This window comes from Camelus ferus, chromosome 11 (genome assembly GCF_009834535.1).
Source record: "Camelus ferus isolate YT-003-E chromosome 11, BCGSAC_Cfer_1.0, whole genome shotgun sequence".
NCBI classification, from domain to species: domain Eukaryota; kingdom Metazoa; phylum Chordata; class Mammalia; order Artiodactyla; family Camelidae; genus Camelus; species Camelus ferus.
The window spans coordinates 15,235,786-15,375,964 of record NC_045706.1 but is presented as its reverse complement, the minus strand read 5'-3'; the positions used below and the strand labels follow the sequence as shown (position 1 = coordinate 15,375,964).

Here is a 140,179-nt window from a genome sequence, read left to right as displayed (position 1 = left end):
GCTCAGAATAATAGGTGCACGTTGAATTAAAGTGAAATGTGAAGTTACCATCTCACAATGCGGGGCCTTCCCCAACATGCGGCTACAATGCCCACAGTGCACCACGTCTGCACTGGTTTTGGCTCTGAAGATGAGTCCTTAGGGTTGGATAGTTCGGAGGTGCTAAGGATGACGGGGTTCTAACAATTGTCACCAGCAAAAAATCGTCCACTTTTCTCTTGTGTCAGTAAACTCATGTTTATTCAGTGCTGCTTAATACAGGCTTGGAGCTTAGAAGTTGTATAAGATACCACTTTACTCTTTAGGATGTAGAAAGGAATGGAAAGGAGTCTGTTTTGAGCGTCTATTCAACAATGCTAGGGCATATATACAGAAGGAACCCTGCTTCAAAAAGACACCTGCACCCCAATGTTCATAGCAGCACTATTTACAATAGCCAAGACATGGAAACAACCTAAATACCCATCAACAGATGACTGGATGAAGAAGCTGTGGTGTATCTATACAATGGAATACTGTTCAGCCATAAAAACCGACAACATAATGCCATTTGCAGTAACATGGGTGTTCCTGGAGAATGTCGTTCTAAGTGAAGTAAGCCAGAAAGAGAAAGAAAAATACCATATGAGATGACTCATATGTGGAATCTAAAAAAAACAAAACAAAACAAAAGAACATAAATACAAAACAGAAACAGACTCATAGACATAGAATACAAACTTGTGGTTGCCAAGAGGGGGTGGGGTGGGAAGGGACAGACTAGGAGTTCAAAATTTGTAGATACTGACAGGCATATGCAGACTAGATAAACAAGATTATACTGTATAGCACAGGGAAATATATACATGATTTGGGGTAGCTCACAGCGAAAAAAAATGTGACAATGAATATTTGTATGTTCATGTATAACTGAAAAATTGTGCTCTACACTGGAATTTGACACAACATTGTAAAATGACTATAACTCAATAAAAAATGTTAAAAAAAAAAAAAAACAATGCTAGGCACTACTTTCTGTACATCATTCCACTTAATCTTCTTAACAACTCTTAAAGTTAAGTATGTCAACCTCATTTTGCAGATGAGAAAAATGAGGCTCAGAGAGGTTAAGTCATTGTCTCATCATCATAGATTCAAACCCAGCTGGCCTGGCTCCAAAACCCATGTACTACTGTATGAGGCACTGTCTTTGGAGTCCCACTGATCTGCCACCTAGTTGCTGTTTGACCTTGGGCTTGGAGCATTCACTTCACCTCCTGGGCCTCAACTGCTACATCTGTAAAATGGGAATGGTACTACCTTTGGGGACAAATGATAGTCCAATATTTCAAGAAACCCTTGTAACCCTCAGGCCTATCATTCTAAATCCACTCAGGGAGATATGGCTATCGTGAAACAAGTATTGTGTAACATAATAAAGGATGTATTCAAGTGCTAAAAATGTACCATATAAACAAGACGTGATGCAGGAATTCAAAGGAAGATCACATGCATACAAGAAAATGTTCTCTGTCCCTTGGAACAGAAGAGGGATAAATTGGGACTAAAAGGATGAACGGCATTTGGAAAGAGAAGGGAGAAAGCACACTGAACAAAGGAAGAAAAATGAGTTTGAAATGAGCGTGGTAGTGAAAAGACCACTGCACATAATGATAATATAGCTACCATGTATTGTGTGTGTACTACAGAGCAGGAAGTGTGCCGAGCACTTTGTAAACATTATTTCATTTAATCTCCCCACCAGTCTTATGAAGTTAGCTGTTTGATTATCCTCATCTGACTGATGGGAAAACTAAGGATCAGAGAGGTGAAGTGATTGCCAAGGGTCACACAGCTATTAAGTGGTAGAACCAGGGCTCTGATTCTTGACTAACCAGAAAAGATGACACATGTTAGAGATATTATGAAGAGGAATATGGAAAGGCAGATGGAATCTATAGCCACTGAGATATCAGTCTATGTGAATTAATTTTCCCCACAAAATATTAAGAAAAGCAGTGCCTTAAAGCTATCTCCCCCAAATTCCTATAACTTGTTCCACCCCTTGATGGAACAACAAGTCCAACCTATTTGATTTGATCTTTTCTGGGTATTCACCACAACCTTGTATTTTTGCCAGAGTCAATAGATTCCATTGCTGTTTGCTTTATCCTGATGTCATCGTAAAATCAGGTGGTTTCTGGTATCAATCTTTCTTCCTTTTTGAAAAGTACCCTTTCTCCACCTTTTCAAAGTTAATATCTAATAACTTTTTTACTTAATAATTTTTCTGGTATTCTCTGTTGAAAGAACAACAACATGGAGAAGTCAGCAATGGATAAGCTGATTTATTTCCTTAAGTCCACCTGTAGACGGCAGCAGCATGAAGCCCTTGGCAGAGACACATTGCCCAAGGATTCTTTAGAGGAAGACAGTTGTTTGAGAGCTTTGTTTTGTGGTTTCAATTTATTTTACTTTCATTTAACAAAGAGTCCCGAGTCTTATTGTTATAATTTCTAGATTCATTTCTCATGTGCTCACTGGTGTTTGGTTCCTTCTGTCTCTTTCTCCCAGGCTTTTAACCCTTAGTTCTCTTTGAGCGCATTAGCTAAAACAGCTCTTTCCATGTGTTATTATACCAGAAGATTTCTAGGCTAGAGGCTTTTGTTCTATCATGTATTTAGTCCTTGTGCTCCAAGCAGTTCAAGAATTTAAAGCTAGACTTCCAATACAGAAATAACATGATATAAGAAATGACTTTCCCCCTGCACTGCAAAAAAATGGAACCATTGAATGCTGTGACCATGTGGCATCAGGGATCAAGAGGTGATCTGGCTTCGAGTCAAGTCACTTTTGACCACCAGCCCTTTGGGGTTCAGAGAGAATTACTCTTTAGATGACCACCACACTTAGAAGTAGCCACACCTGCTTTCATTCATCTGCAACAGCAAAGACTCAGTCAACCTATCACCCAACTTCAGGGCATAAATGTTGTGCCTTCAAGGTTGGGGCCCCCAACCCTTGGTGGGAGTTGGTGCTCAGAGTGTGTGAATCTTCCAATCAATGGAAGATTCAGCGACCATCAGGTGAAGTCATCAGGTGTCACACGCTGTATTGACTTTCTCAGGATGCTAATTATTAAAAACCACTATGAATACTTAGCAAAGTATAAGTCTTTCCAGATGGGAAAATTCTGGATCCCATGGCTCTAGATGTGAAGATTACCATTTGGGAAGGAAGGAAGTCGTGTTGAAAGTTAGCATTTAATAATAATCGCTGTGCTCACTCTGAGGAACACAGATGGACAGAGGAAGGTGTGGGGAGGAGATGGGGAAGGACATTTGCTGTACCCTCTCCTTGAGTGCCCACCTCCCCTTGGTGTCCTCACTTGAAAATTCAACCCAGCTGTCCCCTTTACTGTGAGTCCTGATTAGAGAGGGGGCAGCCTGGAGCAAGCTTAGCCATTTCCTGTCAACCTACCTGGCCCCTGAGGGGGCCTCATACCTAAATAAGTAACCGAAGTAACTTTATACAACACAAAGCCATTGGAAAACTACGTGGAAAATTATGCAGGAAGCACCTTCTTTAAAAATGACTGGCAGGTGGAGAGAAATTGTGCACCGTTTTCCCATATGTTAACAGCTTTTCATTTCAGGTTGGAAATAGAACCAAACCCAATCATTGCAGCAGGACTGAATAAAAGTATGCCTATGTGTTCAGCCCTTATGTTGATTCTTTCCCAGATTAACATTTGCCAAGAAAAACAGAAAACTACACTTAAAACTCAAGTTGCACAGTTCAGAGCAACTCTGTAGGTGTGTGTGGAGTACCTACTATGTGCAAGATGTCCTGAGGAAATAGAAGTGGGTGAAATGTAATCTTTCTTTCTCTTGCCACCTCAGGCATTGCAGGTTGTCAAGGTAAACACGTGGCTGCAAACACATAAACTGAAGATCTGAGAAACACAAATCAACGTCAAAGCTGATATCCCTTCCTTATTTCCAAACCGATGACCAACCTCAACCTGAAAGTCGGAATGAGACCCCTGTAGTAAATGACCTTTGGTCTTGGTAAATCCTCCAGATTTTCATCTTTTTGGCCAATTTGTATCTGTTTAAGAAAACCCATCGGTTCAACAAATATTTCCAGCACCTATTACATTTCAGGTAACTTTCAAGGCACCAGAGCCATAGCATTCAATAAAAGAAGCAAAATTTGCTGCTTTCACAGAGCTTACATTTTGGTAAAATCATCACATCCAGCATAGAAATTATAACGACAGATGTGTTTTCCATACAAAGCTAACGGTGAGTATGTACTTTCTGCCAATATTTTTTTAGGAAGAATTTTTATAGACTAACATCTGAATTGAAAATAAACTCTTCTGAACTTCCCTCAGTGTGTCCCATGGATACCTGAAGTACACAAGTTAATAAGCTTCTGCTTGCTTGTTTTTCTCTTGTTAAAAAAATAAACTCTACTAAATAATGTTGTCGATGAACGATCAGTCGATCTAAGAAAGAAGTGGAAGTTATTTCTGAGCCAAATTTGAGGATTATAACCTAGGAAGAGCATCTCAGAAAGCTCCAGGAACTGTTCCACCCGTTAGAAGTCAAAGCAGCACAGTTATATGTTTTTTGAGACAGAGGGGCTGCCCATTAAATGATGTATTATTGCCAGTTTACACAATCCAGATCTAAGCATCATCATTGTGGCCCTTCACAAGATCAAGAAGGAATGTTATCTTTTAAGGAGTTGTGTTATTGGTGCTAGGAGACTGCTGCTTTTTATGGTTGAGCAGGTATTTCTGCCGATGGGGAGGTTTGCAGATCCACAGTGCATGGTAGCAGGGAGAGAGGAGGTCAAAGGACAGAGAAAATTTTTCATGTTTAAATTCTTTTTTGTCTTGCCATAAAATATCACTTTTATTTCACAATATGCATATGGTTACTATTTCATTATACTTAAATTAATTTTTCTAAATTGAAGTATAGTCAGTTTACAATGTATCAATTTCCGGTATACAGTATAATGTTTTAGTCATACATACACTCCTTTTCATATTCTTTTCCATTATAGGTTACAACAAGATATTGAATATAATTCCCTATGCTATACAGTAGAAACTTGTTTTGTATCTATTTTATATGCAGTAGTTAGTATCTGCAAATCTTGAACTCCCAATTTATCCCTTCCCATTCTGGATCTTTATTTTAAAAATAATGTACTTACTCTAAAATTAAGTATAGCTATGCTATTTGATTACATACTTTTATTTTTAATTAATCATTAAAAAATTTAAATACACTTAATATGCTGATGGTATCAAAACACTTTCATGAATTTGCTGTTATTTCTAAGATCTTGGGTCTTGCTGGATTGTGGTTTTTGCCGCCACATACTCTTGGCTTTCCCCTCCCAACAAAGTAATCTTTTGAATAATTTGTTTTTGTCCTGAGAAGTAGCCATCCCACATGTGTACCCTTATAAAGGCCTCAAATATTTCTCACTTCACAATTTTGCTGCATGTGCAAGGTAGTTGGAATGGATCCGATATTTCCTAGCAACATCTTCGGGATATAAAAAGTCTGGAATTTAACATTCAAATGATAAATTGCGCCGTTGGGAAACTGACTAAAAACTCGCAGTGGTTTGTATTTATGAAAAGAACTAAAAAGAGAGTAATGTCGCCAGTGAATTCGACAGTGGGGTTCCCAAGGCGGCGGGATGTTGGTGACCGGCGTAACATCTGGATTCAGTCTGCCCTTCACCACTGACCGTGCAACCTTAGGTAAGTGACCAGTTCTCTGGATCCCTCTCCACTTGAAACCCACATCTGGCCTCCAAATAAAGAGCCTTCCTTCCCAAACAATTTGATGAAGTTGACTGGCTCTCTGTGAGTAATCCCATTTAGTTTTAAATAGAACCAGGTGGAACAATTCATCTTAGTGATCGCATTTTGATTGATGTTGACACTAATCTCAGGAATTTAGAACTGCCTGTCTCCTTTTCAGTACGCAAGGGCACTGAAATGATTTCCTCCCACGTACAAAATGATTTTAACAGACACTTAAAAATCACGTTACCTCTCCTAGATCTATTCTGAGTGATCAGAATTGGAATCTTGGCTAAATCCAGAATGACAATGCTGGGAAATTCACAGGACGAATCCTCTAGATAAAAGGAGAGTGAGAGCCTGGGCTGGTGGGTTGTTTTCAAATTATTTCAAGATCCCCTCTCCCTAGTTTTGTAACTCATTTCTTCAGTCATGAGAATAAATAGTTGCACAATATTTTCAGAACTTAAATCAGGCTGAAATCAGGCAATAAGATTAAAAACAAATGAATTTACTCTGCTTCTCATTTTTCCTAAGGCTTTATTTATTGGAAATCTTTTAAGTTCAGTGAAATGTTCAGATTCATCTTGTTAAGTAATGGCTTTTGTTCCATTATATAATTTTTTTTCTTCCATAAAATTGCCCTTGAGGCTCACAGTGACAATTCTCTCCCAACAGACTGGGAAAACACGCCTTAACAAGATTATGGACTTTTTGTGTGTTTTTAAATTTTTTTAAGCTAAGAAAAGGCCTAAAGGCAGAAAGATACCAGGTGAGGGTTTTTTGTTGTTGTTGTTGTTGGTTGGTTTGGTTTGGGGTTTTGATTTTTTCCAGAAAGCTCATACAGTTAAAGAGAAAACGCCACAGCAATTGTTTCCCAAATGCCAAGAAGTCCAGCAGATCAAAGCATCAGGACCTCATGGGCACAGGTGATGACAGAAGATTCTGACATTCTACCCTGACAAGACATAAAGCCACCAAACAATAATGAGGCGCTATAGAATAAACACGCTACATTTTCCTCTGGGCTGTTTGAGGTTGGGATTGGCTAGGGTGTGGAATCACTTCCTGACCTGCAGGCCTGTGGAATACCTCCTGGGAACACAGCATAAACATTTATTTATTCCAATAGATGTTCTGCAGATCATCTGCTAAATTCACTTCCAAGAAAATCAAACCCTTTCCCCCATTTATTTGTAACTTGTGAAAAAACATAATATTTGCACATGATATATGGGGGGGGGGTGTAACATTTATTCTATTTTCTCCTTCTGAAATTTTCAGTTTTCCTCATGACTGGAGAGAAATTCAACTCAAAATAAATTGCCTTTTCAATCTGCCTGCTTATAATAGTAAGAAAGCCTCTGATTTCTTTTCAGTCTAACATGGACTCATGTGGTAAAGGAATGCTAAGCTTACTAAACATTAATATGAAATGCAAGCCATCTCTTTCTGAGTTATACATTTTTCATAACTCATTTTATTTTTAGTATTCATTTATATCATAGCCTATAATGTGAAATGTGGTTAAATAATACGCTGACTTATTTTAGGCTGGATTCCTGTTTAGTCATGAGGAAAATCCTGAAAGTTTGCAGAGAAAATAATTGATTTCAAATTTTCTTAATCCATAAAAATCACATAGAGTTGAAATGAGTTGTACCAACAGTATGAAATAAATTGGAGCACCGGTCCCGATATGACAAAATTGAATGCATATGTTTCACAGTTACATTAACCATTCTATTATCTGTCCTAGTGAGATTTGATTGATTTAGGTCAGTGTTTCTCAATCCTGGCTACAATTCAGAATTCTCTAGTGAGTTTTCAAAACAAACCAACGCATGGGCCCCTCCCCAGATCAAACTGAATCAGAATCTTTAGGGGTGAGACTTGAGCATCGATACTCTTGAAAACATCCCATATATTCTCATATGCAGCCAACGTTGCTAATCACTTGTTTACAGAGAGTCTGACCCTGGAACGGTGACTGATCACGTGGTCTGTGGTCTGGAAGATGCCACTGCAGGTCTACTACCAGCAGGTAGCAGTAGAGGGAAATAAAAAACCAGGCCAGCCGCCAGACCTGGTTAAGAAGCCCGACCAATGTACATTGGGCACCAAAAGGAATCTTTAGTGACTGAAGGACTTCTTAAAGATTATTCTCAATGTTGTATTTTTTGGCTTTTTCTGAAACTTATATTTGGGTCTGATATTTGGAAAGCTCAACACACTTAACCAAGGCAAGATATATATGAAAGCCTGGAGAACGAAAGAGGGAATGGGGAGGAAAAAAGGAATCACAGAATAAAAGATGTTTCTTTCTCAAGGACTTCTTTGCCTCCAAAAAATGCAAAGTTATTGAGAGGAAAATCTGCATCTATATTTATGTCTGTATTTATCTATGTCCTAAACCTTCAGGACTTTGGAAAGAATCATGGAATTTAAAATGAAAGATGGAGGAATCTTGATGCCATGGCAAATGTGACCTTGAACAAGTTCATCTCTATGACCCTCAGTTTCCTCACTTGAAAAAGATGGTTTAGGTGGGGAAATAATTGAAATACAAACCACTTATAAAACTTTCAAGTGTGCAAGTGCTAATTATTTTCTTTAAAATTGGCTTTCAGGCATATTGGAGTTTCAAGGTCAATCTCTCTACAGTCATTTTTTGAGGGTCTCCCATGTACGGAGCCCTATACTAGGGGCTTTGATCTAATGAAGACTTATTACCATATGGTTAAGAACACTCATCACGAAAGTAATCATTGTTCTAAATATCTGTACGTGCCCTGACTCTTTCTTGGTGTCTCAAGAATTAGCTAATAAGGAGTTAATAGTTCAATTAAAGTTAGTTAAATGTGACTAAAATAGGACATTCTCTTGTCAGCAACTGGAAAGAGTTCTTCTGGCTTCTGGAGAGGAGCCGAGTTTTAAAATGTTTATATCCCCATGTCCTCCTGCCCCAAAAGGCTTAATAAAGTTTCTGGTTGGAATTAAATTTACAATATGGTGACTGGATGTTTCATTTTTTACTGAGATACAGTCTAATCCCCTTAGAGTATTACATTTCATCTATGTAAATATCTACAATTTGCAGATGCCTGTTCCTTCTCCAACAATTGCAAAAGACTTGATGATATTTGGCCGCCCAAGAGCTCACAGATTTGTTTACAAACTATATTCAGCATTATTTTCAAGCATTGCAATCAGAATCGTGAGCCTCAGCAGTCTGTTTGGGCATTTCATAACACATAGCCTTGGGCTGATAAACTTGACTCTTGTTTGTATGCCTGAACTCCCCAGCTGCACTCTGGTTCTTGAAGGGCAAGCACCACGACTTCTGTTTCGTGTCCATCCTTACGGTCTCCTGTATGTTGCATTCACAGCAGACACTCAAAGATTCTTCATAAGACAGAAAGTGCTGGGATTGGATGGATTTGGGGAGGCCATTTGATCTAACATTCTCCTCTACAGAGTAATGTTGAAAGACCCCAGAAAGTCAAAGGACACACCCATAGTAATTCAGCAGCAAAATGAGAACTTGAACCTAGAATTCCTAACCCTTAGATATGTTGGATGAATCAGTAAGAAGCATTAAACAGCTCACAGGAGATCATGATGCTTTGAAAAGCTGCCAGGAGTGAAAAAGGACTAAAAAGTATGGAGTGGTCCTACTCCCCCCAGCTACCGACCGGTCCCCTACGATGGAATGACACTAGGTTCCAAGTCTGAGCAGAACACATGGAAGCAGAAGTAGTGGCGTTTGGAGGGATATAAGGATATGGGGGGAAAGTAGGAGGGTTCTTTACTCCAATCGACCTCCAGGAGCTTTCCCAGCTTGTCCAGACCTGGTTCTTGAAAGAAAACATACTGATTACCAAAGCTCTAAGTAAGGGCTTTCAGGACATCTGCACATGTTGATCTGGACTTGGGTAAGACAAATGTGACAGGCATTTGTAAATAATTAAGCACAAGAGAAGCAAAAGGGAGATTCTTGTCCATCATTATTTTAATCCAAGAAAGACATGGCTTTCATCTGTATGGTCAGAATTTGGAGTCAGAACAAAACAATATCAAGAATGGTACAAAATTCAATCTAAGCTTTTAAAATGCAGAATGACCACATTTGTTCCCTTCAGTACTAGGAAAGCCCCAACTTGCCGCAAGTGACATTCTCTCTCTATTTTCTCATTCTGAGGTACAGAGGGAGCACATAGCTTTTATTGGATTCAAATCCACACTTGGTAAATATTTCAAAGACTGATGAAACACAATAAAAAAGGACAGCTGTGTGAGTAATCCTCGGGTAATGTAATGACTTCAGGCCTTCCAGCACTTGAAGTTTACAAAGTTAATTGTCAATTTCAGCTATGTTATTTGATTCATGATGAGACATCAATGAGAGATGGTTACAGCTCAGCCAATGAGAAGCCACTAAGAACTCCCAGTTTCTTCCAATGGCCAGTTTTGTTTATAACAGCCCCAACTTCCCCTTTTCCTCTATAAAATTTCTCTCTGTTTTACTAGACTTGCTTGGTTGATCATAATTGCACATCTAAACTGCAATTCTTTGCTGCTCCTGAATAAGCCCATTTTGCTGGTAAAATAACTAGCTATTTTATTGTTTTAGGTTAACAAATGTCAATAGGTAAGCAGTATTTGTCAAAACCTCCTAGGACTGCATAAAAATGGAAAACTCCCTAAGTTATCAACATAAATGTTTATAAATAAAAAACAGAGAATTGTTTTCTATCCAATTCATCGTTCCACCAAATGTTCACTTAATCCACTCAGAGTGGATTACTGACCACCAAAAAACTTTGATTCCAGGTACCAAGGATAAACAATTATTGACTGTTTTCTTCTTGGAATGTTCAGTTCTTCAACCCCACTGTTTATTTAAAACAATCCTATTTTTGACAGAGTTAATCTGGCTTAAGTTTAAATACATATAAGGATTTTTTCTTCTACTCCTACTCATGAAAAAAAAAAATTAAGAGGTGGGTCATCACAGACTACGAAATGGAAAGCATGGGGGCTTTTTCGATCATTGTTTGTTTGTGTCCTGGGTTATCCTCAGATACCAGGTTTTCAGGGGTACCCGATGTTTTATCTAACACCATTAGCTGCGTTGTCCTCTCCCCAGGATCCAGTCATCCCTCCCCTCAGTGGGTCATTTATGATCATCTTCTGGAAGCCTCCTGCACACTGAGTCCACAGCAGAGAAAATCCAGAAACACGGGCTTGCATTTCGGGGATAAGCCAGCCACCTGGCTAGGCACTAGATCCTAATGTTTTCCCCCCTTAGATTATAGTGCTATTCAAAGGCAGCTGCATTTCCTGACCCCACAACATGCAAGCTGGGGGTAATGAGTCGTGGTGCCCATCACGAGGTGGGGCAGAGTGCTTCCAGTGCAGAGAGAAGGCAGCTTGTGCTAGAAATTCAGTGCCATACAGTCTGCTAAGGGATCCCTAATGAAGCCACTTCCTCGTTGAAACTTTGCTCTCAGGTGTGTCACTTTTTTCCTTACACATAGTACTTATATTCTTAAGCTACAGCAGATGAATGTTCTAGTTTGTTTTCTCGTTGTGACCTATTATGCTGGTATCTTCTGTGATACCTGCCCACGTGTCACAGCATTGCAGCAAGTGTTTTCTCTTTCAGTATTTGTACATACATATTTCCTTCATGTTTCAGGATGCTTAGAGCGAAGCAACACCCACATTTCTTGGCTGATGATGCCAGTGCTAAAAAACTGTTAAATTTTATCTTTTACAGGGAGAAAAAACAGAGCTCTGAGTCCTTTGGATTAAAGCAGTGATTTGCAAATTTTTTGGTGGCATGAAGAATCTTCTGAGTCCTTCCTTCTTAAATACAAAAGCAAAAAAAAAAAAAAAAAAAAAAAAAAACCCGCAGATTGTGTAATTCCCAGACCCTACCCCCTTGGAGACTGTTGATTTAGGTCCATAAGTTCTTCTCCTCTCTCTCTCTTTTTCTAAAAACACAAAAAAACAAAACCTAGGGCCCTCGGTGATTCTGAGAAACGCCCACAGATGATGTTCTGAGAAACCTTGGGATGAGGAAGAGTTGTCTGAGCTGGTCTCACCCACTGCTGGTCTCACCCACTGCTAAGCTGTCATCTGGAGTGATCTCTGTCTAAGCTCAGAAAGGAACCCACTGAGGAATTAAAAAGCCCTTCTGTGAGTGCAACTGAACATTCCGCAGTGGGGAGTTTCTGGGTGCCGCAGAAGAGGTAAAGGCAAATGCTCTGTTTCAAAAAACAGTCTCATTTCATCACCGGGTTGCCTCCTTCTCTCCTCCTTCCTGCTCTCCCCTCCCCACTCGCTCATCCTGCTCTTCCTCCTCCCCTCCTGCTCTTCCTCTTCCTTGCCCTCCTCCCTTTCCTCCTCCTCCTTCTCTTCTTCCTTCTTTTTCAGTTCATTTAGGCACTATATTCTTTTCTCCTTTTACCATCCAACATCCTTTTCCACAAGCTGTTGCAAAGTCTGTCAGGAGACTATTTTTAAGAAGATGGAGTAGGTAAGTCTCAACTTCTAGCAGAACTCAGACGTGAGACTCAGAACTTCTGCAGAGCTGAGAGGCCACTCTCTCCAGAGTCTTGGCAGGGGTGGGAGCATTCCTTTCTCATTTTTAGGATGAGTATGAGAGGTGTGTGGAAAGTGGTGGAGAAATTCAGGAGCACATCATAGCTCAGATCCTCACAAGGGAGCATTCCTCCCCGTCTCACTCCACACAAACACCCCTGCTACCAGGAACAGGCAAACAAACAACTCAGAGTCACCATGTCCCACCAAATTCAAAGCCGTCACACACAGGCGCTAAGGCTGCGCCACAGTGAGAACCTCCAGGAACTGATTATCAAGATTAGTCACCAGGGTAACTAAGAATGAGAAGCGCTTTTGAAGTAGCTGTTGGGGAATGTAAGGGCTGCAAGACTAATTTAAGAGGTTGCTAACGCAGACAAAGCTATTTACAAGCAAGGTCTTTCATTCTTTTATTGGTGAAGCAAACCAGCTGCCCTGTTAGTCTTGACACTGTAATCTGACCAGTAAAATGGCAGTTGGTTAACCAACATCCTCTCTCACCACGCCAGGAAATGGTGAAAAATTGTCTCCATGGGATAAACAGAAGAAAATGCTTGTTATCTTTTCAACTGTTGAGAGGATAGGAGTTTCCAAAATAGGTGAACAATTACCAGTGGGCTTTGAATCGTGGTGCTTGTATCCATCTTACTTGAGGCTAAAAAGCTGTCTCCAGAGACTAACAGAGAGAGAGAGAGAGAGAGAGAAGAGAGAGAGAGAGAGAGAGAGGGAAATGGAACTTTAAAAAGCCACTCTTTTCCAAAAGCAAACTAGCTCTGTCCTCTTGTGCTCCCACTAGGGAGGGGCCAGACCTCTGTCTTGCATTGCCTTATAGGAAATGAAGCCATTTTTCATCTGGGAACCTGGCTGTTAAGCCTATAGAGGGAATCCTGAGTATTTGGAGGGCAATGGGAAGCAAAGGTTCTCTCCTATGAGTAGAGAATTAACGAGCAGTTCTTACTCAGGGTCACTCAACTTCTGTTCTCCCCAAAGCCACTTCCAACCTTCAACTATATCCTTCTTGTCAATGCTTCTTGGATCATCAATGTAGGGAATTCCAAGTGTAGGGGAGGAACAGATATTGTAGGGTATTATTAACCAACAGAATCACCAAAGAGGTTCCAGAGATCTGCAGGAGCCTATTAATGTTCGACGTCACTAGGCTGAAACTGGAGACTGCAGTTCTAAACTGTAAGTCCTTATTTGGCAACCTAGGTAATGTACACGTCTTAGCAGTTGCTTGCATGGACACCTTGTGTATCAGAATGAACAATGTGCGTGTGTGGATTTGTTCTGCTCCTGTGTGCTCACCATCCCCTGAGAATGCTGCAGAATGCATGTGCTTACGCTTACTCCCTCCTTCATTCACTTACTGATGGGCTGGTCTGTTGCTATCGGACATTTTAGTTAACACGAGTTTTAGAGTTAATTTTAGAGTTAATACGAGCATTTTAGTTAACACCACTGTAAGGGACCAGTTCTTCCATTGCTTTACCTCCAAGGCCCCAAATCTAAGTTGGAAGAAGTTCTGCTGTTTATATATGTGTATATATAAAGCCAATTTTCTCATCTGATGTATTTTAATGTTATAGAACATATATATTGTTATAAATAGCTTGACCAACACCATCATGTCCAAGTACTGGAAAAGCATGAAACGCTGAAAAAATATAGCAACTGAGCTAACAGACTCCGAGAATTATAAAGGCATGACCTGGAGATCCATCAACTCTCTCATTCTAGTGGAGGAAACAGACCCCATTTCAGTAATTCAGGGAAGCGAATTCATTTGCCCAAGGTCACAAAGTTAGTGGCAGAACCAGGCTTAAATTATAGTCCCTGGAAACTAAGCCAAAAGTTTCCATTACTACACCTGCTACGTCAGTAATATCTCTTTTCAAAGAGTCCTTAAATTAATTACAGGTTGTATGTTGATGATACTTATGACCTTTTTGCAGAGCTAATCCTTGACCCTCTGATCATCATGTTATGATGTCAGTATTCTCAGCTCACTTGGCTAATTTCACCATGTTTAGTTGGAGCTGGAAAAATTTCCCTCTTCCTTTGGTTGGTGGACATTCTAACCAAAAGGTTTTCGTCATCAAAGAGCCATGCTGAGGAGCTGGGGTGCTTTACTCTCTCACGTTCATCTCTAAAAGGGACTCAAGACCTGCTATCCATCACTGTATTTGCTCCTGTCCGGGCTGCTCTGGTAGGGACCACCATGCTGTCCTGGCTTTATCTCCAGAGTTTTCCAAGTGGGAAATCTAATCACGCTTCATACTCTCCCTGCAAAACTCGCATCTGTATCAGTGGCTGCCTGATGTTTCTCATTCATTCACAGCCTTACTGAATAGCCGCTAAGACTTGTATTTAGCATTGAAATTTATACCATATATGTGTGCCCGCCACCGAGAAGATGCTCAGCAGTGTTTGAGTAAATGTTTTGATGATGAAACAGGTGGCATACAGTTAGAAATATTTTGTTTGAACACCATACAACACAAAACAGTCATGCCCTCAATATTCCTATGGATTTTGCCAAATCGCCTCATGCTTCCAAGAGTTATTAGAAAGAGAAAATCATGAAATACAAAATGGGAAAGAGAGATTTCATGTGGTTGAAATAGAAGAAGAAACATGGCTGGTTAATAACAAAGGAAAATAATAATATTATGGAGCTGTGCTAAAAGAGGTGTAACAACTTGAGGGAGGAAAAAAGAGCATAAAAAAACACCATCGTCAGAAAATGTCCATGAGCTGAGAATATCCTTAGTCAAGAAAATTAAGAAAATTTGGGGAAAAAAACACAATCCAAACATCAATCAATAATCAAGAAGATGACAGCAGCATAATTTTTAAAGTTACAGAATCTATTATCTTTTTCTCGATCTTGAAAGTGTGTGCCTGTGTGTGTGCGTGTGTGTGAATGCACTGTTATTTTAGGAAAGGTGAAACGGACACACAGGAGCTGTGGATGTAATCGTAAAGCAAGAAAAGCCAAGTGTTTGGAGGACTGCTTTTGTGGGGCCACATTCTGAACCAGCACAAACAAGGTCCTGTCAGCTCACTGATAGTGCCCTGATTGCAAATGTGACCAAGTGGAAAAAACTTCCTGCTGCCAAATTCGTCACTGGAACTTTGATAAGAAGGTGACAATTTAGCAGTGGGTCCAAGTTCGGAGAAACATTCAAATTAAAAGGGGAAAAAACCTAAAAAGGAGGAAAAGGTAGGAGATCATTCTGTCGGTCTCCTTAACACAATAAAATGATTTCCAGTGTCTGTTTCCTCACATGTTCTGAAACTCCCCACGCGATCACCACTCACAGCCTCTTTGTTCTGAATACAACGGGTATTTTTCAGAGCTGATCTTCAGCGTCCTCTTGGCAGCATTCCTCACTGCTCATCACTCCTTCTTTCGTGACACTAGAGTTTCCTCCTGCCTCTGTGGTGGCTCTTTTTCCTTCTCCTCCGTGGCCCCTGCCCTTTAGTTGGGGAGTTGCTTGGAGGGTCTGTCCTGTCTTCTTCTCTTACCCTATGTATATATGCTAATGAAATGTATTATTCCCTCTCTGACTCAAGGTACCATCTTTTTGCTGGTGACTCTCAAATCTATTTCTAGCCAAGACCTTCCAGCCCTGGAGATCCAAAGTTTCCCTGACTGCCTTTGCATCAATGAGCACCAGGAATCTAGAACCCAGCAAGTCCCAGTTACTCACTGATCCCCCTCTGTCCACGCTGCCCCTCAAGTTACTGCTGAGTAAACAGCCCATCATTCAACCAGGTGACCTAGACAGACTCCTGAGCCTTGCCCTTGATTCTTTCCTCTTCTTTAGGTCACAGATAATTACTGAATGTCAAAATGTTCCAGAAACTGTGCTCAGTAAGCCCCAGGATGGGGAGTGAAAACAATCCTTGACCTCATGGACCTCATGTCATGGACACTCTTCATTCTCATCGGTCTGTTATTCCTGAGACCTTCTCTCTAGCCCAGTTGCTGCTTTCCCACTTTAGAGATCCATCATTTCTTGCCTTGATTGCTTCAGTTGCTTCCTGAGTCCTTTTTATGGTTCTAGACTTGCCCTTCTAAAACAATTCTACAATACAGGGGGAGAAACTTGCCTAAACCAGTCTTATCATACCATCTCTGCTTAACACACTTCAGTGGCTCCTCACTGCTTAGATCTAAGTGCAAAACTCCTCAAGAAATGGCTCATTAAGTGGCCCGTAGGAGCCCCTAGGAGGGAAGACACCACGGTGTCCCTTCAAACCTAAAGTCTATAAATATTCACTCAACATTGTTCATCAGGAAAAAAGCACATTCTATTAATAAAACTTGAATATCCATTTATATCTAAAGTTAGGAGTTTGCCATATGCATTGACTATGACAGAGCATCTTTTTTATGCATATGTGCTTCATATATATACAAAAATGGATCCTGCTCCACATATCGACCTGTTATATAACCTACTTTTTTTATTTTCCTATTTCGGATGTCTTTCCATGTCATTAAAGTCTCTGACCACATCATTTTGACGACTGCCCAGTGTTTTATTGACTTATTTTTAAATTTGATCTTTTCCAAAGTGATATGTGCACAAGTTTAAAAAACTCAAATAGGATTAAAGGGTTTATAATAGAATCTAACAACGGCACCTTGCGTCAACGGTCCCCCCTCCAGCCCTGGTCCCTAGGAGCAGCCACTTAAGAATATATTAGCTGTCGTTTCTCCTAACTGATCTCTAGATTTCCCAGATAATATGGGTATGCTGCTTTTTATTGATCTATTGATGTGCAGTGTGATATAGTCAATCATTCAACAAATACATATGATTCACTACTACATGCCAGACGCTGTTCCAGGCAATGAGCAAAACAGACAAGATCACTGCATTCATGAAACTTCCTTCTAGGAGAAAGGCAATTAAAAATCAATAACGCAATAAAACAACTTAATAGGCTGCTACATGCTGTGAAGAAAATAAGACAGGGGAAGGCGGACTTCAGGTAGAGTGGTCAAGAAACCCTTCCCTGAGATGACACCTGAGCTCCAAGTCTGCATTGGGAAGATCTAGGGCAAGAACTGCATGAATTAGGGTGTGGGTTGGGGGAATGCAACAAACCCCATAACAGAGAATTAAAACGAGTGATGTTTGGGTTTTGCCTTATATCATAGCCCAAGGGTCGGCCATCCAGGGGTCCAGGCTATTTTCTTGCTCCTCATTTGTGAGGTCTAAGATGTCTCTACCACATCTATGTTCCAAATAGCAAGACGGAAGAAAGAGACGGGCACATCCCTTCACTCTAAGGGCATAACTCAGCAATTTCCCACCTCTTCTCCTCACATACTTTTGGCCAGAACTTAGTCACATAGACACGGTTAGCTGCAAGAGAAACTCAAGATGTGGTTTCTATTCTGGGCAGCCATGCGCTGAGCTAAAATTCTATCACTGTGGAAGAAGAGGAGAGTGGGTATCAGGGACCAGCTTATTCTCTGCCAAAAGAACATTTTACACATAGGAAAGATCAAACACAAAAGCTCTGAGGAGGGAAAGACCTTGACTTGTTTAAAGAAGAGAAAGATGGCCAGTGTCCATGAACAGTGGTTCAAGAGGAGAAGAGCAGGGGGAGATGGGTTTAGGGAGGCAGCGAGGGACCAGGCAATGTGGAGACTTTAAACAGTGAAACTCCTTACCATGGTTTATTAGTTGCAATTGGAACCCATGCGAGAGTTTTCAGTGGGGAACTGATTTAACCATTGCCTCTCACATCTCACCCTTTTCCATTCCTTGCTAGCACTGTATCACTGATTTTGATATCGTTAATCACTATTTACATCACCACGAGTATATAAACATCGCTGTTTACAGAACCAAGTAGTGTAACTGAGGCTACTTTTCCTGTCTTATATAGCTTTTGGTTTGCCTCATGTTAATAATATGATTTGTTTTTCACTTTTATACACATATGCACACAAATACACAGCTTCGATTCATTCCGGATTCTCTATCATACCATCTATTATTTCTTGTTGAAATCGCTCACCCACCAATGGGATTGTTCTCATGACTCTATTCCTCATTAATACCTTCACTACTATGTTAATGAATTTGGGGAATGAGAGGAGAAAAATAAGCATGATCTATCCACCAATTTGCCATTAACATCTTAGCTTAAGAACTCTCTCCTTTTACAATAACTTTTAACTTGGTAATACACTGAAAATAAGACTCCCCCTTTGTTGCTTTTGTGAGACTGCAGAAAGGATTCAAAGGCTTCTAATACGTCTTTGTCAAGTTGTCCCTTTGAATGTTCCTGGATGCCTGGAGGGGACAATGAGCTAGCTTGGCTTTAATATGGCTATGTTCCTCATTTTTCAACTCCCAGCTTAGACACTGCCTCTACCCACTCCGTCCTATTCCTCTATAAGCATTACGATTTCTCATTGACTTTGTATATAGTCCATGAGCCCTGTCGAGGCAGGACCTCTGTCTTTTTTGTTGTTTTTCAACTGCTGAGCGTATTACCTGAATTCTTTTCGTGGACACTTAAATGTTTCTTGGGTGTATGGATGCTGTCCACCTCCTCCTTGAGTGGAAATTTTACTCATAACCACCTTTGATTTGCCACTCTGAGCTTTTATCTTCCTTGTCAGTATCCCAATTGTACTTATGTTTAAAATTCGCTTTAAATGCTGCCTGGCCCCTGAAGACTTCCCTAAGGAATCCAAGCCCCTTCCTCTGCCCAGCACAGTATCTTACACACAATTTACATCCAGTAAATGTTTCCTGAATAAATAAACCAAGTCATCCAATGAGGATTCAAATGAACTTTTTTCATGTTATGTTTTTAAAAAGTTTCAAGCTTCTACCATTAAATATTGAGGAGCTGAAAGGCTAGCATCATTAACTTCAACCACAATTCCTACCCTAGACACAGACATGGAGCAAGAGGATATTTAACATTTTTCTCAGTTGTTTATTTGGCACAGCAAGGGTAATGTAACCAAACCCATCTGTTTCGTCTTGTCCAGGGACTTCAGATGGTGACAAAAAGAACTTCATGCTGAACTTCTCATGACTTCTGACTCATTTCACCTGTTCTTTGTCAGAAATTTGTTAAAAATTTTTAATACATATAAATAAATTACTAGGACATAACCTGGAATAAGTAAAGAGTTCTTACATAAAAGTCAACAGCTTTGAAACAAAAAGATAAATTTCTTGGCTGATTATCTATTCTCATGACATGCAAATAGCTGAGCTGTTTAAAACACTATGCTATTACTATGTACTTAAAAAAAAAACCTGGATGTTAACCAGGAATTATATAATCACAGGATTTAAGACTAGACAGGACCCAAACAAATTATTTATTTCATTATCTAGCTTTCACAAAAGATCTTAAATAGCATGCCGCAATTTTAAAATTTAAAAACTAGATGAAGATTCACGTTTCTATATTCACATCAACATTGTGGGCCATTTTTATAAATTGCATTGCTTATTCAAGGTTAGCTGGTGTTGCCATGATATTTAAAAACTTCCTATCTCAAGTCTTCCCTTCCAGCTTCTCTGAAGATCATTTTGCTTCCCTTCTGCAAGCTGAGGCTTATGCCTGTCTTACAGGCACTGCATAGTAAGTTCTTCATGATACCTGAGATGCTGTTATGCATTTTACATTTATCCTGCTATTAATTCAAATAATTCTCATTGGACCAAAACTGTGGGCCTGTCATTATGAAAATCACCATCTTCCAGTAAGTTAAAGCCAAAGCCCATGAAACTGATGAATCTGCTTAGGTTTAAATGCAACATTTTAGAACAACCATTTAATTGAGCTTTCTCTACAGCATACTCTCTCAAGACAGAGTTAGTGAAAAGATGAACAACAGCATTAGTCATAAGGGAAATGCAAATAAAAACCACAACCAGGTACTACTTCATACTCACCAGGATGGTTGCAATCAAAAAGACAGACAATGACAAACGTCGGTGACGATGTGGAGAGACTGGAATTCTCATACGTTGCTGGTGGAAATGTAAAATGGTGCAGCATTTTGGAAAACAATTTAGAGTTCCTCAAAGAGTTTGTTGACAGAGTTGCCACGTGACCTAGGAATTCCATTTCTAGGTACTTATCCAAGAGAAATGCGTCTATACATGTTCTCATATAAACTTGTACAAAATATTATTAGTAGGATTATTCATAAGAGCCCCAAAGTGGAAATAACCAACATCCACTAATAGATGAATAGATGAACAAAATGTGATATTTTCAAACAATGGAATACTACTTGGCCATAAAAAGGAATGGAATACTAATATATGCTACAACACGGATGAACCTTGAAAACTTTAAGTCAAAAAAGCCAGTAACAAAAGACCGTGTATTATATTCCATTTATAGAAAATGTCCAGAATAGGTAAATCTATGGAGACAGAAAGATCAGTTGTGGCCTAGGACAAGGGGGTGGGTGGGAGTCAGTTGGGTGGGGCTGGGGGAGGAGAGGACAATTGATTGGGCCAATGGTTGCACAATTCTGTAAACATACCAAAACCACTGAGTTGCTCACTTCGAATGAGTGAATTATATGGTATGTGAATTGTAACTCAATAAAGCTGTTGTAAAAAACAAAACCTAACAAAACAGAGTTTAGCACTCTTTCCATGGATAAAAGACACTAATAAAAAATAAACTGGCTGATTGAGCAAAACAAGAGTATTTGGCCTTTATTCCCCTTGCAGACACTGTTGCTTTCAGTTCATTTACAATTTTATCTGCTTATCCCATGTGATATGTAATCAGAGCTCAGAGCCTCAACAGGAAGTCCACACAGTTCTTTCAAACAAACTTAAAAAACAGTTTAATAACATTATCTAATAGTATATTAAAGCCCTGCTTTGATGCTGTTTCGTAATCTTAAGCTCCTTGCTTTCCATTTTGAAATAGCCGAAGGGCTTAAACAGATAATGTAATTTTTTACAAAACCTTTTTTTTTTAATTGAGAAAAAGTCGATCATACTTATGACAAAGCAATAGTGTTCTTAGGTGTTTTTAAATCCCTACGTAATCTACAATCGCTTTATAGGGATTTAAACCATAAAATGCCATCCCAAACATAAGAGCAACACTTATATAAACCACGTTTGATTTAAATTAAATGAGATTCTTAAAAACCAGTTCAACTGACCACTCGCGATTTACATATTTTGTTTCTAAATTAGTTTCACTAACTCATAGAACTGCAACCTACCCAAATCTCACCCTTTTCAAGATATGAAACCACACACATTTATCTCTTAAGTATTTTACATATATTAGCTTTTACCCAGCCCCCAAGGAAATGCTAAGCTCCTCAAAGGCAAGGACTTTGTCTTAATACACCTCACAGATATCCCATAATTATGTCTCTCAAGGTTCAAGGCTTAGCTTAGTTCTCCTGTCAAGTTGTATATATTGTTCATATATGTATGTGTGTATATCAGTATATGTTGAATGCCCCCAAATCTTCAAAAACTCTCAATTTTCTGCAGACTGACCTCCAAACGCCATAGTAGAGGTATCAGAGCTCTCTGCCATCGTTCCCCAGCCATCCCTCCTTGTCTGAGCTTCACATGCCTACACACCAGTTGCTCAAAGTTCCTCTTCCGCACCTAACACTGTCACACCTGCAAAACTCTGCTGTCTCTTAGACTGCTCTCCAGTCTATGGAGTCTGTTAATTTTTCAAGGCCCGTGTAAAAAGTCATCTTCTCTATGGACTCCCCATCAGAATTAATTTCTCCGATTGAAGTGTTCCCATTGCACATTGGTATTACACCACTGATCCTGGCTGGACTTACAGGGTGCCTAATAGGGACATGTCTTCCTCTCCTGGTACTAATTCTCTGATGTTTGAGTCTCTTATTTACGTGTGAATCACTGAACAAAGAATACATTTGTATCCCATCCACACTATACAGAATAACCACTTAATAAATCTATGTTAGACTGAATTATTCTTAATTTCCCCACAGCACCAAGAATAGTGTGGGGCACACAGCACTTAATCAACAAATAATGTTGATTGATTTAATCCTCACTCAAGAACTTACATTCTAATACTCAGTGTCTGACTTTAGTGACAAATAAACTAAAGTGATAGATCTTGACCAGAAAAAAAGGTTTATTCTCTAAATTGTTCCTACACTGAAGTAACAGACATTTTAATATATCAAAACAATCAACTGAGTAGTTTCAATATATTTCTATTTTTAGTGGTTCTTCAGGAATCAAACTATTTCCACCTGAAGGAAAATGTGTAAAAGTATTTTGGAAGTCAAAGTCTTAGAATTGCAGATGGCTTTTTCACTGTTTATTCAAGATTCATTCAATCATTTACCATCTATTAGAACTGCCTCTGGACCAGGCAAGACACTGAAAAAGTTACCAGGTCATAAAATGAGTAAGATGTGGGTGTTTACAATACCTGGGGGAAGGATCTCAAAGGAATCTGAGTTTTGGTGCTTAGAAAAACTAGTACTATTTGCTCTATATTGATGAATCTGGAAATTCTTGAAAAATGTATTCTCTTAAATTCAGGTTATAATATTTATGTTCCACTGTTTTTTAAAAATAAAGCTATAACAATATTTTATTTAGAAAAGCACTTTGCATTCAACAAAGCAGTAAAATAGCAATTAGATGCTGTGAATCAGGGCCTGGGACTAGGGTGAGGTATCACCCTAGAGAAGTTTCACAGCACAGAATTAAGGAGGTACTTTTTCTCAGAGTCATGCAAGTGCAGGATCAGCCTTAAAAAGGACTATTAAATTTGGCCTCTTTACATTCTGCACCCTAGGCATCTTTCCTGCCTCATCCTAATTCTGGTCCAGCTCTGAATGTTTAAGGAAATAATAGTTTTGTGTTATACTTAGTGTTGCATACTCAGTACACTCCCTAACAATGTTTTATAGATTATTTCTGGCTTACCAAAAATGGAACTGTGAAATCATGGGGGATTGAGTTCCTAAGCAAAGAGAGAGAGTAGGTCTACTTTCTGGAGAAGGGGTAGAAACCAAAGGAAAGATGAAACATAATTAGCACATTGACATGATTAGCAAGTTAAAAACTTCCCACTATTCAGATTAGAAGCAATTCTCATACCGAAACCATTCCATTATCTATAACTATTAACTTATGATTTTGCTGACTTCAAATAACTTCTTTGGAATTTTTCTAAGATCAGTACCACTGGATTTATCACTATGTGCCCCAAAACTTTTCCTCCCCTAAATGTGATCCCTATAACCTTTACCTCCGTAACAAAGGAAAATCCAAGCTTATGAAAATAAAGTTCATGGAGAATATGATCTGTCTGGTGACTGAAATTATAACTGAAAATAATTTTCCATTAAAAAATTAAGAAATCCCTCAATTAACTTCATTGCTAGAGGCAATGCAAGAATACACATATACAGATATGCACATATTCACTATGCTAGACATTTTCTTATTTCAACCGCATAGAATTTTAACACGCATTTTTCCAAATTTTCATTTTGGACCAGCTACTTGATCTCTGTTGGAGAGATCAAGATTCATAAATAAACCATACGACTTCACTTAAAAAAAACTGCAGTCTAAACCTTTAGTTATCTGACATCTTGAGTAAACAGTTTTAGATAAACATTATTCATCCAATTTTTTTATTGGGTGATTATCCAGGCTCTTTGAATCATCTTCAGAGTCAAATGTTGAATTATTTTCACTGAAATTTTATAAAATTGTATAAACATCACAGTTATAAATCCTAAAAATCAAGTAACACTATAGCAGATTTAAGATTAATTTTTTTATTTAAGTATGCATATCATATAAAAGTTTTATCTCATAAAAATATGCTCTATATTAAATAATTTTAAAGATACATAAGTACTTACATATAATACTTTCGATCTAGTTTATCCATTATCATGAATCCTTTGGTCCCCGAACCTGCCCATTTCCCCTCCTAAGGTTGGGTGCAGAATACAATGCCCCTACTGGGAGGGGCAAGAGCCAGGGGCGCTAGGCAGACCAGTCTCCGTTATCACTGATGATGCTGACGGGTGCCCTGCACCATGAACATGTTATTCAAGTGTAAACGAGAAAATAAGCTACATGAGCGACCTTCATAATGCATATTTCATAACACTAAAAAGATTTAACTACTAACAAGCTAGGCCTAAGTTACTTAACTACTTCTGAGTCCTCTAAGGTAACATCAATATCCAGCTTCCAATTTCCACTCTTTAAAATATTTCTCCATCGTGCTCCTAGATTTCGAAGTACCAACATTCACGGTAGGTATGATTTTCTGTGGCTTCAGCCACTGCACAAAACGTTTCATTTCTAGGTAGCTGCTGTGTTCACTATAAGGAATCCCTGTAACACAAAAGGTATTTATTGCCTACTAAAAATCAGATTTATAAAGAGAAATGAACAAACCCAAAATAAAATTAAAGAGAAGAAGAAAGCATTCCAGAGTATTTTTGTCAAAAACTCTTTGGTACTTTTTTTCCTGGTAAGAAAATTAGCTACTATCTTTTACAATTAATAACGATTAAAATATTAAAATGACATAAAATTTTTGAACACTAAAAAAATCTATCACTTTTCTATGTAGATACTTCATATGCATTTCTATAGGTTCTTAATTATAGTTAGACTTTTAAAATTTATAATTAGGCTTGTCATTTTAAATAATTATTCCCTTTAAGCATTTTGCTCAGCTGTTGATTTAAGGAAAATTCTGGAAGAAATATGAGTAAAATTTGAAGAGTAACAAGCAGGAATTCTTGATTTCCAAAGCAAGTAAGTAGATTTCAGTCCCTAAGCTCTGCACACATAAAAAGGAAAAAACATTAAATCCTAAAGATTCCTTTATCTTCTTTACTGAAAATCAAATATTACAGAGAAAGGGAGAAAGGGTCTTGTTTTGAGTAAACTAGGGTTCAAAAATGTTTCTATTAGCTATTATTCTAATAATCCAATTTCTGAGGACAATGGTAAATCTCCTCTGAGAGATGAAAAAATTAAAGTCAAGTCTGTAACTCCTGGTATCACCACATCCAATCCCCTGTCTTCCTGTTCTCACTGTTTCAGCATCACCTAAACTCCCAGGGCACAATGGCTCTAACCACCCCTCCCTTCAAGTAGCTCTACAATCTCCCCTCCATATCACTGGTCACACATATGAAATGATCTGTAGTAGTCAATGTCTATTTACTACAGGCATACTCCTTTATGAGTTTGCAAAGGACTAAAGATACAGGTTTAGAGTACATGGAGCGGTTTGAAATTGTTAAATTGCTAAAGATACTTTGGTGCCATTTTTCCTTGGATCTTAACTTTACAGCTTTTTTAAAAAAATATAAAGTAATTACAAACATTAAGAGTAAAAAAATTTAATAATTATACCATATATTGAAATGTTTCCTTTGGTCTGGGGAATAACATCTGCTACGCTAGTTAACTTATTAGAGTGCGTCCATCCTGTAGGTCGAAAAGCCAAAACTTGATTATATTTCCCACCACACGTCTTCAAATGATTCTGCAAACCCTGTAAAGTAAAAATAGGATATTTACTTAATGGTCAGTGAAGACAGGTGACTTGCAATAAAACAGAATGATTAAGATGTTACACTGGCACAGTCATGGGGAGTTCTCACTTGGTAAACATTAACTTGGAAAACCTAGTGCTGTGCTTCCAAAAAAATAAAATAAACTCACAGGAAAAAAATCTTTTCCCCTTTACTTAGCTAAGCAAGCTTAAGTACAGTCTGAAAAAAATAAGATGAAGCAACTTTAAAGATAAGTAATTATGTATTTTAAAATTACAATTCGGATAGCTGCCAAAAAAAGAAACAATACAAACACCTTTCCAAATCCTATTATTAGGATATTAGAGATACAAGTATCTATTAGTACCTTTATTAGAGATACTGTATTAACACTGGTACCATCAGTCCAAACATATGCCCATGCATCTATCACCAATAAAGGATTGACAGATGGATAGAAAGATGGAAATAATTATATAAGAATGGCATTATACTCAACACAGACAGACATTCTAAAATGCTCTGTAGCTCTCCTTCCAAGTGTTTACTCCTTTTCACCCTTTATACATGAACTGGAATAATTTCAAAACTTTTCATGTTGCTATGGAAGTAATATGTTAATAAATCTTGAATGGAATAAAACTTTCCAAACTAAGGTCATCAAAATGATGGCATTAAGTAAGATTCTTAGAAAATCAATGGTCAAAGTTCAGCCTTTAAAAGATAAGAGAAATCCAGATAAAGATAATAATGGCATGAGAGATACAAAAACAAAGTCTAATATTTTTGGTTTAAAGACTAAGCTTAGGGTGTCAAAGGCTTAGTGTAAATTTATTCTAAAATTTCTGCTTTTATTTAAAATAATAAAATTCCTAAACTGCTTAGGGCCACCTTAGATTTCCAAAAGCCCTCTTTTTCTTCTTTATCTATACATACTCTGAACTAATGAATTATTCTAAAAGATGCTGATATGAATTTCTGAAGGAATCACACAGACAAATTCACTCATCCACCCATTCATTCATTCATTCATTCAATAAATATCTGTTCCAGTATTAACGCTGAGTGTTGATGTTAGAGTGGTCAGTGAGACACAGCCTTTACCTTCTGGGAGCTTACAGTCTAAGAAGAAGACATCAGTATACACCACCTCTGGGTCTTCTTTTCTTTTTAAAATGGAAATCATCACCATCTGCCCTTTAACTTTTTAAAACTCTCATCATCTAGTCCATCAGTACCTAGGAACCTTATAGCTTGATCTTTTCACAAAGGACTTATTTTTAGTATAAATTCCTAGAAATGGAATTTTTAAGGATTTACCTGTAATTTCTATTACTATTCAAGTGGATGAAGAGTGCCAATTTCTCTGAATCTCAGCATAGGACTGTTACCTTTTTTTAAAAGTAGGCCTATTTGATAGAACACAATACATAACTGCTGTTTTAATTTTTCTTTTTGACTACCTTCAGAGGCTGAACATTTTAGTGTGTTTATCAGGCATTAATATTTCACTGGTGAATTAATGATAACCCTTGGATTTCCCTTTTGTATCAAATAATCATCTTTTATTAATTTGTATTCCTTCCATTAAACAGTCATATGTCTTATCAACTACTGCCCCTCTAAAAAAATTTAAGTTATACATATATAACTAAGTTTTCATTACCATATCACTGGCTCTGCAAATTTTCAGGTTTTTGGCTTGCTTAGTCTAATGTAATATTACTCGCTTAATTACTAATCTTCCTCCCCTGTCCTCACAAAGAAAAGGAAGTTAAGTTTAGAGCAATTACACATGTAATATTACAAACTGAGAGTCCAACTTTCAATACAGGTTATCAAACTCATCCATTCCTATTTGTCTCAGTAAAAACACTTGGAATAATCCAATGAGAAGTAATTCCTGTTTTTCACGAGACAAATTAGTTACCACAAAAGCATCATCAACCTGTGCCACAAACAAAACACAGGATATTATCAATTAATATATCATATCATATAAGCCAAACATACAGAAAAGACTGCCAACAACTACTAGCCATTCATTAACCACAATTGCAGAAATACTACCATGAGGAATTTCATTATGATTTAGTCAACATGAAGTCCCTGATCCATGACTTGTCTCTCTGTTTACTGGTTATCAGTTTGTGATAAAAATGCTTTCAGTATATGCCACTAAATTATTTTTTCAGTGTGCAGATAATTATCTACAACATCGTTCTAATGTTTTACCACATCCGTCAATCAGGTTTAAATCAGAGGTGGTAGTCAACTACGTATTTACACATGTGAACTTGGGATGTTGAACCAGGAAGCACGAATGGTATTCCTTACAGAGCTTCTAAGTCCTTCCTTAGAAACCCTGACAGTTGTATCAGGTTTACATTTTCACTAAAAGTCATTAGCTCTGATGCCATAAAACTATTTTTGGCTGGTAAAAAGTTGGTTTGGAATACTAACTAAACTATAGCCTCATGGGAACCATCTGCTTCTATTCCAATCTGTGTTTTGAAGATAAGAAATCGTCAAAAATGTCATCAATATCTGGTCACTTTTACAGAGGCAGGGGAAGGGCTACTGAACACTACAAACAACACTTGACAAATAATGGAAATAATAAAGACTTAATGATTTCAGATACTTTTTTTTTTTGTCTTTAAAGTAAGTAACAGCCAGTTTTTTTCAGAGTGTGCAGTTGAGTGGTTGTAGGCATGGTCACAAAGTTGTGTGGCCATCATTACTACCTAATTTTAGAACATTTTCATCAACCCCTCAACCAAAACCCCACCGTACCCATGAGCAGTCACTCCCCATTCCCTCTCCCCTGAGCCCTGGAAACCACCAAGCTCCTCACTCTCTCCACAGATTCACCTATTCTGGACATTTCATACAAGCAGCATCTCACAATAGGTAGCATTTTATGTTTGGCTTCTTTCACTTGGCGTGTTCTCCAGGCTCAGTCACAGAAGTAGCATGTAGTAGAAATTCAGTCCTTTTTACAGCTGAATAATATTTCTATTTTATGGATACATCACCTTTTGTTTTTCTATCCATCGTTTGACGGACATTTGAGTTGTTCCCAGTTTTTGTGCTACCATGAATAATGCTGCTATGAACATTTGTGTAGAAGGTTTTACGTGGACATGTTTTCAGTTCTCTTGGGCACATCCCTAGGACTGGAATCGCAGATCATATAGTCATTCCATGTTTACCTTTTAAAGAAATGATCAAACTACTTTCTAAAGCGGCTGCACCACTTAATACTCTCATTAGCAACGAACGGGGGTTCCAGGTTCTCCATATCCTCACCAACAGCTGGCACTGTCCGTCTCAGCCGGCCTAGCGAGTGTGAAGTGGCATCTCGCCGCGGCTGCGATTCACTCTTCCCTGACGGCTTCTCTTTTCATGTGCTTACTGGCCATTTGTACAGCTTCTCACTCATTTGCCTACTTGTATACCTTCTTGCTCATTCCTTCGCCCTCTGCTGCCTCCGGCTTCCTCCAACTTCACTTCACTGAATGGGTTCTTGTGCGGGCCACTGTTTCCTTGAATGCACTCTCTTGCAGCATACGACACTTCTAAACACTCTTTACGCCTGGAAAGGTCCAGTCCGTTCACTTCCACAATATTCTGACTCCCCACCCATACTGTCCCACTAAATGGATAATGTGTTCGAATCAAATTAAGTTAGTAGAAAAAAAGATTGTAAAATAAAAATAACAAAAATATGCTATACCCTCCTCAGGATATCATGTTCATTTGATGATCAGTCAACATTCTCATTAGCCTCCATGCAAACTGGAGCCTCTCAAATTTAAAATATGTTTGCGAAGCCAGCTTAAACACCAATGGACGGCACTATGATTTGATTAGTCTTGAAAATTTTATGAGTTATATATCCATGAAAATAGGCCATAAAAATTTTACCATAATCTCGTGAACAAAGGAGTAGTTATACCAGTTAGCATTTCCTTACTCAAGGGAGAGAACAAAAATACTCATTTTCTTTACGCAACATAAGTGTTACTATTTATAAGGCATACACAGTAATCAACACCCCTAAGCTATTTCAAAAAGCTCCACAAAAGTTATTTCATAAACATTATAACAGAAGTAAAAATACATTTTTTTTGGTGTACACTATGTTCTGAATTGTTTTAAATACAGTTTTGATGTATTCCATTGCTAAGTGTCAAAATGTTAGTAAATGGAAGGAATCTTAGTATCTGAATAAATCTGACAAACGAGCCCCCACAAATCACAGGAAGGTCACATCATATGTATCTTAATTTATGCCTCAGAACTAACACTAGAACTTCCTCTTAAGATGTATTTCCACTATGTCATTTAATCCTCCCAACAAGTATATTTCCAACATATATCAGCGTTATACTAATATTAATACAGAACAGACCTCAAGAAAAGACATGAAAAAAAGAAAGAACTCTGTAGCATTCTCCACTCATTTCCCAGGAAGAACTAGAAAACAATCTTAATAACAGAAGGTTTGAATGACCAGAGAGCTGCGTACTTTTCTGTTTTTGTTTCTTCCTTTATGACTGTTCTCTAGTTCCTAAACTCCTGGTGGGCATATGAATTACTCTACACAGCTGCACACATACAAAAACTTAAAACATTTAAAATTCCATTTAAAAGATTTCCTACGGCAAAGTTTACCATAGGTGACTCCACTGTAACTGAATTCCTTTAAGTTAAATGTTAAATGAAAGTAAAATGAAAGTAAACTGGCTTTTCTAGTTCAGCCTGAAAAAGACGTATCTTTTGAATGCTTACCTTGAAATTAATTTGCATCATTGGGAGAAGGTGAACCAGTGAATTGCACATGTCTGTAGTGATAAGGGAATTCATTTCCGGTATATTGAGGCACTGTAATGTTTTATATTTTTCTTTGGACATTCCCACTTTTGAACCTAAAACATCAGCAATGGCTACAGACAAAGGAAAAGTTTAAAAATAGTAAAATTACAGCTTAGGAAAAAAAATAAAATTGTAACAATCAACTTTAAAATAAAAATCTATCAAATAATAAGAAATTCAAAACATTCATACTTCTGCCATAATTTTTCAAAAAGGCAGAATAATTTTCTTTGTTAACTACATGAAATAGATTGTGAGAAAGCCAAGAATTTATTTTTAAAGACCTAGTATTTAAAAATTGCAAAAGATGTATGGAAAGGGGTAAAGGGAGGGGGAAAAAACAAATTTAGAGGAGCTAAAACCTTGGCTTTATCATTTTAAATCTTAATGTTTGACATTATGGGACCACAGTTAAGAAAAAGTGGAAAGTATTTTATATAATAGTATGACACTGTCTAGATAAACTACAGTTACATATCCAAAAATCATTTAGGAACAAAAATTAAAACTGTTCTTTAAAATAATTGATGGTTATCATCAAAGAATGCAGTGACACAACTATGTACTAGTCATCTTTTAAAGTTTACTAAAACCCTAATGTAGCATGGACTTTTGCTCTACAATCATCCTGTAGGTACAAAGGCTACCATAAACACATTTATCAAATGTTTCCATTAAGCTAAGCCTTTCAAAGTTTCAACAAGTCAAACTCTCAAATTTTTCTTCAACTTCAAAGGTAACATTGAACCATTTCAGGAAATAAATACCAAGTACAAGAACAGAGACTGAAAGGGCTTTATGCAAAAAGATTCTGATCTTTATAATATATTAATGTAAATTAGATACAGCTACCACCCACCTAGAAAGACTTTCTCTTTTCCAATAGAATACGTGCCACAGACAACAAGAGCACGTGGGTTTAGAGTTACAGTCTCAAAGGCAGTGTTGATGGCAAACTGGATAACCTCTTGCTGAGAAGGAAAGGTGTATTCTGGGCTGCAATACCTGTAAGAAATACGGTACTTACTAAAAGAACCACAAGAAAGCCATGGCACGAAGTTGGATGCTATTTTACAAAACAAGCTTTAGCAAAAGTACTTGCAACAGCCGTAAAGATACATGAACACACTACAGTTATCTCACCAGGGCCTGTGGTAAGACATCTGTCACCAGCTAGTGATTATTTATGATGGAATTACACATTTTCAATATACCTTCTTCACTGTATTTCTTTTATCTCCCTCCATGAAACTGCCTTTTTTTTTCCCCCCTCAGGAATACTTCCTGGCTAGCTGGCTGTTTTAGCTATGAATTACAAACTTTAAAATCTCTCTTTTTTTTTTTTTTAACTTTCAATCCCTATCAAAGAAAATATTATGGATGGGGTGAACTTTAGACTCAAGAATTCTTATTTAGTAAAATATATATGTATTTCAAAAGAATGAAACTGAACATTAATTTAGTGAAGTAGTTTTAAATCAGTTAATGTTCACATGTTTGGTATCTTCTCTTAGGAGATACAGAAATATATACAGTATTACAGGAATATAGAAGATTCAGGTAGGTCTACCTCAATACAGTAACACCCAATGAAAAATTAACCCTAAGACTACTGTCACATATATTTGAGATGAAAATTAAGCACTTTTTTACCAAAAAAGTCATAAAGTACAAACATCAAAAAAATACCAATTTTCCCCAATTTTCAAAAATTTTTTTCTGGTCATAGGAAGAGAGGAAAAACTTAGTCCTTTCTCCTATAAAAACTCACCAGGAAATTCAGAATTGCATTTAGAATAGAATTAAATAACAAAAAAAAATTTTTTTTAAGTATTGTTTTCATAATTCACCTGATATTTTAAGGTACATGTAAAAGAATGGAAAATTAGCTACAGTGTTAGAAAAATGGATGTGAAAAGACATCTTTTACTAAAATATGCCCTCCAAACTCACTTCTTCTTGAAACAGTTTGAAATAGTTAACATAATTTCTGACAAGTTGATGAGGTATTTTAATACATAATAAAAAGAAAATGGCTCATGTGTATAGCACTTGGGAATTTAAAGTTGTCACTTACAGATTATCTTGCGGAGAAAGGAACAAAATAATTGTGAATATTCAGATCAAACACAGAATCTCATTCTGTTTTTTTTTCTTCACAATTATACTGCATAGCTACACAGATACTTTAAACAGATAACTTTAATGAGTATTTTCCTAAAGTTTGCTCCCCAATTTTTCTTTCTTGTTTTAGTAACAAGATTCTCACATACACTATATTTTCAGAAGGATATTACAAAAACATTGAGCTGGAGTCAGTTAAGACATGTAATCTCAAATCTGTTCCTAAGCGAGTATACATTTTTTCATACAGCATTCCTCTGACAAATAAACTTAAATGATAATTGATTGATAAGCCATCATTTTGATTGGTGGAAAGTACAAAAGCTCAAATTATTCATACCATACAGGCAAATGCTGCCAGTGGAAAAAAGGAAGCACACAAACAAAGCTTCTCTTACGTTGTGTCTAAGTACAGCGTGTGGACTCTATGGTCTGCAAGAAGAGAACGTTCCATGGTGGGGTCTGCTCTGAAGTCTCCGGTGTGTAATATGACGTGACCATTAGGCAGACGAAAAAGGACCATGACGGCACCTGGACAGCTGAACACAAACATTTCAAAGGAATATTCTTAATACAGGCAAAGCATCTGAAGGGAGAACACTCACTGCAATATCAACCAATTAACACACGTTACTAGCTGACCACGACAACATTTATGTCACAGACACAGAAAAATGGTGTGCACAAAAGGATTAATCGGCAGGCCAGGGCTGCTCACACTCCACATGCCCCCAGGAAAGGCCTGTCTTTAGGACTCTTCCTTGGCTGGCCCTTGGGAGGTGAGTTCTGAGTCCTTGAAATATTCTGCCTGCTAGGAGTGTTTTGTATGCCCAATGCATTGGGCCACGTGTTACTATTTTGATCAGATAGGTGATGCTAACAGTGTGATCCATGGAGAGTATCTGTTTTTGCTCTAGGGGACTGGAGTCCAAGTAGCCAAGGTCAGTTACATGGGTGCTGCATGTGTACTTGGCTGACCCTCAGTAAAGCCCTGAACACCAAGGCTCAGCTAGTTGGCCACACATCGAATGTGTTGTTACACACTGCTGCTGGGAGAATTAAGCACACTGTGCCATTTCAGTAGAGGAGGACACCTGGAAACTGGTGTCTGGTTTCTCCTAGATTCACTCCCACTAGCCTTTTCCCTTTGCTGCTTTTAATCTCTGTCTGTTCACTCTGATAAAATAAAATCACAAATATTGCAATTTCTCTGTGTCCTGTGAGTCATTCTAGTGAGTCATTGAGCCTCAAGGTGGTACTGGGAATCCCTGACACAACGGGGTTTGAAAATTACTGTCAAAACACAGAGAACTTTCGTTTGGAATTCTAGGAAGACATAAGAAATAATTACAACTGTAATGAAAAAATTTCCCTTTACCCGCCTGTCCCCAAAGTTCAGACCCCAATGACTTCACTGGGGAATTCTATCAAACAGTTAGGGAAGAAATAATAACAATTACTGCATGACATCTTTCAGAAACTAGAGGAGGGGGTAATATTTGATGACATCATTGATATCAAAACCAGACAAAAGCATTATTTTAAAAAAAAACCCTATAGGTAAATATCCATTATGAAAAAGACACAAAATTCCTTAACCAAATATTAGCATATCAAATCCAGCTCGGGGTGGGGCGGAGGGTATAGCTCAGTGGTAGAGGGTCTTGGGTTCAATCCCCAGTACCTCTGGTAAATAAATAAATAAACCTAATTACCTCCCACCAAAAAAAAATTCCTGAAAAAAATCTTTTTTAATCCAGCTACATATTTTTAAAAAGGGTAATATATGAAGACTAAGTGGAATTGACCCTAGTAATGCAAAGCTGGTTTAATATTCAATTAAGTCCATCATTGTCATTTACCACATTAATATCACAGAGAAGAATTGTTTTTTCACCTCGGTAGATGACAAAAAAAAATCTGACAAAATTCAGCATCCATTCATGATTATAAACTCCAAGAAGACTAGGAATAGAGGGGACTTTCCTCAACCTGATAAAAGGCATCTATGAAAAACCCACTAGCATTGTGCTTAACGGAGAAAGACTGAAAGCTTTTCCCTTAAGATCAAGAAAACAGAAGGGCTGGACATAGCTCAGTGGTGAGTGCGTGCCCAGCATGCACAAGGTCCTGGGTTCAACCTCAGTATCTCCATTAAATAAATAAATAAACAAACATAATTACTCCCCCCAAAAAAACAAAACAAAGAAAATGGCAATATGTTTCCAACTCAATTCAATCCTATTCAACATTGTACTGAAGTTCTGACCCAGGACAACACAGAAGAGAAAAAAATAGCATTCTGAATGGAAAGTAGGAAATAAAATGAAATCGTCTTTATTTGTGGATGACATGATTGTAAACGTAGAAAATTTTCAAGAACCTACAAAGCCAACCTACTACAACTAATGAACAAGTTTAGCAAGGTCTCAGGATACAAAGTCAATAAACAAAAACCAGTTGTTCATCAAGAAGTGAACGGATAAAATGACTGTACTGTCTGTTTACGATAGATACTACTCAGCGATGAAGTGGAACACACAACAGCATGGATGAATCTCAGAAGCATGATGTGGGACAGAAGCCAGACACAAAAGAGTGGATACTAATATGATTTCACGTAAATGAATCCTAGGAGAGACAAATCTAACCAGTAGTGACAGAAAACAAACCAGTAACTTCCTAGGTCAGAGTAGGGGTTGGGGACTAACTGGGAGGGGCACAAGGAAGCTTTCTGGGGTGGGGAAAAATTTCTTTATTTTTACTGTGGAAGGAATTGCATGGGTGTGAGCTTTTGTCAAAATTCAGCAAACACTTAAAATGGGTGCATTTTATTTATGCAAATGATACCTCAAATTGACTAAAAAAAAAAAATCAGAACTTGAGTTGTCATAATTGGTCATTAAAAAAAGAAACAGCAGCAAAGTTAGCGGACAAAAACTTACAGACAACCTGAAGAAACAGCGCTGGCCTGGATTTTAGGAGACCTAGATTTAGTCTTAATTTTAATTCTCTAGGCATCTATGATCTCTAAGGTACATAAGGCTAACATTCTATGAAAAGTGGAAGGAAGCATAGGTGATGGTTACATTCTGGCATCGTGAATACTGACAATACTTTACATTAAAAAAAAAATGTGAGGAAAAAAGAAACAATTTCCAAGGAAAAAAATCTTCCCAGTCTTTGGTATCAAACTTCTGAAGGCTTTCTTAAAAGGAAAAAAATAAAATAACCCCTCTAGTATCTGAATGGAGTACAAGCTGTTAATTTATATAAGTGATATTAAAGAAAACGGCACAATGGCAAAAAATAAGATGGGAGTCATATGTCAAGCTCAGTAATTTAAACTGCTTTACAAGTGAGTTAGATAACAAGAAAATCTCTCTACGTTTAATCTTTGATTCTGCAATTGGGTACATTATTTTTTTCAAAAGAAGGATGTTTTACTCAATTTTTAAGAAATATGAAGCATAATAGTTTCAATTAAAAAGTTCTTAAATAACTAAGCCAATGTGTTTTCCTTTTGAATATTTAAAAATAGGCTATTAATAAGGGAACTTTAATACTCACTGATTGGCATCTAGCAAAACAATTTTGACACCATTCACTATACATTCAGTATCTATTGGCAATGGATGGATATACTGTTCTTGCACACGAAGTTTGCTCTTCACCAAATTGCCAGTTATCTGCAAAACAGGATGTGCTTATTATGGACACATTAAAACACTAAATAAGTCTTTTATTTCATATCTAGTTTAGAGCACAAGCATCTTGGTGATCTCCCTGTTCGCCCACTTATATTCATATAAACACTCCAGAATGCCGGGGGGAACTTCTAAAATGTCTGTGTCACAACTCTGCTTAAACACTTGTCTCTGACTGTCACTCACTTGTGAGAAGTCCATCATCCCTGGCACAACACACAAAAGCCTTTGTGATCTGGCCCCTGCCCATTTCTGTGGTTTATCACCTGTTATTCCCTGTCTTGTGTGGAGCCACTCTGAATTACCTGGAGTCCCTGGAAAAGGCGTGCTTCCAAGGTGTGTGTGCTTTACACAAGCTCCTCTCTCAACCTGGAATGGTTCTGGAATCAGACTGACCTGCATTCAAATTCTGGCTCTGGGACTTGGGGCATACCACTCAACTTCTCCCAACTTCAGTTGCTTCATTAATAAAAAGAGGACAATAGAAGAAAGCTTGAGGGTTAAATCAAATTCCAGCCAAAGCCCTCAGTAGTAGGCATTAAAGTACTTACCTTTCAATAATTAATTCAAGGTTATCTCTTTCACCATGAAACTTTCTCTAACCTTAGCCTGGGACAGAGTAAAACCCCTTCTCTCTACTTCTAGGCATTCTGTTCACTTTTCTACTGATCCCATCAGGGTCCTATCTGTGAATGTGTCTCCTGACGGTTGTAAGCTCCTTAAAGTTAGGGATTTTGCCTTGAATAGCTTTTTTAGGCACTCAATAAATGTTTACTGAATGAAACTTAGGGGTTTTAGTACATCGTGCTGTAGTTTATCTACTGTTTTCACATAATGAAGCAAACTTCAAAAAATCTGTTGTAACTATTGACAACAACTCATTTAACTTTAGGATCTCAATGTGGAATCAGTTTTGTTGTATCTTTTCTAGGAAGAGTGATGGGTCTGATGATTTTAATTATTCTTTTTATACCAGAATTGCTTAGATATTAGCTGCATTCTCCCAATTCAGAATTTTAGAATACTAAAACTTACCTCACTACAATAAACTGGAAACGTGAAGTTTTTAGACAATCCAGCATAATGGTCAGAATGAAAATGTGTGAGGAAATAGGCTGTGCAACCTTCAACGTGTCCATACTGAAAGGCATCGACTGTAAAGCCGGTTCCTGCAACGAACACATCAGCACAGCCGCTTGAGTGACAGCTGACGCAGTAAGAGCTTTCCAACTTGCTCATACAGCAAACCCTCCAACACCTTTACATCTCATTTCCAACTTAACTTTACAAACTGATTTTAAAATCTACACCACATTTGTAGATGCTGACAGGTTTATATAGAAGAGATAAACAAGTTTATACTGTTTCACAGGGAAATACATACAAGATCTCGTGGTAGCTCACGGTGAAAAAGAATGCGACAATGAATATATGTATGTTCGTGTATGACTGAAAAATTGTGCTCTACACTGGAATTTGACACAACATTGTAAGCTGACTATAACTCAGTAAAATAAAATTCAACAAACAATAAATAAAAATCAAAATCTACACCACATAAATTCAGCAGAAGGTGCTATTAGAGATGAAATCTTGTTAAGTTTCTACTAACTACCCCAGTATAGGCTTTTTTTTTAAAATAAATAACTGTACAAAAAAAAATACTAAGCTACAAACCAATGACTTCTTTGTTTTGCTGAATATTTTCAAAATACTTATTGGGCACCTAAAATCCTTTACTTCTGCAAAGCAGCAAAAGGAAAATGGTGACTTTTTTTAAAAAAACATGAATTCTTAATGGGGGCAACAGTGATTTGCTTCTAAGGGGGTAAAAATGGTTGAAGACCCAAGTAATCTTATTGGCCCTCCAAAGGGCCACAGTAGAATAATAATCTGTCGTATATGAATTTCATTGTGGGAGGTGGAGAGAAGGAAGGAAAAATGAAGGAAAAACAAAACATGCCTAAAAAGACTCCCTAGAGGAGCAATAATGAAAAAAAAAAAGCTATTCTGAAATTTGTTCACAAGAAAAACACAAGTATGCAGACTGTGACACACAAGCACACCTCTACAATCCTACTGAGGCTTATAACACATGGCCTACTAGTTTTGGGCTCACTTAAAATACAGAAAACTAATCGAAATAATTATTAAAAGACAGAACTGATGCTATAATGTACAAACAGGCTTTTCTTTACATAAATGTCTTGAACAAATTATAGATCTAGAATATCAAAAAAGCACTTTAAAAATTCTTTCTGAAACCAGTGTATTCTGGCAGTTTTATATTCTTTGCAGAAGAAGAATGACTGGTTTCTTCAATAACAAAATTTATTTTACTATACATGTCTCTACTAACTCATCTATGAAGGCATGAAATTACAAGGATATGAAAAAGTTGAGGAACTAAGTTATGCTATGATTTAAAATGTTTGGTATTTATTATGACTCGTACAACCTGTGTTTTCCTTCTTTGAAGCTATTTAGGACTTTGCGTTTCTCTTAGGTGCTTAGTGACTGCCTTTTATTATAGTTACTTACTGAGAGCCCTTCCTTTTTCCGTATTAAGCTGATCTTTTCCAATCTTTGTCAAATCTGTAATATCTACCCAGCTGGTATAGTATCTTGTACACAGAATGTTTAATAAAAGTTTGCTGAATTGAATGGAACACAAAGATTAAACAGGCAGAAAACAAACAAACAAACTAACAAACTACGTTACAGCTTAATAAAGTATAAAAAGCAAAAGAAAACACAAAAATTGCCTTTCACACACACACAACATGGGCAATGAACATGAAGTCAAAAAAGCTGTGTCTCTGTAGATATACTAAGCATTGATATTTCAACTTACCAGGGATTTTCTTATAGAACGGGCATGTCCTTTTTCTTAATTCTCCTGCATGAGATGATTCTGGGGTTTTCATCCTCTTTCTCTGCAGTCTGCCATGAGTCGATTTGAAGGCTTTGTCTTTACTTAAATTGACTTTTCCAGATTCTGTCTTGTTAATAAGGTGATCTGAGCTCTTCTGATGTACTGATTCCTGTGGTGAATCTGACTTTTTAAGTCTCTTTCTTTGATGCTGTGACTTCTTACTAGAAAGTTCCACAGACTGCCGACTCCCACTTAAATTATTTGCCTCTAATTCTAAATCACCTAAAGATTTTTCTGCTTTCCTCTTGCACTGCCGGGACCTCTTTTCATTAGGACTTACAACTGCATTTAAGTTCATCTCTTCTAATGCATTTTCCTCCAGTGACTTCTCTTCCTTTCTTTTGGGGGGTAGTCCAAAATACACACCTATATCCATTTGCTTCATTACCTTTGTAGAAGGGGGTGTCGCACTACACTTAGGACCAGGTGGCAATACTTTCAAAGACTTAGCAGCAGTAGGTGTACTAGGCAATGTCTCTGTATTTAAAGCCGTATCTTTACTGTCTAGCAAACTATCAAATGCCTTCCTGCAGAAACATCCTGAGTTAGTATTGTTCTTGGCATTGAAATTCCTACTTGATAATTCTCTACGTTTACCTTGGGTTGGGTGGAGAGAATCACACCCTCCTCCCTGGCTTTCAAAAGGTTTTGACACTTTACTCTTAAGTAATGGAAGAGAAATCTGATTGCAAACAGCTGATGGCTCAGTTACCTGTCTCTTTTTACTTGACTGAGATGAGTGAAATGCTGACTCATCAGGTTTTGCTTTGGTGGCCTGATAACTAGGAGAGGTAAACACCCCTCCTAACGCAGGTGGAAACAACATAAAATCGTCATCAGTATATGCAGGATTATCACGTGAAAGAATACTCTTGTTTTGGAAAGTAAGTTGAGACGAATCATTCAGAGTATTGCATTTATACAATTCTTTATTGTATTTATCCTGAGTTAGGAAGCTATCCACTTCGGAGCAGTTGTCCTCCTGGTCCTTTAGGAAGGGATCATGGAGTTTTTTCAACAAAGTCGAGCTACTGTCATCTTCTTCTAAGCTGCCATCTTCAGAGCTTTCCATAAAAAATACTTGCTGTTGAGAATCATCCAGGTTTTCATCTATATCACAAGTTTCTTCATCGCTTTGAAGTGGAGAATAGGAGATTTCACAGTTGCTAAAGTCATTTTCTGGCAATGGCAAATTTATGTGTTCTGAGTTGTTCTGGCTGTCTAATTGCTCAGCAAGCGGGAAACCAACTCCTACCAGTTTGTCGTTATTAACAAGTTCTGTAAATTGCGGGGCTTGTTGGGAAGTTTGGATATTTGCTGAGGAGGAAATCTTTTTATCAGTTTCAGTTGGAGACTGAGATTTTCTTAGACACTGCGTCACCAACAAGGGATCAGATGAAACATTTTTTACGTCGTCCATTTGTTTCTGATACAGAGACCATTTTTCCTCAGGGCTACACAGAGAGACTGAATTAGTCTCACTGAAACGCCCACCTGACCCACGTGATGGACTGCTAAAAGGACTATTACTAGCCCTGCTTCGAGCTAGCAGGAGGTGAGTGTATCTCTTATAATGAGAAGGAATCGTTGAGGTACACAGATGACCATCAGGACACTCTGCAAATTTTAATAAAGAATAAAGCATTACAGGATCAAAGCACAGACTAAGCTGAGCACTATAAATTAACAGCATTAGCACTATAAATTAACACTTAAGTGGAAAGTCAGCAGTCCTACTTTGAGGCCACAGGACAATACCTATCTCTATACAATAACAGTAATCCAGTATGGTTTTGCAAGGTGCTAGTTAATATTTTTAAATCAAATACTCAATTTTCAGTTTCTTTTCAAATAATCTCCTCCCCAATTTTAAGACTAACACCCTCTTCTCGCCACTAACAACTTTCACAAATATGAGCTCCTCCAAAATGCAAGTCATGCTTATGCCAGGTGTTTCTCAAACAGGTGCTACAAATTGATACCATCAGTTTCACTAAGTCACTATTGCTCAGGCAATAAAGAGACGACTGGTATGTCTCTCACAGACTAAAGTTCTACCCCAATTTTTATCTTATCAGGCAACATAAATTTATGACAATTGTAGTATTGAATCAGGTTCCATTATTTAATATTCAACTGCAGGTAATAATCTTAATTAGCTACAGCTGCTAATACTCTAAGAAATGCAATTTGACAAGCTGGTTAATAATAAGGCTTTAATAATCTGGAACCATCCTGCCATTATGACTGAGAAAGTCTGCAAGCCACCTTGGCATACCCCCTTGCGTGTTAATTTCCAGGCTTATCAAAAAATGATTTCCTCCACCAATGTTACATTAAGTTGGAAGACTCCATTGCTTAAAACTTAAAACCACTTCATAACAGTATATGCTATAGAATAGAATTCAATTCAAGAAGAATCCACTTGAGATTTTACTCAAAGGAGTTTAATCGGTGAAAAAAAACAACAACAAAAGAAAAATCCCTTTGAAGTGGCTTCATCTATAAGACATTTCACTCCGAAGTTCTCACCATGGGACTCCAACTTCCACTTCTGATTTTTAAGCCACTTAAAAGCAAATTACTAGCATTTGATGAGGCTTCCACTTTTATAAGAAAGGCTAGTGCCAATTTTTTTAAGTTATTTTGCATCTTCATATAGTACTTCAAAATAACTAGAGGTTAATAATAAAATGTCCTCTGAATCATAGTTAACACGAAAGCCATACTTAGTATTATTTTTATTTTACTGAATTTCAATTCTTTGAGATTTAAAAATCTATGTATTGTGTATATAACTTTAAAATACACAAATCACCATAACAACCCATTCTCCACATACTTCAACTAGGATTTTCAACATGTTAAACATGACATGTATTACATATTTTAAAAGATGACAAAAACATAACATTATTTCAGTTATCATTTGGCATATTTTAATTTATTAGGATCATAATAACCTGACACTCATTCCCAGTTCTTTCTGTACATTAGCATGATGACTCCAGCATAACCATATTCAGAAGACTGAACTACATCCATAATTCTCTCAAAGTCTGTTTCATAAAAGATAATACAGTGGGCAAATTATTTAACTTTTAAGAACCCTCATCTATAAAATGCCAATACAACCTACCTTACACAGGTGAAAGTATCTAGCATAGTATGTGTTCAATTAACATTTATGAAAAATAACTGAGGTATCTAGGGACTTTTATAATGAATAAGAAAATGCATTGAAACTGTTTTCAAGTCTGCAACATTCTTTGCAATGAAACCATTTCACAAGAAAGGTAAAAATGCATTACCTTGTTTCCTTCTAGGGTAAGTCATTTATACTTACAGTGTCTCATCTCTCTTTTGGTTTACTGCTTACCGTTGCTTGTTTCACTAGATGCATGTCTGGTCTAATGCAGGTCTTGTCGACTATTGGCAGCCACTATCTTTTCTGTAATCTTACCTGTTTCAGAGACTGGTGGGGAATCCAAACACTCAAAAACATGCCATCGAGGTGTCTGACCCAGCAAAGCGGAGAAAGGCATCTGGCAGTTTGGACAGTATCCATCGTACACTGGCCGGATCTTTGGAGACACGTGTTTGTTTTTCTGAGTCCTGCTGTGCTTTCCTGGAGTGGTCTCCTGGTCTTGGCACTGCTGAACACCATCCCCACCATCAGAGTTCTGACTAGAAGTTAAAGAAGTCTGGCTGGCTGTTTCTCCAAGGCACATTTCAGGGGCCTTCGCCTTCTCGTTAGCTTCTACAGTTCTTTTTTTATTTCTGTTTCGTTTTGACTGGTGTTTTCCATCTGTTGCTTTTTCAACAGATTTTGGGATATTCTCGGAGCAATTATTTGAATGTACTGGTTTTGGTTTTCTTTTGGATTTGTACTCCCAGATGTCTTCTTCCAAAAAAATGTCTTCTAACATGGCAAAATGCTTTATAGTCATCAAAGAAGCACTACTCTTAAGTAAATTGAGGGTCTATTTCTTGTTACAAAAATTTCAAACTGGACTTATTTTGCTGAGAAAAAAAGTAACAAAAAACCCACTAACTTGACGGGAATCCAAAGCTCTGGTAATGAATATACTGACAAACTACAAACTCTATACCTAAGAACACTTGCCGTTCCATTTATGCCACGATAACATTAAGACAACCAACCACAGGGGCAGCATCTGATGTTTCCCACTGTGTATACTTCATTCGGGTACCCTGGCTTCTTCAAGGACTTGATTCATAAAAATAAGACTCACTAATACTTAGAAAATTAAACATTAATGGGAACTACAGGTTTAACAATTTAATCTTAGAAGGAGATTTGTAAAATTGTTATAAAGCTCCTGTCAGTTCTCCTTCAACTGAACAATTGTCCAAATAATTCACAAATCCAACCACAGTCCCTGGGCAACTGGCTCAGCAGGTGCTCCAAACACTTAATGGCTACCTCCGTTTGCCAGTAACCCTAGTCACACCATAATCAAATGTGTGTGATACACAAAAAACATAATTCTCCTTATCCGTGACTCGTGGATATTCAACAACTTCAGTTTCCCGGGTCAGTCCGGTATCTTCTTCTATCAGCAATGAACAAACACTGCACAATGAACAAACAAAATTCAAAGATGTTAAGCTGTGCATGCACTGAGGCCACCCACAATCCTCACTCCAGACCGCAGAGGTGTTCTGCCTGGGGGCGACCAGCCCTCTCTCCACCGCCCTCAAAGCCAAGGTTCACCTGCCTCATGCCTCCCACCGGCTCAACCTCCTCTTTGGACGTTGGAAGTTGCAGCGCCAATGAGGGGTCCCTGCCAGCACACCTCCCCAAAAGCCATCAGCGCCCTCCCCTTCTGAAGACAGAGGCCGGGTCCTCTGGGATCCCCGCCGCCGCCCACCTGCCACCTTCACCCCCCGGGACCAGCTCCAGCTGCTTCCGCTCCCCTCGCGCCCCCTCCTCCCGCTCGGCTGACAGTCTATTCGCGCCCGCACTTTCAGCACTGCGGGGTAACAAAATACTGTATTTCTGTATAAGCCAAAGCGTTTGGCTAATCTCCCCCAACTTAAAAAAGCTTACTCCTTTACCTTTCCTGTCGTGGCGGGAAACAACTTCCCGTTACCAGTGCTGTGTCGAATCGGCTGATCCTGGTCTAAAGGGGGACTTTTTAAAAAGAGGAAAAAACAGATCGTGCCTTTTTACGTCCTACCGATTTATTTTATTTTAGTTCAAAACCCCGCTGATTTCCAAAGTGAAGGTTAGGGGAATGGTTCTCTTAGCGCTTCTGGAACGCTGGCCCGGAGGCCTTTTTCCGTGTTGAATCTGGCGCTCTGAATGTCCAGGCTCGGCTGTGGCGATAGGATTTAGAAGGGCGGGGTGGTTTGGGACGGCACTTGAATTACGTGCCTGGGAATTGCGTCGACTTGTACTTTAGCGCTTGAAAAAGGGCTGTTAACGTGGAGAGCGGGTGGTGGAGAGTGAGGCGAATGTGCCGTCTTGAAACCGAAGGACAGTAAGCGCTTCCTCTGTCCCTAAACGAGACGGTCCCGCGGCCTCGGCGGCCGCCCCTGGCCCGTCCGGGGGGAACATGGCGGCGCCCGGAGCCCGGAGCTGCAGCCTCTCGGGCCTGCTCCCGGCTCAGACCTCGCTGGAGTACGCCCTGCTCGACGCCGTCACCCAGGAGGAGAAGGACAGGCTGGTCTACCAGTATCTGCAGAAGGTGGACGGCTGGCAGCAGGACTTGTCAGTGCCCGAGTTTCCGGAAGGTGAGGGGCTGGCTTCGGGGTGGGGAGCCCCTCCCGGAACCACCCCCCCCTTCCTCGGGGTCGGCGCCGTGCCCTGAAGCGGTGGGCCAGGCGTTTCGCCCAGCCGAGCCTCTGTCCCGAAGCGGCGGCGGACTGCGGGCTTGTGGAGGGCGTGGGCCTGTATCTTCGTCTCGGTATCCTCTATCGGCCCGAGCCTTTTGTTAACTAGTAGACGTTCCCTGAACGTTTAGTGGCCCCGGCTAGCCATGATTCCGGTGTCTTTGCCACCCGGTCCGTTCAGTCTGGGTGCCCAGCATCGATCGTCATCTTAAGGCATCCTCCCAGCTAACATTATTCATCACTTCTTATGTGCCACACGCAGTCCTAAACACTTCAACGGTATTACCTTATTTGATCTTCTCTGAAGGCTATAGAGGTGCTCTTACTGGTCTTATTTTACAGTTGGGAAACTGAGGCACGGGGACAGGGAGTTTAAGTCATTTGACTAGGGCCTCACCACTACTAGAGTCGAATTTTACAGAACCCCCCCTAGATCGGCCACATTCCTCCGTTCAAAGTCGGGAAACTTGTCATTTAAAAAATCTGAATCAATTATCGCCTATCTGTAGGGTTTGTTTCCCAGCTCTGTGAATGCTTGGAGCCCGAGGGAACTGATATTGCCAGCAGTGCTCTTTGTGAAGCACATCTTGCTATGATAAATGAGACCGAACTTAACCTTCTTTGGTTGGGACTGGCATTGTTTTGCCCGGTGGTGCTGGCGTGTCTCCTGGCATGACACTGAAACCACATGTATAGTTAATTGGTTGGATGTGGCAGGGCTCAGTATCTCATGGGAGGTATACTGGAACCTTGCCTCTGACGAAAGTCACGTGTCTTTCCAAGCCTTTTGCTCCCACCTTCAAAAGTGCTTTTTGTTGTTGTTATTAATTATATGCTGGATTTGAATTACTGTGAAATTCTGTCGGAAGAATTGGGTGCATGAATGCTTATCCCATCAAAGAAACTTTAGAGGTTTATATAAATGTGTGCATTTTTAAAAAAACTTTGTAAGAAGTTAGTTGCGTAGTAGACTCTCATAAATGAGCCGGCCACCAGCTAAGACTGGGGCCAGTGGTTTTATTTTCTTGTTTGTATTTACAGTGAGTGCATTTATTACCATGAGATTTGATCTTTGTGACATACATAATATAACAAAATATTCAGGCTTCACATTTGACACAGTCAAATTTTATGCTGGGCCTGATTAATGAGGACAGAATACTAGATACGAGTTTTTTCTTGGTTTGTTTATTAGTTACTGTAATCAAAAAGTCATAAACATAACTCTGTCTCAAAAACACTGTGCTTTGTTCATTTCTTAAAAGAAGTATGTTTTATGGGAAACTGTGGTATAATGGGTGGATTCAGTGGTATAATGGGTGGATTCAGACAGACCTGGAATTAAATCCCAGTTATTTCATTTGTTAGTTGTGTGATTTTTCAGCAAGTTACTTCTTCAAGCGTTACTTTTCTCTCACTTATTAAATGGAACCAGTATTTATTTACCTTTCAGGTTTGTTACGCAGATAGAGGTAATATATCTAAAGTCCTTGCTTCATAGGCAAGCTCAGTAAATGTTAGCAGCTTTAAAAATTATATTCATTCTAATTATTGTTATTATAAGGTTCATTATTATGATTAAGTCTGAAAAGCACCTAGCACAATAACTGACATCTAATACTTTCCCCATCCCCAATCTGTCACGCTTGACTATTTACAGAAAATAAATTTAAAAGACAAATTCATAAATACTTTAAAATTAGGATATGTAATATACATTAAGTAATTTGAGGTTTTATATGGTCACTTGATCTGGCATACCATTAACACTTTATTAAAATGTATGATTAAGACCTAACTATACCCTAAAAGCTCACTCAGTTGGACTAATTTGCCAAAATACTAGTTTGAGGTGCAGATTTTTTTTTTTAAGTTTTGTTTTGAGTAACTCCAGTTACTGTTATTAGTTATTTGCCCTTATTACTCAGTTGTCCCACCCAACTTTGGCTTTCAGTTTCTGTAAAATATTTCCAAATATTTGCTTTAAGGTATAATTTACAATTTTAGTAGCTGCATTTATTTACTTATAAGCAACAAACTATTATATTTGTTTTCTTAAATTGGTTAAATAGACATGCTGTACGTTTAATCTACTTTTGTTAGTTTAACAAAACCTTTTTCATAGTGCATAGTTAAAATTGTAAATCATGGTAAAGTAATTATAAATTCTGATTTACAAAAGTACAGATTAATGAGATTCTATTTTTCTTTTCTTTGGAGGGAAGGGAACATGCTCTTCATCAATTTTAATGTTGCTTCCATGCAATCTATAATAGTAATAGTGTGTTTTGCTTAACTTTGTATTTAAAATATGTTGTATTTAAGGTCTCATTCAAATCCAGAGCATTTCAGCTCTTTTGTGAAATTGGCTTACACATTTTATATGTTTATGCTTATATTTTAACACTGTTCCTTTTTGATACTTAGTTTATTCTTAAGGTTGACCTTCATTCTCAATAGCCCATTTGTACCAAATTGTGTACTTAGGTCCTTTTAATATTTGGTATTTCCACTCATTTTTACCTAAATATGTTGATCTTACTTCCTTTCACACACAGGCTATTGTACTATTTCTGAAAGAATTTAGTGGCTTTTTTTTCCCGCTGTATTTGCAGACTGCCTAATAATAGTAGCTTTTCCGTCTCTTACCTCCCCATCCCCTTCCTGCCCCTCCCTTCCTTAGAAATAATAATGGTTCACATTTTAGTGGTAAGATTTAGATATATTATCTTTATCTTTTCCTTTAATCATAATTTCTTCTGTATAAATTTCAGGATTAGAATGGCTGAACACAGAAGAATCTATTTCTGTCTACAAGGACCTGTGTGGAAAAGTGGTCATTCTTGATTTCTTCACCTACTGCTGCATAAACTGTATTCACGTGTTGCCTGATCTGCACGCATTAGAACACACATACTCTGATAAAGGTATGTGCCCTTCATTTGGTTTCTAACAGACTGTCCTGGCGTAGTCACTGGAAGAGTAGCTGACTCATTTGCTCATAGCATAAACATTTGGCTAGACTTCAGTGATTCTAAAAGTAATTTCTAATCTACGAATTAAGGACTCCATGTACCTTTTCATGAGGAGTTAACCTTAGCGAGAGGTGGTTGCTTTCCTAAAGAACCATCATTTGGTATATGGTTTTTCTCTCAGGATAAGGACGTAATTTATTTTTTTCATGATCAAGTATTTTTTAAAGGTCATTTTGGATATCTGGACTTACCTAAATTTGTTCTATGAAAAAAAGGAATAATGAATTTGTGACTAACTTTATACTCTTCTCGCTATGATAAAAAGGTTCAGCGTTCTTGTTAGAAAATATGATTAGGCTTCCTTTCTTTTCGAATGACATAAACTACAGTGGAATGCAAAATATTATAACAGATACTTTTTCTTTGACCCTGCTTTATTTAAAAATTACTTGTAAAGGTTAATGTTTTCCAAAGCACACTAGGAATTCCTCTTTTATGGTATTACAAATTCAGAAAATGTAAGAGATTATACTTAGTTTTTTTTTTAGAATGTTGACTTTTTTCAGATTTTTTTTTCTTGTTTACTTCTTTCTAAAAAGAGAGCATATGGGGTGAATGAAACTAAAAGTTCTACTTAATTATGTTTAAATTTATTGAAACTGTCCTCTTGGAATGACCAAAAAGGTGGGGGGTCACTGATCTTGTGAGAGTGAAGCTGAGAATGGAGTATACATGTACAAAAATGAAGGCTATCCTGAAACTTAGTTTAAAAAAAAAAGGAGTGCTGGAAAAAATCTTCAGTGCAAGTGAAGCTTTGGATGCTTTTAGATTGTAATGGGCTTCATCCTGCAATTGCCTATCAATGAGATTTGTCAAGAGCTCAAATATTCCCAGTAGCAAAGTCATGTTTTCAAAAATTCACCTGTATTTAAGAACTATGAGTATTTCTTAAGCTCCTAGGTTTTGGATGCTTGTGTGTCTTGTTCAAGTCCATGTAAACAAGTATATTTTTTGAGTGTATATTACGTGCAGCGTACTCTAACTGCTTAGGAAATACGTAACAAAATTGAATTAATGCATTATGGAACATGGGGAAAGGAGTAACTCATTTTGGCCTGGAAGCTTTGGAAAATATTTCTCAGAGAAGGAGACAGTTAAGCTGGAACTTGAAAAACTGAGCAGGAGTGCAGCTGGAAATGAAAATGGGGCTGGGGGGACACTCCTGGCTGAGGAAGTGACAGGTAAACAAGCAGGGAAGCACAGAAGAGGAGGTTTGGGGAAGGGTGAATAGTTCAGGGTGGCAGGACTGTAGGGACTCCCGGGAAAAGCGTAAGAAGGAGGTAGATGAGGTTCAGTCACGTTGTGAAGGGCTTTGTGTAACATTCTTATAGTGAGGTTAATGGACTTTTTCATGCATTGAAGATACAGAGATGTTTGAGGTTGTTTTTAATTTATTTGCTTAACAGGGTAACAATAAGATTTGTGTTTCAGAAAGGCACTTACAGACTGGGTTAAAAATCTCAAAGTTAATCATTTCCATACTTCAGATCACCCCTAGCAGACTGATTAACTTCATTGGTTAACACCATTACTATGTCATAATTCTGAATGTGTCTGAAGCAATGCTGTTTACGTTCTTGAAGAGACATTCAGCAGTCTATTGTTTTAATTTATTTTTAAGTTTTTTCAGCACCCTGTTTTAATTCCATGGAATATTCAGTTCATTTTATCAGTAAGCCAGAAATGCTCAGCTGAGGAAGTGCTTTTTAATTCAAAAACCATCTGAAAGAGGCCCAGTTTAATCCTCAGACCTCCCTTGGTAAAACAGTTTTTAAAGTCAGGTTTGTAATGGTGACCAGTATCACGTTCAGAATAGGATAAGAGAAATTATGCCAAATGCCAAAGATCTAAAGCAAAAAGTAAAAAAGATACTTAAAGTAATGAATGGTTCTGATGTTCAGACATTTTTTAAGAATGTGGCTGGGCCCAAAGATGGTTATTAATTCATAATGATTTAACATATATTTGTATTAGACTGACAGATACCTCAATGTTTTTTTTTTTTTTTTCCTTTTCTACTTGAGGGCTTCTGATTTTAACCTCCTTATGCTGGATGCCTTAACGATGTATTATAGTATAATACCCAAATTTAGCACAATGACTGTTATCTAAGGAAAAGCACTCTTGTTTTATAAGAAACTCTTACTAGGAAAACTTGACATATTTCTAAATGTGTTGATAGGTGAATGGCAATATATGATTAAATCAGAATTTAAAAAACCTAAATGCCATAATACGACAAAGTAAACGCTGGTACTCTCATTGCCTAGTATATGCTATTTTTCTCTTTGAAATTTTATTAAATATTAGAAGAATACATGTCTAATTTTTATAGTGAAACTAAACATTTGAATGAGTCAATACACGATTTCACTCTGTGTCAGGGTTCCCCAGACTACCCCCAGGTTGATGATTCTTTAGGAGGACTCATGGGATTCAGCATTTAGGTATACTCCTGGCTACAATTTATTACAACAAAATACCACAAAGCAGAATCAGCCAAGGGAAAAGATGCATGGGGCTGAATTGAGGGGAGACAGGAGCAAGCTTCCAGGGTCCTCTCAGTGGAGTCACACAAGTTGTGCTTAATTCCCCAAGCAAGGAGTTGTTTCCGCATGTTTGAGGTGTTACCCACCAAGGAACCTCATTAGAGACAGCACCCAAAGTTTTTATTGGGCGCCGGCCACGTGAGCAGCTTCTGCCTGGTGCCATGTACCGAAATTCCAGACTCCCAGAAGGAAAGCGAGTGTTCAGCATAAATCAGATTATTTGTGCAGACATTGAAGGCGTTGTGAGCTACTCTTCCCAGCCTGGGAACGATGAGAGGAGCACCCCTGAAATCCAGGCAAGGCCAGCCCTGTAAGCAGGCCTTTGAAAGAACAGCAGCCAGGCCTTCTATGTTAAAATAACTCTTTTCTGCGCACACTTCGTATTTTCTTTTTACAGCAGTCCATATGTTTATTATTCTTTGTTCTTAAATTTGTTAAAGTAGAATGAAAATATTGGTCGATAAACAGCGTACTTTCAGAGTGTTTAACGTAGATGCAGGGTAATGTCAGTTCTTGAAATTTAAAAAAAAATCAAATTTGCTTTTAGTCTCTGCTTCGATTTCTTGTTCAATGATTTTGATTTTTTTCACTTCGTTTCCATTGCTTTTAGTATCAAACCTAGAGTCCTGTCCCTCCATGCCCTTCTCCGTGCGCTTCTCCTCTTCCAGCCTCCCTGCCTGCCGTCAGGTTCTCCTGTCACTGTTCCTCGTGCTTTAAGGCCCTGACATGTGTTCCCTCCACCAGCAATGAGCCCCGCATTCTTTCTTTCCCAGTAAAGTCCTGCTTGTTGTAGATCTCAGAATGTCTCAGTTTACTATTTTTGTACATCTAAAACTCCTTGGGTGTTTTTAATTATTTCATTGAACTAGGTTATCATACACTGGCTGTGATTGTCCTTCCTGCTCTAGACTGCAGCGTGGATGTGTTATGTATACAACTATGTACAGTTGTATCTGTGTGTGTATACGTCTCTGAAAAATGAGACCTTTGAAGTTTTTAAAATGATTTTTAAAAGTTATTTTATTACTCATATTTTTTATTACTAATATTACTAATATTTTAGAAGCTGTTACTCTTTTTATTTGGTTTCACCTTCCCTCATTCCCTTTCTTCTTCCCCCTTCTCTTTTCTTTCTTCCTTCTTCCTCTTTTCCTTCCATATTTTATTTTAAGTGCAGTAGTTTTGATCCGTGTGTTGGCAAAAGATCAGTAAAGGGAAGAATCTTTTACATCCTACTTTTTCTTGTGTATGATTAACAGAATAAGCGAAATATTTTAAGAAAAATCTCTGTATACTTACTTTAAGGCTGTTGACACTGAAAAAATGGAATGTGTAGTTACTTGGCAGTTGTCCTTGTATGTAGCTCAATATAGATATTCTATTTAGACAATATGATATGGTTTATATATTGTACAAATACATAACTTTCTTCAGTATCTATGTCCTGTTGATTCATTCATTTCATACTGTGTACTAGGCACTGTGCTGGTGAATAATAAAACATGTATGGTCCCTAAATAATTGATGGGAATTACAGTCTAATTGGGGAAACTTATAATCAAATAACCATACAAATATTTTTATAATTTCTGAAGGAAAATTACAGAGTGCTATGAAAACATATAATGGGGTTTACTCTAATCTGGAAGAATTAAAGAAGGCTTTTTTAAGAGTGAAAATTGAGCTTGAGATCTAAAAGACAGGTCTGACTTTAGTACGTAAGAATATTCCAGGTGGAGAGACAGTATGTGTCAAGACTTTAAAGTAAGAGGAAGAATGACATTCTTGAGGAATTGAAGAAAGGCCTGGTTGCCACAACATCCTGGGTGGGGTGGTGGAGGAGGCAGGGAAGAAGGGTGTAGAAGATGCTGGAGAGACCAGATGTGGTTTTTGTATGTAGAACAATGGAAGGTCTGGGAAGGATTTTCTACCAGAGGGTGACATGATCAGATTTGTGTTTTTTAAAGATCAGTTCCTCTCCTAGGTGGGTAATTAATTAGCGGAGAAGAATGGATCTGTGACAAGGCTGTTGTGCTCCCTGTGAGACATCACAACAGCTTGAAGCTAGTTAGAGATGATAAGACCAATAGGTTGATCGTGGACTAACTGTGTGTGACAAGAGAGGGCTGGTTGGTTATTACAAAGATATGCTAGGTAGGTTTTTGGCTTGAAAAATTGGACCAATGATGGTGCCCTTCAGTGACAGGAAACACTGTAGGAAGAACAGGTTTGGAGGGGAAGTGTGCGAGTTTAGTTTGAAGTATCTTTGAGACTTCAACTTCATTCTCCATCTGACTTCCGTTGCTTTTAAGGATAAAGAGCTCAGTCCTTATTATGACTTATGAGACTGACCCTATCTGTATGTTTATTATCATTTTGCCCAAGGCTCCCCTTTTTTCTCTGTGTTCAGTCACTTCTTCAGTCTCAGCCATGCCCCGCACCCCCCACCCCGGCCCCTTTGTCATGTGTTGTTTTCTCTCCCTGGAATCTCCTTCCTTGCTCTCTTCACCTAGTTAGCATCTTCTCATCGTTAAGATCTTGCCTCAGTTATCACTTTTTCCAATAAGTGTTGGGGTATATTGATCACAAGGAAAAAAATTATCTTTTGATGTAATATATGATGATATCTGTATATATATGATGTGTACATATTACATATATAAAATATATTTGGACTTAACTCATGGATTTTTATTTAATTCGTTGTTATAAATTATCACTGTCATTTTTTATTTTGATTTTCAAATTGTCCCCATTTGACTAATGAGATCCCCCTTGAGCTATCACTTGTGTCCTTTTGACATGTCCTTCTCATTCTCTGACCAATTCTCGCCACTACAAAATGTTTCCAGGTCATCTTCTACTTTCCCAGCCCCATCCCTGAATCAGCCATTTCTCCAAGGAGCTCTGATTCCTTTCAGTATTGAATGTTGGGAATGGTTTTGCAGAACCAAGATCTGAGCAACAGATGTGCTGTTGCTACTGAGGGAGGAGGGTTGGGTCTTTGCTTCCAGTCCCTCTCAACTAATTTAAAAATTACATAAGCTAGTCCATCCCATCCCCCCATCAGGATATGTTATTCATATGAAGTGCAGCTAGATTCATTTGTTTCTGCTTGTATTTTTAGGGCCCCTTTCCCCATTTTTGTTTTATTTGTTTTCAAGTATGCAAAATTATAACATAGTCTGAGAGTCAAAACTATTCAGAAAGCATAGTTTCATCCACCTGTCTCTTCTGCCTCTTCCTACCTTCTCATTTTTTCTGTCCCATTCTTTCTTTTTCTTTTTAAAAAGTTTCTTCTTTTTTTTTTAATGTAAAAAGTGACATGCTATTGACATTTTTGTGTACTTTGCTTTTTTTATTTAACAGTTTTCCAGGCAGTCACTCCATATCAGTTTATAGAGAACTTCCTAGATAATTTTAATAGCTGCATAATGCTTCGTGTGTGTGAGTGTGTGTGTACCTTAATTTATTCAGCCACTCTTCTATCCTATGTATTGGCCCTTACCTTGTTTCTGATATTTAGCAGTTACAGTGAATAATCTTGTGGATACATTTTTGTATTGCTGGTAATATATCTTAAGGGTAAATTCCTAGAAGTGGGATGGCTGGGTCAAAGTTAAATGCGTTTGTAATGTAACATGGATATTGCCATGTTACGTACGATTTTGCCTTCTTACTAGCAGTGCATGAGTGTCTCTTTCCCTGTTGCCACTCCAATAAAATGTGTTGACATGCTTTTAAATTTTTACTAATCTAGAATATGAGAAATGGTATCTTGGTGTAGTTTTAAATTGCATTTTAGTGTGGAGTTGAACAGCTCTTTTCATATGTTTATGGTTATTTATTGTAAAAGGGGTTTTGTCTACTATTATATCCTCCAGGTGGTTATTATGTAGGTATATAAAGGCTATTGATTTTGCTATATTGACTTTCTATTCTACTAGTTCCTGAGTCTTTTATTATTTGGGTTTGTCTTATAATTGATTCTCTGGAGTTTCCCTAACATATTATCCTATTATCTGCAAAGAAAATTTCCAGTTCTTTTGTCTCTAACTGATTTCTCTTGGCTAATTTTGTTGTCTAATAACATCTTTACAACTCATTGCTAAATAGTGGAAACAGTGGGCATTTCTACCCTGTTCCTTATCTTACTGGAAAACTTCTAGTTTTCCTCCATTAAGTAAGAGGTTGGTTTTAAGACTTAGTTATATTTATTTAATCATTTAACAAATTATCAAAGTAAAAAATAAAATTATATCTCAATAAACTCGGTGTTAAAAATAAGAATCTACCTCTGCTACTTCTGGGTTTGGAGGACACTGGTGGCTACCTAATTCTGACTCTCCCAGTTTGTCTTCCCCCTCCCCAGGCATAAAAACAGCAGGGAGAGTAGATAAAACCACACCTGATGCTATGTTCAGCAACACTAGGAGACAGAGAATATCATGGCCTTCAAATTACCTGTAAGTTGAGAAATAAACTTAACTCCATTAAAGATCCTGCTGCTACTAGCCTGCAGGCGCTGAGAACAGGAATGGGGGAGGCTTAAAGACTCCATGGAAAAAATAAAGTGGTTCAAAGGACTTGGGCAAAACGCAGAGTAACCCCCTTCCCTGCAGAAAGAGAAGCTCCAACACTAAGTGCAAAATACTGAACACATGTTTGGATATACTAGAACATAGTGCCAACTCTTAAAAAAGAGTGTGAGACTGGGAACAGAGGCCTCAGAGAAGCTGGAAACGAATGTGGTTTCCCTTGGAGATAGTCTACTGAAGGGAAAGAGGAAAATAAGATGGAAAGGTTAAGGATGCTGCAGAAACAAAAGAGAAAATACATGTTAACCCCTCCTTCCAACAGTGCTATCTGAAAATGAAACTGCACAGAAAAAGGGAACACTCAAACTAGGAGCTCTGTCCAAAGAATGATTAGGATTATTAAAAAACAGATCACATCTCTATAAAATTGTAAAAAACTGAAAATATGATTCAAAGTTGAAATGCTGGTGAAAATTCTCAGTCAGAAAGTTGAAAAAAAAAAAAACTAACACAGTCCTATGTATCGAATTACATATCCTCTAAAACTATTTAGGAATAATGAAAAAACAGCTTGAATCATAAATTTAAAAACTAAGAACAGAAATGGACCGAGAAAAAAAATGTGTTGATTGAACTCAGAAAAGAAATAGAAGGAAAATGTCAGGATTATATTACAAATGAAGACTAAATTACAAGGTGCCCAAGGAATAATAATTTCACACAAAAATGTTATAAGGAGCATTGAACTAAAGCAGGCGTATAAAAACAGTCTTAGAAACTGAAAAGGAGCTAAAAAAAAAGTAAAAAGGGTTCGAGAGGAAATGATTGAATTGGAAGACAAGTAGAGGAGGTTCAACATAAGACTACTTGGAGACTAAAAAAGAAAATCAGAAGAACTGACCAGAACTCATACCTAAAATTAGAACCCAAGAAAACATTCCAGAAATAAAAGGAACCTTAAATCTACATATTGAAAGGGCCTACCAGATAAATTGACCCAGAACAGCCTAAGAAATATCCCAGTAAAACTATTACACTTTAAAGATGTTTTAAGAAAAAGTCCTCACGAAAAGATGACTTCCAAAGACACGTAAATTAGACTGGACAGACTTCTCCCACGTAACAGTGGAGCAACATTTCCAAGATTCTTAAAGTACAAACCAAGGATTTTTATATCCAAGCAGCTGCCTTTCAAGAATCAATCAGGGTTATAGGAAGACAGTTTTGAATGTCCAGGAACTCAGAGAACGCTGTGCATGTGTGCCCTTCCTTTCTAGTGAACCTGCCTGAGGAAGATTCTAACCAGATGTGACTAAGGAGACTCCAGATGGATGAATGAAGACAATGAAGGCTTCATACATATATTTGTAGAGCCAAGACCAACAAGGATGTGGAGTTTTGATGTATCAGTCAGAATTTGATGAGAGAAAAAAAGACCACTAGGAGTAATGAGAAATAATAAGGATTTGTTGAAGTCACTTGATTAATTGATGTTGACTAGTTGATGTAATTTTGGGAGCTGCTTAACTAGTCTACATATGGCTGTTGCTTCTGTGTCAAGTGCTCAACTTGCTGTCAGCAGGTCAGGCAGTTGAAAAGGAAAGATGGATATGAAATAGGGGAGAACATGGGCAAACTACAAGCTGCATGCATGAACTAAAACCATAAGTATGAACTGGAATCCATGTAAGCTTCCAGCTTAAATAATGAAGTGACCAGAAGAATAAGTTGGTTCCCTTCATCATGGAACTAAAACCTCGCTTGGCCCAGGAGTTGGAAAGCTGACAGTGGAGATCTGGCAGGAATTGGTACAGCTACGGGACCCAGCTGCTGCCCTACAACCAGCAAGGTGAGCCAGCAGACAAGCTGTAGGTGTGTGAACTGCTGTAGCAGGTAGGGCCCTGCACCAGCCTGCCCAGCAAGAGAGGACATGGCTGCTGCTTCCTTTTACACCTTCTAGTTCTCTCGCAGAGTAGCTCCTGGTCCAGGATAACCCAGAACTGGGCAGGGAATAGAATAATGGAAAACAGTTCCAACTTAGTTACATTGACAAAATACAAGTCCATCGCCCAAGGGTAAAAGAATAATACGAAGTCAGGTATTCTGACAAAATTAAAAAGAATGTAACTAAAGAGAGATGAAAAGAAAAAGGAGAGGGGAAATAGAAGACTATTGATTATTACATAGGCAATAAGTGGTAGTTAAAGGATACTATTTAAAAATGATAGACCAGATAGTAAAAGATTATGAAAAGATGAGATTAATACTTTTATAATACGATAAAAAGTGACAGTCAAGCTGGAACCTGTCACTGCGCACCCCCAACCATGAGGAAACCAGGAGGTTCTCCCTCCACGTGCCCCAAAGATGGAGAGCTAGGTCCATCAGGAAGCAACCCACTGACCAGACAGACTGCCACCCACACCCTCATTTCCCAGGACCCTGCCAGGACCCGGACACCCCAGCACCCCAGAGCCGCCTGGGGTCAGGGCGGGGGTCTTCCTGACAGAGCTGCAAGGACACACAGGTGCAGGAGAGACAGCCCTGCACAGGACTCTGCCAGCACCAGACCCTGGGACCACGCATATGGAACCCACACTGAGCATGCTGCCCACCAGCCTGGCAGGACTCGCATCTCCCCGGGAGTGTCTGCAGAAGGGCATCGGACTTTGGCAGCAGATGGTTACTGCTCTGACTGTACATATGGAGGATGACAATTTCAGGCTAAGCACAAGATTCCTGTAATATTGACCTGTTACATCACCATCAACCAATCAAAAGAAGGTCACACACCCTGCAGCACTCCCCCAAATTTTGCCTTTGAAAACTTCTCCCCTAAAACCATGGGTGAGTTCAGGTTTTTCGAGCATAAGCCACCTGTTTTCCTTGCTCAGCCCTGCAATAAACCTTCTCTGCTCCCTCCAGCCAAAAAAGGGAAACTGGGCACCCCAAATAGAGAAACATAGTCAGTGTAATATAATATACACAGTAATTGCAATATAGAATAATATGAAAGAATTGAGATCAGACATACCAGTTGCATCAATAAATGTGATTAAGCTTAACTTTCCTACTGAAAGAAAACATCCATCAATTCCTGTTTATCTTCTGTTTTCTTTATTTTTTTAAATCAAGAATAAATGTTTAATTTTGTGTTTGTTTTTTTTTATTTTGTACCTCATGAATTCCTGGCTTATCTTTATCATTCACTCTCTTGTGCTTTCTTTTGATTTAGTCTGTTCTTTTCCTAAAAATTTTTTAAGTGGGAAACTTATTCATGTATTTTAATTTTTATTGATAAAAATGTTTAAGGCTATGAATGAAGGATGTAAATTTTCTTCTGTCAATACATGAACTATATCCCATAAATTATGATACACAGTATTTTCATTTTTTTTTTAAGAAATTCTGTAATCTTGACTTTTGTTTCACCTTTTACTCAAGTTGATAAATAGAGGGTTTTTAAATTTTTAAGAAAGGAGGGAAGTAATAGAAAATATATACGTTTGGTCTCTGCCCTGGGTTTCTGGCACAGGACTCCTAAATCCCTTGTCATTTCTCAAGTGGTAAGAGCACTAGGAACATCTTTTGTCCTCATGTTTGGTTTCTGACCCCAGTTCCTGACAGAGTTCCTAGATTCCTCAGAATTTCCTGGGCGGTAGGATTGTCTTTTGTCCCAGAGTGATCCTTGGTGGGCTGCTGGATGGGGCTAGTCACCAGAAAGACCAAGCCGTGATTAGAAACTTGGAATGTTCATCCCTCCCCTCCACCCCCCATTCTCCAGAGAGGAGAAGGGGGTTGGAAATGGAGGTATCGGTCGATCACACCTCCTTGGTGAAGCCTCCATAAAAATCCCAGAGGTAGAGACTTCAAAGCACTTTTATGTTGGTGAGTACATGGAGGTGCTAGGATACTGTAAGGCTTTGAGAGGGCATGGAAGCACTGTTCCCCTTCCCACATACCTTGCCTTGTATTATCTCTACCATCTGGATGTTCATTTGTATATTTTATCATACTCTTACAATAAACTGGTAAACGTAACTGTTTCTCTTGAGTTCTGTGAGCTGTTCTAGCAAATAATCAAGTCCAAGGGAAGGGTCATGGGAATCTCTGATTTGTAGCCAAGGTGGACGGAAGTGTGGGTAGCTTGGGGAGACCTACTGCTTGGTATTGGTGTCTGAAGTGGGAGGGCAGTCTAGTGAGTGACTGCCCTTAACCAGTGACATCTGTGTTAACTGGCTAGTGTCAGAATTGTTGGACACCCACCTGGTGTCACTGTTGCTTAGTGTGGGGAAGAGAACCCACACGTATGGTGTCAGCAGTGTTGTGAGCGTGGTGTTAGTGTAAGAGTGTACACAGTCTTTCCCACTCCTCCCCACCGCCCTGTTACCTAATCTCCAAGTAACCACTCACCACTGTTGTCTTCTTTCTGCAGCTGCTTTCAAGATGTTTGTGGGTTTTTTTCTTTAATCTTTGGTTTTCAGGCCTTTTTGATGTGTGTAGATATGATTTTCTTTCAATTTATCTTACTTGGGGTGTGCTAACCTTCTTGAATTCTGTGGATTTATGTCTTTAACCAAATTTTGGAAGTTTGGGTTTTATTTAGATATTTTTTTCTGCCTCAGTCTGGCTCCTCTCCTTCTAGGACTCCAGTTCCATGTATAGTAGATTTTTTAAAACTGTTCCACTGGTTCCCTGGGCCCATCATCAGTGCAAAGCCATGAAAGAGGAAACAAAACAAAATAAAACTGGAAACTCGCCCTCATGTAATTTGCTTTTCCAAGTTTTGACCCCTGTCTAAAAATCTGCCTCCTTTTGTTTTCTTTTCTCAGTCCTCAGTCCTGTTTGTGTGTATATATGTGTTTTGGCTTAGAGTTAATAGTTGTAACGGAAGGATGGGGTGTAAGGTAATTGCACCTCCCAATTTGTGTGGTTTTATTTTTTCTTCATGCTGGTTTGTATCGTTTTTAATGGGTATGTTGGGAGATTCTGATTTACATAACTATTACTACCTCTGCTACCTTGGCAGTTGATAGTGAGTTTTTTCTCTGAATCTGGCTTAACACTTCTTACTTTTTTTCCTATATTATCTTCTCAACGTACTATATTGATTAACTAAAATAAATATGTTGTTTTTTGTTTTCAGCAGTTCTGCTATCTACAGTAAGATTTGTTCTAAGAACTATATAATAGGAATTTTAAGTAAATCAAAGAACTTATGGAAATATTTTGTTTATTTTCATTCTGTTGATCTGTAATGTAGTTAGGTCAGAAAAATTTAAGACGATAATGTGACAATAAGTAACCACAAAAAGCAGTCATAGTCACTGTGAATTTCAGAGGGGCTTACAACAGGTGGAAAAAAATTTACAAAATTTCAACATCTTTCTAAAAGCTTTATCTAGGTAAAGGGCACGGAGAGTTTTAACCTTGAAATAGCCACCTGATTTTGATCATATGTGTTTTATGCAGTTGTCAAGATTGAACTGAAATTTAAATGTTAGTGTTTTATACATGTGTTTAAATGCAGTTGAAAACATCAATTTAGTTCTATCTTTTCCCTTTTTTTTTTTATCTCTGACTGTTACATTTATTAGTGACCCAAAGCCTAATGTGTGGATGGTGATACTTAAACTTTAATCCTTCGTGGTGTTTAACTTGTAATTTTTTCCATTTAGATGGTCTTCTGATTGTTGGTGTTCACTCAGCTAAGTTTCCAAATGAAAAAGTCGTGGATAACATTAAGAGTGCTGTTCTTCGATACAACATCACCCACCCTGTGGTTAATGATGCAGATGCCAGCCTTTGGCAAGAACTAGAAGTCTCCTGCTGGCCAACTCTGATCATACTTGGACCTCGTGGAAACATGTTATTTTCTTTGATTGGAGAGGGACATAAAGATAAATTATTTTTATATACTTCAATAGCTTTAAAGTATTACAAAGACAGAGGACAGATCAGAGATAATAAAATTGGAATCAAACTCTATAAGGATTCTTTGCCACCTTCACCATTGCTGTTTCCTGGCAAAGTAACAGTAGACCATGTTTCCAATAGATTGGTAATAGCGGACACTGGACATCATAGAATTTTGGTCGTCTGGAAGAATGGACAAATTCAGTACAGCATTGGAGGTAAAGTTTACATCTAATTATGATACATAATGTATTTTACAGTAAAAAAAAAAAGTCAAGGAAATGAATTAAAATTGAAATTTGTAAGTAAGAACTAATTACAGAAAGGCACTATACATTGGCTTTTAACTTCATCAGAAATTTTGGTAATTAATGTATGGTGTCTGAATTAATCTCTTCTCACTCTCTCAAACACAAATACCCAAAGAGCTTCACTGAGGTCAAAAGGAGAAAATCTTTAGTTTAATTTTCAGTTATACTTATATATCCGATCTTGTTTTTCCAAAAAACTACCACACTTACTGTGTCTTATGGAAGTGTTATATACACTTTAGGTTTCAGGTGTTTTAAATGGAGGGTGTTGTATTTCACTTTCCATCAAATATAGCCATATCTTTTTAATGACTAGGATAATACCCTAGGAACTTGAGACTTAGGTTACAAAGTAAATAACCTAGGATTTCTACACCATTATGCTCTTTTCTCCTTCCACAAGAACCTACACATACTTCTGAATCCATTCCCTTTGATTGTAGCAAAATAAAAGTATCATACACGCATAGATCATTTTCTTCCATATCTCCTTGGTCTTAGATCTAAAAAGGGCTCTTATTGACATCTTACATAATTAATAAAATCTGTTAAGTACATTATTAATCTTGTTCATCCAGGCTGAACTTACATCTAACAACATATTAAAGAGAAAAGTAATTCATCTTCTTGCAGTCTTGTTTTAGTCACACATGCTGTGTTAGTACATGAAGTAGGGATATCTTCATTCCTGATGCAAATAAACTAATCTTATTCCTGAGCTCTGGGGCTATTCTTAACATACCAAGGGATTATTCCCTTCACTCTTGATTGTTTATATTTCATGTTTGTTGTTTTTGTTAGAGAGTATGCGTGTTTTTTTTTATTTTTATTTTTTACTTTGATGGGGAGGTAATTAGTTTTATTTATTTATCTTTTTAGAGGAGGTACTGGGGATTGAACCCAGGACCCCTCGTGCATGCTAAGCATGCACTCTGCCACTTGAGCTATACCCTCCCCCTGTGAGTATGTGTGTGTTTTATGCTGTTTATTTTGCTTTGGCAACTTGATATTTTGGTTTATAACAGGCAGTTGTGAGAATCGTTACTCAAAAAGCATCTGTTGTAGCAAGTTAAATTTAAATGGTAAAAAGAGTTTTTAATAGATCCTAAAATTTTCAGAGTAGTTTAGATGGATATTCTTTGTTGAACAGAGAAAAACCAGCAGCAAGCTACCTTTCTCAAACATGTTTCTAGGAATACTGTTGTGATAAATTAATAGTTATTCTACAATTTAAAAAAAGAATTCTGTGGTCAGATACACTCAGAAAATACTGGTCAGATGTGCTTTAACAGATTCTTGGTGATGGTGGTGTCGCTGTACTCAAATCTTTCACTCTGTTAATGTACCTCATGAAAATATGAGAAGGGTTATAGCATACAGTAGTAAAAAGTATTTTCCAATCTGAAGTGATCACAGTACTTTTTTTTTCCCCAGGGAGCTCTCGCCAACAACAACAACAGTATTATTAATAATAGTAAAAATAGCAAACACACACACACATTTATATATTTGGCATTATTCAAGCATTTTACCTGTATTAATTTATTTAGTCCTCACAATGTTATGAGTTATGTTATATGATTAGTTCCATTTTACAGAAGAGGAACTGAGACCTAACAGAACTTGCCCAGATCATCAGCTAGAAATTGCTGGAAAGTCTGTTGTACTCTTGAATTCATGTTCCTGGCCACTACATTATGCTCCCTCTCTTACACCTGGGACGATGGAGTTCTGCAGAGCATCACGTAGGAATGCTAATCTAGAGGCTTTGACTGGCTTGTCCTCTGGTCTCAGAAGTAACAATTATATTTTATTATGCTTTGTACTCTCCACCTGTTAAACTCCACTTGTATTTAAAAGCTGAGAAGTAGGCTATTAAGCTAGAATAACTCTTTGTCTCTCTTAAAGTCTCCATGAGGTATTAGAGAACTTTGTGGCAAAGTGAAATAGGAAATATGAAGGATTTTTAACTTGGGATTCATGGCTATTAAGAAGTGCTTGAATGGTCCTCAGAATCTAGGAACCCACTGAAATTGCCGGTGACATTGTAGGGACATGTGTATTGAAGGGAAGAGTTATAATTGTCATTGTATTATGGAAGGAGTCTACCTTCCAAAGTTGTTAAAAATCATCAGCCAGAAGCTAAACAATTAAATTATTTTTAATTCTTTTGAGTCTAGGTAATAGGTAATTTAGATGCTTTTTAAAGTAATTTCTTCTGATATAAACTACTAAAATGTACTAATAACCACTATCCAGTAAGCCCTGTCATTAGCAAAATTTACTCTTGAGAAAAACAGGTATCTTGGGAAACATTTTAGTTTTTAGGTGGAAGTATCATGTTAATTTATGTTAAAATCCCAGCTTTAAATACAGGTTTTTTGGGTTGGGTTTTGTTTGGTTGGTTGGTTGGTTGCTTGGTTTTGCTTTGAGATAACTTTTTAAGTGGAAATGTATTGTCTTACATCTCTCTTGTCTTTTAGGACCCAACCCTGGAAGAAAAGATGGAGTATTTTCAGAGTCAACTTTTAACTCACCACAGGGTGTAGCCATAATGAATAATATCATATATGTGGCAGATACTGAAAACCACCTTATAAGAAAGGTAATTTTCCATTTTAAGTAAAGTTTTAATACTTCTAATCAGAAATACTTTTATTTACTTGCTACATAAGTATTTGAAGTGAGAGGGTGTTGCTTAAATACTTCAGATCATCCTCATTCAACTTCTTTCAGAGGTACTTACTTTATTTTCATTCTTAGGTGTCTTGTTCTGTGTGTTACCCTGTAGTTGTCACAGAAGACAAACCCATCAAGTCCCCTTTTTAATCCTTTATCTCAGAGTCGTGTGCCTAATCACCCAAAAGCTCTTCATTTTGAGGTATTGTCCAAACCACTGTTTATGAAGTGATGTTTTGTCCTTTTTCAGTAAAATTTTCTCAAACCTAAAAAAAAAAAAAAACATACCACTCCTGCCTTCCTTCAGCTCTTATACTTTGCTTGGGAATACTTCTCCATCAGTTAGTCTTAAAATTTCTTTTGTCTCATTGTAAAAGTAATATGTGATCTTATTTTTTAAAAATGGATTAATACCTAAAGGTAAAAAGGTCCCCTAATAATGTATTTAGCTCCCTAATAATCTATTTAGCTCCCCAGGGGTAACAACCATTGTTAAATTAGTATCTTTTCAGAAATTTTCTACTCATATCCAAATAAATTTATATTGAAAAGACTGTCTCTAGAGAATCTTTTTTTTTAACAAATGGTATCATAATGTACATATAAAATTTCTGCATTCTCTTTTTAACTTATTTTTTCTGTATTAGTCATATGAATATGACTGCATAGTATTCCCTTGTAGACATACCTAGTTATTTTAAACATTCCTGACTGATTAATATTTTGGCTATAATCCATTTGTCTTTAAGTTGCCATCTATTTGGAAAATAAGTGAGTTCATCTAACCCATTCTGTCTAAACATGTTTTAGGTGCTTCTTTGCTTTTCTTGCCATTTTCTCTCTCAATATTTTTACCTATTTATATGACAGAATTATCAACTTATATAAATTTTACATATATATACATATAAAATAGGAAAAATATGTATAGAACATAAAATGACCACTGTAATGTAAATCTCCACAAGGACACAAAATTTGTTTTCTTTCCTATTGTAATCCTAAGCACCTAGAACAGCACCTGGCCCACAGTGGGTGTTCAATAGATTATTTGTTGACTGAATTTATGAGCAAATAATATCTGTTGAATGAAACATTTTCTAAAGCATTTGTTCCTCTTAACATGAAAAGATGTTACATGAAAAAAGGGTTTTGTGGATGTATAAATTAAAGCACGTTTATTTTTTGAAAGTCTTGGACACTTTTCTTCTTAGAGACTTTAACAGGCTAATATATTTTGAATACGTAAGTGAGGGGATGTGTGTGCAGTATTTCTAAACTTATTGGACCAAAGAGCCCTTTTTAGTAAGAACTTTTCATAGGACTAATGAGTTAATGGTGTATACTTAGGGAAAAAGTGGTTTTATGTTACTAACTACTTAAAGGTCCATATTTTCTTTATCATTATCTTTTTCTGGGTTCTGTGCTTCTAAAATTCGTAATAGTGTCTCAGATTTCTAACAGGATATTGAAGTAGTAAGATGTTTAACCCACAACATACAGGGAGTACTTGTTCTTCTTTCATTGTACATTATTTCTCTTGCTTTAGGACTTAGTGAGTTTTGGTCTATTGACTGCATTTCAGATATTTTTTAAGTAGCATAATTATCATAGCAAACAGGTTACTTGAAATCATTTTTATATTTTATGACAGTGTCTGCAAAAATAGAAATGAGATAGAATTACTATTTGTTCCCCTCTTTAAAAAATAGAAAAATATTTATTGTATTTTACGTTTGTTTAAGACCTCATTTGCAGAAGATTGATCGTACGCCTACGCTTACAGCTCACGAGCATCAGTGTTCCATGCCGACCTGTCTTGTTAGAATAATTTATTTATTAATTTGTAAATTCCTCTTCATCTCTATTCCCATCTCCCCTGCCATTCCCTGTACATAAATACACCTATAGGTAGCCTTCCTCATATGTTTAATTCACTCTTCTTATTTGTATGTGACCTTATAAAACATGTAGTATTTTGTGTGTGTGTTTTAACAACTTTATTGTGATATATTTTACACAGTGTAAAGTTCACCCATTTCAAGTATATAATTCACGAATTTTAAATTTAACAAGTTGTGCAACCATAACCATAAGTCATTTTTAGAACATTTTTATCCTAGTAAGAACCCCCATGCCCAATTATAGTTAACCCCCATTCCCACCCTTAGTCCTAATCTACTCTATAAATTTGCATTTTTTGAATGTGTCATATAAATAGAATCACACAATATGTGGTCTTCTGTGTCTGGCTTCTTTCATTCTGTGTAATGTTTTTGCGGTTCATCAGTGATGTAACATGTTGGTAGTTTATTCCTTCTGTATCACTGAATAGCATTCCATTGCATGAATAAGCCACATTTTCTCTATCCATTTACCAGTTGATGGACATTTAGGGTGTTTCCAATTTAGGGCTACTATGAATAATTCACATATTTTTGTGTGGACATGTTTTCATTTCTCTTCGGTAGGTGTGTAAGTCCTGGAATTGTTGATTCATATGTTTTATATTTTATGTTTAACGTTTTGAGAACCTACTAGACTGCTAAATCACAGCCTTTGCACTGTTTTACATTTCTACATGCAGTATATGTGGATTCCAGTTTCTCCATATCTTCACCATTACTTATCAGTTTCCATTTTTAAAATTCTAGGCATTCTACTAGGTGTGAAGTGGCCTATCATTGTGGTTGTGATAGGTATTTCCTTAATGAGGAATGATGTCAAGCATCTTTTCCTATGCATATGGACCACTTGTTTATTTTCCTTTGAAAAGTGTCTAGTCGGATTCTTTGCCAGTTTTTTAGTTGGGTTATTTGTGGTTTTTTATTATTGAGTTATAAGAGCTTTTTATATATTCTATATATGAATTCCTTATCAGATATGTGATTTTCAAATACTTTCTCACATTCTGTGAGTCATCTTTTCACTTTTTTAATCATGTCTTTTGATGCACAAAAGTTTTAAATTTTGACGATTCCCAATTTATCTGTTTCTTTCACTACTTATATTTCTGATGTCATATAAGAATCCATTGCCAAATCCGAAGTCATGAAGGTTAGCTCCTGTGTTTTCTTCTAAGAGTTTTATATTTATGGCTCTCACAGTTAGGTCTTAGATCCATTTTTAGATGATGTTTATATGGTATGAGGTAAGGTCCAACTTCATTCTTTTGCATATGGATATTCAGTTATCCCAGAACCATTTACAGAAGAGACGATTCTTTCTCCGTTGAGTAGTCTTGGCAGCCTTTAGAAAATCAATTACTCATACATGCATGGGTTTATTTCTGGACTTTCAAGTCTCTTCCATAGATCTATGTATCTGTCCTTATGCCAGTACCACACTGTTGTGATTGCCATAACTTTTAATAAGTTGTGAAATCAGAAAGTATGAGCCCTCCCACTTCTTTCTCAATACTGTTTTGACTGTTCTGAATCCCTTGTAATTCCATATGAATTTTAGGATCAACTTATTCATCTCTGCGAAAACTTTTGTTTGTTTCTCATATAGGTAATTATATTGTCTGAAGAAAACAAATGGCAGTTTTATCTTTTCCCTTTTTTTTATACTTCTTACTTCCTTTTATTATATTGCTTTCAAGCCTTACAGTGATAGTGGGTGTCTTGTCATGATCATAATCTTAAATGGAATGCATATAAACTTTCTCCACACGTTTGGTATTTTCTATAGCTTTGGAAAATAAAATGCTTATGAAGTTAAGAAACTTCTTTTTATTCCTAGCTACTAAGAATTATTATGTGATTTTTTAAATGTGTTTTCTATATTTATCAAAGTAATTATATAGTTTTTCGCCCTTAGCATGCTGATGTGATGAATTGTGTATTAATAGATATTTTTGATGTTGAACCATCTTTTTATTCCTGGGATAAACCTTACCTAATCATGAATTTTTTAAAAAGTCAAATTGGATTTGATTATCCAAAATTATATTTAGTATTTTAAAATTCATGTTCATAAATTAAATGGCTCTATATTTTCTTGTACTGTTCTCACCTGATTTTGGAATCAAGGTCGCACTAACCTCATCAAAGGAGTTAGTTTTCATTCTTTTTCTGTTTTTTGGAATAACTTGTCTCATACAGGAATCAGCGATTTTTGAACATTTATTGAATCTCCCCTGTAACGTCACCTGGGCCCAGGCTTTTTCCAAGAGGAATTTTTTTATTATCCCATCAGTTTCTGTGATGCATTTCTTAAATCAAGATCTGTTTCAAAGGCCCATCCCTAGCTGCCTATTGTATTTTTGGAGATTGTATTTTGCAGGTTTTGAGTTTAGTGAAAATATAGATAAAGTTACATTGATGGATATTCTTTACAATTTCAGGAGATTATAGAGCAGCTACTAAAAATGATGCAAGAGGACATCACCAAAATAAGTCAATGTAATTCACCATAGTAACAGAATAAAAGATAATAACCACATGATTGCTTGACTAGATTCAGAAGAACAGTGGAAAACATTCAATACCTAATCATGATAAAATTAGTAAACTTGAAATGGAAATGAACACCCTTACTATGGTAAAGGGCATCTACAAAAAGCTTACAGCCACACTTAATGCAAAGTATTGAATGCATTTCCTTCAAGATTGGGAACAAGGCAAGGATCCCCACTCACTATGCCTATTAAACATGGTACTGGAAGTACTGGCCATTGTAATAAGACATTAAAGGGATGTAAAAGGCTAATAGGCTGAAAAGGAAGAAAATTACTGTCTTTATTTGCCAGTGACAAGTCAAGTACACCAAAACTTTTTAGAAATCTATACAGTTACTTGAACTAATAAGTGAATTTAGGAAGGTTGCAAAATACAAAGTCAGTATAAAAAGATCAACTATATTTTTATATGTTATTAACAGTCAACTGGAAGTTGGAGTTTTTAAATTTTATTTACTTAGCAACCAGAACAAAATACTTAGAATAAATTTTAAGAAATACGTACAAGTCCTGAGTTCTTCAAATTACAAAACTATCATTTTGCTGAGGAAAAATTAATTCAATATTGGATTGCAAAACTCAAAATTAAGATTCAGTTCTCTGTAAATTGATCTATGGTTTCGGTTCAATTCCAATTAAAATACCATCAGTCTTTTTTTGTAGATATTGACAAATGGAGTCCAAAAATTTATGTGGAAGTGCAAACAAAGGATTATTATATCTAAATATTTGAAAAAGAACGAAGTTGAGACTTATACAACCTGATCTCAAGACTTACCACAATGCTATACCATATACTAATGCTATACTGTATACCAATCAAGACAGTGTTATACTTCCAAGGACAGATACATAGATCAGTAAAAAAGAAGACCAAGAAGTAACCCCACACCTGTGCAGTTGTTTGATTTTCTAAAAAGCATGAAAGTAATCGAGAGAAAGCAAAGTCATTTCTGCAAATTGTGCTTGAGCAATTAGATACCTACATGACCCCTACTTCACGCACCATATATGAACATCAATTCAAGATACATCATAGACCCAGAAGTAAATGCTAAAATCCTAAAGCTTTTAGAAGAAAACATATGAGAATATCTTTGTGACTTGCATGGAGGCAAAGGCTTCTCAAAGGCAGGACACAAACAATAATCACAAAAGAAAACTATAAATTCAAATTTATCTAAATTTGAAACTTCTACTTATTAAGGTTTACTGTTAAAGTGAAAAGACAAGCCACAGGCGGTCAGAAAATAGTCACAAAAATTCAGAAAAACATCTGTGAAGGGATTAATATCCATGAAATATAAAAGCTTCTGCAACTGAAAAATGAGAAGATAATGTAATAAAAATGAGTGAAAGATTTGAACATGTTTCAAAAGAAGATATAAGAATGACCAAAAGCACATGGAAAAGTGATCAACATCATGAGTTGAAAAGGAAATGTAAGTTCAAAGGACAATGAAATACCACTGTGTATCTGCTATAATAGTTAAAATTAAAAAGACTGACAGTACCATAGGGTAGCAAGGATGTGGAGCAGTTTGAACTCTCATGCATTGTTGGTGCAAATAGAAAATGATGGACCACTGGAGAAAACCTTCTGGCAGTTTTCAATCAAACCAATCACATACTTAACCCTGTAACACAGCGATTACAGTCCTGTGTATGTACCCAAGAGAACTGAAAGCATGTCCACAAAAAGGCTTACACAAGAATATTAATAGCAACTCTATTTAAAGGCCCCAACCTGGAAACAGCCCAGGGTCTGTCAGTAACAAAATATATAAATGAACTGTGGTATACTCCATTGATGGAATACTACTCAGCAATAAAAATGAAGAAGCTACCAAAACATGAATAAATCTCAGAAACATTTTAAATGAAAGAAACCACACACAAAAGAGATAATTACTGTATGATTCCGTTTATCTGGAATCCTAGGAAAGTTACAAATAACGTATGATGGTTAAAAAAAAAATTTATACTGTTTGCCACTAGAGTCAGGAATGACTGGAAAGAAGTGTGAGGGAATTTTCTGGAATGAAGGTAACATTCTATGGCTTTAAATTGGGCTACACAGGTTTGTGCATTTCTGAGAATTCATCAAATGATACGCTCAAGATTTGCGTACTTTGTTGTAAGTTTTGCCTCAAGAAAGGAAAAAGCTCTGAAAAAATATGAAACTCTAGTTAATGGTAAACATACTGAAATATTTAGGGCCAGTGTACTGATGTTTATGATTTACTTTGAAATGCATCAAAAAATGTAAATGGATTGAGGGATTGATAATTGGATATGATATGTGATAAAGCAAGTCAGTGAACTGTTGATAGTAGGTGGTAGATATATGGATGTTTAGTGCCAGATTCTTTTAGATTTTCTCTGTGTTTGAAATTTTTCATGATAAAATGTTCGAAGAGTCTCAGGAGATGAAACCAGAGTATCCTTTTTCAGTAGAATGCATTAATTTCTTGGTTTATGAAGTTGAGGCAATATAGTGTAGTAGACCTAGCACTGATTCAAATTCAAGATCCTTGACTTACTAGCTGTGGGATCTTGGGATCTTACTTAATGATCTGTGCCTCAGTTACCTCTACAATAATCAAAATCACAGTCAGTTATTATGAGGATGGATGGATGATTCTTGGATCAGTGCCTAGCACATATTAAGCTCTATATGTGTCAGTTACTTGCCAAGCATAATTAAAATACATTTTAAGAAAAGTGTGTTTCTCAATTTTGCTTTAAATTTTCAAATTTCACCTTTTAAAATATTTTTTGGTTGAGATCAACGCCAATTCTGTAGAGGCATGATGAGGGAGAGGGGTAAGAGGAAAGTTGGGGAGTGGATGGGTAGGGAAATGGAAAGGACTGAGCATTTCAATAACAAGGACACCTTGTACTTGATTAGCCTTTTTTTTTTTTTAAAGCTTTTTCTCCTTAATGTTTTTGTGTTGCATATATTTTCTGTATGTTCTATTGGAAATAGATGCACTGCATAAAACAAATACTAATTTCTGTAGATTGACCTAGAAGCTGAGATGGTGAGCACTGTGGCTGGCATTGGAATTCAAGGTACAGATAAAGAAGGTGGAGCTCAAGGAGAAGAACAGCCCATTAGTTCCCCTTGGGATGTAGTTTCTGGAAAGTCAGGTATGTAAACTTTTGATACTAAATGTAAGTAAATTTTGTTAAGTAAAAGTCAGATTTTTAAAATATTATGGGAACATTCATTTGGATTATTTCTGTTGCTGTTTATTTTCTGTTTTTATAGCTATGACTTGGGATTTGTTAGTTGCATAACAACAAAGCCAGCAGTAATATATAGAAGATAGAGGATATATATCATTATATATAACATATAACATTACATACATATTATATTTTATACACAAGGTAGAGTATATATTACTCTATTGTTAAAGAATTTCACCTTAGTTGCCACTTTCAGTTAAGGTAGTCTGAATATTTTTGAATTGGAAGGATTTATAGTTCCAGCATTTCAGAAGATTTTCACGAACTCTGCCTTTCAACAATGTCCTTTTTATTTGCTGTGGTGTGAAAAACAAATCAAGAAATGGCAGCTTTTTTGGATTATTAAAAATTGTATTAAAGAATGATAGCTTCTTTTGAACAATTAAAAAAATTTTACATATGTACAATGAAATACTGCTCAGCCATAAAAAGGAATAAAATCTTGTCATTTGTGACAACATGGATGGACCTAGATGGTATTATGCTAACTGAAGTAAGTCAGAGAAAGACGAATATTGTATGATTTCACCTATATATGGAATATGAAAAACAAAACAAGTGAACAAATATAACAAGATAGAAACAGAGTCGTAGATACAGAGAAGAAACAGGTGGTTGCCAGAAGGAATGAGGCAGAGGGATGAGTGAAATAGGTGAGGGAGATTAAGAGGTACAGACATCCAGTTACAAAATAAATGAGTCACAGGAATGAAATGTGCAGCATGAGGAATATTGTTAATAATAATATAATATCTTTGGTGACAGGTGGTAACTAAACTTATCATGGTGATCATTTTGTAATGTATAGAGATACCGAATCACTATGTTGTGTACCAGGAACTAACATAATGTTGTAGGTCAGTTATAATTAAAAAAACAAACTAACAAACTTACAGAAAAAGGCAAGAGGCAGGGGGACTGGGACAGGAATTGGATGAAGGTGGTCAAAAGGTACAAAATTCCAGTTATAAGATACATACGTAGGAGGGCTCTACTGTGCAATATAATTAATATAATGAACACTGCTGTATGTTATATATGAAAGTTAAGGTGGTTAAGTCCTGAGAGTTCTCATAACAAGAAAAAAATTTGTTATTTCTTTTTATTTTGTATCTTGCCAAATACCGGGAGCGAAGCTATTTTAAGCTGTAAGTTAAATGCAGAGCCATGTGCTTTTAATGATGTGTTGAGCTTGCTGGGAGTTATATGCCCAAGGCATTCGTAGTTAGGCTTTGTGAAGTACTTATTATTTCCCAGGAATTCTATTTAAGATTTGGGAAAATTGGTCAGATTCTTATCAGAGTTTCAAAGTAGTATATTATCCAAAAACACTTTAAGAGCTTCTGCTTTAAATCACTGTGAAATCTAATGCTGGATTAATGTGTATTGTCAGAGTGTGGGGAACTTGGATGATAGAATACATGCTCTCCTTACAGTTGTTTGTAGTCAACTATATTTTGTCATCACGTCGTCATTCACTGAAAAAATACATCATCACATATACATTCTATATTCACTTACATTCATATGTGTGTATGTTTCACATTATATATTTCATCAAAACACAGTTAACTGTTTTTCCTATAAGGCGTTGTTGCTAATTTCAGTTATTATCTTATAAATAACCTGATTATCTACTGGAGAATTTTTTTCCATGATCTCTGTGTTGTAGGTAATTATACTTTTTCCTAAGGATCAAGTTTGTTTGAATATCATAACTGATTGTGTTTACATTGCTATACTGATTGCTAGGAAACTTAGAGACAAATTTATCTTTAGCAGAGTTTAATGGAAACATGACAGTGATTTTTTTAGTATTAGTATGACTGAATCTTTCTTTTCTGCCCTATTTATCTATTGCTTCAACTTTCTTATTTTAAATTTATCTTACTAGGGTTTGTTTCTTTGTAAGCTACCTGAATACTTTGTGAAATAAAAATAGAAGTAAATAAATCCAGTAGAATATTTTACTGAAGTGGTTGGCTATGATAATTGATCAATATAGAAAAAAAATCTGTTAAATCTGGGAATCATAAAACTAAAAATGCTTTAAGAACTATAAATGTACATTTTTAACCAATCTTTTGAGTAGGACCAAAGTCTTTTCTTCTTGTGTCCGCTGACAGTCTTACACTACTCAAAATGTATTGTTTTGGTTTCCTTTAAAGTGTGATGAGAATTTTAAAACACCTGCAAAGAAATCTGAGGGCTGAAATTTTTTAAACCTAGTCTTTCCAGTTGTCTTCCCACATCTAAATAATTTGACTTAGCTATTTGCCTTTATAAAGCCTTTCCAAAATATTCAACTTTGTGAGAGACAGTTTCCTTTTTGCATTCATATTGAATAGGTTCGTATATATTTAAATTATGTAATTGTACAACTGGTTTAAACAGATGTGTGATTAAATGCAACTTGAAGGGGACTGTGGTTGAGAAAAATTGTTCTTGTAAATGTTTACGTTTTTTACTACTTTAAGAATTACATAGGATATTTCTGAAATTCTACTCTAGTTAGGAATATGAGAGAAGATGGAGCTGTCAGGCAGAAAACATGAAAAATAGATTAGGTATTGTGGTATCATATAAGGCTGTTGTATAGTGCAAATAGTGGACCACAGCTACGCCTAGGAGCATGGACAAGTATCAGGAAATCTGTTGAGTGGATAAAGTAAGTTACAAAAGAGACCTATAATATGACTCCTTTAATAGAATGTTTAGTAACAAACAAGACCAATCATACATTAAGAGACCCATTCAGATATGATAAAATTTTAAAAATCAAAGAAGAAAGTGAAAAACACATTTTTAGACTGTTAGTTCCTTCTAGGAAGAGGGGAGGATATGCTCATAGAAGGGTGCTGGAGGTTTTCAAACAATGTTCCCTTTTTTCATCTAGGTTGTGTGTACATGGTTGTTTAGTCATTAAACTTTATATGGAACATTTATCCATTTAAATGCATGTTTAATTAAAAATTAAACCTTAAAAAATAAAGAAAACAGATCAGGTAAAGGGAGTGAAAAATAACAAAGACAAACCCTACCATGAGACTCAGTTCAACATACTTCAAGAAGATATTAGGGAAAGGGACTTGAAATACCTCTGTTTATTTTAAATATATATACCATGTAAATGTATGTATGTTTGTACTTTAAATAGTACCTGAATATTTAACCTGATTGTGCCATTACAGTGATAAAAGCATGAAAGTAATTGACATAAAGTGATTTTTACAAAAGTTATTTTCATCCTTGTTCATTTTTGATTATCAGTCTAAATATGGTCAGGACTTCATAATGCACTAAAAATAATCAAGAATAACTCCGATAAATTCATTTTTTCAGCAGAAACATTGCCATGTTTCTAAAATGCATATCAGGTCTGTGCTCTCTCTGCTTTGTTCAAGAGGCCCCATTTAATTCTTTTCCTAGTTCCTTTGTGTAAAAAGTGTGTTTTTTCTCTGGATTCCTTCAAGATTTTCTCTTTGGTTTTCAGCAGTTTGACTGATAAGTTACCCTGTGTAGGATTCTTGAATCTGTGGTTTGATATCCTTCATTATTTGGGAAAATTCTCAACTGTGACCTTTTCAAATGTTTTTTCCGCTCCTTCCTTTTTTCCCTGGGATTTCAGTTGCTCATATGTTAGACTCTGATATTATATCCAACAGTTCTTACATATGATGGTGTTGGTTTTTTTAGTTTCTCCTTCTTTTCTCTTTGTGTTTCAGTGTGTGTGATTTCTGTCAATTTTTCTTTAGGGTCATTGATTGTTTCCTCAGCTGTGTCTAGTCAATTGATAAGCCTATTGAAGGAATTTTCCATTTCTGATATTCTTTTTTTTAAATAGTATTTCCATTGTGCTGTTTCTTAGAGATTTTTATCTATCTGCTGAAATTCCTCATCTATTTAGGTATTTCAGCCACCTTTTTCTCTAGATTCTTTACCGTAGTAAGCACAGTAATTTCGAAGTCCGTATCAGATCCAAATTTCATGTCATCTCTAAGTCTGTTTCTGTTGATTGGTTTGTCTCTTAAAAATGGGGTATTTTTTGTTTTGTTTTGTTTTTCTGTTTGTTTTTGTTTTCCTTAGTTTTATGTGTGTCTTGTCATCTTTTGTTATGTCCCAGTCATCTTGTGTGGAACCATATATAGAGGAGGTTGAGACAATTTAGTTTGAAGCTGAGCTGGATTTGGATTTTATCATTGCTGTGAGTTCTGTCTGTTCTGTTTGAGATTTGAAAGTCCTCTCGCAGGTGGCCATTGCCTAAGCGTGGGGGCCTGGATGCTAGAGGGTTTTTCTCAGTGTTAGTCCTCCACCCTCAGCTTCAGTGACCCCCCACAGCTGAGCCACAGAGTGGTTCTCTCGAGGGATAGACTGCTGCCATCTTCTGTACTAGGCTGTGTCCGGGCTGAGCGAGTGTTCTTTCATTCTGGTCACCCTCATCTCAGGGAGGTCCCGTGTGCCTGGGCCTCCATGAAACAAGGTGGGGGAGATTTTTCATCCATCCTGTTCCTTCTCTCTGGCAGCTAAACTCTGCCTTGTATCTGTGAGTGGTTTTGAAGAGTTTCCTGCTTTCCCCCAGCAGTGGGAAATCTCTGCTTGGTATCACTGTGGGGTCTTTGGCCAGAGACAGTTCCTTGCCCCTCCCCCAGAGGGAGAGAGATTTTTTTCTTCTCTTTCTCCAGTCATAGTTGGGCTTTTCCTGTGCCGTGGCAGTGATAGACTTTGTTGCTTTATCCCAGTGGCTTAAGGCTTTGTTTCATAGGAAGTTTAGAAACTGTAGAAAAATCAGTTTACCCTAATAGACGATTTCACAGATGCCATAAAGAGGGTTCTAGTCAGTGGGATCTATTTCGATCATAGTTGCTTAAAATAACAGAAAATTTTTATAAGCAGGATTGCAGGTAATTTTCTTTTCATTTTCATTCTTCAGTTGCTGATATTATTCCTGTTTTCAGAAACTGTTTCACTAGTCCTTATGATAATTATGAAGGGTTTTGCCTTTAAAAATACTTACTTAACTCCCAAAGCCTTTTTATCTTATGACATTGTCCTTTTAGTTTGTGACTATCCAAAGTCCGTGATACTAACTGCACTCTTAATTTAAAGTTGTAAGCTCTATGATTGTTAAATACTTGTTAGAAGGAACAAAATACCCATACTTGGTGATACAGGTATATACTTTACATTTCAAAATCCAGGATGAACAGTGTAAATTATTAATATGACTCTTATCAGTTTGATAGATATTATAAATGCCATACCACACCCCCCGCTTTTTTTTAAACTCTCATTTTATTTCCAAGAACACTCTTTTCAGCCCTCAGTGAAATGATTAGGCAGGATAAAAACTTCTTAAGTGGCAGCATAGCATGGAACTGATGAGCCTGGACTCTGGGGCCAGACCACTTGGATTCTAATTATTTTCACATCTTAATAGTTGTGTGACTCTGTGGACAAGTTACTCGGTCTCTTAATGCCTCAATTTCCTCATCTAAATTGGATACTGAAAGTACCTACCTCAAAGACTTTCTATGAAATTATGAGAATTAATACATGGAAAGTACTCAGAATAGATCCTGGCACATAGAAAGTACTATGTAAGTGTTATTATCATTGTTTTTTTGTAAGGTTCTTGTGCTCAAGGTCACAAAGAGATGTTGATAAGCTGAACCAAACCAAAAATGGAAAGGCAAGGGACCGGGGCAAATACCTGTAAGAGAGTACTTGGCCATGGGCTGTGTGAGAGGCTGCAGGGAGGGAAGGGCAGGAGTGAACCTAGCCACACATCCTGGGGTCGGAAGCCGTGGTTATGTTTGACCAGATCCCTATTTCTGGTCACACATTAAAATGCACTTGGGTACTTAAAGCCAAAGCGAAATCCATGGGGGCAGAGGCAGAAGGGAGGGAAAAGAGACCAGGCCAAGCAGAGTACTGGCCAGAAGAGCACAGGCTCACTTCTGCAGTTCCTTCACTCTGATCAGAACACTCATAATCTGGAATTTGACTCACTAATGGATTATTCCAGGTTTAGCTGTGTGAATACCAACAAATTATTTAACCCCTTTGAATTTCAATTTCTTTGTAAAGTGGAGATGATAATAATAGGACTTGGTAACATTAAATTAGAGGACATAATCCATATAAAGTGCTTATTAGCTCAGGGCCTTAAAGATAGGAAGTGCTCTGAATGGTTACCATTTTCACCACCACGCCCCCATCATCATCGTCCTCATCGATCCAGGTATAGAATCCTAAACACCTGAATCCTGACCTGACACAGCCTCTGCTTTCGCACTTCTTCTCATACGTCCAGCTTTTAAGGAAATAGTACACAGAGACCAAGATCAAACAGATGCTCACGCTGTTATCACTACGAAGCGCTGGCCTTTGTGTAGGAGACCCTGGGTGAACTAGATGGCCTGTTTGAAGAAGTAGCTAATGGAGACCTGATTTGGTCTTTCACTCCTGTATATGCCAGTACAGCTCTCCTTGGGCAGAGCAGAGAGGCTTTAAACCCATGTCATCTTCTGATGATTACAGTTGTATTTCTAATCTTTATGCTTTTTGCTTCTTTTTCTTCCCTGTACAAATTAGGACCTTCATATGATGCTAAATAAGTGTTGATAGCAGATCTCCTTGTCTCATTTCTGTTCTCAGGGGGAATGTCTTAGCTCTGGCTGCCATAACAAAATGCCACAGACTGGGTGGCCTAAACAACAGAATTTTATTTTCTCACAGTTCTGGAGGCTAGAAGTCCAAGGTCAAGGTGCCAGCATGATTGGTTTCTGGTGAGAGCTCTCTTCTGGCTTATGGAAGGTCACCTTCAAGCTTTGTCTTTACATGGAAGGGGCAAAACAAAATAAAAGGCTATAATTATGAAGAGCTTTTGATCCAGCTTTAAAGAGGTTAAGCAGAGACTGAGTCCCCCAGAATATATGGATGCCGTTGTTACTTTTAATACAATTTATGTTTATAAAAATATTAGAACATGAAAAATTAAATTGAAGTAAGCTACTTTCCTTTAGATTTCACAATGACAGCAATTAACACAGAGAAAGAGGCAACATGAAAAACAGATTTTTCAAGGATGGGTGTAGCACAGTGGTAGAGTGCGTGCCTAGCATGCACAAGGTCCTGGGTTTAATCCCCAGTACCTCCAGTAAAAATAAATAAATAAACCTAAGTACCGCCCCCCCCCCCAAAAGAAATAGATTTTTCTGCTGGACTGCCTGGATTCAGATTCCAGTTTCTTCATTTAGTAGCTCTGTGATCCTGGCAAGTTACCTCTGTAGCCTCAGTGTCCTTTGTAAAAAGGGCCTAGTAACAATACCTGTCTTCTGGGGCTTTTGAGAAAATCTAAGTGATAATCTCTGTAAAGTGCTTGGCACATGGCAACTATAATTTATTGACCATAGAGAATTATTTTTGTTGCTGTTAAATTGAAAGAGACTTGAAAGTAATACAAGTTAAGGAAGAAAAATTCCTATGGACACAACTATTTGAAGTTAATGAAAGTACAAATAAAATAGACTTACCAAGACATTCCTTTTAGCATAAGATATGTCTGTCTAAATTATTTTAGTTAAAATGTCTCAATTACATGTAAACCTCAGAATACAGCTTAAATTAAAAGAATTAAATATTTTAACAATAGAATTAATTTGAGAAATAGAGCCTTGTCACATTATAGTAGGTTGTGTATCAGTCTTTAAAAAAGAAAATTATTTATTTATTTTAGAAACAGAGCTGTATATTGTACTTTTAGTTTTATTGCATATCAACGGCATGTTGCTGAAAAAGTTTCACAATTAAGCAGTAGATTTTTTTAATACCACTAGTGATGTGAGTCTAAGTCTAAAAGCTAGTACTGTGGTGGAAATATACATTTCTTAAACTATTAAAAGATACAGTTCTTTCATGAGAAATTGTTCGAAGAACTGTTCCTAAAGCATGTAATTTAGGTACTTGACTGCCAGAGTTTCTTTGGAGAGTATGTGTCAACTCATTTCTTGTATCACATACAATAAGAAATCAAATATTTTAAAACATTGTGCCCAGAGATTAAGAATACTTTGGATTTCTGTGAATTTTCAGGTAAATTTGTTAAGTCTAAAGAAGTCCTTTCACAAGGAAAATGGAAAATTTTCAACAACAACTTAAAACATTGCAAATATTTTAATTTTCTTCTATCAATGATTTATAAACATACTACTGTCTTCCCTTAATTTAAATTTCTGAAATAATTGGGAGTGTTTGTTTATTTTTATAAAGGTCCTGAAATCCAAACCGATGACATTCTGTGGATAGCCATGGCAGGGACTCATCAGATATGGGCACTCCTGTTGGACTCTGGCAGACTACCAAAGAAAAAGTAAGTGATAACATCTCTCTTGGGGTAACCTTGGAGGTCACAGAATGCGCATTCCCAAATTCTCCATCCTCGTAACACCCATCTAGTTAGGACATGCTGGGCTGTGCTAACATAACAAGCAGCCCAGGTTCTCGGTCGCTCAAGACAGGTTTGTTTCTTGCTCACTCACAGAGGTCTGCTGGGGAGCAGTACTCTGCCACCCAGGCTGATGCAGCAGCCACCATTTGGATCTTGGCCAGTCATCCTGGCAGAGAGAGAGGTGGTGAGTCACTCACTGGCTCTTAAACTTCTCAGAAGTGACACATATCACTTCTACTCACATTTCATCAGCCCAAGTAAGTCTCATGACCACACCTAACATTGAGGAGCTTGGGAAGAGCAGTCCCACCGAGCATCTGGAAAGAGAACTGGAAATATCTTCTAACATGGATTTCAAATGTCCTTGATCATTAATTCAAATATTTGAAGACTGCATAGCAGAGTGGCTCAGGTTTTGCAGTCAGACCTGAGATGGGGCCCTGGCTCTGCTGTGCATTATCTGCATGAGCTTGGGAGAGCTGCTTTAACTTTCTAAGCCTCCGTTTCCTTGTTTATATCTGCCTCATAGGTTTGTTTTGAGAATTAATGTGTGTGAAGAGCTCAGCCTGGCCCAGCATGCACAGTAAATGTAGGCACCTTTGCTGCCACTGTTGAGGATATAAAGATGGGAAGGTCGTGTCTCTACAGGCTTTCTGGTGTTTTTTCTATAGAGCCTTCCCTCTTCTCCTAACACCCCAGGCACCACTGACCAAGCTCTCTTCTGTGAGACTCACACAGGTAGTTGTGTCATAGATAGTTGCATCACTGTACTGATAGGTTCGCTGTCTCCCCTCCCTCCCCCTTCCTTTCCTCTCCTTTCCTTTCTCTCCCCTCCTCCCCATATCCCCCCTCCCTGCCTCTCCCCTCTCCCCTTCCCTGTTTTTGGTTGCGCTTATTTGTTTATATAACTCTTTCCTCCTACTAGACTGCCTCTTTAAGGAAAGGACCCTTTCCATCCCCTTTTGTGTCCCCTGTCCCTAGCACAGTATCTGGTACATGATAGGATCTCAGGATCTGCAGAAGAAATAAATGAACGAAAGTCACAGACCATAAAGACTGTGAGATCACCCTAGAAAGTAAGTGCCAGTCACCTCAATTACCTTTATCAGTAGAAAGGAGCAGTTGTGTAGCTAATCCAAAACATCAGCTTCTCTAAGTTGTGTGTGTTGCTTTATTTATATATTTTACAACATTGAACCATTCATCTAACAAATAGTTATTAAACAAACTATATTTAAGCACTATGCTGGTCAATAGGGATAAAATGATGTGTTCACTATATTAAGAATAAAAATGAAAAGATGTGGTTACTGTCCTTGGTGGGCTTTCAGAGGAAGAATCAGATCAGCAAACAAAAAAACGGTTAGGAAGTATAGGTGCAATGTGTAAAAGGAGTCACTGCACTAGTGCTTAAACTGAAATTGTCCTTTACATACATAAGAGGAGCAGCTGGTATCAGTAAGACCTGAGGTGTCAAGGAAGGCTTCCTGGAAGAAGCTGCTAAACTAAAACCTGACAGAGGAATAGAAAGGAGTTAGGAAGAGTAAAAGTTTTCCAGGCAAAATGTCAGTAGAAGCCAGATCATGAAGTGCCTTGTGAGTCTTTTTAAGAGATTTCAACATTATTCTACATGCCTTTATAGAAAGTTTTAAGCTGGGAAGTGACATAAGATTTGTGTTTTTGAAAGAACACTGGCAGCATTAGGAGTGTGGCAGGACTAGAGACAGAGATACCAGTGAGGAGGCCATTGCTATTATCCAGGCAAGAGATGATAGTAGCCTGAACAGTAAGGTGGCCAATGACATTTAGGATGAGGCATAATTATAAACAGCAAAAAAGAAGTAGCAGAGATGACCAGAATATGCTCTTCTAAGTGATGGCTTTTTTGGACCTAGATGGTCAAGAGTGAAGTAAATGTTCAGTTAAGTAGAGTTGTCGCCTGTTCACAATAGGACAATGTCCAGTCGGATCACACTGACCTATATTACAATTTTAAGGATGCTTTATCGTTGTTACTCAGCTTCAAGTGGCAACAGCACCTAACCTTTTAGAAGTTACTGTCTCTCCCCACTCTTCCTACCTTTAATTAAGGGAACTTTCATAAATTGTTACAGCTCCTTGATTTCTTTGGCATATTCATTATTACATGTATTTCTCTGACTAGGTTATTTTTTATAAGTTCTTTGAATAAGTGGCCATATTTATACATCCTATGTCCCCTGTTCCCTACCTAAATTAGCATTGGGAACACATCAGCCAATATGTGATTGATGGTCATTTGAGACTCTTGCATGTTGTGTCCTATTAGAAAACGATGTGCATATAGTCTCATTATTCTGCATTTAAAGTCAGCTCCTTCCCTTCCCTCAACACAAGACACTGCCGTGTCTTCCTTACAGTTCCTCTGGCGTAAACTTAGGAACCAAGGTATAAAACTTCCTCTGCATTGCAAAAGGAATCATTACAATAGTCCCTTAAATAGAAATTTCCCCAGTGTATATAAGAAATTGATTTATACAATTGATTAGTTAAAGCAGTGTAATCATCTAATATTATTTTCTTAAAATGAGTACCTGACAATCTCTCAAAAATGATTTTTCAAAATTATTTTTGCTAGTCTCCACTTATATAAAAGAAAATGAAACATTTTTAATGAAATTTAAAGCTTTAAACACTATCAAGAGCTGGGTAATCTTTTAAATTCCAATTCCCTTTCAGAACCTAATATTGCATGAAACTAAGAAGCAGTCAAGACCTAACTGGACATGACCCAGTGCTCATTGTAATATAATTGGCATTGTGGTTTAGCCCCCCTGCCATGGGTTCTTCTGTGTGCATCATGGGTAAGGACATGTACGAAAGGAGACAAATACGAATAAGCACTCCAGGGGCAAGAGCTGTCAATCAACCAACAGCCCATCTCTAAGTGAGGGTGTAAGACAGGGGACCAAACAAAGACGGAGGCTACTACCTGCCCTTGGATCCGCCCGCGCCCTGTTCTTGGAGGTGTGCTTTCCCTTTGCTCATCAATCCTTTAAAATCTTCCGCTACAAAAAAAAAAAGAGGTCAAGAAGTTAAGGTGGGATCTGGCCCGCTTTAGTAGAAAGGTCCCTACACAGTGGATAAATAAGTTAATGATTAGAAAAACTACAATGAAAGCTGATTTAACTAGGCTAAGGTCACTAGACTTTTTTTTATGTACATAATGAGTATCACCATTGATTTTATCATTTACATTCATTTGCTTAATAACTAACTTGGAAACAATATAACAATGTTGACTTCACCTATGAACTTATCTTTTTTTAGTGAGTTAAAAAAAGGAACCTGCCTTCGGTTTGCTGGAAGTGGAAATGAAGAGAATCGAAATAATGCATATCCTCACAAGGCAGGTTTTGCCCAACCTTCAGGTCTTTCTCTGGCCTCAGAAGATCCCTGGAACTGCCTGTTCATAGTAGATAGTGAGAGCAGTACAGTGAGAACCGTGTCGCTGAAAGATGGAGCCGTGAAGCACCTTGCGGGAGGAGAAAGAGATCCCATGGTAATGAGATGTATGGTATGCCCACGGACCGAGCTTGCGATTTTCTGAATTGTGAAGAGTTAATCAGATGTAGGAAGGGGAAAGTTCTTGACTTACCCATGTTAAAATGGAAGTCAAACCAAAGGAAATAGAATATAAAAAAAACACAAGTAACAAACCATCTAAATAAAGGAAACTGACTCTACTTGATTATATGTAAATGTCAAGGCCTCAGGGAAAAAGGAAGGATGAAATATTGATTACAGAGAGAAGGCGAAAGTGTAGATTAGATTTTTGGCAGTAGGGTGGAAGGAGCACCAGATCAGTAGACTTGACCAGTTCGTGATGTGTAATTTCTGTGAATGAAATTCCTGAACACCACAAATTAATTCATGTTCAGAATTCTATCATTTTTTTCTAGTTTGAATCAAATGCACAGCCCTACTTACATGAAATCAGCCTTTTTCCCCTTTAACTTAGGTAACAGATACAGCCATCTTAATTTTCACTTTGTACTCTAACAAAGCACTGTAAAAAATTTTTAATACGTGCTGTTTCTTTCTTTTTAAAAAAAATAAAAGAATTTATTTGCTTTTGGTGATGTTGATGGAGTAGGAATCAATGCAAAGCTTCAGCACCCACTTGGAGTAACTTGGGACAAGAAAAGGAATTTACTTTATGTGGCAGACTCTTACAATCACAAGGTGAGTCTTGACAGAATTATATAATACCCTGCTTTTCACTTGTGGTATTTAAAATGCTGAAAGATCTGTGAGCCTCCTACAACTGCCACTTTAAAATAGAGGCATAACAGCCTTTGACAACAGTACATAAGCCTTTCTGTTCTTTTCTTGGTCCTTTCTTTGCAAAGAGGATGTGATAGTACTCTGAGCTAGGGAAAGGACTAAGCAAATTCCCTATGGCTATAGCCAAAAATTGTGAATTGTAACCCTTTAAAGCTACTTAGTAAACATGTTCAGTAAATAAGGAGAAGGCAGGTCGCAAGGAAATTAATATGTCAAGTAACAAATGAACATTTTCTAGCTGTTCGCCTAGGTGCTGCAGCTGTTAGCAAATCACTCTGTCTTATTAGCATTTCCATTTTTTGGTCTCTGTTGCATTGACTATGTATTTTTCTTTTTTATAAAAATGAGTGGAAAATTGACAACAACATTTGTAAACTGACTATACTGCAATACAAAAAAAAATCAGTGGAAAATAAATGTTAATATTTTGTGATGAGACTATGATTTTAATATAATTGAAACAGTGGGGAATAATTCAGCTTAACATAAGTAGCAAATCCTCAGCCAGTGTTAGAGGCTCATGAGAAGAAAGTTCAGCTCTGTCCCATTGTAAGGAAAAAGAATAACATTTAAAAAATTTTTTAATTTTTTAAATAATTTTATCAAGATTGTTTCAAGAAGACAAGATGTAACTGGGGATTTTACAGTGTTTACCTCTCAGAATGAAATCTCTCCCCTTAGACTGTAATTTGAGTGTTTGACTTTTTGAGAAGATATGGAAATGACTCTTCTTTCTCTGAGATTTATTAAGAATTCTAACGGTAATCAGGAATTCTCTGACTTGCTTAATCTACTTCTCCAACTACAAACATGAAATTGAGCTTCTGATATATAAATTTTTGTTCTTTCTTTTTAGATTAAAGTTGTGGATCCAAAAACAAAAAACTGTACAACATTAGCAGGAACTGGAGATGCAAGTAATGTTCTTGGTTCCAGTTTTACTGAGTCAACTTTTAATGAACCAGGAGGCTTGTGTATTGGAGAGAATAGTCAGTTATTATATGTGGCAGACACCAATAACCATCAAATTAAAGTGATGGATTTAGAAACAAAAACGGTTTCTGTGGTAAGTAATCTTAAAGGATAAGTTCAAGGACATCATTTAAGAAAGATTCTGAGATCCTCAGCACTGACGGAGGCACTTTTGGTTAGGCCATCTCTGGTGGGGAGAGCGAAACACATAGGGAGGGTAGTAAGTGGGTGCCTATTTCAAGGATATCCTATTATATTTAGAATTAAAATTCCATTTATGCCAAGAGTGTTTGAAAAAGATACTAGAAGTTGGAGAGAATCTGAAGAACTTTCAGGAAAGAGGGGAAAAAACCAGGACTCAGATCTATTTTTAAATGTGTGGACATAATGACATACTACACACACAAACTCTGTGGGTTGGGTTGTTTAATCTTGTTTGTTTTTTTTTTAATGATCCTTAGATTAACATGTAATTTTTGTTTCCTATGATGAATCCATTACCAAGTAACTATTACAAGAAGTTGTAGAAGCCACATTCCTCAAGACATAAATAAGCTCTAATCAACTTGTAAAGATATGGACGTGGTCTCTAATAAGATTTCAGATTACCCCTTAATGTATCACATTTGCCTGGAAAAATGCAATCTTTTTTTTTTTTCTAAAATTGTAGGAATTTCCAAGATACTTAAAAACACAGATTGCCATCCTAAGTGTCATTTCTCTTTGCATAAATCTCTTATATAAGATGAATGACATCTTCTTAGAGTTGGCAATGAAAATTACAAGAGGATGTATATTATATCCACTACATTTAACTTGATAAAGTTTTACTTTAATTTCCTGCTATCTATAAACATATTGGACAGTTAATTTAATTCAGTTTCATTTATAAATGTTGGCAGTCTTTTTGCCAAGATGAAATATTTTTCTGAACCTACAAAATAATCATGAGGAAATCTAAATGCATTCTAATTCAGATTAGAATGGCAATTACGTTTCGTTGACATAGAACCTTGCTTTCGTACTAAAGTCTAAAAACAAGCTCTGTCACTCCACCATTACTGTAAAGTACTTGTACTTTCATAAACAGATTTTCTTGTTTTCTAGCTCCCAGTCTTCAGAGCTGACAGTGCTGTGGTGGATGGCCCATTCTCAGTAGAAAAGCAGAAGACATTACCCAAACTGCCTAAATCTGCTCCAAGCATTAGACTTTCCCCAGTGGCTGCATCTCCAGGACAGACTCTTGAGTTCAAGCTAAAATTAGACCTCCCGTCAGGAACAAAGCTCACTGAAGGGGCACCCAGTTGCTGGTTCCTGTCAGCTGAAGGTATGACAATAATCTTGCATATGTGAATAGTTCATAAGTTCTTGATATTTAATCTTGTAGTTTTTCTCATTTGTTATGTGATACTTTGTAGTTGGGCAGGATTTGAGGGAGGTCTTGTTATTAAAAAAAAAAAAAGGTCCAGATCTAACCCCACTTTCGCAGTTTTCTTTAGTCTTTGAGATCCTTCTTTTATTAAATTAATTATAATTGCTCCCCTTTGCTACTAAGCAAATTTATCACATGAGGCAGACTGTTGTGGTCTCAGAATGATAATTCCTTGAACGTCAGAGATAAAAGGCACCAAAAGACACCATCTGTTCTAAGCCTCTCATTTTATATATGAGGAGACTAATGGCTCAAAGAGATCAAGTGATTCGCTCAAGGGCATGTGTTGAATTAGGTCAAAAGATGGAATCTGAACCCACCTCTGCTGGTTCTTAGTTTAGTGTCTTCCATTATGCTCCTCCATCTCAACTAGCTCTAGGGTTATTAGCCCTAAAAATGAAATTAATTTTTGTAGAGACATAAAATTCAAAGCCACCAATTACACACTTGGATGTTACAAGTTTCCAGACCTTACTCTCACTTTCTGTACTTAACTCATCATGGTTTGTGGACCAGCACCAGTCCTCAGCCCATACTTCGGTGGCACCGTTCTAGAGCATTGCAGCATAAAGGGGTGAAGGAGAGGAGGGGGAACCCACCAAGAAGATGAAGAGTGAATAAGCGAGTAGAAGTGGAACCAAGAGAGTGTAGTCTCCCGGAGCCAGGTGCTTTAAGGAGGAGAGGGTGACCAGCTGTGTCGAGTGCTATTGCTAGAGCAGGTAAGGTAAGGACTAAGAATTGATCGCTGATTTAATGTTACAGTTAATTGATATCCTCAACCAGAGCCGACCAGAGCCATTTCAGAATGATGGAGGAGGTGCCTGATTAGAGCATGTTGAAAAAGGATAGGAGGGGAGGAACTGGAGGAAGCAAATTCAGACAACTCTTTGGGGAGTTTAGCTAAAAAGGAGAAATAGAGCAGTTGCTAGAAAGGGAAAACAGAGTTGAGAGAGCAGCATGTTTGCTATATTGTTGGCGAAGATCAGTAGAGAAGAGAATTGCTGTGTGGTGGGGGTAGGCATCCTTTAGAGCATGGGAGGGCATGGGATCTAGTGCACAAGTAAGTGGAAGGCTGGCCTTTGCCAAGAGTGTGGACGTTGCCACAGTAAGGCGAGAAGGCGGCCCAGCGTGTGACCCAGAGGTCTAGACGGGCACCTGTGGAGGCAGGTGCTTGCGGGAGCTCTTTTCTGAGTGCTCCTGCCTTCTTAGTACATTGGGAAGCACGGCCATCAGCTGAGTGGTGATAGGGGAGAAGGTTTTGGAAGCCTCAAGAAAGAAGAGGGTCAGGAGGGCGGAGGGTGACTGCACGAGGGAAACCCAGTGTGACCGCTCAGCAGTATGAAGGCCGCATTTGAGGCCAGCTGTCGTGAATCAGAAGTCAGGCTGGTCCACGTGGAGGCTGCTTTTCTCCAGCCCAGGTGGGAGCAGGGGAGCAGGAAGCAAATTGACCAAGTGGCTTACTCAGCAGGTCCCCAGAGCCCTGGTTCAGTGTTGATCCTGATTACCACTGTACCTTCCATAGCTGTGAGAGGAACCTCACCAGATTCTAAAGAATTGAATTGATTTTCCCTTGCAGTATGATGCTTTTAAAAACATATTCTTGCTTTTAACTGAAGTAACTTGACAGAGGCTCTTTCCAGTTCAGTTCTTTGGTGGTTTTATTATTATCTTCCACTTTTCCAGACGGAGGCTGCCCAGTAGCTTTATAGAGTTTTCAGTTGCTGTTCATTTTATTTCAGTAGTATCATTAAGACTTGATTTACCAGTTATTAAGCCTGAAGCTGCATTTTCTACTCTAGAGATTCCAAAGGTAGAATTTGAGCCACATTAACTTGCTTACTCCAAAAAAAATGGATGCCAGAGGCATTGCTTAAAAGTACGCCATTCAAGTAGAAGAATAAAACACTGTTGGAGGAGGATGTGTAATCGAATACAGATGAATTACTATGATTAGAATCCAGGCAGAGCCTTTGTCCTCACTCACTAATTTGTGATCTTTTAATCTAAGAACACTTCCTGTTTCAGTCTATTCTCAAAGTATTCAGTTACTGTAAATAATGTAAAGATTTGGATGTGTATGTGTGAATCACAGTGTGAACTTATGTAATCAATTTGTAAGTGATAAGGATAATTGCTTGCCTTATAGCAGTGCTTTCCAGCATCTTTTAACAGAGTGGACAGCCGTTTTAGAGTGGAATACTAGTAGTCCAGAACTAAATTCTGATTTCTCGTCTTCCTCTGTCCCAGTCTCCCACGCTCTTTGACACGTTCTCAGTTTTCAGTTTCCTGCTCAGCTCCTCCTCCCTCATGCCTTCTCACACTTTCCTTTTGTACATTCCCCAGATCCAGGCTTTAGGCCTTCTTACCTTGGTACTTTCTCAGGGCAGCAGCTACTTTCCTGCAACTACCCACTTGGTATCCACACCAAGAGAACAGAGAGGTCTTGCTAGGCTGGCCAGAAGGAACTGCTGGGGTAGAGTTTGCTGGCTCTGGGCTGATTGAGCCTGTGGGGAAACCACCCCCTGCTGCTCCCCACAAAGGAGAGGGCTGAGCCATGCAGTGCTTGAGGATTTTGCAGCCAGCTTTGTGGACAGAAGCGCACTCAAACCCTGCCATTCGTTCCTCCATCCTCGGTAGGTTCAGAGCAGGTCCTCAACTGCCATTGGAACTGTCCATCAGCCTGAAGGTATTACATCAGGTGGAGATCTCACTGTTCATTTCTCTGCGTGAAATTAAAGAGCAGTGTGTTGTTTTTTAAAGTAGGATATTGACATATTAACATCTGTTATTTTAACTCTATTTTGTCAAACACAAGTTAATTAATATTGAGTAATTGTAATGTTAAAGGAAAGTGAAGTAATCTAGAGAGAAAAGTCTTAGCTGTTTTATCACTTGTCCAAGATACTGGCTCCAATTTTATTGTATAGGGACAAATGAGCTTTTGGGCAAGAATTCTAATAATTTAAGGTTTTTAAAAATTATTTTATAGGGTATATTCTAAACCTATGATTAAAAGACATTTTTTCATCTTGGATGGTTATTTAAAGGTAGAAACACTTGATTTTAAACTAAATTTTGGTCTCTATAGTCTTAAAACTGCCAGCATATACATGAAGGAAAGAAGCAAAAAAAAGAAAAAGGCAGTTATATAAAAGCACCACTAGCATATTATGGCTTCACAAATCCTACATGTGATGTTCCTAAGAAATATCTAAAGAAACAGTGTCTATGTTTTATTTCTAGAATTAGACATTAAAATAGCGTAATTTATTATTTTCCTGTTTTCATTGAAAATAGAAGTGCCCCCATTAATGTGCTGTTTAGCAGAATCAAACATTAAAATAAAACATACTTCTTAGCCCAGAAATAAGCAAAGTAGGCCAGAGAATTTTAAAAGAATTATTTAAAAGCTCTGCACTTAAACTCTAAATGCTCACCTTTCACATTCTCCTTACTCTTCTTTGATATATTTTTCTCAAATTTAATTTTTCACTCAACAGAATATTAGAAGCAATAAACTACAGGAGGGATGGAAAGGACCAGTAGAGAGGCAGGTGCTCTAGTCTGTTGGGTCATCCTGAAGTCAAAAGAAAGGGAGAAAAGCTAAAAAGTTGACATAGAATTTCATCACTACTCATTAGATGGTCCAGTTTTTGTACAGATGACCCCAAGTCACTGATAAGTCATTATCGTATTACAGTATATTCTGTTGAAGATGGCAGGAAAGCGCAGCTTTGTTTCCCAAATGCTGACGCTTAATATCTAACCCCCTCGCGTGCTGAATGTTAGTGCAAGATTGTGCTTCCTCAGTATGACATACATGTTCCTTCTGAGAGAGGGGCTGGGTGAAATTAGAGACATTTTAAAAACTTTAATGCTAGAAGGCTTAAAGGTTTTTAGTGGTTTTTAGACTTGTGTTATATAGATAATCTATGTGTTTAAGTCTCAGAAGAGTTTTATGTATTAAAATGAAGTAGATGAAATCTGTTAGTTTTTTACATTAGTCCATCAGGATAATGTATACAGTGTTGCTTTTTTTCAAAAAAAAAATCTGTTTTTATTATTATTATTTTGGGATATTTCAATAATTCATTACCATCTTAACTTGAAAGTCACTGCAGAGTTGTACGTGCCATTTGTATTCCATAGGCTATTTTGTAGTTAGCACGTTATATTCCTAGATACTTTTATCTGGTAAAAATGATCTGTTTTCTCAAGTGTCATATTTATTTCTAGACCTTACTAATAGGTTTCATTTTTAACTCTATATCCACATTTTAAATCTATAATCATATTTGCAGTATTCATCTTGATTTCAGTAAAAATGAATTTATAATTTATTTTACAGTGTTCAAAGGAAGAATTTTGATATCAAGACAATTAGACTGGGAACTTCTTATATCTTACGTTTATGTCCTTCACACAGTAAGAGCACAGTACCTGGCACATAGAGGCTTTCAGTAAATACCTGATGATTGAATGAATCTCCTCTTCATAAGGTTTGTCTAATTTCCTACTTGTCTTCTAATACAGTCTTAATAATTTAGTTTTTTATTTTCTAGGCAACGAATGGCTTCTTCGAGGACAGATACCATCTGGAGAGATAGAGAGCATTTCCAATCAGCCAACCATCTCACTGCAGATTCCCGGAGATTGCTTATCACTTGAAGCCATTCTGTCTATCAGCGTGTTTCTGTATTACTGTAGCGCAGACAGCAGTGCCTGTATGATGAAGGGAATTTTGTTCACTCAGCCTTTACAAATAACCGACACACAGCAAGGCTGCACAGCTCCAGTAGAACTCAAGTATGTATTTTAGCAAGCTGGCTAGTGACCCAGTGCTGTCTCTTCTCCATCCCCACCATCACTGTAATTTATGAAAAGAAACTTTATTTCTGCCTCTGGAAACAAAGAAACTCATTGTTCAGTTCTAGCAACTGACATTAAAATAAAGCTATGCTCCTTATTTATTTATTATAAACAAATTCTTTCATTCTGGCTGTGTACCAGCTGAGTCACTGACCGATGATTTGAACCATGATTCTGTAATCTTTGCTGCTATTTGGCACAAGACTTAAGACCACATTATAGGCTAGAATACTATCATGAGATAATGTGCAGTGAATACTGGTAACAATAATGATACCAAATATTTTAACTAACCTTTTTACCTTTATTAATATCAAGCAGCACATATGAACGTGTACATTTCACAGTAACTTTAAACAGAACTTAAGATGCAGTCTGTGTGTTGGTTTAGGGACATCTGCCATTCAAGGCATTAGGTCTGTTTTAAGCCAAAAAATGGTCTTTCTATCATAGTAGAAGCTTAAAGACTACCTAGGTGATAAATATATTCTTTACTCTCTTCTGCGGTTTTCTCATTTGAGATATATTTAAAACAGAATTGTAATCTATTTTTTTTATAAATTATTTACTATTTTAATATCCCATTATTAATGGTATGTTAAATATTCTGTATGTTTCTATACAGAAAAGGTTAAAGTCTCTAAGGACATACAGACTCACTCCTTTATTTTTTCTAACTGAACACAGTCTTACCAGATAACGATGAGTCCACAGAAATACCATGCCTTTGAAGGAGAAAGGGACTAGGGACACATTACTGTCTGTGATACCACTTCATGATAAAGAACTGTGACAGCTGAGTTTGATATAAATGGGTATGTATGTTATCTTAGAAATGCACATTTCAGTTGAAGCAGTAAGTGCAGATTTGTGGGGTTTGGGGCTTTTTTTGGTCCCCATATTCAAAATTTAAATTATGATCATTTATTGTGATTTTTTTTTAAGAAGTTACTGTTAAGCATTCAAAGTGAAAATTTCAGTGTGAAGCACGTTCATGGTGTTAATGTGTATAGTATATCTTAATATATTACTTTGAAATATCCAGTGATTTGAGGACACTGTTTTTGGTAGTTTTTTTAACCTTTAAAGAAGTAGTCAGCAGGAGATATTGAAAGGTTCTTTTATTATCATAATTTCTCTTTACAACTATTTTAAAAGCCTGTGCTTATTTTTACTAAAACTGATTCAACACGTTTGTGGTTTAATGAGCTTACAAGATTTTAAAAACAACAGGTGAATCATATTTATTCAGTAAATATTTATAGACAATATAGCATAATATGCCTTCCCCCTTCAAAAACAGTGCTCCATTTGACGGGTAATTTTTTAAGCATGATCATCTGCCCATTGCTTTATATTTTTTGGAAATATAATTTTGAACGTGCTATTCACTTCTTTTATTCAGGTTCCAAAATCTGAAGTAAGACAGTACATAGGTCATGACTTTCATTTAATTTGCAGCATGCTAACACTGTTTTTAAAGAGAAATGTAACGTTAAAAATAATTCTTTTTAAAATCATATGTAAGTACCTCAAACCTTTTCTCTCCATAAAAAAATATGTTCTATAATAAAAGGATGTATAACATTAATAGTCTCTTTTATGGAGAGCAAACCATAGTCATTTTTTAATCTCATCTGATTATTGTAGTTCTCATTTCCAGTTGGACAGGATGAGAATAGTTTGGCTTGATTTTTTTCCTATTAAGGACGTAAACAGTTCTACTCTCAGTAAGAAGTATATACAATTCTAACTTGCTAATTCAAGAATGCCTGGTAATTATTTATTCAGTATTATACACATAAATACAGTATGTATTTCCATGTACATTAAAACCCAAAAATACTTCTTAGAGTCAATTAATGTTCCCTTTGTCTAGATAGAGCTTTAGGTTAGTATTATTAAGCTTATGCTTTTCTTGATTTTCAAAGTATAGTTTTATTGAACATTCTTATTCTTACCCAGCCACCAGTCTGCAGTGTTTTTTACATTCAGAATATTATTTGTATAAAGTGGTATGATTTTTTTTGTAAATCATACTAAGCAATATAAATAGGCTCCTAGAATTTATGACTAACTTAAACTTCTCACATAAGAGGAAGTGCTAGAAAGTTTATTTTTAAAAACTTCTTGATTCCTGTCTGACTTCTGATTTCTATAAGAACTTCTGCATTTTTTAACTTTTTAACTTTCGCTCTTCTTCATACATCAATTACTATGGCCAGTGACAGTTTAAAAAAGAGTAAGATCTTGGTGTTAGTCACCGTTACCAAAGTGCCACTAATGTGGCATTATACACCCTTAGACATAATACCTGGAACCTTTGCCCTACGTTATTCTGCTGGTTTGTCATTTTTTTCCACCACTGTGTATGATATTTCACAAATGGCAGAATTTCCTTTTCTGAATTTATGCTCAGGATTGATACAATCTCTGAAAAGAACTTCGCTTATCTTGAATATGCTGTGTCAGCCAAATATTTAACCTATTCACAAGAGAAAATTTTACAGTTTAACCACTGGTAAGTGTAACTTTGGCAAAGTTCAATGACTAAACAATTTTCTCTAACTATTCTAATAATATATTTAGCTATAGTGTTAATCAGGCCTGAAGAAAGCAATAAATCTTAACTCAGCCCCATAATATAAGCAGATGAGTGTATATATATGTGTGTATGTGTATATATACTTACACAGATACAAAGATCAACTCAATTTCTCACATAGCCAATGTACTTCGGAGCTAGTACCACTGAAATAAGTTACTCTGCTTGTTTTCCCATAGTTGAAAAATCTGAGAAGATACTAAAAATACATATCTCTGTAATATAATAATTTTCTGCTTGCCCAACATTTAGTTTTTATCTGCCAATTAAAAAGACTTCAGTCTAGCCATTATATTTGGCATCATGTTGAAGAATAATCACCAAAAACGAAATTTCATAGCTCACAAATTGCATAAAAATATATACAGAGGGGCTGTGTCAATGGTGGACTGTGAATGATAAAATTGTGAATATTTTTATTTTCTATTTTTCTGTATTTTTTTTAAATTGAGCAGTGTGTTATTTTAAAAAAAATTAGGGATGTGCTTTAAAGATTTAAAATGAACTGAATAGCCAGCACTTGTTACATAATACATTTTCTGGGGTCACTTTATTACCAAAGATCAGAACACAGTGTCAGAGCTCTGATCTGCCAGTTTTCTCTTTAGTGTGATTTGGTGGAGACAGAAATGATTATGGCTTCTTCTGCTGGAGTTTTATTCTGTGATGTAGTGTAGTGTTTATGAGCACAGACCTTACAGTTACTTGGATTCTAACTGTATAAAATGGGGCTCCTATACCTGCCCTATGGGGTTGCTGTAAGGACTCAATGAAATGATGTTTGTATAGCAATTAGTAATTAATGAAACTGCTAGTTACTGGCTTAGTTATAATGATAATAATTTATGATCGCTAAATACATGGCTTCACATTTTCTTTTTAACTGCATTTTCTAAAGGAAACTATTTCTCTACCAACTGTTTGCTATGTTAATATTGTCCATAGAATTGGGATTCAAGAAGAGAAATACAGTTCTATAATAGACATATTACTATTTTATAAATGATGTTATAAAGAAGCATACCTACAGTTTTATTTTTTAAAAGTTGAAGACCTAGAACCATGAAATAAATTTCCTTTGAGAGGGTCCAGACATACTCACCCTAAACCACATTCCTGGAACATACTCTCATGGTGCTTTACCAAATCTTCAAAGTGCCTTCATGCATTTTGTCTCATTTGAGCTTCAGAGTAACCTTATGAATCAGACAGGTAGATCTTATGTCCATCTTACAGATGAGGAAGCAGCGTTAGAACGCTGGCTACATACCTTAGAATCAGAGCTCCCCGGATAATGTCCTTGCTGGAGTGGTGCCTGGCAGAAGCAGTTGCTCGGCCCATTTTGTTGAATGACTAAAGGCTGGTGAGTAACAGATCTTTTATTTGAACGTAGATCTCCTAATTTCTAGCTCTATTCCTAGATGTAGAGTGAAAACAAACTATGGGATTAAGAGTACTTACTTTTGTGAACGCTTTCTTAAGCCTTTGCAGGATTTAAATAGAGGAGTAAGAATAATAGCTAAACTTACTCAGTGCTTACTGTGTGCCTGGCACTTTCCTAAGTGCTTTCTGTCTATTAACGAACTTAATCCTCACAATCAACTTATGGGGAAGGTCCTATTTATCCATATTTCCCTGATGAGGAAACAGACACAAAGAAGTTGTAAGCAGTTACACCAGCATAATTGAGATCACGCATTTAGGAATGGCCAAGCTTGGATACATCTGCTCAACTACCTGGCTATGCTGACTGTCTCTCAAAGTATTTTTTTTTAAAGCATAAATCTTCCATAGTTATATATAGTAACTAATCAACCCAAAGAACCCAAAAAGTCCTATGATGATTGTTTTTGAAATTTAAAGTAAATCCATTTAATTAAATTAACTTTTTGGACTTTTTATTATACATACTTAATCTTCAGGGTTTGAAACAGTCTGTATAATTGTTTCCCAGAAGATTTTATGTACCATTCTTTCTTAAATTCAGATATTATCCATAGTTTTTCTTGGCAGAGGGATGTATTAAAGAATTAAATGGCTTTTCAGTGTTAGTTCCAACAATGCTATTTTAATTGGTCATCAAAAGGTAATTATAAGACCTTGTCATAAGTGTAACTGAATTCTTAGCACAGGACTGTTTCAAACCCTAAAAGCTTATTCAAATTTAAGAAAATTTTAATAACCAAAGTGAGCTCTCAAAACATATTATTTGGCCAGTCTGTTAACACACACATATAAAGCTGTCTGCCTACTTGCTTCATAACTAACACTGCAGTATGTAGACCTGACACCACCCCATCCCACCCCCCGAGACTCAAATAGCTGCAATTCTATTTTTTTACCAAGTCAACCTATTATTCCAGCTTTAGGTACTATTAAAAGGAATGAAGTCAAATGCTGTATACCACTGATTGCGATTCATAACCATCCAGATGCAAGAATGTAAACATCTTTTCATTTAAGTAGTTTGCTAGTTTAAATAATTAGAGTTTGTTAATATAATCCCGTTACTGAAATCCATAAGGAAATTACATCGACTTAAAAAGGTAATGATACTGTCATAGTTTAGAAGTAGAATTCACTGTTAATCACCAAGGTTTCCTCCTTTTCCTCCTCCTCCTCCTCCTATGGTACGTTATTTAAATGAAGGCTTCACACTAACCGTAAGTCACTCTTTTGTCCTGAATAATTAAAAGTTTGCTTTTTTCTGTTTCCTGGCAATAAGGTAATAGAGAGCATGGCATTAAAAATTAGACGCTGGACAAGTCTCCACTGTGTATTCCATGACCAACAAACCATGGCCCTTTCACGTATGCGTAGACTGCAGCTCAGCTAGCCTGGCGGCCGGCCTGACACGGCCTGGGAGAACAGAGCAGGAGGCAGCACAGCCAGCGTCTTGGATCACATCCCCTCCGCTCCTTAGTGTGCTGATTTGGTTTAACTTTTTTCAGAGGTTAGAGCTGCAAAGTGAAAACTCCAGATGACTTGTGGAATTGTTTGCCTAGCTATAGTTACTTGTCGTTTGGTGTGTCCTCTTCCTCACTGGCACGTGGCTGTCAGGTGGACCAAAGGATGTTTTGTTCTATTGAAACCCCCATGAGCAAAAGGAAAGAATTGCAGGTATTTCCAGCTCCACTTCCCAGCCTGTACCAACAACCATATTCCAAAAAGTACAAAACAGTCACTACGGAGCACTGAGCAACCACAGGCTGAAAGGTACTCGTGTAGCCGGCAGGGCATGGTGTGAATTCCTTCCTCTTGAAGCAGCAGTTCATAGACCTGGTGATTTTCAGTAATACAGAGTTAAGCAAAATGGTCAGATATTTAATAAGTTAGATGGACAAACAGCATTTATTACCTTTTGCTTTTAATATACTTGGTTACATATTTACATTTGAAATAAAGTAAAATGAGACCTCATAATACTGAGAGGAAAAAAAAATCAGCCCTCAGATTCGAATAGGACCAGTTTAAACAGTACTTTTGATTCTTTAGTGTGCTATGTGCTCATGCAAAGTTAAGGTCTACAAGGCAGAACAGCTGATAAATTGTAATGAAGGGTAAAAACAGGCGTGGTCCTTTCTGAAAACGAAGCAGGGCTCCACCTTGGAATTATCTGCTATTTTTAGAATTTGTAGTCATTATCCTTAGCCCGGCCAGAAATATAATCATTCTGTGAGCATGTGCGGGAGGGTCTACCTGTTGTGTTCATTACGCTATTCAAAACACTTAACAAGTGTGTGTATGTGTAGAGATGGAATGTATTGTTCCCACATGCCTCTGCCATTCATCATCCACATTTACCTGTAAAAATACACAGCCGCTTCCTCTCCACACGTTAGGCTTCCTTCTCTTTGAAACCAGCAGTGGTTTCTGTAGAAGTTTCAGGGAGGAACTACAGTTACACAAAGAACAGATACAATAACTGGTTTTGTTGTGGTCATTTTTTTTCATAAAACCCCTAATTTGTCCGGTTCAAAAGGAGAACAGTACCCTATATGACTTTAAAAAATTTCTCCCTACTTGGAGGTATGTCGTTCGAATTATGTTACGTATAGGTTGATTATTTTTTAAAAGTTTGAAATTGTCAGTGTTAGGGCACACTGAGAGCCAGTTTAGAAGTGTTTTAATTGCTATTGTTACTTTACATGTGGATTATGGACAAATCGAAGTGTGCTGTGATACACACACACACGCATATACATAATCACTTTCAAATTATAACATTTGTCAAGTTTTAGAGACTCAGACTTTCCCCTTTGTGTGCATACAGTTGTGGTTTTATTTTTGAGAATAGAGTTGGTCTGCTGTGCAGACTTCGTCTCTGCCATTCCAGAGGCTTGGTTATATCTATTTTTTCCTCCAAAGATAAAAAATGCAACGAAAATCCAGTTTACAGGTTCATACATTGATGTTTCTAGACATGGTCAAGTTCTGAAAGCGTTTGTTTGGTCTGCATTTTTTATGCCTTTCATGTAGGGAGAGTAATGTATTTTTATACAACACTGTATTTCTACATTTACTTCAAGACTATTTTCAGTGACTTTTTCAAGGGCATGTATTAACAGAAGATCATTTGGAATGGCTTTCATTACCAACTCAGAAGAAGAGTGATACATGTCATTATAGAAAACAGGAATGTGTTTATACTGTACACTGAAACCTAATGTCTCTTTTCTAAAACTTTGTGATTTTTTTCATGAAATAGATTAAATATTTTCTCTTTAAAACCATGTTTCTGTCTTTAATGTGTTTTCTGTTTTAAGTATATCATGAAATCTTACTGCTTAGAAACCTGTAAGTCATGATTTATTATTTATTGAGGTAATGAGCATGCTTTAAAAAAAAACTGCATGATTTCGTTTTGAATTATTTGCTTGCAATCATAATTACAACAGATTCTTAAAATACATTCAGAAAAAGTGATCTATTCAGTAAAAATGATACTGGGAACATTTGAAAAAAGATCTCTACTTGACACTATACACAGAACTTGAAAGGAATTAAGGACAACATAAAAATAAAAAATACAGCAATGCTGGAAGAAATAAGGGAGAATATCTAGTGTTGAGGATATGGATGGCATTCCTGAGAATAACTTAAAACCCAAAAGCAGGAATGAAAAAGATTGTTAGGTATTACTACGTAAAAACATCAAGCAGCTGCATAACAAATGAGAGAAAAGTTAAAGGAAAATGACAAATTGAAAATAATGGCAAAACATCAAATAGACATAGAATTAGGCCGTATTAAGTTATGAGGAGCTCCTATACACTAGTAAGAGACAGATATCCCAGCTGGAAGACAGGCAACGAATACAAGCCTACAATTCACAGAAGAGATAACAGTAATGAAAAGATAGTCAATCCCATTAAACCAAGAAATGCAAATCCATTCACTCTGCTATTAACTGAGCACCTCTTTTATGCTCTATTCTTGGTCCAGTGATGAGCAAATTAGACAAGTTCCCTGCTCTAGAGCTTGCATTGTCATTGGGCGGAGAGAGAAGAATGACTCAGTAGACGAAAGGGTAATTGTAGTAACAAGGTAAATAGGACAGTCGCGGTCTCACAAAGGAATCTGAACGATGAGAAGCCAGTCACACACTCATCCACAGGCAGTGCAGCGGCCACTGAGGCCACTGTTTTCTAAAGTGGTTCTACCAACGTATGCTCGTGGTAGAGTGCGTAGGCGCTGGAGCCACGTTCTCTCCAACACTGGGTTTGCAGACTCGGATATTTGCCATTCAAATGTCAGATGGCATCTCCTTGTGGCATGGATTTCCATCATCGTGACCACTGGTGACATGGAACATTTTCACTGTTGGCTTTGTGTGTTTTCTCTTCTATAGGAAATATGCTTGTCCATGTTTTTGCCCACTGTTTTGTTGTCTGCTTACTTTTTGTTCGTCTCCCGACTCTTGTCCGTGTGCATACTCTTACTGACTTGTGAGCAGTCTCTCTGTTCACAGCAGCGAGTGATTGCAAATACTTTCTTCAAGTACAGGACGTACCTTTTCATTTTCTTTAGGGTGTCTTTTGTTGAAAAAAAAAAAGTTCAGTAATTTAATATAGTCAATTTTTCTTTTATAAAAGTTAAAGTTTTTATGTCTCATTTAAAAAATATTTTTCCATTCCAAGCAATAAAATACATTCATTCGTTTTCTAAGAATTTTAAAGGTTTGAGGTTTTGTTGCAGAGGGTAGGGATTGGTTTTTTGCTATTTAAATTCTTAATTCATCTGGAGTTGATTTTTGTATATGTATGAGATAGGAGTCCAGCATTGTTGATTTCCACATAAACAAACATTTTCTGCCTTCATTTATTGGAAGGTACTTTGTCACCGAAATAACACACTACTGTACTATATGCCAAAGTGCCATGTGTACATGGATCTCTTCTGGGTGTTAGGACCCAACAGTTCCATTCCTAGGTATAGACACAAGAATGTTGTATTCCAAAACCCAGGAACTGGGTGGCTCACAGCAGCCATGTTCATAATAGCAAAAACTTAGAAAAAATTAGATTAAGAATGTTGGTTAGTTTGGACAGGAGGAGGCAGGGAGATGAGATAAGGGTGACCATTGGATGTGAGTTATCAAAATCCTAGCTTGTATGTTGGACAGTGGTTCAGGAGTTTTGATTAAGAGTGTTGAAACCAAGGATTATGGATGATAAAATTTTGTGCACCTGCATTCCATTAAAAAACAAAAGGCAATGAGGCTGGCAAAAACTTGTTGCAGTGAATAGGGGGTCAGGAGGATGGAGACAACGTCAGAGGGTAGGCAGCAGCCAAGGTTTTGAGCAATGTGAGTTCCAATTGTTCAAAGTTCAGCTAGAAGCCATTATGGAATTCTAAACAGGGAATCATGTGATCTACTTTATGTTTTAAAAGATCACTACAGCTGATATGTGAAAAAATGGATTATGAGGAATGGGGTCAGGAGAGGGGGAGCAGTGAGGAAGTTATTTTATTAGCCCAAGCAACAAAGAGTTAATTATGAATTCGGTTAGTATGGGAGATGTGGTTAGAGCTGACACACTGTGCGTAGGATTTGCTGATAGATTTGACTTTATGCCAGTGAAACTAGGAAGATTAAATAAGAAGTCTTGGTGAGGGTATATGGAAATGTGCACTTTTATAATGATTTAAAGGAATATAAATTACATATCTCTTTCAAGGCCTATTTGGCAATATTTATCAAAATTTTAAATGCATAAATGTTTTGACCCAGTAGTTTGTGCTTACAGAAACTGATTTGTTAGAATGCTTGCTTATGTGCACAGAAGTATGTCAGCATCGTAATAGTGAAAAGCTGGAAACAACCTAAATGTCCATCCGTAGAGGAATATTAATAATAATCCATCCATATAATGGAGTATGATGCAGCCATTAAAATTAATTTCAGGCATCTATTGTACCCACGTTAGCCTGTTAGCCAAGAAATACAAGTTTCAAAATTAATGTAAATATACTATTTTATTTAACTATACATATTATCAAAAAGAAAAAATAGCAATGTTGGTAAGGCTGTGGAGAAAGGGAACGCTTGTGCACTATTGGTGGGAATGTAAATTGGTAAAGCCATTATGGAAAACAGTATGGAGTTTCCTCAAAAAATTAAAAATTGACCTACCATATGACCCAGTAATTCTACTTCTGGGTATTTATTGGCAAAAATGAAAACACCATCTTGAAAAGATACACACATCCCCATGTTCATTGCGAAATTACTTACAATAGCCAAGATATGGAAAAAAACTGTAAGTGCCCATTTATGGATGAGTGGATAAAGAGAATACCACACACACACACACACACACACACACAGGAATATTCATTCATTCATTAAAAAGGAAGTCTTGCCATTTGCACCAACATGGATGGAACTTGAGGGCATTACGACAAGCAAAATAAGTCAGACTAATAGCATATGATCTCACATGTTGGATCTAAGAACAAACAAAAACCCAAACAAACCAAAAATCAGCTCATAGATGCAGAGAACAGATTGGTAGATGGGAGGTGACAGCCAAAATGGTTGAAAGGGGTCAAAAGGTACAAAGTTCTAGTCAAAAAAAAAACAACCTAGCTCCATACAAGTGTGTATTTGTTTACACACACACATAAAGTAAATAGACAGTCTTTGCTTTGCACAGTAATGCAAAACCGTAAAAATGACCATGCAAGTTGAAACTATGCAAAGCAATCTTAATAATCACTGAGGGAACATACTATTGTAATGTGACCTTTAAAAATGTTTGTTAAAATATATTAACTCTCAGCATTGATTGTAAATGTGTGGGAAAATGAAAAAACAAAGCTAATATTTATTTAGCACACTGCAATTTAAAATGCTACAAGTATTGAGAGTTAAATTTTTTATTTCTTTGTAAGAAAACTTACCAAGAGTATTTGAACAGTGTTTGCTTTCTTCTCATTATAACATTTATGAGACAGAGCAAATGTCTTTTCTCTTCCCTGGCAAATTGTCACGCTCCTTTCTAAGTTTGGATCAGCTACCAACATTTTAATCTTTGTGCTTTCCACATTGTGCTCTATCTCCAAGAAGTCTTTTAATGTGAAGGTTTTTTTGCCAGTGTCATTTCCTCTGAGGCATGATCATCTTTTGCATCACAGCCACTTTCCTCATTTAATGTTAACAAGTTTACTCTCACTAAATTTCTCTGGCTGTGTACCTAGGGTCCCTCAGACATTCCCATGGTCAGCTATTTCCTCTGTAACTCTTAATTATATTCCACTTCAATTTCACTTCCAGTGTTTTCACTTTTCATTTCTTTGCTGTACTTTTTGTCTTTTGGGTCAATTCCCTCTTTTGATTATCCACTTTTGTAAAATGTCACGTGGCGCTGTCACTGGGAAACAAGAAGGCAACACGACACGATTTCCTGAGCATGAACTAACATGAACAGGGACCGGTCACCAGCAGCCTTTGAAAGAAGTGACATTATTAGCCACTGGTCATGGGATCCATCTGTTATTAGATAGTGATTTGTGGACTGAAGAGCCGACAGTGAAGTTTGTACACAGGTAATTACTCACAGTTAATACACTGTGACAACTGAAGCTTGAACTGTGTTGTTGGGGGACTGGGGTTATTGAAACTACAGTCACTGAAATTGTGCACATCAGAATTGTTCAAAGCAAGGACCGCCTGCATATACATAGAAAAAAATAAATAATTAGATGGAAGGGCACAAAAACTAATAACTATACAGAGTTAAATACAGCAGATAGGGACTGACTAGGATTTATTTACCCGATACATATTTCATTTTGTTTAAACTTTTGCAAATTAATATTTATCACTTTTCAGAGAAAACTAAAGTAGGAAAAAGATGACTTCTGTTTCTACAATGGCACTGCTTGCTTTGTGTGCCTCCTGGAAAAGGTAGCCAGAGGGTAGTGAGACGTAACATGAGAAAGTGTTGAAGAAGAAAATGTTTGCTGGGGGGTTGGGGTGGGGAAAGCCTACAGTGGTTATCTTAGAATATGTGAAGAGAATTCAAGGGAAATGAGAGTATATTTGCCACACCGTACAGTGTCGTGTCTAAAACACCAACTTTGCACCAGCTGACCCACCACTTAGTTACAGGATGGCCTTGAGCAAGTTACTTTCCCTTCAGTATTGTTTCCTCATCTGGGTATTAATATCTCACAGAATTATTTTATGATAATGCTACAAAAGCAGTTAGCCCAGTGACTAACAGCTAGTAAATTCCCCAAGCATTGAATCACTCATGCCACGGAGAGCTCTCAGTTCTCCATCAACGAACGTAAGGGAGTTGGATCAAGTATTTAGCACAGCGGACAGGAAATGGAACCAGATGACCTCAAGTTCTAAGATTCTGTGATTTGGAATATATACGGGAAAAAATGGGTATTTTTCGTTTTACTTCAAAATAATACTAATTTGTTATTTATGCCTTAGGGCTTTGTAATATTTTGAAGAATGAAACACACCCTACAAACCAACTCAAATATTGATACATTTAAAGATGCACAGATTTTTTAATAGGACTCAGAAAATTATTTAAAACACTTACAGGTAACCAAATGCAACTGTGTTAATGTAAATAATTTTCTGTAACTCCAATCCCTTGTTAATGCAATTGCATTTTTGAACTCCTAACTAGGTAAGAAACTTTTTACTAAGAAAAGGATCTTAGGGGGTGGAAATTGGCAATTTGTCCCCTCCCTTCTCTACTTTATGAATATGCCACCAAAATATTTTAAGTATCATTTATGTATATAAAACCTTACTTAGGAATTTTTAAACTCCATTAAAATGAAGGTTTATATGAAATCATGGGCTATCCAAATACAATAATTGTGCTATTTTACAGATTTATAACTTTGATCTTAACAGCTTTCCAAAGAATATATTGCTCTTTATTAAGTGATTTTTTTTTTCACACCACATGAGTACATCTAGACATTGATGATATTTCGAGCTCAATTCTTATCTTGTCAGCTGTTAAGGAGCAGATATAATCAAGGAACTTGGACAACAGAAATGACAGGCAAATGTATTTTCAAACTCCCGCAATCTGAAATTTGCCTTTCGGTGTGTGAAACACCCCTTTGTCAGCATCCACTGTCGTGTCAGCGCTGGCTGGTTATTTTCCAACGGGGCGATAAACCCCCCAAAATAAAATAACAAGATTACTTCAAATCAGCTTTTAAATCATCAGGATTTAACGAAACAAAAATGAGAATTCTTTTCACATTAATGAAAATTGTACTTCATTTTGCTGTTCATCAAAGCACTTTAAGTTGATGTTTAGTTCAGATAGGGTTTACCTTTTTAGCTTAAAGACACCTCTGTGAACTTGAAAGCATGTTTATGCCTTAAGACTTTATAATACTCAAAAATATACTAATAAATATATCAATCACTGTACATCTCTATCTATATACCTATATGACTATAATTGACATACATATATAATTAAGTTGGAATAATTTGTGTGTATTTGACCAGCTGTAGTTCCTAGTTTTCCCTTTTTTACCCAAAAGTCAAATTCTAGTCAAGCTCAGAGCACAACTTTAATAAGTAGCAACTTTAAGCATACCTTGGAAATTACCATTTAAATATACGTTCCGCATATTTTGTGTTGCTGGGAGAAGCTGACAGACAGTAAGTACCAGTGTATCTGTTGCCACCTCTTCCTCTTATTGAAGAAAATTCCTGAACTGCCATTGGAAGAGTGGGAGGATCCCAAAGAAAGGCCAAGCTCTATAATCTCGCCAACACATGAGAACATTCATTTCCCCTAATGGTCTTGAGATTTTTAATTTGCAAAAAAGGCATCCCACTAAATAATATCTGTATCTTTACACTTGAAATTGTTCTATATTTGGCATTTCATCTGAAATGACACCACAACCAAGCCCTGTACTAGAGTGAGCAAGATAAGGAGGATAAATATTTGAAGTATGGTTTACCACCCCAATCCTGGAAAGGGAGAAACAATAGCTTACCCATGTTCAGGAAGCTGATGTGCCCCAAGAATCCAGGCATGGCCAGGGATCTGAATCTAATGAGGCTGTTTACCTTGTGCCCCAGTCTGGGCAGCAACACGCCTAAGTCAGCCTTGCTCGAAAGTCAAATAGGAAAGACAATTGCTTTTATTTAACTTTCTGGAGGAAGAACAAAATAATCATCCCAGAGCCTCATTTGGTATAATTGCCCTTTGCTATTAAAAACTTGAAAATATTCGTGGCTGTTTTGCTCTGGCTCAGTGTTGTAGGCAAAAGGTACAACACTGATGTTATTTTAATAATTTGTGTTAATAAAGTGCCTCTGCCAAATTCTCCGATAATGAATGTGACAGTAGGGAGGCTGCATTTTAGTCACTTGGGAGATCAACCATCTAAAGATAAGGATCTAGCCTGTTTTTTAGTTAATTTATTTTTATTGGGGTATAGTTGATTTACAATGTTGTGTTAGTTTCTGGTGTACAGCATCGTGATTCAGTGTTCTCTCTCTCCCTCTCTCTCCCTCTCTCTATATATATATATGTTCCTTTTCATATTCTTTTTCATTGTAGGTTATTACAAGATATTGAATGTAATTCCCTGTGCTATACAGTAGGACCTTGTTGTTTATCTATGTTAGGATCTAGCCTGTTTTAAAGTGCTATTCTGCAACCTTTATGGGCAACACAGTCTATTATTTAACAACCTTGTAAAGAGAGTATTTCTTGTATCCTCTATGTTGTCTTGCTCTGCATTGTAAGCATTCCACTTGTTTGTTGCTCAACGAACACGTACTAAGCTCTTCATAACCTTAACCGTCTCTTTTCCAAGTTAATCATTTCATATTTTAATATTTTCTAATGCTGGAGATTAGGCATACTTCTGGAATGTCACATGAGGAATTCCGACAACCCTCTCTCCAGTGAACAACCATAACTGGTGAAAATTATCTATAAATGACCATCTCTATAAATTGTCCCAATTGCATACAGCAAATGAAGAAACATTCATTCAAGAAAATCTACTAAAACCTCAAGCATCTGTGGCACTAGAGCCATGACCCACTCCCTTACTCCCTTTGCCCTCAATCAGTATGATGGAAGCTCCACTCTGGGTGAGTGTGGTCAGGAAGACTGAACTCCCTCTCCCAGGTTCCCAGTAAAGAGCTGCAGCAGTTCCCCAGGGGGGCAGGCTGCCGGCATTCTTATTCCCACCTCCACCCCCCTTGAAAAGGCTAAATTCCAGGTGAGTGCAGCCAAGAAGTCACAGGCTCCCTACGTTCACTAAGCTCCACTCATTCAGTGGAGGCTCTACCCTAGACATAGCAAGCCAAGAACACTGGGGCCCAGAACACCTCACCCACCTCACTCATAGGTCAGAGGTTCTACAGCATGACACACAAGCCAAGAAGGACAGAGGCTACCACCCCCTACCCAGTGCCATGCTCACAAAGCATAGATGTCACTCTCCAAATGCAGTGTATTCTCCCCACTGCTGTCTCCAGAACAGTGATACAAAGAAGCAGAAATGAAGGAGGGGTCATTACTACTGACCTTATAGAAATCAAAATGATTAATGTGAATAATTTAACCTAGATAAAATGGACACATTTCTATAAAGACAAAAATGATGGAAACTGACTCAAGAAGAAATAGAAAGTTCTTAAAAGATTTATAAAAAGAGATTGAATTATTCATTGCAAAACCTCCCACAAAAATATTCCCTAGAATATAAATGACTTCACTGGTAAATTCTACCAAATGTTGAAAGAGGAATTAACACCAATTCTTCACAAAACTCTTCCAAAAAATAGCAGAACACTTCCCAGTTCATTCTGTAAGCCTCACACCAAAACAAGACAAAAACATCACAAGAAAGCTACAAACTAATATCTCTTATGAATATAGATGCAAAAATCCTCAATAAAAAAAAGACCAACAAACTGAATCTGGCAACATATAAAAAGAATGACACACCATGACTGTTGTATAATAAATTGTCTGGTCTTTGCCTAGGGTTCCTGGCATGGAGCTTCCAAAACCCTTGGAATTTTCTAAGTGATGAAGTGCCTTTATTATTTATGAGCCCCTTGGATTACACCTAAGTTTTTGCCAATGAGGTGACTCACGGTGAGCCCTTAGGTAGATTTAGGATGGGGACTAGTCATGCTGGAAAGGCCAACCGTGTGATTAGGAGGTTGACATTTTGAGCCACATGGTAGCAGCCTGACCTTCTGACCTCCAGGGAGGAGAGGGAAGGGAAGGGCTGGAGATAGAGATCAATCACATGGCCAGTGTTCAATAGGTTACGCCTATGTAATGATATCCTGATAAAAACTCTGGGCATGATTGGCAGAGCTTCCTGGTTGGTGACCACACTGATGTGCCAGGAGGGTGACATACACTAATTCCCTGGGGAGAAGGCATGGAGGCTCTCTGTTTGGAGTCCTCCCAGACCTCACCCTATGTGTATCTTCATTCGGATATAAATATAGTGTTGTCCTGAGTTCTGTGACTTGTTCTGATAAGTTATTAAACCCAAAGGGATCATGGGAACCCCCGCCCCCCCCAGGATTGTAGTCAGTTGATCTACGATCAGTCTTGTTGTGGGCCATACCCTTCAACTTGTGGGGTCTGTACTAACTGGCTAACAGCTTTTGTCTCTGAGCACTTTAAATTTGTTATTGCACAGCCTCTGTCCTCAATTGTTTTGACTGAGAAGTCAGTGGTTAATCTTACTGAGACACCCTTGTATGTGACAAGTTATTTTTTTCTTGCTGCTTTCAATATTTTTCCCTTGTCTTTGACTTCCACCATTTCTTTTTAAACCATGATATATCTTTTTGTGAATCTCTTTGCATCTATCCTACTTGGAGTTCACTGAATTTCCTGAATGTGTAGGTTATTGTTTTTCAATAAATTTGACGTTTTTAATTTTTTTTCCCTGCTCCTTTCTCTCTCCCTGCTCCTTCTAGTACTTCTATTTTGTGTATATGGATGTGCTTGATGGTTTCCCCTGCTTCTCTGAGGGTCTGTTCATTTTTCTTCATTCTTTCTGCTCTCTGTTCTTCAACTGGCACACTTTCATTTATTTACCTTCAAGTTCACTAATTCTTTCTTCTGCTAGATCAGATTCACTGTTGAGCTTCTCTAGTGAATTTTTAATAGACTTTATTTTTTAGAGCAGTGTTAGGATCACAGCAAAGTTTAGAAGAAAGTACAGAGAGTTCCCATATATCCCCCAGTCTCAACAATGCACAGCCTCCCATACTACCAACATCTGGCACCAGAGGGGTACATTTGTTGCAATTGATGAACCTACCTTGACACATCTTTACCATCCAAAGTCCATAATTTACACTAGGATTCACTCTTGATATTGTACATTCTATGGGTTGGCAAATGTACAAGGTTGTGTATCCACTATTACAGTATCATACCAAATAGTTTCCTGCCCTAAAAATCCTCTGTGCTCTTATTAATCCTTCCCTCCTACCTAACCCTGAGTAACTGCTGATCTCTTCATTGCCTCTGTGGTTTTCCCTTTTCCAGAATGTCGTATGATTGAAATCATGCAATATGTAGCCTTTTCAGATTGGTTTATTTCATTAAGCAGTATGCATTGAAGAGTCCTCCATGTATTTTCAGGGCTTGATACCTTATTTATTTTAGTGCCAAATAATATTCCACTGTTTTGATGTATCACAACTTACTTATCCATTCACCTACTGAAGGACATCTTGGTTGCTTCCAAGTTTTGGAAATTCTGAGTAAAGTTGCTACAAACTTCTGTGTGCAAGTTTTTGTGTAGACGTAAGGTTTCAGCTTATTTGGGTAAATACCAAGGAATGCAACTGCTGGATTGTGTGGTAAGAGTATGTTTGTTTTGTAAGAAACTATCAAACTGTCTTCCAAAGTGGTTGTACCATTTTTGCATTCCCAGCAGCGGTGAGTGAAAATTCCTATTGCCATACAGCTTTACATCAACATATGGTCTTGGTGTTATAGATTTTGGCCATTCTCATAGGTGTGTAGTAATATCTCGTTGTTGTTTTCTTTTGCATTTCCCTGATGACGTGTACTGATAAGCATCTTTTCACATGCTTATTTGCCATCTGCATATTTGCTTTGGTGAGGTGCCTTTTCAGGCCTTTTGCCCTTTTTAAAATCAGGTTGCTCATTTTCTTACTGTTGAGTTTTTAAGTCCTTTATCAGGTATGTCTTTCGCAAATATTTTCTCCCAGTTTGTGGCTTGTCTTCTCATTCTCTTGATCTAGTGAATTTTTTATTTCAATTATTGTATTTTTAAACTCACCCATTTACATTTGCTGATTTTTTACAGTTTATATCTCCTCATTGATAGTCTCTATACAATGCAACATTGTCGTCATACCTTCCTTTACTTCTTTAATGATGTTTTAATTCAATTCTATGAACATATTTAATATGGCTATTTTGAAGTCTTTTTCTGTTAAATTCAACATGTGGTTCTCTTACAGGCAATTTCTCTTGCCTTTTATCCCCCCTGGCGTATGGGTCATAGTTTCCTATTCCATTGTATGCCTCATCTTTTTTTGTTGGAAATTGAACATATTAGATAACATATTGTAGTAACTCGATCCTGGCATCCCCTCGTTTAATTTCATGACTGGCTGGATTATTTCATTGTTGTCTCTCTGCCCCTCCGTCCTCAGTCCAATACATACACACATGAATAAGCCTCCGATGTTTCTCCTTAGGGAGGTGCAGCCTTGGATATGCCTACAGTGACCCAGAATGACTATGGTATTGATAAGGGTTTCTTCCTCTCATTCACCGACCACACCACACCCACTCTACTAATTTCTAGCTGATTGCTCTTTGTTTACAACAATGCCCTGGGGCATAAGTTGCTCTACAAATGAACCCGATCAAATTGTGGCTCCTCTGAAGGAATAGTTTCGGAGGCGTTCGGTATTTGTTCTGACCTCAGGAGGGCTCCTCCTTGGCTGCCTTATTCCTCAGTTCTCTCCTCCAGACTGGCCAGCCCACAGTCTAAGCTGCACCTTTTTAATCTAGGCTGTCCATTAAATCCATGAATCACCTCTAAATTGCCTTTTACCTCCACTGTTCTTGAGAGTGTCTCATATTTGAACTTTCTCACTCTCTGTTGTAAATAAAATCAGTTCCTTCAGGACCGGAGCTAACTATTTTACAGCCTGCTCTAAGGTACAGCCTCCAGCCCATGAGCGAGTTCTGGCCGGAAGCAGGGAGCCCCCACCTGCTCAGGACTACACCTCAGCCACAGGTAGCTGGGGGTCAGGAACACTCAAGTCCTGCTTTTCCCAGGGAGGAAGCTCCCCTCCGCCTTGGAGCTGGGGGCGAGGCAGCCCTGTGTTCTTGGCTACATCTGTCTGGAGTGGAGTCCACCTCACTGAGCAGGAGGGATGAGGGAGAGAGCAGTCTTGTTTCAAACACCACAGACTCAACTTTTTACCAGATTTTTGTAGATTTTTCTTGAATAGATATTTCTTCATTAACTGTTTGTCCTTAGGACCATTTCCAGTGGCATTCTTATAATTTTAACCAGTTTCACTGGGAAGGGAGTCAGCCGAGTTCTGTACACCGTCATCCCACAAAGGAAACCCATATCCTCTTGTTCTGTACTCCAGGCGAGGACCACCATTCCCTGCCTTGTACTCATGAGATTGTTCTTTCCTTTATGATTGTCAACGTAGCCACCTCCAAAGTCACCGTGAATCTTTTAAAGTTGTCAAAGAAGGAAGGCTTTTTTCCCAGTGCTAATGAAAATGTCAAGCAGCACTTGTGGAAATTCCAAGACAGCCCTCCTGACGCCAAAGGTCGTGTGGCATCCAGTGCAAGAAGGACTGTGACTTGAAGACAAGAATTCTACTGACTGTCTCAGTCTGTTCAGTCTGCTTGTAAAACAGTATCAGAGACTGGGTAGCTTGTAAACAATATAAATTTCTCGCAGTTCTGGAGGCTGGAAGTCCAAGATGCCAACCTACTTGAGCTCCAGTGAAAGCCATCATCTGGGTGGCAGGCTGTCAGTTTCTCCTGTGTCGTCACATGGTGGAAGGAAAGAGCTCCCTCTCCGCGGCCTCTTTTATAAGGGCACTACTCCCATTCAGCAGGGCTCCACCACTGTGATCCAAGCACCTTTCAAAGGCCCCACCTCCTAATACTATCACCTTGGGGGCTAGGATTTCAACCCATGAATTGGGGGTGGTTGTGGGGGGAAGAACACAATCAGACCAGACACCTATAGCTCTAGTTTTATTATTTTTACTTGGCACAAAGGCCAAATTCTTACATTGATGTTCCCCAAGGAATGTCTTAGGAGATGCTAGTCTGACAAATTTACATGCAAAAAGATTCCTAGCTTAATAATCTTCATGTTACATAAAAATAATTCCAGAGGAGTTTTGGCTTCCCATCTTACTAGATCTCAGGAGTGAGACACAAAGAACGGATCTTCCTGGAGAACGATTAATAATGCATCCATTACACTAAAACCAAAGATGAACAAGCGACATGACTCCCATTACATGGATGGAGAAGCTGAGCCAGTGACATGGTAACTGTCAGAATGTGGCTTTCTTTGGGAATAGGGTCTTTGCTGATGCAGTTAGTTAAGATGAGGTTGTAACATATGAGGGTGGTCCTAACCCAAAGGCCTTATAGAAAGAGGGCAATTTGGACACAGACACACAAGAGAGGAGAAGGCCATGTGATGACACAGAGATCAGAGGCACACGGGGCTAAGGCTACGTAAAGACAGAGGCAGAGACTGGAGTGATGCACCTACGAACTGAAGGATGCCAGGAGCTGCCAGAGGCCATCAGAAGCTAGGGAGAGAGAATGAAACAGACGTTTCTCCGGAACCTCAGAGGGAGCATGGCCCTGCCAACACCTTGACTTTGGACATACAGCCTCCAGGACTGTCGTGAGAGAAAAAACTTCTGTTGTTTTAAGCCACCAAGGCTGGGGCACTTTGCTACAGCAGCCTTAGGAAACTAACACAGCAACTGTGTAAATTAACTTTATGCAAATTTTACTATAATTAAACAACAACAACATACTATTGAATTCTCACTGGGTAGTACTGGCTTACTGGTTTAAATTCTACCTGAGAAATACGGTTGATTGAGAGGTGTCCCTGTCCCACGGGCACAGTCATTACTATTACCAATGGACCATTAATTGTGTTCTCTAAAAGAACTGAGTACTCGTCTCTTCTGGGTTAAAAGCTCATGAATTTGGAGTAAAATCTATACTCCCTTTCCAGTTCAGCTTAAATGTTTAAAAACCTTATTAATAGAAGAAATTATTAAGCAGTTTTGCAGACACTTCTACAGTTGATAAGTTTATTTTCCCCCTCATTTTCTGGCATGTTGCCAATGCTCGTCCAGCTTGTCCTAAAAATAAGGTTTTTTAATTAACTAATCCTTCAGAAACAACATATGGTGACCAGATTAAAGATTAAAATGGGGCATAAAATTGGTCTTTGTCAAAGGACTATTAGCTAGCCTTTTCCTAGCCCCAAACTCTATTACAAATGAACGTAATTTCCTACCCTAAGCAGGCTGCTGGCCCACAAAAATAAGTGAGAAAAGTCTAGAAATTTCATGAACATTTATCCAACCTACCCCCTTTTAAAATGTTTCTTTGGAGATTGTGATTCTGTGGGAGGAAGGGGGTTGAGAAGCAAAGAAATCTTTTAAAGACAACTTTAGGATCCCAATAGAAAAATTTTTCTTTAAAAATGTGAATTATCCCAAAGGCATGAAAATATGTCTGCTGCTCTTGTTTTGGGTGGCAGTGGCACCCAAAACAAGCTTTTGGAAGGGAAACTCACCAATGGTCTTTGCTTAAGAAAAATCCTGATTTTATTTACTGTAGGGTAAGGGACAGGTGCAGACAGTGGTAAACATGGGTTGGGCCAAAGTAAATGTAGTCACTGGGTGAAAACTCCCTTTACCCTCACTTCAAAAGCACTCTGGGATTTTTCGTGTCTTTTACTACAGACACAACCTCCTTTCCTAAACCCTTATCTGAAAGACTTGCCTGCCTGTAAAGAATAAGGGCTAAATTCAATAGAAAATCATTTCCTTTTGTCTCCTGGGCACCTTAAGATTTGTAAAATATGCTGGATAATTTTTGATCTATTTTTTATACACTTGTCTCAGTCATGTCCGTCAAGCTCATGTTTTGGTAAAATGCACAGTGAGCTGTGTGGGTTTTCAAGACTCCAGAATGCCTGGGGGATGAGAGGGAGGCTGTAGGCAGTGGTAGAGTGCTTAGCATGCAAGAGGTCCTGGCTTCAATCCCCAGGACCTTCATTACAAAGACAAAAAAATTTTAATAATTACTCCTCCCTGCAAACAACAACATAAAGGACTCCAGAATGATAGGTTGTGAGCTACCATAAGGTCTTGTATATATTTCCCTGTGCTATACAGTATAATCTTGTTTACCTATTCTGCAATTTTTGAAATCCCAATCTATCTCTTCCCACTCCCCACCCCCTTGGGAAACACAAGTTTGTATTCTATGTCTGTGAGTCTATTTCTGTTTTGTATTTATGCTTTGTTTGTGGTTTGTTTTTTTTTTTAGATTCCACATATGAGTGATCTCATATGGTATTTTTCTTCCTCTTTCTGGCTTACTTCACTTCGAATGGCGTTCTCCAGGAGCACCCATGTTGCTGCAAATGGCGTTATGTTGTTGGTTTTTATGGCTGAGTAGTATTCCATTGTATAAATATACCACATCCATTCCAGAAGCTCTGGACTCCAAGCTGACTCAGAAAGATAGGGAAGCAGGCTGAGCATCACTGCTGGGTGCAGTCACTGTCCCACCCCATCACCACCCCTCAGCCAGAGTTCTCCAGGATTCCAGACATGTGGAAGGTACATAATTGGCTCCCTGAAGATGTCCACATCTTAATTCTTAGAACCTCTGAATATGTCACCAAGGGATGCAGGCAGCTTCTGGAAGTTGGAAAAGGCAAGGAAACAGACTCTCTCCTAGAGCCTGCAGAAGGAATGCAGTCCTGATATCTTGATTTCAGCCCAGTGAGACATTTTGGGCTTTCAGAACTGTTAGAGAGTAAGTTGGTGTTGTCTTAAGCCACTCCGTTTGTGATAATTTGTTACAGCAATATAGCAAACTAACACAAGTACGAAGTCCTGGTTTAAAGGAAAAAAAAGAAGAAGGAGAGAAGAGAGGCGGAAAGGGCAAGCAGTCCTCAGAGCCTCTCCCGTCTCAGCCCAGCAATGGGGTCGTCATCCTGAATCAACCTACTTTATAAAGTTGCTCTCCTTGTGCTCCAGGGACCAGCACCAGGCTGGGCAGAAGGCATCCACTGACTCGTGAATGTTTTGTCGTAGTTTCCCAAATCCATTGCTTCCCGTTTTTTTTTTTTTTTAACCACATCCTATACTCATCCTCGCCCGGTATATTGATGTGCCCCTTATAACCACACATTCAAACTTAAGTCTCAGTACCAGCCTTTGCTTTTTAAAAAAATGACCAATTGAATAAGACCTTCTGTCTTTAAACTGGGGTCATTTATGTCAAGGATAAAAATAAGGAAGAGAACAGTAAGAGAGAGCATCGCTCACTTTGTGGAAAGCGAGCCCATCCTGGCAGCAAAGCCCTCTTCCCGTGGCATCCTTGCTACAGATGTCACGGTAGCTGGCAAGTTGACAGAGGTAAACAGCTTCCTCAGGGAGCGAATTATGGCAGATAAGGCATTCTTTGTATTAATTCTGCTTTTATTCTGCTCATGTAGCACCTGAAAACGATAGCTTGACAAATTATGAGCAACTAAACCAAACACACAACTGAACTGGTGCCCCATTTTCCAGCAGAAGGCTGCTTCCACATCTAAAAGCACCAGAGATGCGCATTTGATTTTCAAGTTCTTCTGGCTGGGGCGAGTGGACTCTGCTTTCAAATGGAACAAGTGTCAAGCAAACCCACGTTGTCGGGAAGAAACAGCAGCACGCACTCCCACTGAGAGACAGCTGGCCGGCTTGCAAAATGGAGACAAGGACGTGCAGTTTTTAACTAAATAAGGAAAGTTCTAAAACTCCCTGTAAAGCCCTTCCATCATGCTGATGGCGCACTGGGTAGGTGTTTCTGGCCATCTGGACAGGCACCACAGGCTTCTTTAAAGGTGTTTCTCCTCCACACGGAGAAGCCTGCCTTTAACCATAGCTCCAGCGACCTTCTCTTGGGTGGCGGCCCTAAAAGGAACGTGGCCAAATGCATCCCCTTGTGACACCCCAAAGCACAACTGGCGGGACTTTTCCCCTGGACACAAATGTCTGGAAGGAAGAACACATCCTGCCTTGAGCCTTTGTGTAAGGTTATGTTTTATTAGATGGGCCTGCTGCTTTCACAAAACACCTTTATTAACCCCCAAAGTGGGAGATGACAAGCTGTTAGCACCTGATTTGAGGACTCAGAAGTTCCCAGGACAGTGGGGACTGACCAGGCGAGCCATCACATTCTCCACAGAGTTGGTGACTTATCCACAGGCGCACTGCCAGTGGCAGAACCAGGAAGAGAAGCGAGGCATTTAGGAAACCCCATCCAGGCCCCCGCCTTTGCACTTGGCACGATCGTGGTCTTATTTATGGTACCACGGGTGCCAGGAAGGCCGCTGAGATGCTCGTGCTGCCATTCTCTGGCTCTGCACATCAGGAAAACTGGGAAAACAACGGCCTTTCACCTACTGTTTACTTTGTCTAAAGATTGATAAAATGTTCCTGTCCCCATAACAAAATGCATTTGCTTCCCATGCAGATTAAATGGGTTATTTACTCGGGGCTCAGATCTGGGCACAGCTGGGTGTTCCTGCTGTCTGGTTTTGTTCTAGGAAGGGCAGCAGAGAGCAGAGACCTTTGCAGATGCAAGCGTTTGCCTGATGAATTGGAAACTCTCAGTGCCATTTTCCCCAGAAATACCTGGGTACCAACTAACATCCTTTACATCATGTGCCCAGCCCTGGTATACGTGGCTACGTGCATGACGTCCTCTTATCCTTCGCAGCGCCACCAGGTAGTGAGGATGTAATTATCTGATTATTCCCCACTTATCAACGAGGAAACGGAGCCTAGGAGCCACGCCCCCAAAGTCACCCAGACAGTGCTGCCAAGCCAGGGCTCACACCCAGGCCCATGCAACTCTGCAGCCACCAATGCTGCTTCAACGTGGGGGAAACAAAACCCTTTTCATTAAAATGTTGTCAGTTGAAGATAAACAACAAGGTTCTACTCTATAACACAAGGAACTATATTCAATACCTTGTAATGGCCTATAATGAAAAAGAATAAGAAAAGGAATGTGTGTATACATATATATACATATATGAATCACTATGCTGTACACCAGAAATTAACACAACATTGTAAATCAACTATACCTCAATCAAAAAAATTGTCAGTTCAGAATCTGACACATTTTGGAGAGAGATAAAGTGAAAAAAGATCTTAGGAGGTAGTGATCATTAAAATCACACGAGAATAAATTCAAAAACACAAAGTCCATAAAGAAGACCAATGACATATTAATTTCAAATATTTTTTATTCGAAGTAGTACATTTATAGTGATTTTCCCATGTGACCAATTCCCCCAGAGACCGCCCCATCCCAAGTAATTTTCTATTTCCCTAGGTTGAAAGTAAGGAAGCTGTGTTTCCTTGATAAGAGCCTCATCCCAACTTTGTATGTATTCATCAGGTTGACCTTGACTTCTCCCTTGAAAGACTATCTTTCTTTACTAAAATTTGAGATAAAGTTGAAAGAGTAACAAAGAAGACAATCAATACATCCTTTGTGCCCAAAAGTAAGTGGGCTTCAGAAAGACTCACAGTAAAGTTAGAGGACTTAACAAAGCCACACCCAGCTCTCATGAAAGTCCCCAGTTGTCCCCACCTAAGAAACAAACATCAGGTTTCAGAAAAGCCAGATGTCTTCCATGTCTGTGCCCGGCATTCACTTCTGTCTGCCATCCAAATCCTCTCTTCCTTTGATGTCCCCTTCCTCTGCGTGTGCAGGTACTATATAACTTAATTTGAGGCACCATCAACCTGGCTTTTAAAACCACCTCCAATAATACTGCGATAGTCTACGATCAGGGTTAGGGCACTTGAAAGGGTCCTTAGAGTTCATTTGAAAATTGATGTCTGCGGCGCGTGTTCATAATCCTCATTACAAGGGCTCCTGGGAGATAAAGAGGGTGGGAGAGCTTTCTCACTTGGAGGAAAGGGTAAGCAGATTTTCATGATGCTCTTTCCGACAGGGCGTTTTAGTTGTGTCTGAATACAATCCCCTCATTTAGTCTGGCTGTGTGAAGAAGGAAGGGGAAGGAGAAGTGGACCAGAGAACTCCATAGAAACGTGCGATTGGGGCGGTTCAAGGGCCTGCGAATCTTCTTGCTGATGTACTTTGAATTCAGGGCTGGGTGTGGTCAAAGAAGTGGGCGGGTCCGAAAGTGGAAAGCACATTTGAAACCAGGCTGAGCTCCGACAGCTCATTTCTGCTGAGTCACTGAGAAATCACTAAAACGCTTGGGAGATTCAGCTTCTTCAGAAGTCAAGGAGGGAAGGATGCAAGGATGCCCACCAGGCAGAAGCCCAGCAGCCACGGAGGCTCCTTCACCAGGTCAGTCATGCGTCCTTCTTAAAACTGCTTCTCCAGATGCTGTGCAAGGTGGAGCTGTGTCTACACTGGCCCTTGAACCAACTGGATGTGTAGGCCAGACAGCAATCCATTCAGGGTTTGGAGGCCCAGGCACACATTTATAGAACCTCAAAGAGGTGGCCCCGAGAAATGAAGAAAATTAGAACACTCTCCACTGATCCCATCTACAGAACTCAGAAGGATCTGAATTCTCCTTCAAGTTGTGATACAAATCCAAATGGCTTTAAAAAGAAAATTTTACATCTTTTTAAAGAAACCCTTTAGAGCCCATCACCCTCCAGCACCATAGTGTGGAATGAAACAATCATCTGAGCCGGGCATCGCTTAAAGAAACCTGAGTGTGTATAGAGTGGCAGCCCCCTGTCCACTCCTCCGGCAGACCAGACCTCCGGTTTGCATCAGGATGAGTGAAAATTAACACTTTCTGTTCTGTCACCTCACCCGCTTCCTCACTGGGTTAAGAGAATAAAACCAAAGGGAATAAAAACCGCAGAGAATGGAGGTGTCTAGACCAATCACACGGGCAGCACAGAACTTCATTTTTCTCTCTTCCGGGAATCCTCTTCGTTATCATGAATCCAGGCAAAGCTCGCCACATCATAGCTATGCAAAACTGTCAGGAAATCATTTGGTCCTTGATTTGTTCCCCTTTGTTTCTTTTCAGTTTATTTAAAAAAAAAATTTTTTTTTCCTCCTAACTTCGTCTCCCACTTCGGGAAAGATTTTGACAACCCCTCATAAGCCTGCATAGTTTGTGACAGATCTATGATTATATTTAAGCAGGCTTGTCAGGGGAAGCATACGTAAGCTCTTTTTTTGTTGTTGTTTCCTGATATTCAAGAGTGCAGTGAACTCTTATGTTGCTCTAATGAGAGCCTTCTGCACTTCAGAAAAGAGAGGGAAATGGGTGGGACTTTTAGAAGGTGACGATTATCATTAATACATAAAAGCAAAATAAACAAACATACTAAGCTATACTAAAGAGAATCTGTACGGACCTAACGCTTGCTGGAACCTGAGGTGAGGAGCGCTTAATGGTCAAGTTAGCAAAGGGACGGACGGGGGAAAAGCTCCCCCGGGACCCGGAAAGCTCTGGGTTTTGTTCTGGTAGCTCTGGAAGGCAGCTGTCAGTGGATGCAGCAGGAAAGCAGATTCTCTCTGATTACAGAGAAGGGCTAGACAACAATTAGACACGTCTGTAAATGGAACGGACAGAAAACAGTCATGTACTCCCCACTGCCGGAAGTGTTCAAGCAGAGGCTGGGTGAGCATCTGGCAGAGAGCACGTGGGCAGTGTTTCTCCACTGGGGCAGAGACGAAACTAGATCATAAAAAGCCAGAGGTGACTTCCACCTCTAAATACATGTGATTCCATGACTTTGGACAATCAATAGCCCACTCTGGGTCTTGATTTTCTTATCTGGAAAATGAGGGCTCATGACACTCAATAGACAGCTAAAGTCCTTCCCATGCAGAGATGGTACGAATGTATGGCCCGGTAAACTGGCAGATGTTGGGGGCCATGCTCAAGCACCTTAACTCACTGTCCAACCTGGAGGAGGTCACTGAGCTTCTCTGGGCCTTGCTCCGAGGTCTTGCCTATAATCCACAGATAAGACCACAGACTGGGAGGACACCAAGTGCTTGAGGCACCACTGCAGAAAGCAATGGGTCACATGACCGAAGTCAAACATTGAAGAGGTTTTCTGAACTTTGTTGCAGACAGTATCAGTGGGGAGGAACATTAGGACAACGCCTTAGACCCCTTGGCGGGGGGTGTAAGGGAGCCCCGCCAGGAGGCTTTGTCGATGGTGTGGCTTGTAGAGTAGATTTCAGATCTAAAGAGGAAATGGCCCCGCAGGGAGGAAGCACAACTCCTGCTTCATTTCCAGAAGGCTGGGACCCCATGCCTCAGGCCAGTGACTCTTGGTTTTTCAGCCCCATGAGCGTTTGGTAGACAGTTGGTGCTCAAAACATGTTTAGATTAAAAAAAATAAGTTTTCTTGAGGGAATATGGCCGTTTCTAACAAATCTGTCCTAAACTTGTACATCCACTTCAAATACGCATATCATAGAATATATTTTAAAATTACCTTGACAATTGGAGTTGAAACACCAGTAAGGTACAGTCTTTGGGAGGATAAGGACGTCTGTGACAGCGCAGGGGCGTGTCAGAGCTGCCAGGCTGGAGGGGGCTCTGATGCCTTGAGGCCCTTCCCTGGGATGCTCCCTAATTTCCGGTTAAATTTGTCCACGATTGAGTGAATTATTTGCCTTTCAGGGAGCCATTTGTCCCTATACAGAGAGAAAAGGTGTTTGCACAAACCTAAAAAGCAATGTTGACTTATTTTTCCCTCTCAGCCATTGGGGAAAGAGAGAGCAGAGCTCCTGTTTTCTAGAGAACTGAATTACAAAGACTTTAAAGACTCTTCCTTCTTACGGTTTGGTCCCCAGTCACCCAAGTGGTGAGCTCCTGTCCAGCAGAGCTGACACTGGATGAAGTGATGAAATGGTCAGAAGAATTTGATTCTCTCCCACTTCCCACAGTCTTCTCTCAGATTCTTCCCAGGCATCCCCAATACTTGTTCCAAGCCCCAGTGGTAATAGCCCCTAAGCATTCAGTTGGTACCTATTTCATGATAGTCATGAGATTCTATCCCCTATTTCGCTCAGTATCCCAGTGCTCCTGGATACACTTAAGCACCTTGGTATCACCTGTGCAGTACCCCATCCAAAACCCATCCAAAGCAGGGCTTCAGGTGATTGACAAAGATGTGCCTGATATATGGCTCAGGATGTTACCCTTTCAGGGACAGATCCATTGCAACAAGTCCAAAGAATGAATTTGTTTGAGGAGGAGAAGAAAGGTGGCAGAGAAAATAGATTGGGTACAGAAAACTCTGACTATGTGACATCCAGCTTTTCCTGACCAATAGTCAGGACACATGAACTGAAAAGATAATAGAATATTTTATATCAGAGCCATTTGGAAAAACTCAGGATGTGTGGTGGCCAAATATATGTTCCATTAATTTTTCAAAGTATACAGGTCAATAGATGGTACCTACCCGAAAGACCGACCACGTCCTCTAGTTAACGATTTTTTTCTCCAATTCTTTAAATGGTTTGTTAGACCTGGAGCCAGTCTGTACTCCACTGAAGGAGTCTTGGAGGTCTAGTTACTGGCATATCAGTTTTATCTCTCCGATTAAACTATAAGCTTGTTAACAGCAAGGATCTTGCCCTAATAATTTCTACATCCATGGCAGTTTGCTCTGATTATGTGACGTGTGGGTGAATGGATGGTTGGTTACCCCCAACTGGAGCCCACAACTTAAACTGTAGATGCTTTTTTTTTTTGTACAGAGATTGTACAGGCAGATGTGGATTTAAAAAGAAGACCGCAGAGAGGCAAGCAGGAAGAGAAACAGACAGCAGAGCCCTTGGGCCATCTGCTGTGGGGGTGGCACGGGGAGGGTTCTGAGTAGACTGGAAAGGGTCTCTGCCTTTGCTTCTCTGTCTGCCAGATGAGTAGGTTTAGATCATGTCCAGGGTCCCTCGCAGCTTGAGACCCTTTGGGACCACAAAGTGTGAATTACTAGTCATTGACTGGGCCCTGGTGAACACACGCGGCACAGCTACGCGCACTAGGAGATGCGCTAGGGAGCAGCAGTCATTTCTGAGCACTATTTTAAGGATAATCCTTAACCTTAAACATAATTCACACGATGCTCTATTTCTCCTCCTACAGGAGGACACTCTTGCATTTCAAAAACTCTGCAAACACGTGCACGCGCCCCTGGCCGTGGCACTGAATCTGAACAACATCCTCTTAGCCTCCCTCTCCTTTGGCACAATGCTGCTGATTCCTCCGTGTGAACCTGCCAACTTGGATGCGCAGAACGACATGTCCCACAGCCATCCCCCGACACCCACCTCTATTCCAGCTGAACCCTGACCTCTGCTGCTTATTATAAACCAGCACAATTACGAGGCAGCTGAGACTGCCCAAAACTCTGCACAGGCGTACACAGAGCTGCTGTGAGCAAATTGCTCCAGGGGCATTTAAGTTCAAGAGCATGAGGGGGAGAAGGGCAGAGAGATTCTGATCTCTGGCCTATCACATGGAAGAAGAGAGAAGGTCTCACATACCTATGCTTGTGTCCTGTAATGTTTACCGTCTGAGATCACAGGCAATGAATCTACTCACTGGTGCCTTCTCCTTAGGGCTGCTGGCTTGGAATTAAAGAAGAGAGGATGTGCTGGCCAGGAGAGGAACCGGGATGCTCAATTCTGGATGGAGCCTGTCGGGGGGCGGTAGATGGGGTCTAACCCGCAGTAGCCGGGCATCGTGACCCACTATCAGAAGCCCCTCCCACACATCGTAGACACTGGGGACATTTGGCAGGAGTCTTTTTCCAGGGAGGTAACACGTGTGTTGGTTTCTAGGGCTGCCGTAACGAGTGACCACAGGCTAGGTGGCTTAAAACAGTACAGATTTATTCCCTCATAGTCCTGGCGGCAAGAATTCCGAAATCAAGGTGCTGCCAGGTCCGTGCCCCCTCTGACGGCTCTCAGGAAGAGTCCTGCCTCACCTCTTCCCAACTCCCAGTGTGGCTGGCAGTCTGTGGCCTTCACTGACTTGTAGCTGCAGCCTCCAGCTTCTGCCTCCATTTTCACAAGGCCTCATTCCCTCTGTGTGCATCTCTGTGTCTTCACAGCGTCTTCTTCTAAGGACAGCAGCTGTCAGACTTAGGGCCCACCCTAATCCAGTGTGACTTCACCTTAACTCAATATATTTGCAAAGACCCTCATCCCAAATAAGGCCATTTTCTGAGGTTCTGGACAGATATGGATTCTGCGGGGACAAACTCAACTCCATACAATATGGCAAAGGGCCAAAGGCACAGCCTTGAAGTCGGAAGACCTGAGTTCAAGGTCTGGCTCTCACTAATTTTGAGGAGTTCGACAAGTCATTTAAGTCTCGATGCTTTTGCCATAAAATGGGAATAATGACAACCATAACAGTCATCCCTCCATCTCAAGCGTGTTGGGAGACTAGTGGGAATGACCGTGGGCTCCGCGGTGTGGGAATTCCTGCGAGGCAGTGGCAGCCTCTGCGTCCGCTACCAGGCGGGCTAAGCCAGGAGTCACTGACCCGTATGCGGGAGGCAGCTTCTAAGACGGCCCCAGTGTTCCCCACCTCCTGCTATTCACACCCTTGTGTGATCCCCTCCTGTTGAGTATCAGCTGGACCCGGTGACTTACTCCTAGTGAATCTGGCAAAAGAGACGGGACGCAGGTCCTGAGATTAGGTTATGGAGAGACTCTGGCTCTGTCTTACTCACCCTCTTGTGCCTTCTCATCCCCTCACTGTGATGGAGGGCAGATGCCGTGTCGTGAGCTGCCCTGTGGAGAGGCCCAGGTAGCAAGAAACTGAGGGAGGGCCCTGGGCAACAGCCTGTGGGAAACTGGAGGCTCCTGCCAGTCCCACTGAAGGGGGCTTGGAACTAACCCTTCCCAGCCACCCTGAGAGGCTGCAGAGCCCCAGCCAACACCTCGATCACAGCCTGTGAGAGACCCCAAGCAGAGGACTGCATCCGGACCCCTGACCCACAGAAATTCTGAAATAATAAATCTTTACTGAAAGTCACTGATCTGGGGGTGATTTGTTACACAACAGTAGATAACTAATTGCTATGGGCTGAGTGCTTGTGTCTCCCCCAAAATTCATATGTTGAAACCTAATCCCCCAAGTGATGGTATTTGGAAGTAGAGCTTCTGGGAGGTGATTCGGTCATGAGGGTGGAGCCCTCATGAACGGGATGAGTGCCCTTCACGGAGACCCCAGGGCTCCCTCACCCCTTCCACCATGCGAGGACACACCAGGAAGATGGTCAGCTATGAAGCAGGCTCTCACCAGACACTGACTCTGCCAGCACCTTGATCTTGTACTGCCCAGCCTCCAGAACTGTGAGAAATAAATTCCCGTTGTTTATAAGCCACCCAGTCTATGGTACTATGTTATAGCAGCCAGAACAGACTGAGCCATTAATACAGCTTATTAAAGCAATTTAAAAATTGAGGAACAAGAGGAAAGAGATGGAGTCACATCCAAGTGGAATGAAAGACCACATTGCCTGAGCTGTGGATTATGTAATATTCATGTATCCAGTCTCTCTCAGCACATCAGCCTTCCTCACTGATGCTTTGATTATGAGAACCAGAGCTGAGGTTTTGAGCAAAGGGACCCATAGACAAGGTACCTGGGCCAGTAACGCACACTTGCTCCAAGGGGAGATGCAGTGGCAAGTGCTCAGGGCCACAGCTGTATCTTCTTCTCAGTGAGCCTGTTGAGCAGCTATGAATTTTATCTGGCAGGGGACATATGGAACCAGAATGTGTGGCCCTTTTACGACCTTATGAATACTGAGTGCCTCGTATGACTTGTGTATATTTAGTGTATCACAAATATTTGGTGCCTTGTATGCTTTATGTATATTATGAACATTTAATGCCTACTTGGTTTTTCCATCCCTTCTGGTTTTTTGTTTGTTTTGGGTTAAATAAGTACTTTCTTAACCTTAAAATATAGAAACAGGTTCTCATTATTTTTTCTCATGCCATCTGGCCACCCTTTGCTACAACTTCTACCTTGCCTAGAATAAACTTTGCCAAGATCATCAAACTCCTGTTCATCCTCCAAAGCCCAGCTTAAGTCTTACCTTCTCCAGAAAGCCTCCCCTGATACTCTGGCCAGTGGTGTGCTGGAGTTGGCTCATATCGAGTCAAAAGAGCCAACTTATAAGTTTTCAGGAATTTTGCAAGCTGGTTAGTGAACACAGGCATAATTAAAAACTAAATTATGTAAACTTACAATGAAATAAATTATGTTAAAAACAAAGGGGATGGGAAGGGATACATTTGGGAGTTCAAGATTTGCAAATATTAACTAGTATATATAAAAATAAATAAAAAAACAAATTTCTGTATAGCATAGGGAACTATATTCAATATCTTATAATAACCTTTAATGAAAAAGAGTATGAAAACGAATATATGTGTGTGTATATATATATATATGCATGACTGGGACATTGTGCTGTACACACCAGAAACTGACACATTGTAACTGACTACACTTCAGTTTTTTTTTTTAAAAAGGCCATAAATGATCAGAACTCATCATTTCTGAATTATAATACATTTGACTATACATCTTTTGCACCTTTGTGGTGGAGCTACTGTATCATGATGTGCTCTGTGCATCTCTTCTGAACTGAACATTCCATGGAGTCATCTTGGGGACTTGAAATTGACCATGCTGGAAGTATGGTATTTACACCATGGAAACTGGCAAATGCTACAAAGTAAAACTGTCCTTTTCTTCCCAGATAGCCAGTTGTTAAACATTTACCAGCACCACCACTGGCCCCAACCCAAGTAATCTCTGAATTATAAACTCTCATCACATTTCCTGTCTTCTCTATTCACTGAATGGGCGTTTAGCACGGGCTCCCTTAGTTACCAGGTGTACTTCCTGTGGGTGTGCCTGTGTGTGCACCTTCTCCTAACTTGGAGTGTTGCCCGTTTTAGGGGCAGGGACAGTGTCTCCTTTAGCCTTCCTGAGCCCCCTTTCCTTAAATAACTGAGCAAAATGCATTCCCCCTTCCCAGCACCATCTTCAGACTTCCTGGACTCCAAGGGCTGTATTCTCACCATCTCCCCCACTCCTGTTCAGCTCCTGGCCTCCCCCTGCTGCTGCCGTCCTATTTCTGCCCCATATCAGCCTCTACTACTCCTCCTTTGTTCCCCCACAGCACCATGGACACAGCAATATATTGTTACCAGGGGTTTGGAGTGAATGGGCTGGAGAACAGCAAAGGAATCAGTAATAATTCAACATCAGACATCACTTCCCTGATACATCCATTCCCATCACTGGGGATCTCTCCTTGCCCTTCTTTCTCCGTGGGCTGCTCTCTGCCAGGACCATTATCTCCACGTTTGGGGGCCCCCAAGCCCCAGTCTCCTTACCCACCAAGAGAAAACCAAAATTCATCTAATTTTATGATACCAAGAGATTTGCTCCGAATCCCTCCCCAGCTAAGACCCATCTTTGCACATTAATTTTTAAAAGTTACAATAAAAAAAATCTCAAAAAAGTGGTTATATAGGGACCATGCCTCAACACAATAAAGGCCAATATGACAAGCCCCCGGCTAACATCATACTCAATGATGAAAAGCTGAAAGCTTTTACTCTAAGTCAAGAACAAGACAAAGATGCCCATTCTTGCCCTTGTAATTCAACAGAGTATTAAAAGCCCTAGCCAGAGCAATTAGGCAAGAAAAAATATATATTAAAAGCATCCAACTGGAAAGGAAGAAGTGTAACTGCCTCTATTTTTAAGATGACATGATGTTATGTACAGAAAACCCTAAAGATTCCACACATACACACACAGACACACACAGACACACACACACACACACACACACACACACACAGTTAAACAAATTCACTAAAATTGCAGGTTACAAAATCATATTTTTTACAAAAATACAATCAATATACAAAAATCATATTTTTTACAAAAATACAATCAATCAATATACAAAAAGCATTTCTACAAACTTATAATGGACTATCAGAAAGAGAAATTAAGAAAACAATCCCATTTACAACTATGTCAAAAAATAATAAAATTCCTAGGAATAAATTTAACTAAGAAGGTGAAAACTACAAGATATTGGTGAAAGAAATTGAAGGAGACACATAAATAGAAAGACATTGCATGCTCATAGATTGTAAAAATATTATTAAAATGTCCATACCACCCAAAGCAATCTACAGATTCAATGCAATCCCTACCAAAATTCCAACGGCATTTTTCACAGAAATAGAACAAACAATCTTAAAATTTGTGTAGAACCACAAAAGACCCCAAACAACCAAAGCAATCTTAGGAAAGAAGAACAAAGCTGTAAGTGTCATGTTTCCTGATTTCAAACTATATTACAAAGCTATAGCAACCAAAACAGTATGGTATCAGCATAAAAAGACACATAGACCAATGGAATGGAACAGAGAGCCCAGAAATAAACCCATATGTATATGATTAATTTATGACAAAGGAGCCAAGAATATACAATGGGGAAAGAACAATTCCTTCAATAAAAAATGTTATGAAAACTGGACAGCCATGTGCAAAATAATGAAACTGGACCACTATCTTACACTCCACATAAAAATTAACTCAAAGTGGATTAAAGATTTGAATACAACACCTGAAACCATAAAACACCTAGAAGAAAACATAGGTGATAAACTCCTTGACATTGGTCTTGGCAATGATTTTTTGGATTTGACACCAAAAGCAAAGGCAACAAAAGCAAAAATAAACAAGTGGGACTACATCAAATTAAAGTTTCTCACAACAAAGAAAATTACCAACAAAATGAAAGGCAACCTACTGAGTGGGAGAAAACCTTTGCAAATCATGTAACTGATAAGAGATTAATATCAAAATATATAAAGAACTCATGCAACTTAATAGCAAAAAATAAAATAAAGAATCTGATTTAAAAAATAGAGGATCTGAGCAGACATTTTTCCAAAGAAAACGTACAGATATCCAACATGCACACGAAAAGATGTCCAGCATCACTAATCAACAGGGAAATGCAAATCAAAACTACAATGAGATATCACCTCACATCTGATAGAATATTATCAAAAAACAAGAAATAACAAATGTTAGCGAGAATGTGGAGAAAAGGGAACCCTCGTACACTGTTGGTGGGAATGTAAATTGATGCAGCCACTGTGGAAAACAGTATGAAGTTTCCTCAAAATGTTAAAAACAGAACTACAACATGAGCCAGCAATTTCACTTCTGGGTATTTATCCAAAAGAATTGAAAACAGGAGCTTGAAGAGAAGTTTGACATTGATATTCACTGTAGCATTATTTACAATAGCCAAGAGGTAGAAACAACCTAAATGTTCGTCAATAGATAAATGGATAAACAAAACGTGATATATATGTACAATGGAATATTATTCAGCCTTAAAAAGAAGGAAATCCTGTCTCAGGGTACAACATGGATGAGCCTTGAAGATAATACGTTAAATTAAATAAAGCAATCATAAGACAAATACTGCATGTTTCCATTTATATGAAGTATCTAAAGTAGTAAGACTCTTAGAGACAGGGAGCAGAATGGTGGTTTCCAGGGACTAGGGAGAGGGGGAAATGTGGAACTGTTCAATGGGTACAGAGTTTCAATTTTGCAAGATGAAAAAGTTCTAGAGATCTAGCATACAACAATGCATACTTAGTTAGCAACACTGTAATGTACACTTAAAAGGTTTTAGAAGGTAAATTTATGCTATATGTTTTTTAATCACATGTTTTTTAAAGGAACAAACTAATCTTCCCATTCTAAAAATGTGAGATTCCATAACAGGACTCAAGAAACGAGACAAGACAATCATACGTGTGCCTGATATAAATTATGTTTGGACTATCTGTAGTTTTGAAATAGCGAGGTAACCCTTCTCCGCCATCATCACGGATAAGTAAGAGGTATGTTTAATGAGGTGTCTGAGTGTTTTCAGTCCTGGGACATTCTGCACACTGTATAGCCTTTTTACAACTGGAGAAAAGTCTCCTCCCATGTCAGAAACGCATACGCACTCAGTAGACATGGTAAAGGGTTGGCCTGGCGTAGGGAGTGTTGGAGAGCGTTGGTTCCCTGTTATCACCACCCAAGGCTGGTCTGGTGCCTGGTCCACTGCCAAACCTCCCTCTGTGCATCCAGAACCCAGACATCACCACTGGCCTCACCCCGGGAGATGGGCTTCCTTTCTGCCTGGGAGCAGCCTGAGGGGAAATCCCATCCTACTCAAGTGAATGTATGGTAAATCCTTTAGAGGAGTGAAAAATCCCCTTTACCCTTGACTATTTTGTGGATTAAATTTTTTGTGAACAGTGTTTTTGCTTCAAGCCAAGTTCCCTCTATAATCACACTGGATGGTTTGTCTAAAGCTCGCATAAAAGGGTGGCCCGCCCATGGTCGTGGCTGCTTTGATATTCCCCGTAAGAAAAACTTTTTTCATTTGATCTCTATCCCCACCTTTTTCGTTGTTGTTGTTAAAGGAGAGCAACAGATGTCTGAAGTGGGATCAGATGCCAGAGACCAGCTTTTCCACAAGACAGTTCCCGTGTGGGAGACGCCCTGCTTCTCCCTCATGTCTTCCAGGCAGGGTCTCAGCTGGCCTGACTGTTCTGACAGCCTGGACTTAGGCCTGTGCCAGGATAATTCAAGGTCAGGAGCATCCTTTGGAGGAGTTTTAATGTTCTTAACAGACTATCTATTAAAATACTTGTGTCCTCATTTGGAGTTTCCAGCTCCATGTTTGCACTGAGCCCCGTCCAGCTAAAAAGGGAAAGAAAATACTTGATGTCTTCCTTACTGCAGGGCCCAGCCAGATACAGACCAACCTTTATTGTCAGTGGCACCAGATTCTGTACCAGCCTGGAGACTCCAAATGTTTCCCCACAAATCTCGTGTAGGTTTGGGGTTTGGAAGAGGTCAGTTTGGATCTGACCACCTCCCATGCCTGAAAACATCCATCAGAATGATTTTAATTCCCAATTAATATCAGATGATTTTAGCCACATTGTCCCCATCTTTGTTATAAAAGCATGAGTTTTTAAAGCTAGGAAGCACCTTGGAGATTCTCTAGGTCTACACCCTCATCCTGCAACAGTGAGGTGAAGAGGGTCATCGGAAGACACCTGGTTGGTCACAGAGGCTGGGCCAGAACCCAGCCGGGCCTCCTGACTCCCCATGATTCCATCTTCCCACTCCAGCCCGGCAGAGTTTCCGGATAACCAAAACATTGACGAGACCTTACCAGATGCCCACCAATTTCAGTCAATATTTGCTATGACAGAATTCCAGCAGAATCTAGAGATTTTGAAATCTGTATTGATGTAGCTGGATGTGTTCAATTGGAAAAAGATGGTTTTGGGCTTTTCTATAAGCAATCTGTTTATCTAGTTCGGCCCAGTTAAGTGTTTTGTACTCTTCTACCAGAGTCTTGCCCAGCACATGTTCCTCAAACCCTTTGCTCCTGCCTCTGCACCCCTAGAAAGGACCCACGTGACAAATGCCTTCTGGTCCTCTGAGGCAGGCTGGTGGGAGTAATAGATTAGAACTAGGATGTTCTGGTATTTGGTTCTTGGGGCTTCAGTTAATGGAGCCTTTGAATGAGAAGTCAGGGGACCCGGATTTGAGTGAGGACCTAGGTTTCAGTGAGGACCTGGTCAATCACTACCTGGGTTCCTTAGAAAGCCTCCATCCTGGTCTGGCTTGTAGAAGCCAGGAGGGAGTTCACCAGCTCTGCCCTTGGCTCTCAGCTTCAACTTGTGCCAGCTGCCCAGTACCTAGGTTGCTATCCATGCTTTGCTCTTCTGTGCCCAAGGGGTCGCCTCCATGGCATCGTCTACAAGGCTCCCTGCTTTGCTCCCCTCTGCACTCACTTCCTCATTCTCCCCTACAACGCTGCCTATGACAGATGTCCCTAGTGCTGGGTTCTGGATCCCCTGTCCCTGTGTCTTCCCCACCTCTTAGAACAGGGGACAATCTTGGCCCAGACCTCTCCAGAACCAAAGGCTCCCCTGGCTGGGCTGGAGTGAAGCCCCTGGTGATTCTGATTCTGTATCTGTGCACATTCAGGTCCCTAAGTTAATGTCCCAACAGGCTGGGGACCACTAGGATCAATAGCTCTCTGGTTTCCCTCCCAGTCTCAGGACTCAGCTAGGTTTGCCTGTCCCCCTCCACCCGTCCCATGCCTTCTTCAGCCCCTGGGTGGGTCCAGTTCTAGGTTAAGCCTATCCTGTTTAATGGAAGTCAAGGGGGCCAGGCTGGACACATCTGATTTAAAGAAGTGCTATCATACACAATATGAAGCACACGTGTTACTTCTCCAATTGTTGGTATATGAGAGGCATACCAGACAGGGTGGGAAGAATCTGGCCGTCAGAAAAACGAGATTGGATCTCCTAAGGTAAGTCTGATTATTTATTAATGCCTTTAAGTCGATCTGGGTTTATATGGGAGTTGAAATGTACCCACTAAATGAAGAATATGAAAACTCTGTGGATCCAAACATGGTGATAGGTCCGTCTTGTCCCCAGACTCACATGGATGTCACTGAAACTCATCAGCCATAGGAAAGATATCAAAACAAGACTTTGAATTTTGAAGATCTATTTTGAAAACATGCAGGTAGGTGTTCCTTGCTAAAAGTACTCAATCTGGTGATGTAATCAATGGCCTCTGTTTTTATTTAAGTTTTGTTGATCAAAAATCTGGGTTCATAATTTGCCTCCTTGACAATTTCTGAAAGTACCTGCCTTCCTTACACAGCTCTCAAAAGTGAGTCTATTCCAGATACTACTATATATAAAATAGATAAACAAGTTTCCACTGTATGGAATAGGGAACTATATTCAATATCTTGTAGTAACCTATACTGAAAAAATATGAAAAGGAATATGTGTATGTTACACGTAGGATTGAAACATTACGCTGTACACCAGGAACTGACACAACACTGTAAACTGACTATACGTCAATTCTTTCAAAAAGTGAATCTAGCTTGGGCCCTTATCCTCCTGTCAGGACTTCGCCTTTCTCCGGGAGCCCTGAGAAAGGTCACGCAGGGAGTGTCATGGGAACATGCTTTCCCCTGAGTGGAAAATGGTACAGGCTTAGCAGACAGAGCAGGGGTGGGGGTCCCCCGAGACCCAAGAAGATGAAAGCTTCTAGTTGATGGAAATGCACATGGAGGCCAACTGTGCTGAGTACATTATGGGACAATTAGCTTCAAGTCTCCTTTTGAACTCTTGTGCTGTCCTGACCCCAATAATTCAGAGATGGAAGATGTGTACAGTCAGTTCTGGTTATTTCAAATGGCAATTCCTTACATTATGTTTCACTTGTACATTTCCAAAATGCTTTTGTAACCTGTGCTCAGTCGGGATCCCCCAGAAGCAGGCTCAAGAAGATTCACGTGCAAGTGATCTACAGTGGAGATGCTCCCGGAGAAACTGGCAGGGGTGGGAGAAGCAGCTCCAGCAGCCCAGGGGCCATCCCCCAGAGGAAGCACAGCACTCAGAAACTGGGGCACAGGCACGCAGAACCAGGAAGAGGGCTCTAAGGACATCTGGGTGTACCATCAGTAGTGTCTGCTACACCTAGGCTAGCTCACTTGCTCCTTAAACAACTCAGGGAGACAGGACGGAATACATCCTCCATTTACAGAAGGCGGAAGCCAAGATAAAGAGAAGCTGTGCCCAAGGTCACACACTCAGTGTAAATAATAAGGCGAACAGAACTCACCTGGCCGTGCCCCGCGCTCCGGGATCTGCCCTCTCCACCACATAAATGCCGCTGTCCGCGCGGGTTTCCCACCCGGCCGAGGTGATGTGCGCCTGGGGGAAGCAACGTAATTAAGAAGTCAAATCAGCCGCATTCCAAACCAGCTGGAAACTACGTTTGGATTTGTTGATATTGATCATCCAGTTTCCTAGCCCCTAAAGCAGAACAGATCATCAGGATTTGGGGGCGGTTTTGTACTTATTAAACTCAACACCTCTGGGAAACAGACTTCAGAACAGCGTTGTTTTTGGTAAACAAACTCAGCATTCTCCTAGCGAACCTGGCCTTGTCCCACCTCATACCTTTGCTGTTCTCATCTGTGAGGTGCGCCAACCCCTCTTCTACTCAAGACCCCCACCTGAGCCTTTCCGGAATCCCCCACCAACCCAAGGGCCCTGACCTCCTTGGACTTTGGATGGGTAGCCTTTTGGTGGCATCTCGTCCTGCCTTCCTTTTTAACGGGTTTGCTTTCTTTCGGCCAAAGCGAAGATCTGTTTCTTTGAACTGGACTCACATCCAGGGCCACTGTGTATCCTCTGCACAGTCCAACAGGATGCTTCAGACACAGATGTCTGAACCGCATCTAGTCGCTCAATTTTGGAGACAGAGCAATGGAAGCAGCAAGAGCAGCCTGCCTGGACGAATCACAAGGCACAGGCAACGCTCAGCTTGGAAATGCTGCCTCTCAAGTTTCCTTGTTGAAACTGAGAAGGACTTAAAAGACCTCTGGCCAAGACCATCCCTTTTAGGGCTGGCAAGAAAGGGGCGGGCTCCGGAGTGCACCTGCCTTCCTGAGTGATTGATTAACTGTGTGACCACAGGCAAACTTACTTTACTTTCCTCTGCCTCTGTTTTCTACTCTGTAAAATGGGATTAGTAATAACACCTGTCTCATAGGATAATGGGGATTAAATGAGTTTCATGCATATAAAGAACCTTGAAGAATACAGAGTAAGCACTCTAAATAGATGTATCTATTATTATTATTACTACTACATTACTATTGTTAGAAGAGCCCAGGACGGTAGGGAATTTGCCTAAACAGACTTCAGAATAGCGGACACTTGCTGAATCCTTTGAAGCTGGGATAGTTGCTTGGTGGGGTCTGCTGCTTGGTCTGTACGGGTAGTTTTTGGTTTGTTTTTTTTTTTTTTTTTTTCCTTATTGCTGAGAATTTCCGCTTCCAATGGGATTCATTTTCCTTCAGCTAAAAGGGAAAAGAAAAAGCAAACAAAAGAAACCCTCCCTGAAAGAGGAGACTTTCTCTGACTGTGGGTCCCTGATAAGAAAAACCTTCTGCCAACTATGGCATCCTGTCCTAGCCCCGCCTTGTTAACCCTCCCCCTGGCGAGGCCTCTGGGGCTTCTCTGGGTGCGACTAATGGGGAGGGAGGGGGTGCTGGGTGGCCTTTGGGTAGTTGCTACAAGGCCAGCCGTCATGGACTCTTGGGACTGTGGGACAGGAATTCAAGCTGTCAGCCGAGTGTGCAAAACTGCCGGGCTGAGGCTGATGAACCTCTCTCTCTCTCAAGCGCCTTCTCAGTCTTTCTTGTGCCTCTTTGTCCCACACCCACTTTTAATAACAACTGATACACACGGCCCGCTAGACATTGTTACAAGATAAAAATGACCATATTATCTTTTCTATTCTAAGACACCTCTTTTACTTTGGTACCAAAACCCACAGTCCTGGACCCACCAGTGACTGAATTCTGCTGTACAGGGCTCTGCTGTCCAGTATGGAAGCACCTGCCACGTGGGGCTGACTGAGCACTGGAAGTGTGGTGAATCCAAACTAAGACAGGCTGGAAGTGTAAATATACACCAGGTTCCAAAGGCTTAATATGGCCAATATGTAAAATAGCTTGATAATAAGTTTTATATTGGTTACATGCTGATATGATAATATTTGGGATCTATTGGGTTAAATAAAATATATTACTGAAATTAATTTTTACTTTTTAAAAATGTGACTACTAGGAAATTCAAAATTATATGTATGGCTCACATAACTTTCTATTGGGTTGTGTTGATACAGAATTATTTCTTATTTTTTAAGAATTATTTCTAGTCTCCAAATTCAAACAAGGAAGACCATTTTGCCTTGCCCACCTTCCTTGGATATTCGATCCTTATTTCCCAGGCTGCAAGATGAACAAGAACAAGCCTCTATTTCTCCGTAGTAATTCACTCCAAATGTCCTAAGCAAGGGGGTGAGCACAGAGCTTTCATCAGTTAGTCAAGCTCCAGGAGGAATTAAGTTCCCATTTTCCTCTGCAGGGAAGCTATGGTAGTTTCCACAATGGGCGACCTTCATTTCCAACTGTACCTCTTACTTGGAAATACTCATTATTTCAGAATCCTCTTTGAAAAACCACTGTTCTCTTAATTAACCAATTAGTAGAAGGTGCTTGGAAAGCCACTGATGAGCAGCAGAGTTAGGGGTATCTCTGCTGAAAGTGTTTACAAATAAGTCATATCCTTATTTCTACAGGCTGCCTTAATTTGAATCTCATGAGAGCAATTTCTAAGATGAATACTTCAGAGACACGAATGCTGATATCAGCTCTTTGACTAGTAACTGCATGACCTTAAGAAAAACCACTCTCCTGTCCTTCAATTTTGGCATCAATAAAGTTGGCAGGTGGCTTCTAAAATTCCTTCTACCTTTGGTACTAGATTTAAAATTCTAGACTTAAAAATAAAACACTCGACTTTTCAGTGTTGCATCTCAATTTTGACAAGCTTAATGATAATGTCATAATGGAGATGCAATAGCAAAAAAACTGAACTCTTTTGTAGTCAACATTTCAATATTTGCAGGTATTTTCTGATTATCTTATAATCGTTCCTCTTGTAAGTTTGGGGTTATCAAACTCAAGCAGCAGGACATATAGCCATGTTCCTGATTATTTTATAGTAAAACCCACATCTGTTTTGTGTAATCACCCCAGGGTAGCAGCTTGGTAATATCTATCAAGAATAACAAAGCTCATCTCTTATGATCCTGCGGTTCCCTTCCTGGAATCATCATAGGAGGTTATCAGAAATTTGAAGAAATATGTGTATGGCGAGTTAATAAGCCAGGCTACTTAACATATAATAATACCAACAGGAAAGATCAGATGTCCAGTAACAGGTCAACAGTAAAATAAAGTAAACCTACACAGTAGGATATTGTTAAAGCATTAAAAATTGCTTTAAAAAGCTACTTCACAACATTGGGAAAGTATTCCTTCTATTTTTTAAATTGGAAGAAATTCTTCAATCTTAACAGTAATTCTCCCCAAGTAGTGGCACTTAGGAGTAATTTTTGTTTTTCATAGTCATACATTTCTATATATTATCCAAATCCTTTAATAATTCCAATTACCATGATAATCAGAAAAATAATGATTTTATTTTTAAAAAAATCATCATATTTCTAAGCCCTGCAGTGTTCTCAGCTTTGCTTCTGTGATAGGTTCATAGCTGAACTGGAGCACATACGTGCTTTAGAACAGGACACAGTAGTGCTCAGTAAAGATTTGGTTAATGATGGAAGGAAGAATTGGAGAGAAAATATAAATCATGAAGAATTAAATAAAATAAATTTTCAGGATTAACTTTCAAATGAATGGTACAGAAAATGATGAGTTGAAAGGCAGAATAATTACAGCTGGAAAACAAGCCTGTATGGAGGACACGTGCATTACTTTGCTGGGGCTGCCACACAAGATACCGCAGACGCGGTGGCTTAAACAACAGAAATGAATTTCTCACAGTTTTGAAAGTGAGATGTCCGCGGTCACAGTGTCAGCAGGTTTGGTTTCTCCAGAGGCCTCTTTCCTTGCACGTGGCTGCCATCTTACTGTGTCCTCACGTGGCCTTTCCTCTGTGTGTGTGTATCCCTCAGGTGTCTCCCTGCATCCAGGTCTCTTTTTTTTTTAATATTTTTATTGAAGAATAGTCAGTTTACAATGTTGTGTCAATTTCTGGTGAATAACAATGCTTCAGTCATATAGGAACATACATATATTCATTTTCATATTCTTTTTCACCCTAAGTTACTATAAGATATTGAGTTCAGCTCCCTGTGCTATACAGTATAAACTTGTTTATCTATTTTGTATATATTTATAGACTGGAATACTACCCAGCCATAAAAAATAATACAATAATGCCATTTGCAGCAACATAGATGGACCTGGAGATCATCATTCTAAGTGAAGTAAGCCAGAAAGAGAAAGAAAAATCCTATATGATATCACTTATGTATGGAATCTAAAAAAAGAAAAAGACAAACAAACTTATTTGCAAAACAGAAACAGACTCACAGACATAGAAAACAAACCTACAGTTACCAGTGGGGGAAGGAGGTGGGAAGGGATAAACTGGGAGCTCGAGATTTGCAGATACTAATTATCTTCTTAAAAGGAACCCAGTCATGTTAAAATAGGACCCACCCTAACAGCTTCATGTCAACTTAATCATCTCTTTAAAGACCCTGTTTCCAAACACAGTCACATTTGAGGTACTGTGGGTAGGGCTTCAACATGTAAATTTCAGGGGAGGGGAGACACAATTCAGCGCATAACAGTACTGATCCCAAGTGATTCTGCGGACCTAAAACCTCCCAAGTGATGCTAATTGATCCTAGTGGTGGAGAGGGAGAGGCGTGAATTCTCTGGCACTTCCTGTCAACAAGCCCCCTCTGGCCCCCTCCCCAGAGGGGATATGTCAGCACCTGCATCTGAGACACCCATCAGAGACTTTTAAATGGAGCCAAAGTTCCCTTAGGGATGTTTTTTAGAGGAAAAATCAAGTATTATGTTAGAAGAGTCAGAATACATACAGCAAATCTTTTCATCCTTGGCTAAGGAATTGGACTTAACTGTAGATAACAGGGAATCGTTCGACAGTATTAATGAAACACTTGTGTCACTGAAGGAGGATTAATAAAATGGCTGCACTTAGGCTGACAGATTGCTTATTCTTATGCTTGCCCTTAAAACGGTCAACTGACCTGACTGACCGGTTGCTACTCACAGTTCCAGGCCCATTGTTGAAACTAAAGCTATTGATCTTACTGCTTCTGCTTTATTCCAGTCATTGAAAGTAATAATCATGTTTGGTCTCTGAGTCCTTCTCCAAGGGAAAGGTCACAGGACTGTAACCTTACAAAGTAGCCGGAATTACCAAGACCACACCTTGCGTGCTTACGAGATAAAGAGATCTAACAGCTGGCCTTTATAGAACTGGTCGCCTGGAGGCATCATGACACCATTCTGTCTTCTGATGAGAAAATGATTCTGTTGCTTGTTATCGATGCTTTATTGTTTGAGCTATGGCTGTACAACCACCCCACCCCATCCCCAATGTGGGTTCACAGTTTTGAAGGCACCAGCCTGCTGTGAGTCCCCTTTGCCCAGCAAAGCAATAAAATTGCCTCTTTTCTTCTAAGCTCCAAGACCTTGTCTCTGAGTTACTTGGCTCGTCAGGGGCGGGGCTGATCTTTCGGCAACATCACCTCCCTGTTTTTTCTTTGTTTTGTTGTTTAATTCTGGAGGCCAACAATGACTGTTTTACATGAGACTGCAGAGGTGCTGCTTATTAACAGAGAGCATGTAAATAAAGATAATCTTGGCAAGCAAATCTTGAGGTTGAAAGAAAAGATAGCCTTTGTTTCATCAAATAAAAATATCACAAAATTGAACAAACACGACTGTGTTTCACTGTGCCTACACAGCCAGAGCAAAAAGTCAAGTCAATTATCCAGAGAATCGGTTTTATTTATGAAGCTTTTAGCTCTAGTAGAGGATGCCCACCTAGTCCTACTCCCTTTTAGAAAATAATTAGATTCTGAACCATCTAAATGCTAGTGGTAAAACGGATGTTCCTTCCGGAATTTTCTTGAGTTCCTGTATTGTACAGGCTGTCCGATTCTTCCTTAACCTTTGACTTCCTCTGCTACCCTCGCGAGTTGCCAAGTTCTCCACCAAAAGATCCCTAGAGGAAGGCAGTTACAAGAAAACTGTCAACTGGCTGTGACGGAGCCCGATTTTCTTATTGAAATGGAGATTTAAGGTCAGGGAACCAAACAAAAACCAAAACAGAACAAACTCATCAAAATGCAGTCCCCTAAATTGAGACTAACAGTGTTTAACTTTTAGCTTAAAAGAGAAATGGACGAGAATGTCGCTGGCTTCCCGGACAACATGGCAGTGTGCCCTGCTGAAGCAAAATAGATTTCCTTTGCCTTCTATTTTAAGGCTTGACCCTGTATTTCATCCCTGCTCTGGCTGTCTTGTACTTTGTCTCTTTTACCAAGTTCTAATGTTTTTATCATTGCAAGCCACCTTAAACTGTTTTTAGAACCAGATACACATATAGACACAAATATCCTCATCCTAACAAATAATATTTGAAAGCCCTCATTGATCCTGCCACTGCTCAGGCTTTTTTCCCCTCTCCACTTGGTCCTCTGAAAGCCTGGAGTGTGAAAAAGGGAACAGCTCCGTCTTAACCGGCTGTACAAGTCATCCCTCCATAGTCACATGGGATGGGTCCAGGGTCCTCACCCCACCCCTCACCCTCCTCAGATGCCAAATGTGAGGA

At 38.5% G+C, this 140,179-nt stretch overlaps 2 protein-coding genes across 6 annotated transcripts; one reads left to right on the top strand and one right to left on the bottom strand.

Annotated features, from left to right (window-relative positions):
- Nucleotides 1-24,244: 24,244 nt before the first annotated feature.
- Nucleotides 24,245-44,853, bottom strand: DCLRE1A (DNA cross-link repair 1A). 5 transcript variants are annotated; one of them, XM_032490868.1, is made up of 10 exons: nt 44,739-44,853; nt 43,120-44,253; nt 39,576-41,273; nt 37,757-37,890; nt 36,585-36,703; nt 33,413-33,553; nt 31,750-31,895; nt 30,807-30,961; nt 25,867-26,008; nt 24,245-24,831 (listed from the first exon to the last, which is right to left on the bottom strand). In XM_032490868.1, the coding sequence occupies exons 2-10, from the start codon at nt 43,604-43,606 to the stop codon at nt 24,671-24,673; spliced, it is 3,183 nt and encodes a 1,060-aa protein (XP_032346759.1). In that variant the 5' UTR covers nt 43,607-44,253; nt 44,739-44,853; the 3' UTR covers nt 24,245-24,670. The 5 variants fall into 5 exon arrangements, with proteins under 5 accessions (XP_032346759.1, XP_032346761.1, XP_032346762.1 ...); XM_032490870.1 differs by lacking the exon at nt 44,739-44,853 and adding an exon at nt 44,552-44,637; XM_032490871.1 differs by lacking the exon at nt 44,739-44,853 and adding an exon at nt 44,565-44,582.
- Nucleotides 44,854-45,037: 184 nt separating this feature from the next.
- On the top strand, nt 45,038-95,931 carry NHLRC2 (NHL repeat containing 2). Its single transcript, XM_006183494.3, has 11 exons — nt 45,038-45,416; nt 48,290-48,442; nt 61,316-61,771; nt 64,348-64,469; nt 72,029-72,158; nt 80,532-80,631; nt 84,019-84,250; nt 84,811-84,933; nt 85,892-86,101; nt 87,115-87,334; nt 92,002-95,931. The coding sequence occupies exons 1-11, from the start codon at nt 45,239-45,241 to the stop codon at nt 92,256-92,258; spliced, it is 2,181 nt and encodes a 726-aa protein (XP_006183556.1). The 5' UTR covers nt 45,038-45,238; the 3' UTR covers nt 92,259-95,931.
- The last annotated feature ends 44,248 nt before the right edge of the window (nt 95,932-140,179 follow it).

Excerpts from the sequence above, each read along its gene's own strand:
- NHLRC2 (XM_006183494.3), top strand. The coding sequence starts at position 45,239 with ATGGCGGCGCCCGGAGCCCGGAGCTGCAGCCTCTCGGGCCTGCTCCCG. Across the intron at positions 64,470-72,028 it reads AAAACCACCTTATAAGAAAG|ATTGACCTAGAAGCTGAGAT; the intron begins GTAATTTTCCAT and ends TAATTTCTGTAG. Across the intron at positions 80,632-84,018 it reads GGCAGACTACCAAAGAAAAA|TGAGTTAAAAAAAGGAACCT; the intron begins GTAAGTGATAAC and ends ATCTTTTTTTAG.
- DCLRE1A (XM_032490868.1), bottom strand. The coding sequence starts at position 43,606 with ATGACTATAAAGCATTTTGCCATGTTAGAAGACATTTTTTTGGAAGAA. Across the intron at positions 36,704-37,756 it reads TTCCAGTTTATTGTAGTGAG|ATAACTGGCAATTTGGTGAA; the intron begins GTAAGTTTTAGT and ends CCTGTTTTGCAG. Across the intron at positions 24,832-25,866 it reads AGGAAACATTTCAATATATG|GGATTCCTTATAGTGAACAC; the intron begins GTATAATTATTA and ends TTTGTGTTACAG.